The following is a 144,179-nucleotide window of genomic DNA, read 5'->3' as shown; positions in this document are numbered from 1 at the left end:
TTTGTTTTGTTTGGTAATCACATGGCGTTCTTCGTCTAATTCACAATTTGAAAGCAACAGCATTCCTTCTTCTCGTACCATTATGACTTTGTAATTTCTCTCTCTAGATACTCATCTGCTCGTCAATAGTCACGTGACCAGTTCCTATTGGGGTGTGGGAGCTAGGAATCAAGGAGTGGCCCTGTTATCTTTCAAATGCTATTTATAGACACCAATGTCTGAGACTCCATGTCTCTGTGCCTTTGGAAATAATTTTAGTAAAAGTTTATTAACCCACTCCCTGAGTAATAGTCATTGAACGTCTTGGGCACTACCTGAGGGATACAGGCACCACTAAATTAAAAACAAATTAAATTTTAATGGTACAACTAATTTTTTGAGAAATGTTTTTTTTCCTCTAATGTGTATGTTATAACTACACTAATTGTATTATTGTAACTTGTAATAGGTATAACACGCAATGCTTATAGCGTCCAATGTAATGATTCTACAATCTAATAATAATTAAATTGCGTGATCCTATGTGTAAGCAACTTTTTTACAAGTCGGGAAATTTTGGATCAGCCGTTTTGGCGCACAACATTTCAACGCTTAATGTTTTGGACACATTTATATATATATATATATATATATATATATATATATATATATATATATATATATATATATATATATATATATATATATATATATATATATATATATACATATGTATGTCTTTAAAGAGAACGAAATGAAACAATGATAGAAATAAGAAACTAGATAGATTCGTGCCATGACACTTGACTTCAAAAAAAATTTTCACCTAATATTTTCATACTTCTTTATATTATAATATATGAGATTGTTGTGTATTTTTTTTTAATGAGAACACTCGTAACTTGTGTAACTCAAATGTTGTGGGTGTTTCTAAATATGTAAGTAGTCTCCGCCTACTGGGCGACGTGAGCACAATCTTTTTTTGTATGGCATTCCCTCTGTCGATTTAAACACTCTTTCTGTCTCTCTTTCTCTCTCTGTCTGTCTTTCTCTCTCTGTGTGTGTCTCTCTCTGTGTCTTCCTCTCTCTGTCTCTCTCTCTCTCTCTATTTTACTTTCTTACTTGCTTTCCCGTGTTTTGAAACTCTCACAGATTTTTATTTTATTCTCTCACGTTCTGTCAACCTGTGCCACAATCTCTTCCTTCTTTTCGCTCTCACCCCTCTCTGTCTATCTCTCTTTCTAACAGACAAAAATTATCCATGATCTCTCCAGCACTCTTTCGCTCACATTCTTACTTTTTCTCTTTAACTTCTCTTATATTGTAGCTCAGCGGCGTCATTAGCATGGGTGTCACAGGGTGCCACACCCCCCCAAAAATGAGAATTCACCGTTAGTTTTTTTTCCTTTTTCTTAAATCATAATAATCTTAGCTAATTAATTGATTGTTGCACTGAAAAATGATTATCGATTCTATTTTAAATTTCATTGTGTAAAACATTTTATCAATAGTTATATAATTAAACATGTCAAATTAATGAAATTAGACACATTGAATTGGACATGTCTTCTGCGCTAGAGGTTATTAAAGAACTTCGGAAACGATTTTACATCACACTAGAGTTTCTCAACTGCTTTCAGAAGAGGCAGATCGTGCACTAGTCAGAGTCCTGTGAAACAGCAATGAGCCTGTATAACAAACAAAAACTTTTGATAAGTTTTGTGGATTTGAAAAAAAATGTTTAGAGCGTCCATCTTCAATCACTCTGGGAAAGATTCTGTGAAATCTCTGAAGCAAATCCAGCGATTGTGTTAGAACAGACGATAGAATAACGGAGCTCTTCAACATCGAAATGGGTGTGAGACAGGGGTGTACCATATGCCCAATTTTTAAGGGTGCATTTTTTACAGTACCTGGTGCGTGCCATCAGGTTCAACGCGCATCCTCGCACCACCCCCCTCCCAGTGACGCCACTGCTCTCACAATCTGTCTCTCTCTCTGTCTCTCTCTCTCTGTCTCTCTCTCTCTCGGTCTCTCTCTCTGTCTCTCTCTCTCTCTCTCTGTCTCTCTCTCTGTCTCTCGCTCTCTGTCTCTCTCTCGGTCTCTCTCTCTGTCTCTCTCTTTGTCTCTCTCTCTGTCTCTCTCTGTCTCTCTCTCTGTCTCTCTCTCTGTCTCTCGCTCTCTGTCTCTCTCTCGATCTCTCTCTCTGTCTTTCTCTCTCTCTCTCTCTCTCTCTCTGTCTCTCTCTCTGTCTGTCTGTCTCTCTCTCTCTCTCTGTCTCTCTCTTTGTCTCTCTCTCTCTCTGTCTCTCTCTCTTCTCTCACATTTCAATTCCTTTGACGTCCACTGACACTATGCCAGATACAAATGAACATTGACCTACATGGACCTGATCTAGAGCAAGTCATGAAGTGATTTTAACATTAAGCTTGATTGCCAATGTAGGTAGACGTTCATAGTTCAACCAGAAATCGTGCCTTTAGATTCCAGATAAACCTCACAAGACTTCTGCAAGCGTTACATTACATCATCCGTTCATTAACGTGACATCAACAATATTGTGTGGTCTCTTACAGCTACCGTATATAATCACGTTCTGATACATAACAAAAAGAATGTCACTTTTTTTTTCTTCATTCATTAATTATGCATCAAATCCAAACAAACAAATAGCTTACAGTAGCACAAGTCAAATAAGAGTTTATATAGTGGGTCGCTTGACTGTCCTAATGCGTGACATCTAGATCTGTTCTTGATATAATAAAGGAAACATTATACTGGCATAAGATAAGCGACATGCTGGGAGAATATGTTCGAGTAGAAAGTAGTGCTGAGCTTCTTATTTCCCCTTCTCTTATTATCATTTATGTTCATTTTTTTTTTGTCTGAAGACCAGTACCTGACAATAATTGGGGGGTTGGATGTTGAGCTGGTCACGTGACACCCTCGCTGACCGTCGATAACGGAAACAGATGACCTTTACATCGTCTGCTCTATAGATCGCAGTCTGCAAGGGATTATTCTACTCTTTTTTTTTAAGACCAGACGCCGCAATGACGTTCACATTTTTTCTGAGTTTTTCTTATACACTCCCTGTCATTCCAGTCCCCAGTCTTCCGTCTAGTGCAGCGGTTCTCAACCTTTTTTGCTCGGCGACCCCTTTGTACAATTCCTCACTACGCCGCGACCCCCTCCCCAGTAAATTATTTTCATTCATTAATATAAGTAACTGTGCTTTCGCTAATGTGGATGTAATATTAACACTGACTCTTGACCTTACAGACGACAGTCCAGAGCTTTAAAAAAACACGACCAGACGTAACGATACGTTGTACATTGATGCGCATTAACTGAAAGTGTTACAAATATTTCTACTGCGACAATTAAAATGTTTGATCTCAATTCTGATTCAGTTGTCTGCAACATCTTACAATAACAATAGTCAATTACAATGAGAAAAAAACACGTTTGTATTTTTCAAGTTTACATGTTTGAATTGACACAAAAAAATCCATATTTTCGATGGTATTAAGCGACCCCTGACAAATTATCAATCGACCCCAAAGGGGTCGCGACTCATAGGTTGAGAACACCTGGTCCATTGAGAGTAATTTTTAAAATATGACTCTGCTCCCTGAGAAAAAATTTCTAATTCCCACCCACAGACCCCTATAAGTCAAAGTGCCCAGCCTTCCATCTGTTGAGAGAATTTTAAAATATGACTTGGCTCCCTGAGCGTAAAGTCTACTGCCCAACGGAAACCTTCAATTAGTAACTTTAGCCACACCAATACTAGCGCCAAATTGTATTTACACCGCCAGGCCCATACTTTCTCCAAAATAAAAAAATGCAAACATTTAACGTTACAGTTGCAGCGTGAGACACATGCCATCGTTTTGACAAGTGTTTCTAGGATCTAGGGGTACTTGCTACATAATGTTATCAGTAAAATTATTGTATTCACGCGTGGAATTTCCAAATCGTCAAGGTCCATCCTACTTCCTCCTGGTGTTCTTATGGCCACGTGGGGGCCTGGGGGGAGGGGCTCCTGTATTGTAACATTGTCGCGCTGATAAGGTAAACAGCCCACCTGTAGAGGATCGCTTGAACTACGGCGTCGACTAGAAGTGAATGGAATGTACTGCACGTCATAGGCCGATTGATTTACAACGATTTCAAGTCAGCATGCACAAAATATCTGCAGGACAAACAAATTATGACATTTTATTAATTAACAAATATTTTCTTCTGAATCATTTGTACTCTATAAACAACAGTCAAATATTTTAACTAGTAATTAACAAAATAACTTCGCTGAATTGATTCAACCACATCACTGTGGCAGTGAGATTTATAACTAACGAATATTTCAATTTGATTAGAGTAACACCATTAGTAAAATCACTAAACTTCAAGACACTTTCAGGACAGAAGAATAAAACGTAAATTAGTGATAATACATAAAACACTAAACCATAACTTACAAATACTAAAACAAAACCTAATGAACTACTCAGAAAGGCACAAAGGTAGAGGCACATTTCTTATTCCATACGCTAGAACAAATTCGTACCAATGCTCCTTCTTCCATAGTGCCATTAGAGAATGGAATGGGTTGCCTGACTCTGCAGGAAAACCAACACTTGGCAGAGTTTAAATCATTAATTAACATGAATGACAAGATTGACACACGAAATGCGTAGGACGTAATTATCTTTTTTTTTTTTTTTTTTGAGTAACGTCTGTAATTTATAAGATAAGAAGATAAAAAGTCTTCTGAGATTAAAGCTCATCTGATTTGCGTCAAAAGACGTTCTTATACTGTGTACCTCGTCTTTCTCAAAGATGTGCGGTGCAATTCTTTTCTATCGTTCGCATATCTCAGAACTGCTTGGAAATAACTTTAGAATACTCCATGACGCTCAGAACTGCTTGGAAATAGCTTTAGAATACGCCATGACGCTTAGAACTGCTAGGAATGAACTTTAGAATTTGTCATGACACTCAGAACTGCTTGGAAATAACTTTAGAATACGCCATGACGCTCAGAACTGCTAGGAAATAACTTTAGAATACGCCATGGCGCTCAGAACTGCTTGGAAATAACTTTAGAATACGTCATGACGCCACAAGTATCTATTGAAACCAACTTAAGAACCTTTGAGCTGCGGTACTAAATTCAATAATGATACGCTTTTATTCTGATTATCCATTGAACTATTTTGATTCATTGTAAATATCATAACAAGGCACAAATAAACAATGGCCCATAAAGAATAATTTAAAAACACAATTTTAAAATCATAAATAACACCGATAACAAGTTTTTAATGATCAGTAAATCATTTAAACTCAACAGTATCTAGTTTAAACATACCAGTAACGCATTTTAAAATAATTAATAACATTTTTTAAAATCACCATTCACTAACAAAGTTACACGAAAGGTTGTGATTGAGCTCAACCCACAAAGGTTGTCAACTCACTTAAATTGTATATTTTTTTTTTTTGAGCATGTGTTAAAATGAGTCAACAGACAAAGTGACACTAAAGCTATATTTAGTTTTTTTCCGCCATTTATGAATGCATCCAATAAAGGCAATACAGTCGAATGCCAAACAATTCGCAAATATCGCGTTAAGGTAAATAGACTTTTTTATTTCAGTACAGCTTACTCCGGATCTAGTTCCTGGTCATCTAACTGGTCAGTAGGAAATCAGTGCCGGTGTCACCACGTGGAGTCTCTTTGTACTGACAACTCCAGTCGATGGTGGCTGAGTTGGTAGAGCACTTGGTTTTCGAACCGAGAAAATCCAAGTTAACCCTAGCATTTTGAATTTCGGGATTATTTCGACGCCCCTGAGTACATATAAATCAAATGGGGAAAGTAATGGCGTAAGGTCAATGTGCTAGCCACACGATTTCCTTGTCTTTTTAACAGCTCGCCCTAGAAACAAGAATTTTACCTCGTCTGACTCCAAAGATCGCAGGTCTGAAAGGCGTACTTTTTAACAAAGTTTATATCAACTCACTCTGTCTGTCTGGTAAAAAGTTTGTACACATTATTTCTCCCCCACCCAATCTTGGTTCAAGCTGAAATTTTGCACAATTTACCTGACAAAAAACAAACAAACAATTAGTTAATTGATTATTGGTAATTAATTATTTTGTTTGGTATCACGGACAAGGGAAAGATATTGTACTTGTCTGATGTGGTGGCATACGTTGAATTATTCCCTTTTATCCTTTGTAGAGAAAAGTGTGAAACTAACAGTAGATAACTGTAACACCTTCTATTTTCATAAGCACTTTCCTGGCGCAGAGGTTAGTGTGCTAGTTTGAGGAGGCTTTAGCCCTCAAGTTCGAATTCCGGTCGTACAACGTAAAAAAAAACAACACATTGTTACGTTCTTCTCTATCAGGCCTTCTGTAAACACTGCTAAACACAACACAGCACATCTAACACAACAACTTGACAACAAGAGCTTCCATAAACAATGTGGCGGTTTAATGACAAATACATGAAAAGCCAATACAACACAATTGGCTACATCAAATTCAAATGCTTTAACACAATAGAACTGCCAACTAAACACTACAAGTCTCCCTCTGTCTACTTCTAGACTCGTACAGCTACATTTTCAAGGACTCACTTTGTACCACACTATCCTTACTGCCCTGCGTCCTGGACTCAACTGTCCTTTCTAACATACTGTCTCTCGTCTGTAAATGCTTTTTGGTCACATGACCATAACATTGGTCATATTGCGTACATTAGCAGTGATGCTCATTGTTCAACAGCCCTTGACCTGTGTGATTGGCCTGAATCATGTGGGTCAGTAGGCCGCACACACATTAACCCTTTCAGTCCGCCACTAGGGCTATAACAATATATAAATGTATTTAAAAAGCAATCACGGTAACCTTTACACAGATACCCCCTTCTTTCTCTCCCCCCCCCTCCTTTTAAGTATCATTATAACCTTGCAATGCACACCGCCATCCAAGCTAGAGACTAGACTGAGAAGGTGCGCACTGTTAGAGACTAGACTGAGAAGGTGCGCACTGCTAGAGACTAGACTGAGAAGCTGCGCACTGTTAGAGACTAGACAGAGAAGGTGCGCACTGTTAGAGACTAGACTGAGAAGGTGCGCACTGTTAGAGACTAGACTGAGAAGGTGCGCACTGTTAGAGACTAGACAGAGAAGGTGCGCACTGTTAGAGACTAGACTGAGAAGGTGGGCACTGTTAGAGACTAGACTGAGAAGGTGCGCACTGTTAGAGACTAGACTGAGAAGGTGCGCACTGTTAGAGACTAGACTGAGAAGGTTCGCACTGCTAGAGACTAGACTGAGAAGGTGCGCACTGTTAGAGACTAGACAGAGAAGGTGCGCACTGTTAGAGACTAGACTGAGAAGGTGCGCACTGTTAGAGACTAGACTGAGAAGGTTCGCACTGTTAGAGACTAGACTGAGAAGGTGCGCACTGCTAGAGACTAGACTGAGAAGGTGCGCACTGTTAGAGACTAGACTGAGAAGGTGCGCACTGTTAGAGACTAGACTGAGAAGGTGCGCACTGTTAGAGACTAGGCTGAGAAGGTGCGCACTGCTAGAGACTAGACTGAGAAGGTGCGCACTGTTAGAGACTAGACTGAGAAGGTGCGCACTGTTAGAGACTAGACTGAGAAGGATGTTGACATTAGGAAGAGGACAAAAAAGTTCCGCCCAAGTCTAGGACTTATGAAGAGACTGTGCTTAGGGATAACATTGTTATTATGTGTTGGTGATGCCCCCAAGTAGGTAGATGCCTTTGTCGTTGAGTATTTTTTAAAAAATTTTCTTGTTTATCTGTTGAAATGTCTCTATAGTTTCATTGAAGTTTTCTTTTTCTTTTTGCGTGTCTAAGTTTTGATGTGTTCGTTTGATGTTTTCAATGGACCTCATTCACCAATCGTAAACAAACAACATTTAGCCACGTGATAATATTGATAAAACAATGAAAATTACGTATCACGTGACAGCCTTTATTAATTGTGTAATTTGTATATAAGAGATAGAGAACAACGTGGCAAAATGTTGTTTGTTTGCGATTGGTGAATGAGGTCCATTGTTTCACACAAACGCAGCCGTATTTAAAAAGTGATTATGGATTTTCACACATTTCCTGTAAGCACTAGGAAATCAACTTTCTAGTTTGCACTATTCTGTATTGAGATTACTTTCGGAATCAGCAGGTAACGCACAATAAAATAACACTTCCTGTCAAAACCATGTCAAGGTCTTAATTCTCTACAGTTAATCAGCAATGTTATTTAAATGTCAGCTCCAGCCTTCTTACTGTTGTTCTCCCCCATATTGGTTCCTTTATTGCAGTGTTTCCCAAACTGTGTTGCGCGGAACACTAGGGTTCCGCTAGGCCTGACGAGGTGTTCCACGAACAGTTGGAGTAATACATGGTAGGCCTACGGGAGAATCATTTTCACAGTAAATGCAGAACAGAAAAATTGATTTTATTAACGGGAAAAAAATCTATAACATACTATGAACTTTGAACTGGTCTCGATTTCTCTCTAATTTGAAACAAAGATAGTCATACGAAGATTAACCATTTAATGATTTCTGGTGGAGTTTGTCTAAAGAGTAGCCTACCACAATAGCTTAAAACAAAATAAAAGTATTTCACATCTGTTTCCTACAATCTTTTATTGCAAAGCAGAAAGTTGAAAGAAAAGACTAAGTAGAGTATCAGGTTTGACGCTACACCTGAGATGAACTCCAATTGGTGACAAGGCAGGGAGACCTAGGTCTCCCGTAGTGCCCTGGTGTGGCGTAGTGCCTCATAGCTTCCATACAAGTCAAGTTGACCACTGGATACGTCTCCCCGCAGCTCGCGGAGCTGCGGGCACTCTTGCAAGACATGCACCACCGTCTCTTCTGATTCCCCGCAGAGTCGGCAACGGGCATCAAAATTTGGCCGGAACCGGGCAAAATAAGCACCAATGGGTAGTGTCCCGTACGCCACTGCGCAATTGTCGATTGTTCCGACCTTTTTAGCCTCCACCTCCTCTCGATTTGGGCGGCGCATGTGCTGCCAGACTCCCCTGGCAGTTTAGGAGTCATCCCAGGATTTCAACCATCTATCATATACTCGTATAACTGTGTTAGCCTGTTGGCACGTTACACCAGAAATTGGAACTCAACTTATAGATGTGGTGTCTGATACCAAGTAGCTATGTTCTTCAAAGACTCGATACCATTATCACCATCAGTCAGCTATGTTCTTCAAAGATTCGATACCATTATCACCATCAAAGTCAGCTATGTTCTTCAACGATTCGATACCATTATCACCATCAAAGTCAGCTATGTTCTTCAAAGATTCGATACCATTATCACCATCAAAGTCAGCTATGTTCTTCAACGATTCGATACCATTATCACCATCAAAGTCAGCTATGTTCTTCAAAGATTCGATACCATTATCACCATCAAAGTCAGCTATGTTCTTCAAAGATTCGATACCATTATCACCATCAAAGTCAGCTATGTTCTTCAACGATTCGATACCATTATTACCATCAAAGTCAGCTATGTTTTTCAACGATTCGATACCATTATCACCATCAAAGTCAGTTATGTTCTTCAAAGATTCGATACCATTATCACCATCAAAGTCAGTTATGTTCTTCAAAGATTCGATACCATTATCACCATCAAAGTCAGCTATGTTCTTCAACGATTCGATACCATTATTACCATCAAAGTCAGTTATGTTCTTCAAAGACTCGATACCATTATCACCATCAAAGTCATTCAACCTTAATTTTTCTAATGCGTATGTCTGTCTTTTGTCAGTCCTATAAGTGAAAATAAACAATAGTGCTAAATTTAGAATATGGTTTAATTATAACTATTTTTTATTTAAACAATAAGTCTCTCTCAGAATGTGTAAAGTGTTTCGTTACAGAAAAGGTTTGAGAAACACTGCTGTATTGCGTTCTTTATGGACCCAGTAAATATCTTGTTGAACTACATAAAGCACGAACCAGAACTCTGCAGACTATGTCCTTTTATTGTTCCTACATAATCGCTCTCCATGAAGTGGAGTACGTTTTATACAACGCGTGACAAGTGGAAACATTGATTGAAAACAATAAAACAGAATACGGGCGTTACTTTTTACAAGGCTTAGAACGACTCACTCTGGTTCAAATCTTGTACACGTTATTTCTCCAGCTTGCAAATCTCAGATGAAGCTAAAACGTTGCACAATTATTCATTGTCGATGACAATACATGAATAAAAAACAAACTATTATTTAACTAATTTTTTAATAACTAATTAATATTGTTTTATTTATTTAAAAAAATATCGTGCATTATTGAGCGTTGTGGCAGTTCTTTCCTTTATAGCACCTTTTTTTTTTAACTTTTAAAAGTATTTTGATTTTGTGTGTGCGTGCTTATTTTTATTCCATAAAGAAAAAAAGTGGTTTTAATGAAGTCTTCATGTCAAATAGTCCAGATGTTCAGGAGCAACTAAACAATGTCAAGGACGCTAATTTAAGCTTCCCTGTTGCCAACTTAAAAAAAACAAAAGATTGAGTTCTAATTGTAACACATCTCAATGCCTGGAAGGTGATCTTTATGCTAATTCTCTTTAATTACAGCAACTTAGTTGTCTATTTGCTGGTTTTTTTTTTTAAATAATATTTTTTTTAAATAATATTTTTTTTTAAAGTCAGAGTAAAAATCTAATGCTGTCTCCATATTTAAATTATGTTGTATTGCAAACGGATGAGCTTCAATACATTGAATTCTCTAGTGCTAAAAAGTGCTAAAAAGTGATATCTTTCAAATGAGCTCATCAACAATGCCTTTATTTTGTACATCGGATGCACCAAAAAAGCGAGCTATTTATAGTTTTCCCGCCATGTATGAAAATCTCCTGATAGTTTTTGCATTGTGTTACACACGCCTAACAATGGCGTCCACTAGTGTGTAAATGAAGAGGCAAATAGAGAGATGCGATAGAAACGCGATGTCACTTTCTGAATGAAAGTTGTGGATCTAGATCTCTAAATCTGCTCGTTATTATTTGTTCACTATTACGAAGATTTCATAGGTCAAGTATTGAAAGATATTAGATTTGTTAGTTTTACATGTTACGGATGTTCCTTCAAAAGATTATTACGACCCAGCCAAAGCTTCCTTCTGGGGCTGGGGAACGCATTGAGTAGGTTTTGAACCATTGATACGACATTCCAAGCGCACCACGTGACAGTCATCCTGCAATGTAGTTTTTAGATCATATTTTAGTGTTAGGCCTTTAACGTTTTGAAAGCACTACATGTTATGTTAGAAAAGACTTTTGAAAGCACTACATGCTATGTTAGAAAAGACTTTTGAAAGCACTACATGTTATGTTAGCAAAGACTTTTGAAAGCACTACATGTTATGTTAGCAAAGACTTTTGAAAGCACTACATGTTATATTAGCAAAGACTTTTGAAAGCACTACATGTTATGTTAGCAAAGACTTTTTAAAGCAATACATGTTATGTTAGCAAAGACTTTTTAAAGCAATACATGTTATATTAGCAAAGACTTTTGCAACCACTACATGTTATATTAGCAAAGACTTTTGCAACCACTACATGTTATATTAGCAAAGACTTTTGCAACCACTACATGTTATATTAGCGTAGACTTTTGCAACCACTACATGTTATATTAGCAAAGACTTTTGCAACCACTACATGTTATATTAGCAAAGACTTTTGCAACCACTACATGTTATATTAGCAAAGACTTTTGCAACCACTACATGTTATATTAGCAAAGACTTTTGAAAGCACTACATGTTATATTAGACATATTTAAGCTGTATTTTATTACGCCAGTGACATTTAAAACATTAGTATGCAAGGGCAAGTAACTCTGAAAAGGTAGGATATACCAAGGGGGAGACACTTGGTGTGTGTTACGTCACCCTGTAACCCTTAGCATAACAATGTGTAGCCGGACTGTCACTAGAGGTCTCAACTTGTTCAAACTGGATCCTTTCTGACAAATTCATTTTAGACACACAAAAAAACACTATTGCAATTAAATTTGGAGATTTTCACGGAAACCTAAACAATGTCAAGGACACTAAATGGAACTTTGATTTTGCCAACTAAATAAAAAAAAAAAAAAAGAATGAAGCTATAATTTTTACATTGTCATAATGCGTTGCAGTTGATATTTTTTATCAAACCTCCTTAAGGGAAGCGTGGTCGAGAGGCTAAGTGCGCTTGAACTTGGCTTGTCTTGGCTACCTAGAAGGGGGCTCGAGGTTCGACACCCGCCCGACTCGGGCAGAGTTGCGTTTACTGAGCGCCTAAAGGCAGCACGGAAAACCAACTCCTAGATACCCCCTCCCCCCACCGGTCCACAAATGAGATTGGACCAAAGCGCTCTGAGCATGCTATAAGCATGAAAGTAGCGCTATATAAAAGCTATAATAACTACCGCTACTTATTTGCCCGTTTCTTTTTAAAAAAAAGAGTCAAGTCATAGAATGAGAGTCCAATACGCCCTCTATATTGAAATTATTGTGTGCTACACACGGAAGAGGTTAACAATATGATTCTTCAATGCTAAAAAAGTGCATAAAAACTTTCATATAACTTTTAATATAAAACAGCTTCTCAACACTTCCCTAATGTGTTCACCGGAAACAGCAATTAAAAATTAGTTTTAACGCCATGTATGAAAATTCACCCATATCACTAATTTTATCATTGTTTTTCTTCTGTCTTACATGACCATAATGCATTGGTTTCTAAAAGGTAAATCTTTTAGATAGAGAATTACAAAGGGACACTACTCGCGTATACTTTTATAAGGAAATTAACAGATGTGAAAAGATATGATAAGATAGTTAAAATGATAGTCATTGTAAGTGTAAAAATATGGAAATGCGTTCGATTCTGAAGATTAAGAATGAGTGCAGTGTTTCCCCTGGCTACGTTAACCCAGTTGTGACCTGCATATTTTTCCAATCCTGATGCAGACAAAGCCGTTGTCCGTAATTTTGGATTCTTCATTAATACATGTATTCTAGATCTGACAATGGCAGTCTATGAGCCGATTGAATGTAAAGTTTAGACGACAATGATACATAGTTATTGCATGCATACAACCCTGAGTAAAAATCAGGAGCAGGTGATAATTTCAATGATCTCTCACGAAGGCAGCGGGACACACATTTGAGGTCCAGAGGCAAGCCCTTATAGAAGACTGGTGCAGACGACTTGCGCAGAAAACTTGCGCAGAAGACGTAAGGAAAACTTAAAACAGAACACTACGGACAATGGAAGAATATGCAGGTCGCAACTACTTTTGTGTGTGTGTGTGTGGGTAACTGCTGTGTGGGCGACATCATTCCAAACATAGCTAATACCCAGGCATTCACATCATTTCTATGAGATGATTCATAGTCGCTTCTCGACTGAAGGAAGCCATAAATATACATACCTTGATACTTATAATAGATAAAAACCCCGTTTAAGTTTTGCATCCATCGTCATGAGTAAATTAAGGAAAATCTGATAGAGTAGCATCAGCTACATCATAAACTGTATTAATCTTGGTTGTGGAAGTTGGACACTAAAAACTGAGGTTGAAAGAAGAATACAAACCTTTGAGAATAAATGCTGTAGAAAAATGTTGAGTATTAGATACCAGGAACAGAAGACAAATAACAAACATTTACAAGTCAAAACTCTAGCTGCCAAAAGGAATAATACATCAATACTGCGAAGAGACGAAAGCTGAGCTGGTTTGGTCATAGTGTAAGACATGACTTACTGTCAAAAGTTATCCTTTAAGACTCAGTGGAGGGAGCACGAAAAAATGGACGTCCAAAGAAAAGCTGGCTGGACAATGGGAAAGAATGGACCAGCCTCTTTTTGATATCCTTCTACGAACAGCTGCTAACCGGGAAAAGTTCATGGATATGGTCACGCGATCTGTCACAGCACCCCTACGACGAAAGTCAATGAACAGATGAGATGAGATGACATAAAGTGGTTTGTAAATTTAAATTCTTCCCTTTTTCTTGACATTCCTGTCTGTCGCCTCCACTGTTCTCTCTTTCTGTTTGTAACGTGTGTACACAATCAAAATGTAAACAGGGCAGACAACTGTGGTTCATGAAAATCCCCAAATGCTGTTCAAATTTCAGTTTCAATAACATGGGTAGTGCCAGCAACACCTAGCCAATCAAAGGTCACCATTTAGAAAGTGCTGTGTACACTATCACTGACTCACAAACAATGACAAAGAAAACAAAATGGGAGTTGGCCGTAGAGTACGGTCTTTGTGTCTTCATAGAAAGAGAACAAACGATCGATGCCACACGCGTCATATCTTCATCTAACGGGGAGCCGTACAGCTCCTGACTAGGAGGCGCAAGCTATATCTATATTTAGAAAGGAGCGTGTTCAAAAATGGTTTTAGTCATGATGCATGTTTTTTTTTTTCAAATCTAACATGATTGGCTCATAACTTTTAACTTACAATACTGTGAAGCACTCCTAAGTGAAGTTATTTAAAAAGTATAATATATTACAGAAACAAAATAATATGTCAGTGATAGAGAAGTTTATTGCTGAGAGTAGACTACAGACGACAAAATGTAAAAAAAAAAAAAAAAAAAACTGCGGAAATTTTGGAGGAAATTTGTCTTGCAATTTGTGCATGAAACATAACAAAACACCATAACTGTAGAAAATGAAATATATCTTCTGACCAAATAAATCTAACCAGAATGTTCTGTGTGTGTGTGTATGAGGAAGGGGGGAGAGGGTTTTGCTTGTTCAGATTTCCATAAAGACAGTCAACACGTCTAAAAATAGCTTTGAGTGTATAGCTATGTAATAGTTAAAGTCATATTAAAAAATACGAAATGGGTACTAGAGTAAATAAACCAATTGAGACTCGCTGCTACGTTTCACCGTCATGTCACATGTCACTGTCATGACTATTTGTTAGCCACATTTATATTATCAGTACTTAAATGTTCGCAAGCGGCACCCACAGCGTGACGGCAATGATCATAGTCTGCTAAGAAACTATGTAGAGCTAGGACAAAACGTTGTTTCGTATCTAACAATATAGTCTCGATAGGCGGCTTTAGCTATTGGCTTATAGATCTATGTATCTAACAATAGAGTCTCAATAGACGGCTTTATCTATTGGCTTATAGATCTATGTATCTAACAATAGAGTCTCAATAGACGGCTTTATCTATTGGCTTATAGATCTATGTATCTAACAATAGAGTCTCAATAGACGGCTTTATCTATTGGCTGTAGATTTATGTAGCTAACAATAGAGTCTCAATATATGACTTTATTTATTGGTCTGTAGATTTATGTATCTAACAATAGAGTCTCAATAGGCGGCTTTATCTATTGGCTTATAGGCGGCTTTATCTATTGGCTTGTAGATCTATGTATCCAACAATAGAGTCTCAATAGACGGCTTTGTCTATTGGCCCGTAGATCATACTAGATCTAGGCTAGATTCAAGTCAGAAGAAATCATGTGAATACATTTATATGAAACTAACTTTCCCCTAAAATATATGATCAAATATTTCTATTCATATTTCTTACAAATTCAACAGACTATTTTCTTTCTAATTCTTCTCCTCCCAAAGTATTCACTCTTTACTCTTCCCTCCCTGCGCTAATTTTTTTTGCTCTTTCTGTCACCGCTTTCCTTCTTCTTTTTATCTCTTTACTCCTTTTTTTCCTCTCTCGCTCTCTCTCTCTCGCTCTCCCCTTCTCTCCTTTAATTCTTCTCACCTTCTCTCCATCTCTCACCATCTTTTTCATTCTCTTAATTTCTCTCCCTGTCCCTTTCACGCTTTCCATCCCTCTTCCTCTTTCTTTGATTCATTTCATCTCTTTCACTCATTCACTTTCTTCACCTGTATCTCAAATCGTCTTTCCTCTGATATCAAAATGATAACAACTCTATAAAGAAATACACTGGTCATACTGCTAACTTTGAGCTCCATTCAGTTACAATTATTATTATTCATTATTCATATCACCAAAACAGGCTTGAGAGTTATCAATATAATGTGGCCATACGTATTTTATGCAGGAGCGGTAGCTGAGCGGAAGGTCTGGGGTTCGAATCCTGTTGAAGACTGGGATTTTAAATTTCGGGATCTTTAGGGCGCCTCTTAGTTTACCCAGCTCTAATGGGCACCTGACATTAGTTGGGGAAAAGTAAAGGCGGTTGGTCGTTGTGCTGGCCACATGACACATTTGTTAACCGTAGGCCACAGAAACAGATGACCTTTACATCATCTGCCCTATAGACCACAAGGGAACTATATGTATTTTACGAAAGCGAATGAGATAAACTAATATCGATACGTGAACGGTAGTTTTGAATCTTCGCTCTCTATGTCAGTACACTAGAGTGATCTCCCTTGAAATTGAAAATGAAAGTACATTCGATCATTTAAGAGCAAACCTACACCATGTTGGACCATTTCACTAGTGTGGGATAGAAGACTAAGGCAGACAAGCTGTAGCATTTAAAACTTATTAGAATACCGAGTCATCATGGGAGGTGGGTCATCATGGGGGGATCAGGTCATCATGGGGGGATCAGGTCATCATGGGGTCTCAGGTCATCATGGGGGGATCAGGTCATCATGGGGGGATCAGGTTATCATGGGGGGATCAGTTCATCATGGGGTCTCAGGTCATCATGGGGGGATCAGGTCATCATGGGGGGATCAGGTCATCATGGGGGGATCAGGTTATCATGGGGGGATCAGGTCATCATGGGGGATCAGGTCATCATGGGGGGATCAGGTCATCATGGAGTCTCAGGTCATCATGGGGGGATCAGGTCATCATGGGGTGATCAGGTCATCATGGGGGGATCAGGTCATCATGGGGTCTCAGGTCATCATGGGGGGATCAGGTCATCATGGGGGGATCAGGTCATAATGGGGGGGATCAGGTCATCATGGGGGGATCAGGTCATCATGTGGGATCAGGTCATCATGGGGGGATCAGGTCATCATGGGGGGTCAGGTCATCATCATCTTTTTAACCCCACCATGACCTGCTAACTATCGTAAAAAAACGCAAGCTACAAATCTATGGCCATATTACAAGGTCTTCGAGGTTCGCAAAGACTTTCCTCCAGGGTAAAGTACCAGGAAAAAGAAGAAGAGGCAGACAGAGAAAGCGATGGGAAGACAACATAAAAGAATGGACGGGCCTGCCATTGAAAGATGTTCTAAGGCAAATGACAGAGGATTGGAGAAAGACGGTCGACAAATCTTGCGTGGTGCCCCAACAGTCCAACAAACTAAGGGATAGGTAAAAGATAGGTAAAAGATAGGTAAAAGAATACCAAGTCATGATCTGTAATTAGGATTGGTATATATGCTGTCATACAATTAATGAAAGACCTAAATGTCACGTTTGAATATGTTGTGTTACAGCCTACAAGCGGTTGTCTTAAATTGCAAGAGGTCCCATTATCCTAGTGAAAATGTTTTAAGATTATTTCACAGATTGACACTCGGAGCAACGTCTCAAAAGTCGAGAGCACAGATTCTCATTTTATCACGAACTGCCAGGTTCTTTATGTAATCAGAGCCCTGCGCTCAATGGACTCAACGCTTTTAGTGGTGCCACGTTTCTCCCTCAAAAGCTACGGCCTGCGGGCTTTTTCAGTGCACGGACCAAAGGTTTGGAACTCACTCCCCATTGATCTCAGACAGACAACATGCTACACTATTTTCAAGAAGAACATTAAGACCTACTTGTTTAAAACGTTTTTAGATTAGTTTGTCATTTTAGCTGTTGTGTTCGTAATGCGCCTTGAGCCTACATTTTGTTTGTTAACAGCGTTTTATAAATAATAATAATAATATTATTATTATATGATAATAAGATTTATGGGCTAGGAAGGTCTACGAAGTGCACTTTAAAAAAATGTCTGTCCTGCTAAATGTATTTGTGCCTCTCTTGGAATCTACTTTAAATTGACTATGACGTAAAGCCTGTCATAGATACTCATTAATTGTGAACGCTCTCATGCATGGAGCAGATAAGAGGAAGGGAAACAACTTTTTAAAAATCACTGGGAAGACAACCTCAAGATAGAGATGAACCCTTTACGGAGCCACCCTCTAATCGATTCACTACGAAAAAGAAGATACGAACATGTACAATTGGTGGGCAGATCGCTTGTGGTACCCCAACAGACTTTAACAAATATGATAATCAGTCTCATTGATCAGTAACTGACCTATATATTGGCTGGAAGTCAGTAACCCACAAAAAAATATTATGTAGTGGACTCAAAAGTTATCTCAACAGTGGGTCAGATGGTCAAATTGTACTACTATCTCCTTCTTTGCCCCCCTGTACTTTCCTCAGCCCTCCTCTGCCAGGTGCACTAAGAATGATATGAAGGAATGTGTGCACTGTTTCCACATCAACAACATTATGACATCACATTTTTTTGTCATACGTAAAGGCCCGCAACTCCACCCAGCAGATTATATTTCATTGAAAGAAATACAGCTACCACAGCGTTTCTCAATATCCATACCTCAAAGTACCATTTCAGTCTATTATTTATTTTTAACCAAATCTTCATACACCAATATATATACATTAAATTTGTTTTTATTTTTAAAATTCCTTATTACAGTAAATACAGTCGAAACACATACATGCCATAATCATCGAAGGATACGATTTATCCCAAGCTGAGATCACCCCATCTCCGCATTCCTACAGAACAACGCCATATATATATAATGCATGCTAGAGTGTGCACCTGCGCACTGTAACCCTAGGCCGCCATGGCCCATTAATAAATTTCAAAAATGCTAAGGGAGATAATTAAGACGTCAATGGCGTGAGCTCGTGTTTATCTGCGCTTTCTATTGAAATTTGATTAATGCTGCAAATTATATTCTGACTATATTAATTTTTATATTAAATTTTATATTAATTTTTAAATTAATATTTACTCAGAATCCTTCTGTTTATTAAAACCTTTTTGATATTTAAAAAAAAAAAGGTGGAAAGAAGGGGATACTCAAAATACTTTAAACTAATAGTTGTCAAAACACATACACACACATTAGAAAGTATTTTCCATTGCAGACATTGTAGATGTTTAGTATTTTTTCTTACAGTTATAGTTGTTGTTTTTTTCATATAGTATTTATTAAATATTTGCTTTTTTTTAGTTTTCTAAATAATGTTTGAAGAGCTGCGAAAAACAAATGTGTATTGGGGTATATACCTCACAGTATTGTAAGTACATGTGTATTGGGGTATATACCTCACAGTATTGTAAGTACATGTGTATTGGGGTATATACCTCACAGTATTGTAAGTACATGTGTATTGGGGTATATACCTCACAGTATTGTAAGTACATGTGTATTGGGGTATATACCTCACAGTATTGTAAGTACATGTGTATTGGGGTATATACCTCACAGTATTGTAAGTACATGTGTATTGGGGTATATACCTCACAGTATTGTAAGTACATGTGTATTGGGGTATATACCTCACAGTATTGTAAGTACATGTGTATTGGGGTATATACCTCACAGTATTGTAAGTACATGTGTATTGGGGAATATACCTCACAGTATTGTTAGTACATGTGTATTGGGGTATATACCTCACAGTATTGTTAGTACATGTGTATTGGGGTATATACCTCACAGTATTGTAAGTACATGTGTATTGGGTATATACCTCACAGTATTGTAAGTACATGTGTATTGGGTACATACCTCACAGTATTGTAAGTACATGTGTATTGGGGTACATACCTCACAGTATTGTAAGTACATTTGTATTGGGGTATATACCTCACAGTATTGTAAGTACATGTGTATTGGGTATATACCTCACAGTATTGTAAGTACATGTGTATTGGGGTATATACCTCACAGTATAGTAAGTAAATGTGTATTGGGGTATATACCTCACAGTATTGTAAGTACATGTGTATTGGGGTATATACCTCACAGTATTGTAAGTACATGTGTATTGGGGTATATACCTCACAGTATTGTTAGTACATGTGTATTGGGGTATATACCTCACAGTATTGTAGTTACATGTGTATTGGGCTATATACGGCACAGTATTATAAGCACATGTGTATTGGGTTATATACCTCACAGTATTGTAAGTACATGTGTATTGGGGTATATACCTCACACTTGCCTCACAGTATTGTAAGTACATGTGTATTGGGGTATATACCTCACAGTATTGTAACTTGTGCGTCCGTCTTTTAATTTCTCTTGCATTTTTTCCTTTTGTTCTACAAATCTGGTCACATTTCAACCGTTCCTTGAAACCATCTCAACGGTAATTCTATCCTGGTATAACTTCTCCACCCCTAACCCTCTCCCCCCCCCCCCCGAAGTACTCCGAATCTTGGTGCCTTTGTGCATTAGTCATAATCGAAATCGACACCAATCGTACTGTCAAATGATATCAGTCGTCTTGAGTCTCTGGCCTTCCTATGCCAGACATACAGTATGGACATGAAGCAACGTTACAAGCTGTATTCTGTAAACATGGACCCTTTCGTTCACGGGAAAGCCTCTCAGATTACCGAATGGTGTATGGCAGCTGACTTATGATTGGCTTGTCATTGATAGTTAAAACATACGACCTGAACACAAAATACTTTTAAAAAAAAAATTAAAGTTTAAAAACATTAATTTTAAAATGTTTTACATGTTTCGGATGTTCCTTCAGAATTGAAGATAGTCTACTTCCTAGTCCAAACCTCCCGCAAGTCGAAGGTTTTTTTGTTTTTTTTTTTAAATTAGAGACAAGATAAAGTCTGATAAAGTGTCAATTTTAAACAAAACAAAAATTTTGGAGCCATGAAAGCGGAACAAAATAAATGTCACAAGGTCAATGTGCAGACATTTAATCTTCTTTCTCATTAAGTAGATAGATTTATTGTAATAAGTAAAAAAAAAAAAAAAAAAAACCAAAAGAAAACCTGTTTTGTTTCAACTCTGGACATGTGTTTAGCAATCCAGAAATATATTTCTAATTTATCATAGAGTCTCTTTACGTTTCATTTAAATTATCTTTTTTTCTTTTTCGGTGGACGCGATATTTAAATAAACTTTTATGTTTAATTATGACATAAATTTAAAAAAATGAAGTCGAAATGTGTCAAATGTCGTCATTTCACGTCAGCTGGCAGCTAGCAGCCACAAGTTCTCTCCCCTCCCCACACCACGTGACAGTTTGAACCAACGCCTCACTTCCTGTCTCCCACGCTTGTAAAAACATGGCGAACTCCTAGTACCCAGCTAGGGGGAGCAAGAACAGGACAATGTTGATAGATCTGGTGACTTCAGCATTGCACTTTTCAGGTGTTATCTCTCACTTTAACACTAGATATCTCTACAGCACCTTTTTATTTTAGTTTAAAAAACAAGAACAAGTAAAATACAAAAAAAAAACACACACACAAAATTACAAAAACAATAAATCTTTGCGATTAGAAATAATTGTTACCCATTGATTTTGTTTAGCGCCATTTCATGCTTTTAGCCTTCTCACTCGTATCACTTGTCTGGACCAGCTGGAAACGGATAGGGGGAAGAAAGAACGGGGTATCTGGGTGATCGCTTTTTTAAAATGTATTTATAATTTTATAAAAAAGTTATCGACCTGATTTAGAACTGGAGGTCTAATGCCTCATCAAGTCAATACAATAACCTCTGTGCCAGAAGCTTCTTTTAAAAATTAGTTTTATAGTTATTTACTAAATTTTCTTTCCAACAAACAATTAAGGGGACTAATTCAACCTATACTACCAAATCAATCAAGTAAAATTTCTTTCCATTGTTTCCCAAAGTGAATAGCACTAGCGGATCCAGAACTTTGGAGTGGGGGGGGGGCGATTTTTTTCCAAACCCTAACCCTAACGCCCAGTAAACTCTAACCCTATGCATAAACGTGCGTAAATCATATATATATATATATATATATATATATATATATATATATATATATATATATATATATATATATATATATATATATATATATATATATATATATATATATTCGATATATGAGAATACAATAACACTGTTTCTCAATGTTCTGCGAAAAAAAAAACGTACAAAAAACAGTCACGTTGAAGCCTTTCTCTTGCAAATTTGGGGGTCTGGGAGAGAGCTGTAAGCTTCCTAGATGGGGTTCGGGGCAAAGCCCCGACGCCAAAAGTGTTTTCTTGCATTTTTCACGGCTGAAACGCATTCTCCTGACATCTACAGCTCATTATTTATTAGTGGGGTTCGGGGCGAAGCCCCGGCTCCAAAAGCGTTGTCTTGCATTCTTCAATGCAGAAACGCATTCTCCGACATCTACAGCTTATTATTCATCAGTGAGATTCGGGGCGAAGCCTCGACGCTAAAAGCGTTTTCTTGCATTTTTCACGGCTGAAACGCATTCTCTTAACATCTACAGTTCATTATTTATTAGTGGGGTTCGGGGCGAAGCCCCGACTCCAAAAGCGTTGTCTTGCATTTTTCAATGCAGAAACGCATTCTCCGACATCTACAGCTTATTATTCATCAGTGAGGTTCGGGGCGAAGCCTCGACGCTAAAAGCGTTTTCTGGCATTCTTCACTGCAGTAACGCATTCTCCTGACCTACAGCTCATTATTCTTTCTATTATAAAGGACCTTTTGAATAATGAGGAAAAATATTCCAATATGAATTTATAGTCCCTTAATACATTGTAAATACAACCGATTTGTTCTTTGAAAAGATAAGTTACCCCACATATTTAGATTAAGGCTTTGAGGATCGCCGCCGAAAAAAAAAATTCGATTAATAATATTCAATAAAATTCAAGTATAAATTGTGAGTTATAGTCCTAAATTTATTTAACTAGAAAAATATGAGATAGAGTAAAGGTTGGAAAAAGTCGACTAGGAAAAGATTATCTGGCTTTTGAACTCATCTCAACCGTGACTGTTATATCGAAAAATTTCGTTTGAATTATAACTTTTCCAAAGCAAAGTCTTTCTTAAAATAGTTATGATCAATTCATGTGAAATTATACAAACTCTGTCTGGAAAGGGGAATGGCGGTAAAATGAAAACGATTAATCCTCGCTCCTTTTTATAATTTCTGCTAATGATTGCATTTTGCATTAAAGAATAGGGGTTGGGCGACTCGATATAAGAATTTACTTTATAGCATATATAAATTATATTAGTGACAGATTTTTAAAATTTTGTAATTTCTTACTATAATACAAAAAGAAAAAGTATTGGTTTGTCCGATGGAGGGAAGGGGATTGCATGTATCGCACTTCCACCTGTTTATATTATATAGATACTCGACTAATTTTGTTCACATACTATGATTTCTCCATAAAAGTAGGAACGCCCCCCCCCTACTCAAAGGGTTTAGATGGGAAGGGCAGTAGAGGTATTCGCTCCTCCCCTTCCAATTGGCCAACAGGTGAACGACATAATATAAAGACTGGTTAAAATACCAATAACAAGTTTTAATCATATAGATATTTAATTGATTCTGTTAGCAATATGTGATTTTTACAAAATAAATAGGACCGCCCCCCCCACTCGAAAGTTTATGGCGGGAAGGTGGGGCGGATTGATGCCATCGCCCCCTCCCGACTCTACCAAATCGGCCAAAATACTAGAAGGGGGGGGGGCGAAAAAATAGTCTAAAAATAGGTTGAAATATAAATAATTAGTATATATTATTAACATAAGTAATAAATTCGTATACTAATTGTGTGAATTCTATACTAAAATTCGTCCGCCCCCCCCCCCCTTCGGGGAACGTCCTCTCTGTTAGGAAGTTCTTTAGGCACCAGTATATATTAGAGCATACTCCGAGGTTTATCAATTTTAGCAACAATCCTTGTCTCCAGACTCTGTCGTAGGCCTGTTGAAGATCTAAAAATACTTCCCCACTTGAATTGTTGATATTTTCTTCTTTTTTTTTTTACTATGGCGAAAGTGTGAGTCATGGACTCTGTGCTGTGGGCCAAAAGTAGCAATTGAAAAATAACTCCCAGGAAAAGTATGGACATATTTCTAGAACTAGGGTACAAGACATGCGTGTTTTTCTATCGTGGGACATTTTCTAGTTTTTATGTTGCAATGTGAGTGTGTGGGGGTGTGTGTATTTGTCTGTGTGTTTTGAAATAAATATTGTTGTGGGTTGTGTGGATTGAAATGTTGCTCGGCCGGATGTTAGTTTGGGTCGTTGGTTGACTCGGTTCAAAACAAAAAAAGAAATGCTTTATGACACGTAACTGTCTGAGTACATTCCATACATGTCTGTCTCATGATTCAGTGACAGCATGGAGCTGCTCATACTGCATGTCTGTCTCATGATTCAGTGACAGCATGGAGCTGCTCATACTGCATGTCGTGGGTGTGAGACTTCACAATTTCATACTAAATGTAATCACGTGATGCGTATACACCAACAGTTGAACTAGTGTTACATAAAACTAGAAGTTGGGTTGTTTTTTTTCACTGACTCATACAATTTTGTAAGAACGGATGAGTCACTGCAGCCACATTAAATTTGAGCCAGATTTCGTTTTTAAAAAAAATGTCCAGATTTCTTGTTGTAACAAAGTTGTTTTTTTTTTTTTGGTTGCTACAAAGTTTGTCGCTTGCTGTTGTCTAACACACGTCCGGAATAATATATGGGTAAACTGTAGTGTCACAAGAGACCACGAGACTGAAAGTGGCTTCTTGATTATTTTTTTAATATCAAAATAGGTATACAGTAACATGAAATAAGAAGTCAATAATATAAGCCTCCATTGGTAAGTAGCACATGGACTCATTATTCTCAAATCTGTTCTTGATACCAGGTCTAATATGTTATACTTATACACAACATAAATGTAGAATTCGAAATTAAATTTGAAAGACATGTCATCACATGACATTATGAAGTCTTTACACTCTATTTTTGTTAAGAAAACAACTTGTGCAAACATTTTATTTTTAGAAACATGTCTGCCTCATGCAGGTCTAATATATATATATACCAGTGACAGACAGGTTTATTTTAGAATCGCTGTAAGTCACAATATAAAAGACCAATCTTTAGGATTAGTTGACATTTTCAATGACATCGCCTAGGAATGACTATCAACATTAATAAAGGAGGGTGGATGGAAGTGTATGCGACAAGGGGCGGTGACTGGCTAGAGAGCGGTCTACCTACCCCGACAGAACAAAATCCTCACAGAAGTTTAGGGTTTTTATCTCTTTGTTTGTTACGTCGTCTATGTGTTCACTCATTCCTTATGCAGCGAACTGGGCAGCTGTTCTCCTTTCAAAAAGTTTTAAATAAAGTAATTTATCCCAAAGGTCAGCAAACGCTGTACTGTAAATGACAAAAGCAAAGTACGAAGAGTTTGCAAGCACTGTGAATTCACCAGTCTTAAAACAGAATATCGATGGATTATCAGATTTATTTCATGGATTATTCGGAGGCGCGGTGGCTGAGTGGCAAAGCTTATGGCTTCCGAACCTGGGGTCCTGGGTTTGAATCATGATGAAGAGGGGATTTTTACTTTCGGGATCTTCCAGAGTCCACCCAGCTCTAATGGGTACCTAACATTGGTTGGGGAAAATTTAAGGCGGTTGGTCGTTGGGCTGGCTACATGACACCCTCGTTAACAGTGGGCCATAGAAAAAGATATCCTTTACATCATCTGTCCCATAGATCACCAGATCTGAATGGAGAACTTTACTTTACTTTTATGGATTACCCGCTTAAGAATATTAGTAGACATGTTCTTTAATCTTCTATAGACATGTGATTAGATAACGAAATTAACTTTAACCTCGTAAAATATTCGCAGCCCATTTAAATTATTATTACGGGAATTAAGCAATTCTCTATCAATGCCAGGTTAAGACAAAGGGAGATAAACGTTTAAATAAAAATAAAGTCAGACTTTGCTAAGAAGTTACCGGTCCTTTACTTTATTGTACAGACAGGAGAAGGGGCAAAGGCGAGAAAACTAGCGCCTAAACCAGTAAGCTTCGGGCAGGAGGGGATCGTTAGCCTCGGTTGGCTACCCATCTAGGAGAAGGAAAACTCTGAATCCAAACCTCAGCTGCCTTGCGGCCATACCCAAACACGGGAAAGGCTTCGGGAGACAACCCTGAGGAAATATCAGGAGCTGGCGACCCTAAAGGCAGATTGTGGCACACAGTGGTACATCCTGGCAGAGCCTGCGGCGCTACTGATTCCAAACTGTATCGGATATTCCGTTCCTTTGGTCAAATCAGCAGCGTGGAGAGGGAGGGGGACTGCTGTGTGGGTGATATAGTTCCGACCATAAACAATGCCCAGGATTTCATCTCGCTTTACGAGATGAACCATAGTCGTTCTACGACTGAAAGAGGCCTGACACACACACACACTTAATTGAAGGGGAAAGAAAGAGTGACAATTTTGACCTGCCTGCACTCTCCTGTTTCACTATTCACGACGTCGCTCTCTAGTCGTCAAGAAATATATTTAGAGTCGTAAAACACTCTGTCTGTCTGTCTGTCTGTCTCTCTCTCTCTGTGGGGGTGGGGGGGGGGGAAAGGGGGGGGTAGGCTTATACCCAACAGAGTACCTCATACTTTATTCTATCCTATTAACCAATGTTGTGCCCTTACAATGTCACTACAGTCAAAGCCTAAGTGGGATCTATTGGACATTTTAACGCTATAATTAATAGCGTCCTAGACGCTGAATGAAATGTCACTGCTGCCAACTAAAAATGATAGAATGGTGTTATACATTTTAATTCTAACTCGATTTTTTCTTCGTCTCAAATCTCATTTATTACCACAAGATAGTGGCCCATTTATTTTTAGGGGCATCCGAAAGGGGAAAAGACGCTGTTAGTTTTGTGTGGTCTGTCTGTCTGTCCGTTCCGTTTAGATTTCGTAAACTAGAAAAGATAGTAAAAATCCGACATCAAAATATTTTAGACCATTCAGAAGTTCCGAAGCAACGTCTACTTTTTTCTTTTCTGAAAGCGAAAAATCTATTTTTAAAATCAAATATGCTAGCAGTTTTTCTAAAAAATACACCATTTTTACAACTATTCACTATTAATAGTATCGAATTGGAGTCTATTTAGTAAGGGAGATATCCACCCATCATATTTTAAAGACATTTATGCAAAAGGTTTTAGATTTTTTGTCAAAAAAAATAAAAAATTTTAAAATGTTAATGTTTTTAAAGAGAAAAAATCTATTAAGTATGCATAAAAGTGGAACATAAAATAAAACAACAATTAATAAGTAGTTTTTCATATTATCGCATGAACGGCAGAAGCCTGCCCCAACAAAGGAACACCTAAGTAAAAGGAATTTTAAAAAAAATTTGATGTACATTTATTTTTCTTGAGGCTTTGAATAAGAGATTGATTTTTTTGCAAAACAATTAGATCAATCAGATAATCATTAAATAACATCAGTTAGGCCAGGTTCACATCTAACTTCACAATCACTTTCACCTATCCCTTGGTTTGCTGGACCGTTGGGGCATCACACAAGATCTGTCAACCTTCTTTCTCCATTCTTCTCTGTCATTTGCCTTGCATAGAATTTCATTCTTTCTGAAAATATTGAAGCCTGCATTTTTACCTACCTGGGTGGACCACTTCTGATAGAATTTCATTCTGATATTCGTCCTGAAAATATTGATATCGGCCTTTTCACCTGCCTGGGTGGACCACTTCGAGGGCCGATTTTAATTTTGTGTTTCCACACAAACCGTCTATGTAACTTTGTTAATTAAATAGGTTTTGAAGTCATAGAGTGAAACTCTAATGCTTTCTTCGTATTGGATCATTTGTGTGCTGCTAACGGAAGAACTTAACATGGTAAGGGGACAATACTCAATTTTGTTTTCCTGTGACCAAGCTAGACCAAGGCATAGATGGAGAATTGGTTCATTCCCGTAATAATAATTTAATTTATATACATCTGTTAAACAAACATGATGTAGGCTCAAGGCTCTGGGAGAACATTACAAGAAAATAATAATAATAAACAAACTATTAGTAAAAATGCAAACTTATCTAAATAAGTTTTGAGTAGGTAAGTTGTTATTTATTTATACGGATGTAGTAAAACGTGTATTCCGAGTGGATGTGGAGTAGCGAGTTCCAAACCTTTGGTCTGTGTATTGAAAAAGTCCACAAACCGTTAATGATGGTGAAGAAGTGCAGAAACAACAGCAGCCTATCCAAACTGCCTTTAATTTGTACACCAGAAACACCAAAGTCTAACGAGTTTTTCCGCCACGCATGAAAATGTACAATAAATTTGAATTTATATAATTCATATAATCATTTTGTAATCGGGGCATGGTCACAATGGCCAACGTCCCTTGTTAATGGAATCCTTTTGAAAGATGAAAGCAAAATAAAAATGGATGCTTTTGTGAAAGTACACCGACACATCTGGCTGCCTGGTCGTGCGGTTTGCGCGCTGGACTGTCGTTCAGATTTATCGAATTATCTTCAACTCTGAAGGAACATCCGAAACATGTCAAACATTTTACAACCATCCCGATTGCTTTCATTTCAGTCTCGCTGTGAACTATTCGCCTTGATGTCCCCGAGTGCACTGAATATTCCCCGAGTGCACTGAATATTCCCCGAGTGCACTGAATATTCCCCGAGTGCACTGAATATTCCCCGAGTGCACTGAATATTCCCCGAGTGCACTGAATATAAAGGTATCTTACAAGATCTGACTAATGACTGAAGTCTTATATTTGCCTGCTTCAGGTAAAGCCTACTCGGATCCAAGCATCAAGATAAATGGACATGATATAAATGCAGTGGACAGATTCACCTATCTTTGCAGCACACTCTCCAGAAACGAAAAGATCGATATGAAATCGACCTGCGTATCGCCAAGGCCAGTGCATCCTATGGCAGACTGTCTTAAAAACGTCTGGAACAGACGAGGTATCACCACAAATACAAAGCTAGGGATCTATCGAGCTGTCATCCTCCCTACATTGCTCTATGCCTCAGAAACGTGGACAGTGTACAGAAAATATGCAAAGAAACTGAGCCATTTCCGCATGACATGTCTATGAAAAATACTGAATGTCAAATGGCAAGAAAAAATATCAAGTCCTTCGAAGAGTGGGTCTGCAAAGCATCCACACAATCCTGATGCAGTCCCAGCTGCGATGGGTAGGACATGTCTGCAGAATGGAAGATCGCCGATTCCCTGAACGACTCCTGTATGGCCAATTAAGGGAAGGAAAGCGCTCCCAAGGATGACAAAGAAAACGCTTTAGGGACACTCCTCAAAGCTTCTCAGAAAGCGTTCGAACCACGATGGATGAACTATATATACTAATAATCCAAAGAGAGGTTCACTCTTGTATCGTCTCGACACAAGATTAAAATTGTCTGTATTTTGACATGATTACTTCCCTTTGCACATAAAGTGACAATTTTATATATACCACTTTATCTTCTTCTACATCCAGAGCAGGCTGTCATATAAAGTAGAATGTAAGGTGTATGTATGCTCAGTATAGAAATCCATACCGTTTGGCTAAGCGTGATGAAACTTTGTAGGAATATTCATGAAACCATGGCGGAGGCCACCTGGGGAGGGTCTCTTTTTTTTAAAGTTTCCCTTCAGTTATATTGGCTTTATTTTATCTTTAAGAATAAACACGCGCAACGCCGGATATTTCTGCTAGTACGAAATACATTCAAATTAGATCTACATCCCAGACCTATATATATTATATTATAGTTCTGTGATGTCTGTGGCCAACACATTATCTTATATTATCTTATCTTATATAATACAGACGTTACTTCAAAAAAAAAGAAGATGATTACGTCCTACGCGTCATGCATTCAGTCATGCATATTAACCAATGACTTAAATTCTGCCAAATCACTGGTTTTCCTGGCTAGCTCAGGCAACTCATTCCATGCTCTAATAGCACTAGGGAAGAAGAAGTATTTGTACAAATTTGTCCTAGCATATGGAACGAGAAATGTGCCTTTATCTTTGTGTCTTTCTGAGTATTTAATTAAATTTTGTTTTTGTATTTGAAGATTGGTCTACAACTCTACATGTTTTCCAAATTTTTGGCAGCCAAATTCGAACGCAACAAAAAATGTATTCGCATTTAAGTTCTTGAATAAAAAAAAATATTTATACTTTCTACACATTCAACTGTCTATGCAGGAAGCAGACAATTAGAAGGCGCGGTAAAATGTAAGCAGACGGCTAAAATTCTTTTTCATACATTTTTTACTCTTTTTCTCTCAATAAAGATTCCATTTTGTTTCGTTGTTCCATTCCCACAATACATTTTGTTTCGTTGTTCCATTCCCAGAATACATTTTGTTTCCTCTTTTAGTCGTTACTGTCTTGACTTATGTTTACTCACTGATATAACCTCCTCCATTATGTATTTGTTTCAGTTTTTACACCTCATTATCTCTCTGTCTTTCAGTTAGATTCACATCAACATCTCTTTTATTTATTTACACATCTCTTTACTCTTCATCTCTTGTAACAATTATCCAATCTATCAGTTCTGTAATCTTCTTCATCTACTTAAGTTCAATGCCTTCCACTTCAACAAAATGTTGATTTTAATTGATGCTTTTATATTATCCTAACCAGCAGTGTAACGGTGCGCATGTATTTAATATAAATATAATATAAATATATGCCTTTAGGTGTCGGAGTTAGTCGCTTAATAGCGTAGGACATAGGCCTAATAATCTTCTCTTTTAAAGGAACGTCTGAAATGTATAAGATAAGATAATAGATAAGATAATAGATAAGATAATAGATAAGATAATAGACATTGGTAAGTGGACATTGTCACAGCGAAGTGTTTCATATGCATTTTAAACACATATATAAATACTCTGTTTTATTTTACCATATTTCTAAAGCTTAAAAAGATATACCATCTCTCACTAACTGCAGATAGATGTGGTGTTGTCATTATTATTATATTAGAAAAGAACGAATGTTCATTCTCAGGCACTGCCAGGACCGAGTTTCGTTAAATTATTAAAGTTCGTTATTATTATTATTATTATCATTATTATAAGGCTTGTCCTCGAGTCGAGGATTAATGAGGAATGCATTATTTCCCATGGCTACACATCCCGAACTGTGACCTACATATTTTGCCACATCAGGGCAAGCATAACCATTGTCCACCGGTGGTCGATTAAGATTTATTATTATACTGTATATACAAATGTAAACTTTTCAAACTATAGATACAGTAATTTATTTTATTCTTTAAATATAAAAAAAACAAGTTTTTCTTTATGGCCAAAACTGGACACATAGTAAAATAAATAAATACATAAATAATCATGTTAGATTTACACACAAAAAAAAAAAGAGTTCTACTATCTAGTGGCAAAAATAAGTAAAAGTGTGGTTTACTGTAGCCGGATTAGGATTAGTGTTAGAGCTAAGGGTTAGGGTTATTTAGGTTATTTGCATTTACATCTTTATTTTTTCACATTAACGAGTGTTAAGTAGGCGAATTACACTTTATCTGGGTAATTTGAACATTATCTAGGTAGTGTGAACATTATCTAGGTAATTTGAACATTATCTAGGTAGTGTGAACATTATCTAGGTAATTTGAACATTATCTAGGTAGTGTGAACATTATCTAGGTAATTTGAACATTATCTAGGTAGTGTGAACATTATCTAGGTAATTTGAACATTATCTAGGTAGTGTGAAAAAAATGAAACATTAACTGATTTTCCTAGTTAATCTGAACATTAACGAATTTTCGCACTGTAATGGTAACATGTATATCTTTTTTATATCTATAAAATCATAATAAAAACACGAGTATACATTTTATGATCTTGTTTTAATTCTCAAACATCCAATGGTCTAGTCACATGTTTCAATTAAAAACAAAAAAAAATTTACACCATTATGTAGACGTGACATTACCATAACAAAAACTTTCAATAAATAAACACAGATCAGTTCACCCAATCAAAGTTATCTGAGATACATTACATACATTTTTTAAACATAGAGATATCGCATTACAGCGGGTAGGTTAGTCGTAAGCAGACGAATCTCAAAGGTTAAAAGTCATGGGTCACTGCCTGCCTGACCTTTCTGTCAAGCAATTCAAGCAAAAAAAAAACGATTCTAACCGGTGGGTTGGGGTGTATTTACATATAAAGGTTTATAAATAAATGTCTGTAAATCCATAGCAATATTGAGCTAGCTATAGCTCTGAAAGGGGTGATTGAAGGCTTACAGGCCACACCATTTCCTTATGATACTCAGAAATAGAACTCCAGTCAACCGTGAAAAACAATACAGAGATAACTTTCTGCACCACATACATTTTTTATGAGTCTGCGAGTGTTGTGCGGGGGTATTAAAGAAAGAAATCAAAGTATATACATAATTTGATAAATACAAAACAGGTGTAGTATCTATGCATCTATCGTACAAATAAAGTCTTCTACGTCTTCAGAAATATCATGTGTTGTATCTTTAAGGACAATCACCCTAGAAAATCCAAGGACCTGCTGCCAGGCAAGGACGTAACTGGGCCTAACTGTTCCGTCAAGTACGACCAGAACTTTCGTTCCGTCACTCATCACAGTCCCCAACTCACCCACGATGCTTCTGAATTCAGATTCGTGCCTCTTGCTCAACACCAGCACCAGTCGTTTGTTTTGGCCGTTGGAGGGAATGCTGACGGGGAGTCGGCCTGGCCCACCTTCACTGGCACGCCTCTGTCTGCTCGCCTTCTTCCTCCATTTCTTGATAGCAGCGCGAACGCTTGGCCTTCTGTTGCCTTGACCTTTTAAATTCTGCGCAGAAGAACTCTCTGGGCCCAAACCGGATATTACGCGAAGGCGAGCGTGGCAATCTGAAGCTTGAAGCTTATTTGTAATCGTCTCCAACTGCTGTAGTCTGTCAAGACTGTCTTGCTCAGATAGCGGATTGTTGTCATAGGCAACAGTGACGTCAACATAATGTCGGCTACAAACTAATAAAAAAAAAGAAAACAAGTGAAGAATTATTAGTAAAAGAAAGGATTGTACTGTCTAACAATCTGTAGGCCTATACATTTTTGTGATTTTGTTTAGTAGAGAGTTCTGCTGTAGTATACTAACTACAAATAACAAGTGGACAGACAAGGAAAATGACGAATCCAGTGTGAAGTGGTGGTTTCTTCATTACCTCTGCTAAGGGACGCTAACAAGTCGCTTAAGATTTAAAGTGTTTTTTTTTTATTTTATTTTCTTCCATAAGTGTCAACAACCTCTTTTCTTTTAAGCAGGTCCTTATTAGAGAAGGGGGTTAGAGACTAACTTGTCTGATTATTATTATTATTATTATTGTTATTATTATTATTAATATTATTATTACTATTATGTTAGAAACGAACAACAGTACATAAGATGAAACAAAATTCATCGTAGTCCCTTTATCAGTTTCCATCAAGAAATTTTCTGGTGGTGTGGCAGGTCTGCAGAAGTACCGCCCTCTGACAGGCAACGAGAATGTTTCTAGGAATACCAAAGGCCTTGAAGGTATCTGTGAGGTCAGTTGTTATTATCCCCTCGGTTGATATAACAATGGGGTATATTGTTGTTTTAGATAATTTCCATAAACACTTCATCTTCAAGCCAAGGTTCCCATATTTTCGTTGCTATTCCATCTCAGTTTTTTTTCTTAAAGTATGAGATAGTGGTACGGCGATATCAATAATGGTAGCGGCCTTTTCTTTTTTATCTATGAGCAGCAGATCAGGGCAATTAAAATCTACCGTTTTTGTCAGTCAAAATAGGCCTATCCCAGTACAGTAGATGATCCGTAGACTCGAGAACCTCTTGTGGTGAGTATTTGTAATAAGGAGGAGTATCCTTACCGATCAAATTGTGTGTCAAAGCCAAGTGCTGGTGTATTAGCTTTGCAACTTGGTTAGGGCGACCTAGGTAAGCAGATTCCGATAGGGCTGAACATCCCGCCATTATGTGTTCAGTTGACTCACCCACATTTCCACATTTTCGGCATTTGTCAACAATATTGAGTGTTAGGATATGTTTCTCGTAATTTTTTGTCCTAATTACTCTGCCCTGTATTACTGTTACAAAGCCTTCAGTTTCAGGGTGGAGATGACCTGCTTTGAGCCATGCTAAGGAAGCAGCCTTGTCAATGTTGTCCCCATGTAATAAAGCCGGCAATTTTCCGTGGAGTGTTTTTTCTTCCCATTGGCGAATCTCATGCCATACGTCGTCCAAACCGACATTAACATCAACATTGTTTAGGTTCAGAGGGGTTGCAACATAGTCATATTTGCGTAGGAAGGAAACTAGTTCATTGCTGGAGTCGTGCAGTTTTGATTGTATTAAACTATATTAAACTTGCGTCTTACACAGTTTGAAGATGTTCTGTAATCCACGGTCTCCAGCCTTCCTGGGCAGGTATAACCTTATGGTGGAGGACTTGGGATGCAAACATCGAAATTTGGTTAATGATTTCGTCATGAGCCTGTCAATGTCATGTAGGTGAGTGTCAGTCCATTTGATGACTCTGGATGCCTAAAGGAGCACTGGGACGGTCCAGCTATTAATTGCAATGATGAGGTAATTTTGTGTTGAGAATTTTGTTTACTTTTTGCTTGTATTTGCTAAGAAAGTCCTCTTTTAATTTGTTATGGTTTATTGTGGTATTCTGGTTTATTCCAAGACCTTTATAAAGGGAGGCAGAGTTCAGTTCTTCGATGCCTTCAAATGCAATGTTGGTGTTGGCTGCCTTGCCCTTATTATTATTATTATTATTACTATTATTATTATGTATTCTCTAAGAATACAAGAAAAAAAAAAGACGAAATCCTTACCTTCAATAATGTTTCGTATCATTTTCGTCTTTGCCATGGTCAGTGTCTCGATGTCTGAGACATTAAGCTGAAAGTAAAGTTCACTGCTGCTTGCAGCCTCCTGGAGCTCTGTGCTTTCTTCAGCCTCTCCCACATTGACCACAATCACCACTACATCCTTTTCCAGAGACTTCAAGGCCGTCTTAACCACACTCGAAAAATTACCAGAGCCCCCCTCGTAAGCGATGACCACAGCTACTCGTGCCACGCCATCCCTCCCGCCGTTTCGACTTTCAAACATATTGTCCAGCACTTTGACCAGCGCGTGGATTTTGCGTCTCGGAGAGATGGGCTGGCGAATAGTGCTGACCATGAACTGAAGGTCCTCCATGTTGTTGCACGAGCTGAGCCTGAACCCTACCCCAACGTCCTCGCCACTGAAAGTCACGGCTCCGATGCGCGTTTGGCCTGGCTCCTGTCCGATCTCAAATACATTGGCAATGTCTTGTATTAATGTGGTAGTTCTGTTGAAAGCGATGTCCGATGCTTCATTGGAACTAGATGTATCAACTACAAAAATGACGTCAGCGGATTGGCCATGAACTTGGTTTAAAGATAAGCAGACGACAGCTAGCAACTGGAAAGAAATTATAAAAAAACATTTCTCTTATCAGTAGGCAGACATCTTACATCTCATCTGAAGGTTTTTAAACGAGGTCATTTTTTTTTAAAGGTTTGAGCTCTCACCATAGACATAAATAAATATAGACTGGCCAAAGGAAGTAACTTCATGTAACTTGAAAACATGTATATCTATTGTATTCGGATTTCCGAATTATGAAAAATTGCATGATCTTCATTCTTAGAGATTAAACAAAACTACACTGCCTCCGTATTTACAATATATATATAGGTGTGTGGCTGAAATAGATATGAATACTTAACTTTTATACTGCTCATAAATGCTGTATAATAAAGTACACAAAATTGCAAGTCACAAATTTTCATTTCATGAAACTCTTTAATCGGCCAGTCTATATTTATTTATGTCTATGGCTCTCACATAGAAAAAATACAATTTTCAATGTGCGAAATTGAGTACGAAATAGCGCGCATACAATTTAACAGATCTAGTTTCTAATTATATTTATTTATTTTGATTATCTTATCTTATCTTATATAATACAGACGTTACTTCAAAAAAGAAGATGATTACGTCCTACGCGTCATGCATTTAGTCATGCATATTAACCAATGACTTAAATTCTGCCAAGTCACTGGTTTTCCTGGCTAGCTCAGGCAACCCATTCCATGCTCTAATAGCACTAGGGAAGAAGGAGTATTTGTACAAATTTGTCCTAGCACACATTAGAGACACATTTCTTATTCCATATGCTAGGACTAATTCCTACAAGTGCTTTTTTTTCTTCTTCTTTAGTGCCATTAGAGAATGGAATGGGTCGCCTGAAGTAGCCAGGAAAACTAACGAGTTAGCAGAGTTTTAAGTCCCTGATTAACACGCATGACTAGATCGACACATGAAACGAGTAGGACGTAATCATCTTCTCGTTTGAAGTAACGTCTGTAATCTATAAGATCAGATACGATTGATTAGTTCTGCAAGTGATAGGAAACTCTTTATTAATTTCCGTGCATATATATCTTCTTTACGACAAGATAACAGCAAACTTCTGGACACAAACCTTATCCTACAAGAAGAAACAATCTCCAGTCTGGATAGAAAAACATAATAAATTGTACAACTACGAAGCCTTCATTTGGGCCAGACAATGGACCTCATTCACCAATCGTAAACAAACAACATTTAGCCACGTGGTGCTCTATCTCTTCTATATAATTTACGATCTCATGTTTAATTCATGATGGTTATCACGTGACAGTTTTTTCGTTGTTTAATCAATAAGATCACGTGACTAAATGTTGTTTGTTTACGATTGGTGAATAAGGTCCATTCCCTTGTCTAAGATGCCGTCGCTGTGGCCAAAACGTCAACAAAAAGTTTACTTGTTATCAGTGGGTTGTGTCAGGGGCAGGTATGGCGAGAGTGAATATGTTACTTTGTTGATATTTTGGTATGATAGTTATATCCATTTTGTTTATGTACTTCCAGGCCCAGGTTATGAATGTAAACAGTCTTGCACGTGTTGTGAACTGAATGGTTAAGTCTTCGTTGAATGTGAGAGAGAGTGTGTTAGGTAGTGGGGTCTTGTTCCCGGTCCAAGAAGGTTTGTCAGTTGCTTCCTGGACTGGTGTTTGTGTAATAATATTTTCTGAGAGTGTCGCTGCTATTGTGTATATAATTGGATATTAAAGCTATTATTATTTTTCATGGATAGCTGAAGTTGGCATTTATTTAGTATTAATTAATTGTTCTTGTGTATCCCCTAATGAGCCAGGCAAGAAAAGAACCTGACAGGTTGAAATCAAGTGTCTATATAAAGTACTAATTAAGTTGGTGAGTTCACAGATCAAATGCTGATTTAACCTCAGGTTTACATAAACAAGGAAATTCTATGCCGAACAGGGAGTCGAACACTTAGTGGGGTTATGACAGAGCGTCGCATGAGGTTTGCGGGACATGTTCTCCGACAAAATGAACTCCGCATACCAATAGTTGCAATGACATGGAGGCCGATACGAGGAAAGCGCGAACATGACGTTGGCGCCACACTTTCATGGAGGACCTTAGACCAGTGGGCACCAGGTGGGAGGAGGCTTCAGACACTGCCAGTGACAGATCTTAGTTGAGACAGCTTGCCGCCCAATGTGCCGAACGGCTAGGGAGGACCTAAGTGTAAGTCCAAGTTACACATAGTATGTCAGATAACAATTTTCGCAATTATTTAACATTCTTTCATACCAATCACTAGACAAGAAGTCTACTTACCAACTGGCAGAAACTAAATTCGTCTTTTAAAACCTTCATGCCAGATTGTTTCCACATCTTCACCTTGTAAGACACGATTTCAGTGGAAAACTGAAAAATACAATGTTGGTAGTCCCTCGAAGTACTGACCAACTCAGGCAAGCTTATAAATACTTTCTGGACTGGCAGACCATGACGTCACTTTGGTGGGAAACTCGCCCACAAACAAAACAATTGTACGGTATGACGTAAAGCATCCTCTGCTAAGTGGCTGTTTGGTTGGGGGGGGGGGGGGAGTGTGAAATGTGACATTGTAATATTTCAGTCGACTATAAAAACGAAAGCCAGGAAGTTTCGAAGTAAACTGTCAATTGTAGTCACTTAGCTGACATCCTGAATGACAACCACTGTAATACAACCACCTGTGTTATGGTTGTGGCCAAATAGTTTTGTTTACCAACTAATCCAACTTAATAAAAAAATATACAATATATTGTTTGTTTTAGTTCAGATTGATAGTATCTTCCTCATTTGTTACAATACGTAACCTGTTAGAGCTTTGAATAGTTCTATAGTTTTTGTAACATTGTATTAAGTTAAAAGCAGCTCTTCAATCGAAACTCAAATATGTTCCACTTTAATATTGCTTCTTTTTCTGTATTATTTTATTTAGTATGAAAACCCGAGGCGGAGACTAAATCTCTTACCTATTAATAAAGACTTTATTATCTATATATGTTTCTTGATTCTAATCTTTTTATGTTTATTGATCTTAACCTTAATCTTTATGTTTTTCGATCTTAATCTTTATATGTTTCTTGATCTTAATCTTTGTGTTTCTTGATCATAATCTTTATATATTTCTTGATCCTAATCATTAGGTTTGTTGATCATAATCTCATTTTTTTTGTCATAAACTTTACGTTACTTGATCATAATCTTTACTCTTCGTGACAGTAATGGCATGATCTCTAGATGTTTCTTTATCTTAATCCAAAAACTCTAGCAAGCTCTCCAACAAACTCAGGCCACCTCTCTCCAACAAACTCAGGCCACCTCTCTCCAACAAGCTCAGGCCACCTCTCTGCAACAAACTCAGGCCACCTCTCTCCAACAAACTCAGGCCACCTCTCTCCAACAAACTCAGGCCTTCACTCTCCAACAAGCTCAGGCCACCTCTCTCCAAAAAGCTCAGGCCACCTCTCTCCAACAAACTCAGGCCACCTCTCTCCAACAAACTCAGGCCACCTCTCTCCAACAAGCTCAGGCCACCTCTCTCCAACAAACTCAGACCACCTCTCTCCAACAAACTCAGACCACCTCTCTCCAACAAGCTCAGGCCACCTCTCTCCAACAAACTCAGGCCACCTCTCTCCAACAAACTCAGGCCACCTCTCTCCAACAAGCTCAGGCCACCTCTCTCCAACAAACTCAGGCCACATCTCTACAACAAACTCAGGCCACCTCTCTCCAACAAACTCTGGCCACATCTCTACAACAAACTCTGGCCACCTCCCTCCAACAAACTCAGACCACCTCTCTCCAACAAACTCAGACCACCTCTCTCTAACAAACTCAGACCACCTCTCTCTAACAAGCCCATGCCCCTCAAACAATGTCTTTCCCCTCCTACAATCTCTGGCCAACAATCTTCAACCATTTAACTTCCGCCGTTTTCTCACACATTCGTTTCTCACGAATATCCGTTTCATCTTTTGTAGTGTTTGAAATTCAAATATTCAGCCTCAAGGATGTTTGTTGACTTTTAAAAAAATGACAGGATAGATATTTGTCACTAACATGAGGCGTAATTACACAAGTATCAGACATAGTCTGGTTCCTTCGTATCTATCTCTATCAACCCTCCACCTATGTATCAAACTAAATCAGACATAGCCTCTTTTCTTCGTATCGATCTCTATCAACCCTCTACCTATGTATCAAACTAAATCAGACATAGCCTCTTTTCTTCGTATCGATCTGTATCAACCCTCCACCTATGTATCAAACTAAATCAGACATAGCCTCTTTTCTTCGTATCGATCTGTATCAACCCTCTACCTATGTATCAAACTAAATCAGACATAGCCTCTTTTCTTCGTATCGATCTGTATCAACCCTCCACCTATGTATCAAACTAAATCAGACATAGCCTCTTTTCTTCGTATCGATCTCTATCAACCCTCTACCTATGTATCAAACTAAATCAGACATATCCTCTTTTCTTCGTATCGATCTGTATCAACCCTCCACGTATGTATCAAACTAAATCAGACATATCCTCTTTTCTTCGTATCGATCTGTATCAACCCTCCACCTATGTATCAAACTAAATCAGACATATCCTCTTTTCTTCGTATCGATCTGTATCAACCCTCCACCTATGTATCAAACTAAATCAGACATATCCTCTTTTCTTCGTATCGATCTGTATCAACCCTCTACCTAATACCTATGTGTTACTCATGGAAATTACAAATAACATTTTGTCAACAACACAAGAACTAGGCATAGATCAGTTTCCATATGAGGTAGTAATAAACTCCCTATAAAAATGTTTATCACAGACTAGACTTTGTTGTTTAACCTACTCAAAACAATCTATATTAAAGTTTTCCACATTCGTAATGTTACAAATAAGAAATGACATAATTCATACAATTTATTCCAAACGGTTGGAAGAGTGGGGGGTAGTAATCGCTGTTATTTCATTTTGTATTTGTTTGAAAAGAAAACAAAACGATTTAGGTGTTTGAAATTTGTATAAATCTGTTTGAAAAAATAGAATGAAACAACAACATGCATTACAAAGTTTAAACCAAAGTTTATATGCAGACAGTAAAAACATTTCCGTGAAAATACGGAAACTAAAACTCTATGGCCATATTACAAGGTCTTCGGGGCTTGCAAAGACCTTCATACAGGAAACAGTACCAGGAAAAAAAAGAAGAAGAGGTAGAGAGAGAAAGCGATGGGCATGCCAATGAAAGAGGTTCTGTCCATGGCGAAAGACAGGAATGGAGGAAGACGGTGGACAAATCTCGTGTGGTGCCCCAACGGTCCAACAGACTAAGGGATAGGTGAAGGTGAAACATTTCTATTTTTCGTAATTTCACAAATGTTTCGTGTGTTCATTTCATTCCATTTTAAATGGCAGCCAGTGTCTTTTTAAGACCAAGGAGTATTCTTCATGATGGTTTCAGCTCAAGATCAAAGTTTTCTGTTTGTTATAAGTAATACTACAAATAATGTCCTGTTGAATGCCAGTGTAGACAGTGTAGTGGCAATACGTATTGTTCGGAGCACATATCTCTAAAGACCAAAGAAAAACTGCCGCCGAAGACAGGTGAAGAAAGGAAAAAGACAACTAGCCTTGTCTCCGTTAGACGTGGCATAATATGTGGGTCACAGCTGGGTCTGTATTGTCACGTGAAATTCTGCAATTGATTTTAATCTTCGGTATACCGTTTTTTTTAAGTAAACAACGTAATTTTAAGTCATAGTTAGTTGAGTATTAAATACTATCAAACCTTTTATTATTACAAAGTAGCATTTAGGTTTTAATGTATGAGAGACATAAATTTCAGTTTGCTTACTCCGTATTACTCTCCCCACCCCCGGGTCCATAACTCAATCATCATTAATTCATTATCATAAAACTTCAAGCCATAGACAGTTCAATGGATAAATAGAGAAGTGTAGTGCAAAGAAAAAAAAATCCTGTCAAAATAAAAGATAAACCCTATCTAGCCGACCGACTTATGTGGTCTAGCCCACGGACCTATGTGGTCTAGCCTGACTCAACTATTTTTAAATGATGTCCGTCAATCAATGTGAGTTGTCTATGTTTTGTTGTAAGGATTTTCCCCTCAGACTTCTCACATACACAAACAGACATACACTTTCAATAGAGCTGTAAAAAAACGGAAGCTCATGCAAAAATGAAAAAACATGAATTAGAACCACGAGTCAATCAGTTTAATAATTTAAACATCGCGTCACAAATGTATTTCTCGTTAAAATATTTTTGGCACCAAAGAAACAAAAAGTTTAAACACTTTGAAAACGACGAGACAATCTGAGCAGAAAATTAACAATAGACCCACCCACTGTTAGGTCTGCACATGACAAGTTGCTTCCTTTATTTTCTTTTTTTAACAAAAATCCTTCTCTGTTCACATATCGTGTAAATCTAATGGACCTCATTCACCAATCGTAAATAAACAACATTGTGCCACAGGTTTCCCTACCTCTTCTATACAAATTACAATCTAATTTTAATCAACAATGGTTATCACGTGACAGTTATGCCCCGTTGTTGTGTCATTATTATCACGTGACCGTTCGTTTTGGTGAATAAGGTCAATTGTTTATATTCTGATGTGCTTAGCAGATATCAACCTTGTTATGCAGGTCGCAACTGGGTTTATCCAGTCATGTGAAGCACAGCAATTATCCTTTATCGGGTAAATCCATTTTCATTGTCCACTTTCATTTTCATGAGAAAATTAAAAAGTGATATGGAGACATGTTTGACATATATTCAATGCACTAGATCCAGCTAATTTTAATTATTATTAGTATTACTATTGATGGTTGTCTTATTGAAGGCTTATAACCTTGAATGCCCATGGCACTACACTAAATAAATATAACTTTCACTTTCAGACGGAAATGGTTCCAATAGTTTATCCATGGTTTATCCAATGTCGACTAAACGGGTAAATCCATTTTCATAGTCCACTTTCATTTCCTTAAGAAAATTAAAAAGTGATACGGAAACATGTTTTAGATTTTAGATATATTCAATGCACTAGATCAGTGATACACAAACTAAGGCCCGCGGGTAATATCCAGCTAGTTATGATTATATTAGAAACGAACGAGTATTTATTCTCTGGCACTGCCAGGGTCGAGTTTCGTTTAAGAGAAACAAAACTCATTGTAGTCCCTTTAACAGTTTCCACTAAGGAATTTTCTGGTGATATGGCAGGCCTGCAGTAGTACCGCTCTCTAACAGGCAACAAGAATCTTCCTAGGAATGTTACGGGCCTTGAAGGTAACTGAGGTCAGTTGTCATTATCCCCCGGTTGATATAAAAATGGGGTATATTACTTTGGATAACTTCCATAAACGCTTAATCTTTAAGCCTAGGTTCCCTTGTTTTCTTTGTTTTTCCATTTCAGTTTTTTCTTAAATTACGAGACAGTGGTACGGCGATGTCAATAATGGTAGCGGCTTTTTCTTTTTTATCAATGAACAGCAGATCAGGACAATGAAAATCTACCATTTTATTGGTCAAAATAGGCCTATCCCAGTACAGTAGATGATTCGTAGACTCGAGAACCTCTTGTGGTGAGTATTTGTAATAAGGAGGAGTACCCTTACTGATCAAATTATTTATGTCAAAGCCAGTGTTGGTGTATTAACTTTGCAACTTGGTAAGCAGATTCTGATAAGGCTGAACATCCTGCCATTATGTGTTCAATTGAATCACTCACATCTCCACATTTTCAGCATTTGTCAACATTATTATTTATTATTATTAGAGAATAAGTGTAACATGGACACAGAGAGATAGAAAAAAAAACACAATTTCATCATAGATATTATTATATATATATATATATATATATATAATGAATGATGTTTATAATAAATTAATAGAATGTGTAAATATTTAGTAGATGCTCTGTGACCTACAAGAAGATTGACACACTTGAATGTTGTTTTCCAATGAGAGAATCATGTTTTTACTTCTCTGTAACACACTTTCTCTGCTCATTATTGTAACACTGACATACTTTACCCATCTCTGTAACACACTTTCTCTGCTCATTATTGTAACACTGACATACTTTACCCATCTCTGTAACACACTTTCTCTGCTCATTATTGTAACACTGACATACTTTACCCATCTCTGTAACACACTTTCTCTGCTCATTATTGTAACACTGACATACTTTACCCATCTCTGTAACACACTTTCTCTGCTCATTATTGTAACACTGACATACTTTACCCATCTCTGTAACACACTTTCTCTGCTCATTATTGTAACACTGACATACTTTACCCATCTCTGTAACACACTTTCTCTGCTCATTATTGTAACACTGACATACTTTACCCATCTCTGTAACACACTTTCTCTGCTCATTATTGTAACACTGACATACTTTACCCATCTCTGTAACACACTTTCTCTGCTCATTATTGTAACACTGACATACTTTACCCATCTCTGTAACACACTTTCTCTGCTCATTATTGTAACACTGACATACTTTACCCATCTCTGTAACACACTTTCTCTGCTCATTATTGTAACACTGACATACTTTACCCATCTCTGTAACACACTTTCTCTGCTCATTATTGTAACACTGACATACTTTACCCATCTCTGTAACACACTTTCTCTGCTCATTATTGTAACACTGACATACTTTACCCATCTCTGTAACACACTTTCTCTGCTCATTATTGTAACACTGACATACTTTACCCATCTCTGTAACACACTTTCTCTGCTCATTATTGTAACACTGACATACTTTACCCATCTCTGTAACACACTTTCTCTGCTCATTATTGTAACACTGACATACTTTACCCATCTCTGTAACACACTTTCTCTGCTCATTATTGTAACACTGACATACTTTACCCATCTCTGTAACACACTTTCTCTGCTCATTATTGTAACACTGACATACTTTACCCATCTCTGTAACACACTTTCTCTGCTCATTATTGTAACACTGACATACTTTACCCATCTCTGTAACACACTTTCTCTGCTCATTATTGTAACACTGACATACTTTACCCATCTCTGTAACACACTTTCTCTGCTCATTATTGTAACACTGACATACTTTACCCATCTCTGTAACACACTTTCTCTGCTCATTATTGTAACACTGACATACTTTACCCATCTCTGTAACACACTTTCTCTGCTCATTATTGTAACACTGACATACTTTACCCATCTCTGTAACACACTTTCTCTGCTCATTATTGTAACACTGACATACTTTACCCATCTCTGTAACACACTTTCTCTGCTCATTATTGTAACACTGACATACTTTACCCATCTCTGTAACACACTTTCTCTGCTCATTATTGTAACACTGACATACTTTACCCATCTCTGTAACACACTTTCTCTGCTCATTATTGTAACACTGACATACTTTACCCATCTCTGTAACACACTTTCTCTGCTCATTATTGTAACACTGACATACTTTACCCATCTCTGTAACACACTTTCTCTGCTCATTATTGTAACACTGACATACTTTACCCATCTCTGTAACACACTTTCTCTGCTCATTATTGTAACACTGACATACTTTACCCATCTCTGTAACACACTTTCTCTGCTCATTATTGTAACACTGACATACTTTACCCATCTCTGTAACACACTTTCTCTGCTCATTATTGTAACACTGACATACTTTACCCATCTCTGTAACACACTTTCTCTGCTCATTATTGTAACACTGACATACTTTACCCATCTCTGTAACACACTTTCTCTGCTCATTATTGTAACACTGACATACTTTACCCATCTCTGTAACACACTTTCTCTGCTCATTATTGTAACACTGACATACTTTACCCATCTCTGTAACACACTTTCTCTGCTCATTATTGTAACACTGACATACTTTACCCATCTCTGTAACACACTTTCTCTGCTCATTATTGTAACACTGACATACTTTACCCATCTCTGTAACACACTTTCTCTGCTCATTATTGTAACACTGACATACTTTACCCATCTCTGTAACACACTTTCTCTGCTCATTATTGTAACACTGACATACTTTACCCATCTCTGTAACACACTTTCTCTGCTCATTATTGTAACACTGACATACTTTACCCATCTCTGTAACACACTTTCTCTGCTCATTATTGTAACACTGACATACTTTACCCATCTCTGTAACACACTTTCTCTGCTCATTATTGTAACACTGACATACTTTACCCATCTCTGTAACACACTTTCTCTGCTCATTATTGTAACACTGACATACTTTACCCATCTCTGTAACACACTTTCTCTGCTCATTATTGTAACACTGACATACTTTACCCATCTCTGTAACACACTTTCTCTGCTCATTATTGTAACACTGACATACTTTACCCATCTCTGTAACACACTTTCTCTGCTCATTATTGTAACACTGACATACTTTACCCATCTCTGTAACACACTTTCTCTGCTCATTATTGTAACACTGACATACTTTACCCATCTCTGTAACACACTTTCTCTGCTCATTATTGTAACACTGACATACTTTACCCATCTCTGTAACACATTCTGTAGGGAGGGATACGATCACAGACACTGACCTCTCAAATCTGTACAAAATGTAACTTGAGTGAAGTATTAGCTGGTTCCTCGATTTCAGGGTTATCTTCTCTTAAGCGTGTTGTCTCGTTTTGTTTGCCGCTAGATCTTCGACTAGATCTCAGAACTTTCACATCAGTGCCTGGACCGAGACTAATCGTAGGTCTGAACACTGACCTATGACATGGCAACGAGCTATTGTTCCACACTGACCATAGATTACCACCTCACAGGTCAGTGCTCAGGTCTATGACGATAGATCCCGCCTGGACACACACTCATGAGATGTAAGCCGAACATGTGCTAAGCTTTTAACCATATCAAATAAAATAAAATATATGGTGCTTGATATCGTAGTTGTCTTAGTTGATATTTCACTGCATTTGTAGTAAACATAAAATAAGCAGAAAATTTTTTTTTTAATGTATAATATAATTATTGAATAATAACAAGTTTTGTAAATATAAATATTTTTTATATAATATGTTTGTGTAAACAATTAAATGACAAGTTTGAAGTCTAAGGCATAAACAATATTGCTTGGGGAGTATTGGGTTAAATATTTAGCTTATTTATGTTTACACGTAGAATAAATAATAATGCAAAGGAATGGAGCTGTTCCGTATTTCTTCCACGGCCTCGTTCATTTCATTCCTATTTCAATGGGAAAATGGTGTACATCTACACATTTTAAAATCTTTAATTTACAAAATTATATTACAATAATTTACTATTTGAAAATGGTGTGCCTGTTAGTGAGATATGCTGGACAGTCGTTCAGTTGTCTCGATGGTAAAGGGTTCATACCTTGCCCGCTGCCATCCCACGTCGTTCTGTGTGTGTGTGTGTGGGCGGGGGGGGGGTAGACTAGGAAGCAGATTATCCTTAACTTTAATTTTGAAGGACCATCCAATAAAAAAACATGTAAAACTTATGATAGTCTATGTAGATCTTCTAGAACCCTAGGCCTAGTACTAGATGTAGATCTTCATCTAGAAAGATACAGCCATTGGTCTTAACCACGTGACTTAGCTTAAAGTAGGTCAGAGCCGGTCAGAGATACGGAACAACCCCCATTGAATACAGAAATACATAATAACAAAGGTTCCGTAAAGTACACAACGTCTATGCCATCTATACATTTTGCAATATGTCAAAACAAAATGCAGTCATTCAATGATCATTCTATTTGTCAGTCAGGTCAAACGAACACTCAGACAATTTTGCAATGTGATACTATCTACTTTATATTATTTACAAACACTTCAACATTAGCATGAAAGACCACTTACATTGATTTAAACACTCTAACATACTTATAAAAGAAAATGTATGCTAACACCATACAGACAATAGTTGATAATTATATTGCCTAAGTGTTATGTATTTCATATGCGAACAGTGTCAGTCTTGTATGTCTAGGAATGTAATAGGAATGTAATTTACATTCTCTACTCTAAATGGAACTTATTATTTCATGACACAATGACCCAACACAGAAATATTGTGACATTTGATGTCTTTCGTGGAGAAAACAACATAATGATGAGCTGACACCATAGAGACATAACTCTCAATCTTTATAAATGTAAATCTTATTATCTGCAATTTCGGGTATATACTTTTCTATATGTATTTCAAAGAGAGATAACTCTTGTTTAAATCATGACTTACGACTTTTTAGTTCTTTTTTTTTTTTGTGTCCTTTATGTTTATGTCTGTATCGATGTGCTAGAGCTGCATCCTATCCAATCAGCAACACATATGATATGGGATGGAATGTGAGCTTCATTTTTCTATCTTTCTAATAAGGAGAGTCATTGAAAGGCGAACTCTACATGAAACCACATTTGTGTTTTATTGTGGTTTGCATGATATAATTATGTTATGTCCGCAGGACATGTACACATCACTAACATCGCTCCACAAAAGGCGTTTGAAAGTGAGACAGAGCCAGACTTGAGTATACTGTTTTCATCTACTGAAATTTAAACGAGACGTCTCATTGCCTCACAGCGTTCAGTACTGGTACTATCCTATATAGATCTACTTCCAAGAGCTGGTCTCCATGCTTGGTGCAAAGAGGTTACGTCCGCGTGCGTTGGGTTGAGAAATTCTTGTGGATCCTTTTCCCCGAGACAACTCGTCCTGTGCTGTCTTTAGAAAGGTATTTCTTCCCCTGAGAGCAGCGGAAGTCAAACAGGAAGTGGCTATTTCTGCCAATGACAACAAAGTGTTGATCTCTACCATTGTCTACTTAGCTGAAGTGTCTCACCAAGTGTGCATTGACCATGACTGACCTAGATTCTTAACTTAGAACGCATTTCTTGCTTTCTCTCTCTCATCTATCCCTTGACTTTTATCGTTGGGTTGCTGTGTCTGTAAGTTCGAGTAACCAAATCCCTCCACTTTTTCCCGGTCAGCAGCTGTTCTTAACAGGATATCAAGAGAGAGTGGCTGGTCCATTCTTTTGTATGTTATCCAGCCAACTTTCGGGAAGCGAGACTTCAGTAAACAGAAAGTACGGCAAGTTACAAGGTCATCACCACGCCTGCTGATGGCGTGCAAGGGCACTTTCAACATTTGTCAGCTGATTAGCAGTCTTGTAGTGTGTATCATGCCCTTGGCTTCACAATTCTGTCTCTGTTATAGGATCCGTGAGCTGTCCCACAAGAGTTGTCGTTGTAGGCGGAGCCTCGTTCAACCAGCACACGCGCATCAAATCCAATATCTGAAAAAGAAATATATATATATATATATATATAATCATTTTGACATCACAATGTTATAGTACAAACCATGCGTGAAGCCGAAAGAGGTGGGGGGGGGGGGGTTCGAAATTTTCTGACTGTTGTTTTTCTTTATTTCTTTTCACTGGAGGGGAGATTCTAATGTTAAACCCTCACTTTTACCAGCCATGCCAACAAATGTGGTGGGGGGGGGGGTGAGGTTTAAAAAAAACACCTTTTCAATAAAAACAAAACACAGAAAGAATAAAGTAAACTGCAGTCATCAATTGAATTCAATTCCATGAGCGTGACCATGGGTGGTTTGAGTTTAATAAATAAGAAAAAAGTAAAGCAAACTACAGTCTTCTAATTCCTTAAGAGTAGACCTATTTTATATCATATACGTAAAGGCCTATCCGTATTCAGGACACATTAACTCTAGATCGCAACCGATCATACAAAGCTATGGGCAGTGAAAGTACATGGATCTCAGCTCAGGAAGAAAAACGTACAATCCGAAAAACGGCCAGCTCCTCTACCACCGAAGCAAAAGCCACCTTAACCTGCGCTATCTGTGGACGGGAGTGTCTCTCCAAAATAGGGCTCCACAGCCACATGAGGAAGTGTGCTCTGAGATGAACCATAGTCGTTCTACGACTGAAGGAGGCCAATGAACAACAATAGAACAACACAAGCCCACCATCAAACATAGCTGGATTCGAATGCATCTAATTCAAAAGATTTCAAAATAATGATTGTCGATTGGCCAAAGTAAAAAAAAAAGTGACCTGAAAAAAATTAATTCCTACTTAAATTTGAAATATAATATTAAACGTTTAGGCTTACCTTTCATGGAGGTGGTCATGTGCGGAAGGGGTATTACTGATACTAAGTAATAAGAAAATTACAATGTAATTGTTAATTCCCCTGAGTCCCATAACCCATATAACATAGTTTAAAAATAATAATAATAAGGCTTTTCTTCGAGTCCGAAGATTAATGAGGAATACAGTATTTCCCGTGGCTGCGCAGCCCCAGCTGTGACCTGCATATTTTGCCACATCCAGGGCAAGCATAACCATTGTCCACAGGTGGTCGATTTAGATTTTCTTTTCGTCGTCTGCGTTTGTCCTCGGCAGCAGATTTTCTTTTGGTCTCAAATGTGTATCCCGCGGCCTTCGTGAGTGACCTCCAGCTGTCTCGTTCCGACGCCGCATGCAACCAGGTGCTCTCTTCTATGTCAGCCAAGGAAAGTTGACGCCTAAGCTGGTAAGCGTTTCCGTGGGGCGCTTCTGATACGTCGACCACCTTTTAGCTCACCAAAAAAGACTGCCTTTGGCATACGTTCGTCTACCATACGGGATACGTGCCCTGCCCAGCGTAGTTGTCGGACCATAAGAAGTCCCTCTATTTAAAAATAATTCTATTATTAATGAAATGATCTTATAAAAATTTTAATAACATGAGTGCTTACGAAGCACGAGCTTATTACGAGCTCGACAGGATAATGAAAAGTTGTCCAAAAAATGTTTCATGTGTGCTTTTTTTTTTTGTTGTTATTATTGCTATGACGAAAATGTAAATTAAAAGTAGAAATAGATAGAAAATGTTAAAAAAAAATATTTACCTGACTTCCTGTTGTACTGACACTTCCGGTATTCTTTAACCTGGTCACCAGCTTGTCAAAAGTCTGATTGTTGGCAGGAAGTAGGTCACTCATCCTGACGATGGAAACCCTTGAACTTATGCTGTGGCAATATCGAATGTGTCTCCCGTCCATGCCTGACAACAAGCCCACCACGTCTTTCGTGTCTTCAACTTCTTCTTGGCTGGGCAGCATTGCTACTTCCTTTATCACTGAGTCGTCCACGTCCTGAGTGCCGCGCAAACCAAAGTTTGATGGCATGTTGAGAGGCGGCCCCTGGTGTGTGAATATTCTGTCAATCATAAGTTCTTTTGGTAATCTAGTTTTAGGCTCAGAGGCAGAGCCGTGTCGTGACAAAACTGCTTGGAGGGCTTTAAGGGAAAGTTCGGAGTCTGGACGATTCAAAAACGCTCTTGATTCATCGGAAAATTTCCCTGTCTCATCGGGTATTTCTTTGATAATATCTTCTAATGACGGAATGGGAGACAACCTCTGGATGTTGGCCTCCTCGTCATTATCTTCTTCACTGTCGTCCTCAAACCCATTGTTTGCAGTGTCAATGTTCAAATGTTCCGCTAGAGGACTTAACAGTGGTGGTCTTCCTGGCGGCTGATCGCCCTGTGATTCGCCAGGGATGACCGATACCCTAAAAGCTACACCTTTTTTCAACAGTTCTCTGTAACGACGAGAAGCAGCACTGCTGGCCTCGCTGGAACTGCTTGTGTAGTGTTCCCTTGTGTGAGCCAGGCGCCTATGGTTTCTCTTTAGTACGTAAGATCCTCGGTGCTGGAACGAGTGGCTTCTGTGTGCAGGGGAGGGATACTGTTCATCCGGGGCCAGAACACACCCTGGTGAATCACACTTGCTTCTTGGCAGTTTTCGCCTGTGCATGTTGACGTCATATGAGGAGAAAGAGTTACTGTTGCTCCACGATTCAGAGTCTTGACTTCCGGTCCAGCTGGAGCTGTTCTTGTTTCTCTGCGAGCTTCCAAGACAGTTGCTGCATGCGCAACTGCATGTAGTGCTTTGAGAGAAAGCTTCAGATGGTCCGGAACACGAGCCTTCATCCACGACCTGCAATGCAGCAGCCGCACATAGACACGACTCTTCACTCGACACTGAGGCGCTGTCGAATCCGCTGTCTATGAGTTTGGCTCCCGGTGGTAGTTTCTTGGATGATATATCCAGCGTGCTGCTGTTGATAATGTCATTCATGTCCGATTCGATTTTCTCCACGCTGGTCTGTTCTCGTACGTAAACACCACCCTGTACAGACGACTCTGTTTCTGTTGAGCCTGCATCCCCTGAGGTAGACGATTGGTCATTGTTTATAGGGGACATGTCGTAGCTGTTGAAACTAGACATTCTTTCAACGTTGGAGGATGTAGTAATTACACTGTCCAGATGTGGTTGCGGAGGCTGTGTCGGGTGTTTAACGGGAGGCTCAGGCGCTGGACGTGACTTTGTTGAACGTTTCTTAGAGACAGACTTTCTTCCATGCGCAGACTGCGTCGATGTCGCTGGAATCTGGGAGGTGTTAATGCTAAGATCAACTTTGGCTTGTGTTGGAATGATGTCTTTGTTTTTATTTGGTGGCATCGTTGCCTGTGAGTTATTAAATAAAGGAGTTTTTGTTTCGTGCTTAATGTTGAGTTTTGATGTGACTGTTTGTTGTGTTTCTTCTAGCTTAGCATATTTCATCTCAATATCTTTGGCTCGTGCACCACGAACTGTAGCGACTGTCTGCAGGTGCGATATAGATGTGACCTCCTTATTGTTCAAAGCTTTTTTGAGAGCTGTTCTAGCTTTTGTTCGTTTTATTGAAGACCTAGGGTTCCAGACCGTTGACGATACCTTCCCAGCACTCGACGGCCTCTCTGTATCCGCTTGATTTGCTAGTGCTGTAGAAGCCGATGCTGGTCTAAGAGAAGACACGCTGATTTCCTGAGCTTGTTTTTCTTGTAGACGTGAATGCTCCAAGTAGTTAGGAAGTTCCGGCAATGTTACAGTGTTCGGCTTCTTAAAGACGATTCCGTAAGGCACTTCGGAAATGTTGGCGCCAAGCTCTCCTCGTCTGACGCGCTCATCATAACTTTCCAAGAGCAGCTGTATTTCTGCGTCTTTTTTAGCTTTGAACAGTTCGTCTAAGAGAGCATCACCGCGCCTGGAGCTTTCAGTCATGCCTGGCAGAGCATCAAGCACTTCTGTTTCCTGGGGCTGAGCCAGTCCGCCTGACCTGTACACTTGTTTCACCCCTTGAAAGTTTGGCTTCTCTAAGGTAGAGATAGATGTACTACCGCCACCACTGCCGTAGCCGGAGCTTGACGCAGCGCTAGATTTCTTGGTTCTGAACTTTGCCGGAATAAATATTTCTCTTCCGTCGTCTGTTTTCGAAGTGATGTAGCCAGCTTGGTTATACGGACCGTTTCTACGCACGTAATGCTGACCGTGGCCAAAGCGATCCTCTTCGATGACCTCAGCATCGTTGGTCACATCACTGTGGTGATGGAACACGGAACTTTTGTCAGCCTCTTTTACCAGCGTTATCCCAGGAGCTCTTTGATCTACTTCCCCTTGTTGCGTGCTATCCCCAGCTGATGGTGATTGGTTAAACATTTCTTGTTCTCTCCAATCAGAGCTCATATCCAGGTCATTAGATCGAGCTTGAAGTTTCCAGTTTTGATCGATACTAAACCCTCTCGAAGAGTCTTCAGCCACCTCGATATGCAGAGAAGCGCTTTCTTTACTTTTCTGTGAATCGTACTTGAAAGTATCAGAACTTTGTTTTGCCACGAAATGGCCGGGTGACAATTTTTCATTAGCCTGGATATGACGTAACTGTGATTTTGATTTGTGAGCAGAGCTGTTAGCCACCAAGAGGGAATCCTGAAAACCACGAGAATGGGAAGCTGCATCAGGATATGGGCGTCCGAAAGATTTGTTGATGGATGGTGAAGCCCATGCTGGGTTTCTGGATTGGTTCGGCTTTTTATATTTCTGTTTGCACTCACAGACTCTCGCTAGCATTTCTATGCCCACCAAGGCGTAAGCTCTGATGTCGGGATACAAGAAGCGTTTCCTGCTGACTGTGCTGTTGTTGGATGATCCAGTCAGGAAAGTTCCGTAAATCTGAGCGTCTTCAAAATCTCCCACAGCGGCCCTCATGACAAGACACTGCTGAGGACAGAAATACACAAATCAAGACAATGATAAGGATAGAAATAACCTACTGTTAATTTAATGATATTTGGTAACAGAGGTCAAAGCTCAAAACAATTTTAAAAATGTTTAGTATATTGTGCTAAGTTAAATGTCTTTTGATTGTTATATCTCTACATATTAGGGGAGGGGAAGTCACCGTTGCATATTAGTGATCGAGGTAGTGAGAGTGAAAAAGCAATCAATATATGTTGCAGCTCTATTGTGTTTTTTTTTAGTTTAAGTGCTTTACATTAAAAAATAGAATAATAATAATAATAATTTCAATTAATAATATCTTTATTATTCTGAAGGCAATTAGTTTTACTAAAGCTCATGATATATTACAAAATATTACAACAAAATTTGTGAATGTCATACCACAGGGTTCACTCCAATATTACAGACCAAAGTTTATATTTACCCCTCCCCTCCCCCAATGCATACCATGAATTTAAAACATTATTTTAATTATCCTTGTGACTAAGAAAGTCTGGTGTTATTAAACTTAAGTGTTCATAAAGTAATGAACTGCATTTATGATTACGTATTTTAAAGCGCCTCGCAAATATACAATCAGTTTAAAATGTGTACAAACTCGATTCTCCTCTGTCTACACTGGCGAAGAACGGGAAAAAACGTACGGCATTTACCTGCACGGAACCTTTCAGATAGACAGCCGCTGACGTCAAGTTTCTGTGTAAGACGTTCTGTCCGTGTAAATAGGACAATCCTTCAGCTATGTCATGCATGATTGTTCTTTGGCACTGATCGGGGAGCGGTGACTCCATCTTTTTTAACAAATCCTGAAGAGTTCCACTTGACGTTAGCTCCAGGCAGGTTAATCTACGAACACAAAATGTAGGTTTAAAACAGTACTCTTACATATATATATATATAACATACGAATATTCACACTTGACTAGAGTAACACCTTTAGTTAAATCACTAAATTTAGAAAGCCTTCAGGACAGAAGACTTAACAAAGTAAAGTAGTAATTAAACATAAAACACTGAACCATAATCTTCAAATGCAAATATGAGGTTCAATAAGATACTCAGAAAGACACAAAAATAAAGGCATATTCCTCATCCCATATGCTAGGACAAATTTGTACAAATAAATACTCCTTCTTCCCTATTAGAGAATGCAATGGGTTGCCTGAGCCAGCCAGGAAAATCAGTGACTTGGCAGAATTTAAGTCATTGGTTAATATGCATGACTGAATGCATGACGCGCAGGACGTAATCATCTTCTTTTTTTGAAGTAACGTCTGTATTATATAAGATAAGAAGATAAGATATATATATAGTATAGATGAAAGTGTTTGTATATTAGTATAAGACACGTTGCTAACAATAGAAGAAAACAGTACCAAAGAAAAACAGAAACCAGGTGAAAACTTCTTCACAATTGTTCATTGGATTTAGAGAAGACTCGCAATCATTAGGCAAGTGATGACTACTTTGAAGGGAATACTGCGCAATGTGGGCGAACCTGAACAGGATTTGACTGATAACTGAATTATTTAACATCACCTAGAGTCAAACACATTACCCTCATTAGAAGGTCATCTGGAGTCACACAGATTACACTCATAGAAGGCCACCTGGAGTCACACATTACCCTCAATAGAAGGTCAACTGAAGTCATACAGATTATACTCAATAGAAGGTCACTTGGAGTCACACAGATTACACTCAATAGAAGGTGACCTTGGAGTCCCTAGCTGTATTTAATGAACTCACCTTGAGTCAATGGCTACATTAAATAAATTCCCTTGGAATCACTGGCTACATTTTAAAAACTCCCCTGGAGTCGATAGCTACACCTAATAAAATATTCACCTGGAGTTAGTGGCTACACTAAATGGTAAGTCATCTCAAGTAACTGGCTACAGTAAATAAAAATGACCTGACTATACTTAAATAAAATCCCCAAAGTCGATGGCTACACCCAATAAAAAGCCACCTGGAGTTGATAGCTACACCCAATAAAATGTCACCTGGAGTTGATAGCTACACCCAATAAAATGTCACCTGGAGTTGATAGCTACATCCAATAAAATGTCACCTGGAGTTGATAGCTACACCCAATAAAATGTCACCTGGAGTTGATAGCTACACCCAATAAAATGTCACCTGGAGTTGATAGCTATACCAAAATAAAAAGACTGTAAGTACCTGGAGTCACTGGCCACTATGTTGCCACTAATGAGGGTCATGGTCTCATAGTAAGGGTTAGAGTTGCTGGTCCACAGACACTGAAGGACACTGGCACTGTGAGACTTCCTCAGAAGACCGAGCACCACAATTTCCTGGGCCCAAGCCTTGATATGCTCAGGGCCGTAAACTTTGAGGAGGCCCTGCTTCCAGACCCCTTTTCCTGCAGCCCAGCTTGCTTTTAATCTCACTCTACCTGGGCCCTTAGGAGCATAGTTGCAAAAAAAAAAAAATCAGATATACAATGCAAACATGATCAGCAATATACTCTAATGACGGTTGTTTTAATGATCAAATCTTTTATGTTATGTTGAATCATCAAATCTTTTATGTTATGTTGAATCATCAAATCTTTTATGTCAAATCAAATCTTTTTTGTTATCTTGAATCATCAAATCTTTTATGTTATGTTGAATCATCAAATCTTTTATGTCAAATCAAATCTTTTTTGTTATCTTGAATCATCAAATCTTTTATGTTATGTGGAATCATCAAATCTTTTATGTCAAATCAAATCTTTTTTGTTATCTTGAATCATCAAATCTTTTATGTTATGTTGAATCATCAAATCTTTTATGTTATGTGGAATCATCAAATCTTTTATGTTATTAATCATCAATTTTTTAAATTTTATATTTAATCATCAACGAGACGATTCAAATGATAAAAGCCAATCCTAAAGTGCACGTATGCAGACATTTATGTTTAGGTCTGGTTGATCCACATCCACATACCCATCCATCCTTCCTCGTCCTTTTATCCACCTAGTAACATATCAATCCAGCCATGCATACTATACAACGTTTCATCCATCCATCCATCCATCCATCCATCCATCTATCCATCACTCATCTACACACGTAGATCATGCTCGTTAACGACCATCCATCACATCACATCACAGTCATCCACTCATCAGTCAAGAAAAACTTTGGACCTGTAAACTGACCATGTACTTTTTACTTTACATTTTGTCTTTCTGTTCCCTAACGTAAACACTGGTATACCCAATACTTGCTTGGACACAATTCATATAATGCTATCTATTAACACTTGATTTCTTATCTTATTTTATATCTATAGATATACATTTAACGATTTTTTGTTTCAAGTAATATTTCCCTGTTCACACAATTATAGATGCCACTCTATGAGGTCAAATCAGATATTTATTGGTGTATCTTGTGTACAGAATGTAGAAAGTGTTAAAAAGCTATGTAGTTTTAAAGGTATAGGATAATTTTTAAGTACTTTTTTAACACTGCAGATTCAGATGTTCAATTATTCAGAACATCCAATAACATCAACAAGGTGGGTAGGCAGACGTAGGAGATGTACGCTCTCTGACAGTGGCGCAAGTGGCGCGCCTAAAAACGTGTATATAAACAGATAAGCAGCTATCTAATTAGTAGTAATACAAGAGGGTTGGTATGAGGTCACCGCTACTCTTAAGTTGGCAACAATTATCTTTCCATTTCGCATCCTTGACATTGCTAATTTTGTCTACTTAACTCAAAACCTCTCCCAATTGTCTTTTTTTATTTCCCTTTTTCTTAGGTTTTCCTTCACATTCTATTACATTGTACCCACATTTCTCTGTATCGCTGTCTCGCTCTCTCTTCTTTTTCTGTGTACTTTTTTTTTTAAGAAAGTATACCGGACCTCGAAAATTTAAATTTTAAACAGATAGTATGTTACTAAGATTAACATTTATGATTCAATTCTCTAATATTATCCTGTCTATAAGCTTTCCAAAATACACATCCAGACTGACCTTTGTTTTCAGTGGCCTAGCTAGGGTGGGGTCATGAGGGGGGAAAATTGGAAAATCCCCCCGGGCCCCCACTTGAAAGGGGGGGGGTTCCAAACGAGTGTTTTTTAAATTAAATATTAAATATTGCGCAATAATCTGGGACCCCAAAGAGGTCAAGCCCCCGGGCCCCCAAATAATGAAAAATTCATAGCTACGCCCCTGTCTCTTTTTATCAGCTGTCTCTAATACACATCCAGACTAACCTCTGTTTTTCATCAGCTGTCCCTTATACACATTCAGACTAACCTCTGTTTTAATCAGCTCCAGTTGCTTCAGTCTATGATGAGGTTCTTTCTTCTGTCCTGTTTGGTCGCAGCACAGGCTACTCCACATGGTCAGCTGCACAATGGACATGATGACGTGCACGATGACCAGAAAGAGGACGGTCAAAAGGGCCACCCACTGCGGTGTGCTGACCAGCCCCTTGTTGCTGTAGACCACCACGGTCAGCAAGAAGACCAACAAAACGACCATGGCCAACTCCACCAATGTAAACTTGTGTAACGTACGCCCCTGCTCCAGCTGCAGAAGAGGAAAAAGTTACAGCAGTTGTGATTGGTTGAAACTTATGATAGTTATTTATAATAAAAGAAGACACACTTTGTACATTTAATAGTTCGTCATCCCTTACGTCCTGAGATAAATATTAATGAAAGAATTAACAATAGTATTAATGAGAGTAATAATGAAGTTGAAGGGACGTGAGTGGTATTTGCTTCCAAACTGAGGGGTCCAGGGTTCGAATCTCAGTGAAGACTGGGAATTTGAATTTCGGGATTTATTTTTTTTAGGATGCTTCTAGTCTGCCCAACTGTAATGGGAACCTGACATTAGTTGGGGGAAAGTAAAAGTGGTTGTTGTGCTGACCACATGGTATCCTCGTTAGCCATCCACAATAGAAACAGATGACCTTTACATTAACTTCCCAATAGATCTTCAATGTCTGTAAATGGTATTTTAACTTTTTGTTTCACTTTTTTAATAATAACAATAATAATAGCAATAATGAAAATAATAATATAATAATAATAAATCTCGTGGTTACAATAAAAATAGAATGTTAAAGAAAGACATTTATTCTTTTGTAATTTTATCAGCGTCAAAACCAAGAAACAGTAAAGTTTGTATTTCTGTTTTTCTTAGTTCGAAGACTTCCTCGAACTGTTCAGCTTGACACATGACCTAAAACTGACAAAGTCTGACCTTCTGCAGCTGCCAGAGACTTGGCGATGAAGCGTGGACTCTGGTGCCAGGCCCGGCCCAGAAACGAACCGCTACTACGACACACAGGATGAAGGAGGTGGCCAGTATGACCCACATGATGAAAAATAAGATGGCGCCGAACGTTGCTCCCTTGCCGCCTTCCTAAATGTGAAAGAGGAAACAATAATTCTAGTGGAACTGTGAGAACAAGAAGAACGCGAACTAAAATATTTGACTATTATATTGAATGAGATTCTTTAGCTTTTGGTCTTTTTACATTTCAATGAGATTCTTTAGCTTTTTGATCTTTTTACATTTCAATGAGATTCTTTAGCTTTTTGGTCTATTTACATTTCAATGAGATTCTTTAGCTTTTTGATCTTTTTACATTTCAATGAGATTCTTTAGCTTTTTGGTCTATTTACATTTCAATGAGATTCTTTAGCTTTTTGATCTTTTTACATTTCAATGAGATTCTTTAGCTTTTTGGTCTATTTACATTTCAATGAGATTCTTTAGCTTTTTGATCTTTTTACATTTCAATGAGATTCTTTAGCTTTTTGATCTTTTTACATTTCAATGAGATTCTTTAGCTTTTTGATCTTTTTACATTTCAATGAGATTCTTTAGCTTTTTGGTCTTTTTACATTTCAATGAGATTCTTTAGCTTTTTGATCTTTTTACATTTCAATGAGATTCTTTAGCTTTTTGATCTATTTACATTTCAATGAGATTCTTTAGCTTTTTGATCTATTTACATTTCAATGAGATTCTTTAGCTTTTTGATCTTTTTACATTTCAATGAGATTCTTTAGCTTTTTGATCTTTTTACATTTCAATGAGATTCTTTAGCTTTTTGGTCTTTTTACATTTCAATGAGATTCTTTAGCTTTTTGATCTTTTTACATTTCAATGAGATTCTTTAGCTTTTTGATCTATTTACATTTCAATGAGATTCTTTAGCTTTTTGATCTATTTACATTTCAATGAGATTCTTTAGCTTTTTGATCTTTTTACATTTCAATGAGATTCTTTAGCTTTTTGATCTATTTACATTTCAATGAGATTCTTTAGCTTTTTGATCTTTTTACATTTCAATGAGATTCTTTAGCTTTTTGATCTATTTACATTTCAATGAGATTCTTTAGCTTTTTGATCTATTTACGTTTATTACATTCTTGGATCAAGTTGAAACTATAAACAATTATACATCTTGTCCCATACAAAACATGAATCAATTAAATAATTACTGAAATAGTAAACTAATTATTGGTAATAAATTATTTCGTTTGGTATCAACTAAAGGAAATAACTTCTACATTATTGAAAGATACAATTGTAAGTGCGGAGCTCTTCCCCTTGGATAACCTTTGTTGTTGTTTTTTTAATTTGCGTTTTTATTTATTTTGCTTGTTATTACTATCGTTATAGATATCAGAAAATATTTATAAAATAGGTGTCTCTGTTATCGATGTCTTTATGAAGACAATACCATTTTTTTTTCAGACTATAAAAATTTCTCGGTTTTCTTAGAGAATGGAAATAAACCTTGTTGTCTTCATTTTTCTGTAGAGTATAAACAAAAAATGTTTCGTTTTTCCTTAAGAATGTCTTGGTTGTTTTTTAAGTATGGAAATAAATGTCTTGGGTTTTCTCTGAACATTTCATATTCACTTTTTGTGTCTGAATTTTAACGCTTTCTAAATAGTCTGTACACCGGATGTACCTAAATGCTTGTCTACATGTAGGAAAATCTCCAACAGACCAAAGTGAATGTTTGCCCCGCGCCTCGAAACCTCACTTCTTTTCTTTACAAAGCTGATTTCAACTTACTGTATCTGTCGTCTGGTAAAAAGTTTGTACACATTATTTCTCACACACCTAATCTCGGATTAAGCTGAAATTTTGCACACTCATTTCATTTAGCTGACAACGCAAGAATCAATTAAAAAATAAACCAATTAGTTAGTTAACTATTGGTAATTAATTATTTGTGTTTGGTATCTTGAACAAGGGAAAGAAATCGTACTTCACACATGTGATGGTATAAGTTGAATGAGTCCCCTTGAGGAATCTCGAGACCTTAGTGAACATTTTTTATACATTTAAAAAAAAAAAGATCATGTAAACATTCACCAAGATACCCCTTCCCTCCCCCTTTCACAACTGGTCATCTGTACATGGCTGATCCAAACTAACTGATACAATTACATTAACTCTTTCCTCTCCGTAATTATTTACCACATTCTGATGGACTCAACGCTGGTATCGTCAGTTAGGAGGGAAAGAGTTAAATATCAGCTATATTTTTGTTTAAAGTATTTGTTATGTTTTTCTTGCTTGTTAGGGCTTCTGTCCAACAAAAGTGTTATTGTTAGTTTTATTCCTAGAGGACTATCGCATAAGTTACCTGCCGCACTGGGAAACATGCAAGTGGATAGGGCGTTGACTGGTCGAAGTAGTCAATGGGTAGAACAGGCAGGGCAGACAGAATCAGAATCACCACTTTCTGAGGGAGTACCATGGCCAGATAGACTCCCCATCTGCAAGACACGCAACAATTTTATCATTACATTTTATAAATAAATTATGGCAATTATATAGCGTTACTTTCATGCTTATAGTATGCTCAGAGCGCTTTGGTCCAATCTCAGTTGTGGACCAGTTGGGAGGGGGGTACCTAGGAGAATGCTTTTCCGTGCTCCCTTGAGGCGCTCAGTAAATTCGATGTAAATATATAAATTCTGTTATTCAAACAGCTAAAGAGTTCTCTATGTCGTTGTACTACGAAAATAAAAAAAACCGAAAGGTCATTTCTTCAAAGGAAGATAACTGTTGGAAAAGATATAATCTATTTTTAAATGTAGAAAATGATCGTTCTTTTTGCTAATAATATTTTAAAACATATAAAATGTTTTAGTTCATATAAAGTTTACGAAGAACTGAATTAACAATTGTAGATTTATGTTACAGAAACTAATTTAATTCAAAGTACATATAAATAACTTCGAATTTCGGTAACATTGGTTGTAATATGGCACTTGCATAGAACATTGGCTTTTCATACCAAAAGTTTAGAGTTCAATCCTCAGTAACGGATTTTTTCTTACAAAAAGTTTTTTTATGTTTATTTTTAATTAATAAATAACTAAACATGTCTAGCAGAAAGATGATTACGTCCTACGCGTTTTGCTAGGTCAATCTAGTCATGCATGCTAATCAATGACTTATATTCTGCCAAGAAATGTTGAAGGTAGTGAGGTGATGTAGGTACTGAAATGTTGAAGGTAGTGAAGTGATGTAGGTAGTGCAATGATGTAGGTACTGAAATGTTGTAGGTAGTGAAGTGATGTAGGTAGTGAAATGATGTAGGTACTGAAATGTTATAGGTACTGAAATGTTGAAGGTAGTGAAGTGATGTAGGTAGTGCAATGATGTAGGTACTGAAATGTTGTAGGTAGTGAAGTGATGTAGGTAGTGAAATGTTGTAGGTAGTGAAGTGATGTAGGTAGTGAAATGTTGTAGGTAGTGAAATGAAGTAGGTAGTGAAATGATGTAGGTACTGAAATGTTGTAGGTAGTGAAATGTTGTAGGTAGTGAAGTGATGTAGATAGTGAAATGTTGTAGGTTTTGAAATATTGTAGGTACTGAAATGTTGTAGGTAGTGGAATGATGTAGGTACTGAAAGGATGTAGGTACTGAAATGTTGTAGGTAGTGAAATGTTGTAGGTAGTGAAGTGATGTAAGTAGTGAAATGTTGTAGGTAGTGAAATGAAGTAGGTAGTGAAATGATGTAGGTACTGAAATGTTGTAGGTAGTGGAATGATGTAGGTACTGAAATGATGTAGGTAGTGGAATGATGTAGGTACTGAAATGATGTAGGTACTGAAATGTTGTAGGTAGTGAAATGTTGTAGGTAGTGAAATGTTGTAGGTAGTGAAGTGATGTAAGTAGTGAGATGATGTAGGTAGTGAGATGATGTAGGTAGTGAGATGATGTAGGTAGTGAGATGATGTAGGTAGTGAAATGATGTAGGTAGTGATATGATGTAGGTAGTGAGATGATGTAGGTAGTGAGATGATGTAGGTATTGAAATGATGTAGGTAGTGAAGTGATGTAGGTAGTGAAATGATGAAGGTAGTGAGATAATGTAGGTAGTGAGAAGATGTAGGTACTGAAATGATGTAGGTAGTGAAATGATGTAGGTACTGAAATGATGTAGGTAGTGGAATGATGTAGGTACTGAAATGATGTAGGTACTGAAATGTTGTAGGTAGTGAAATGTTGTAGGTAGTGAAATGTTGTAGGTAGTGAGATGATGTAGGTAGTGAGATGATGTAGGTAGTGAGATGATGTAGGTAGTGATATGATGTAGGTAGTAGGATGATATAGGTACTGAAATGTTGTAGGTAGTGAAATGGTGTATGTATTGAAATCATGTAAGTAGTGAGATGATGTAGGTAGTGACATGATATAGGTAGTGAAATGATGTAGGTATTGAAATGATGTAGGTAGTGAAGTGATGTAGGTAGTGAAATGATGAAGGTAGTGAGATAATGTAGGTAGTGAGATGATGTAGGTAGTGAAATGATGTATGTAGTGAGATGATGTAGGTAGTGAAGTGATGTAGGTACTGAGATGATGTAGGTAGTGACATGATGTAGGTAGTGAAATGATGTAGGTATTGAAATAATGTAGGTAGTGAAATGATGTAGGTAGTGAAATGATGTAGGTAGTAAAATGATGTTGGTAGTGAAGTGATGTAGGTAGTGAAATGATGTAGGTAGTGAAGTGTTGTATGTAGTGAAATGATGTAGGTAGTGAAATGATGTAGGTAGTGAAGTGATGTAGGTAGTGAAATATGAAAGCTTTCATTGTGCTTGTACAATGTACTTTGACTACTAATGAACAATTATACAATTACCTAAAGGTTGATAGGTGAGACATCTTAGAAGGATTCTGGATCAGAAGAATTGTTATACCCATAAAGCTCAAGGATGACGCGAGGTCAAGGACGCCAAACACAATAAAAAACCCTGCAAAACAAAATAAAGAAAACATTTTCTTTCGTTTCAAGTGTATGTGTGTGTGTTTATGTGATAAGGAAACAATCAAATGCCATGAAGGAACACTATGTAAAAAACCAATAAGGCTATCAGCCAATACTTGAAAAAGTCGATAGAGTGAGCTAAGCCTGCACAAAGACTTCAATAATAGCCTAATAATGAAAGCATTTTTATAACAACATTGAGAACAAAACAAAAAAACTGCCAATTTGTCTTTTTTTGTTATGTCCTAAGATAGTAGCAAATAAAGACGTCGACAACAACAATTGCAGTTTAACTGAATAGGAAAGACAAAAAGGACTTAAGGCTTAAATATATAAATAAAAAACCACTTCGACTAGATCATGGCATTGACATTTAACGTACTCAGACATTAAAACACAAGATTGTGAGAATGTAAACACACAGATATTGTATTGAAAATGATTTAATTGCTTCACAAAAAGCCACAAATAGAAAAAAAACAACACAAGATTAATAAGAGAGTTTGTGTTATCATACAAACTCAGATGCGGCCCCGTTCAGATCTATCATGAACATTAAATATTCAAGCACGTTTTGATTGTCTTGAGTACTCCAAAAAATACAATTTTAAAGAATTATTTAGCGTTATTTTTCACTTGAATGGAGACTTATTTCTGACTTCAATTTCTTTATTTCTTTATTTATTTTTGCCCCAAAAGATAACTATCTTTTCAATAACTTTTCTTGTTTTTCGATCTAAATGTGACAGACAGACGACACAAAACTAATAGCGGCTTTTATCTCATGTAACAGCAAGTAAAATAAAGTAAATTTTTTTTTCAGACCTAGCGATCTATGGGGCAGATGATGTTAAGGTCATCTGTTTCTGTGGCCAACGGTTAACGAGCAGGCTGTCATGTGGCCAACACAACGACCAACCAACTTTACTTTTCTCAACTAATGTCAGGTACCCATTAGAGTTGGGTGGACTCAGGGGCGCCCTAAAAATTCCGAAACTCAAAATCCCAGTTTTCACCGAGATTCGAACTCAGGACATCAGGTTCGGAAGCTGAGCGCTTTACCACTCAGCCACCGCGCCCCCTTTTCATCTCATGGCGGCCGCTAAAGAAATACATTTTGTTACGTCTCTCTCCTACTATCCAGGCTCTCTTTAAACTGCACCACACGACACAACGAACTCAGGGCTCCAAAGTATCAGTCAGTTTAATTCCAAATACATCGCAATTGACAACAACATTAACACTGTCTTTACAAAAACCTAGTCTCTGCTCTGCCTGACTTCACATACCGTGCTGGTTCTCGCCTCATACTGGTCACATAGCGAGGTAACGTGAAGTGATTCTGACACACTCTCTCTTATATAGTGTCTCTACTGGCTTCGAACCTTCTTGAACACTCCAGTTGATCACTTTCGCCGTGACTTGCGTGCGTAACTGGCATGTACTGTCACTGGTCACGGTTGACCGCTCGTCCTGCGTTGGACTGTGGCGTTTTGGGTAGGCTAAAAACACACAGCAGTACCCCCATCTGTGTCACCACCAGATTTACAATAATATTATTTGAGACTTTTTGGGGACTAACGCTGCACGCCACTGCATGAACTTCTATGTAATTAATTATCGGCGCTACATGACTTTTTAACTTATTTGTTGATTTAGATATAGATACAGGACAGTTTATAATTCTATAGAAATTTTTTAGGTCTTAATTTTTTGTTTTTCTATTTCAGTTGGGGCTACCCTATTCTCTTCCTCTAGGGCCTTCAATTACATAAGGCCGGTCCTGATTGTCGATGGTAACACATGAATTAAAAAAATAATTAACCAATTATTGAAAAGGGGAAATACATTTTGCAGTATAGAGAGATATCACTTTTAAAAAAAATATTGTTTATAATTTATTGTATTTTTTCAAATTTCGTTTTTGGAAAATGAAAATCAGTTACGGCCTAACCAGTTGTCACATAGGATTCTTTAAATGAAAGTTTGGCTTAAATACCCGTATACATTGCATTGCCGGTCACGTGACGTATTGTATATATCTTGACATTTTAAAACACATTTTTTAAAATTGTATAAATAATGATCACGTGCTCAATAATTCAATCCCATCAGTCATCATTTTATTCTCATGTGAACTTTAGTGAATCAATAGCATCAAGAGGCTCATTATAACCAGACTTGAACTCAGGACTAACGGTAACAGGAAGGTGCAATAATAAAAGAAACATCTACAGGGGATATTGATGATGGCGAGTCACGAAATCAGCCGTGGTGAATGTGCTAGCTGCCCAGTACATTTTTTTTTATAAAGCGAAACCAGGGAACAAAAGAATTAATAAACAGTCTAGACATGAAGCTCAAAGATGCAGAAATAAAAGGAATACAAACTTCAGTTCATGCTTTTGAGTTTTTCGACGGTCAAATTAACCTTTAGCAGTGTGGGGTCGGCGTGATCCATAAGGGACGTAACCCAGTAAACTGGTAACGTGGCGCAGACGGGTAGTGTTAAGTAATAGTAGTGCCTGACTCTGACAGTAGTTTGGTGATGATCAAATTACTTCAATCAGTCCTTGTTCATTGTATCTCGATTAAACTAGCGATACTCATATGTCACCTGATCAACCTATTGCATGATTAGACACATGATATTCGTACAATGATATGTAGATAGATTATTTCGTTACCTAGTATAAGGAAGTGCCTGACAATAGTATACTGTAAAGAAAAACTATATTAGGAAAGTACATGCACATTGTTTCGCATTTTATCTGTCATTCATTATTATTTTCTTTTTTTCTTTTTATATTATTGAAAAATGTCACAAGTTGATATTTACTAATACTCGTATAGATAATTTAAACATCTTCCGTAATTACATTTCATAAAAAAGTAATAAAAAATAATCAATTAGTTAATTAACTGTTGATAATTAATTATTTTGTTTAGTATCTCGAACAAGGGAAAGAATTATTACTTGACTGACAAAGTGTTATAAGTTAATTAGTTCCCTTAAGACTTTGTAAAGAGAAAAGTTAAGAATTTAGGTCGTTCACCTTTTATTTTCTTAAATCCATTTAAAAAGCGATCACCCAGATACCTCCTCTTTCCTCCCCCCCCCTCCTTTTAATCATTTGGTCCAGACAAGTGATCATAGCGTACTGAGAAAGCTAAAAGCATGAAATTGCGCTAAACAAAAACAATTGTTAAAAATATTTCTAATCGCTCAGATTTATTGTTGTTAGTCTAGAGATCTATCAGACACTTACAAATTTAATAACATAACTAACCCAAACTAATTGATACAATTTTGCATCATATAAACTTTGTAATTTTTTAAAGCATTTTTAATTGTCTTCCTTGTTTGTTATCGTTATAACAATTTAAAAAAATAGTTTTATAATTTCACAGAAATATCTATCTATCTATCTATCTGTCTATCTATCTATCTATCTATCTATCTATCTATCTGTCTATCTATCTGTCTATCTATCTATCTATCTATCTATCTATCTATCTGTCTATCTATCTATCTATCTATCTATCTATCTATCTATCTATCTATCTATCTATCTATCTATTTATCTATCTATCTATCTATCTATCTATCTATCTATTTATCTTTCTATCTATCAATCAGTCTATCTATCTATCTATCTATCTATCTATCTATCTATCTATCTATCTATCTATCTATCTATCTATCTATAATTAAATGATTAGTCCAGACACACTGTGAACCTTATCTTCATCAACATCACTTCAATGAATACTATGAATATTCATTATGTAATAACAATGTCTCATTATGTAATAATAATGTCTCATTATATAATAACAATGTCTCATTATGTAATAGCAATGTCTCATTATGTAATAACAATGTCTCATTATGTAATAACAATGTCTCATTATGTAATAACAATGCCTCATTATGTAGTAACAATGTCTCATTATGTAATAACAATGTCTCATTATGTAATAACAATGTCTCATTATGTAATAACAATGTCTCATTATGTAATAACAATGTCTCATTATGTAATAACAATGTCTCATTATGTAATAACAATGTCTCATTATGTAGTAACAATGTCTCATTATGTAGTAACAATGTCTCATTATGTAATAACAATGTCTCATTATGTAATAACAATGTCTCATTATGTAATAACAATGTCTCATTATGTAATAACAATGTCTCATTATGTAATAACAATGTCTCATTATGTAATAACAATGTCTCATTATGTAATAACAATGTCTCATTATGTAATAACAATGTCTCATTATGTAATAACAATGTCTCATTATGTAATAACAATGTCCGCCGATCAAACAATACAATCACGTAGGCAACACTTTCGCCCACCCCACCCCCTCCATACACACCTATTATGTATCGAGGGAGGTAAGATTGGGGTTGGGGTGGTTGATAGTTTGTATTTCATAGCAGCTGCAATCGGTGCAGAAAATATTGAAACCTACCTTTTTTTTAAACAAAGTTGATATCAATTCTTTATTTTACACCAATTTTGGGATAAAGAAAATAACATGCGTTTCCTACTACTAACATCAACAAATGAGAAAACTGCTGGTTAGGATCACAGTGAGACCCCACGATGAACTTCTGGTCATTGTCAAAAGAGAGCAAGCTCAAACTGTACGGCCATAGATCCACAAGGCTCGCAAAGACTTTTTCTGAAGGGCACCAGGGAGAACCGGAGGAGGACAATATCAAGAAACAGACGGACCTGTCAGAGAAGGAGATTTGCTTTCTAACAATTGACATTAATATAGAGAGATGGTCAACACTTCCTGTACCCTGCCCCAACGGTCCAACAGACTAAGGGACAGGTAAAGATGAAGTTTGAGTAGAAATAAAAGACACTAAGAAATGTAAAGCACCAAAGATTAAATTGAATACAATGGGCGACATCACTTTGTCTCAAAACCTGAAGTCTTTTTTTTAAACTGTTGGCCTCTTTGAGTCGTAGAACGACTTTGGTTCATCTCGTAAAACGACTATGGTTCATCTCGTAAAACAACTATGGTTCATCTCGTAAAACGACTATTGTTCATCTCGTAAAACGACTATGGTTCATCTCGTATAATGACTATGGTTCATCTCGTAAAACGACTATTGTTCATCTCGTAAAACGACTATAGTTTACCTCGTAAAACGACTATGGTTTACCTCGAAGAACACCTTTTCGTGTGAATGTGGATCCCTAGTCTCTAGAGGCATTTCTGTCCTCATATTTTTAAAGTTAGGGCTTTGGGAAAACGAGATGAAAGCCTGGGCCTTATTTATGGTCGGAACGATGTCACTCACACAGCAATTCCCTCCTCCTCTCTATTGCAGCTTTCGCATGTTCTGCCTGGAGGTAGCACTGTGTGACGCAAGCTGCCCAAGGGTCACCAGCTCCTGATTTTTCAACTTAATGGATTTTAATTCAATACATTCTAAAGAAAAGACTACAAGAGTAATTTAAACAAATAAACTCACCCCCAGTCCGACAGGTAGCCTGACTAGCACCTCCAATGTAGCACGACGTCAACAGAAGTCCCAAACTCAATGACATAAATGCCACATCCTGGCATATCAGACAACATTTCCAGGCGATAGGAATGATGAATTTCAGCAGCAGCTTGCTGGCCAAGCAAACGATACAGCCTACCAGCCCGACTGCAGAGAAGACTGTCAGAGCCGTCTGTAGGCCTGGTTCTGCTGCAGACGACAGCGTTGGGGTGTCTGTTATGTTAGTTGCTGCCATTTCAACCACTTTAAATCACACACTAATCTAAACGTACATGAATCAGGAGGTATCCAATTTCCAGTCAAGTTTATAGAACTTCTTTCTTTAATACTCAGCAAGATCAGAAACTGTCTGCACTCTCCTTGACTATGTTTGGGAGCAGATCGTGGACAGTAAATATTTGCTTATCCAACATGAAATTCTAGTAACCTATTGATGTTTTATTTTTGGAACTTGCACAAAAAAGATATATGTCAGTGACATAGTTAACGAGAAAGTTAACTTATACCGTGGAAGTCTACACCGTATGCTTATTACTAGGATTTTTTTACTCTAAGTATTGTTTATATTTACTTTAAGTATTGTTTATATTTACTTTAAGTATTGTTTATATTTACGTTAAGTATTGTTTATATTGTTGCTAATTAGATTCTCTTTCTGATGATTCAGACATTGTGCCCAAGTGATCTCCATGATGAACTGTGTAGGCCTAGTAGCAGACGACAAAGAAATTGCAACAAGTATATGGTCTAGGTCTAGATCTAGGCTACCATGTGAGCTGAACAGTACTTTTCTCAAAGGATCAACTGATTTAATTTAACAGGCCCTCTGTTACAATACTCGAGGAGCTACAGCACCAGCCACTGTGTAAGTCTTGGAATGTCTGCTGTCTCAGGCTTCACAAATTACATCATCTGAAATAAATTCAAGCAGTTCTTTGTTAATGTAAATCTATTCTAAAGTCTTAACTATTGTTTCGTTTATTGATTCCATTTGTGTGTGTGTGTGTGTGTGTGTGTGTGTGTGTGTGTGTCAGGGAATACAAATGTTTTGCCTCAGTGGTCTTAAACAGAATAAAATACCAGTTTCATAAAAACATTCTAGTCGGGAAAAAAGTTCAAAAGAACTGTTGAGATCTAGATTATATATCTAGATGTCTTTGGCAGTTCAAACTGCTATTGGACTAATATTAGTTCGATACGAGTAACATATTTTAAAAATATTCTTTAAGGAACAATTTTGTAATGTTCTCTAGAAAACTTTGTATTATTTGTAAAAAAAATAAATTAATAGAGATTATTTTTTGTCAAGGTCCTGAAACACCTTTGCCTCAAACGTCAAACTATGCAAGTGACTGCAGGGTTTGCGTTGCCATGTGACACATAACACTCTTCCTTAATCTGTACACTCCAGGCTATGCATTTTATTGTGTTGATTATAACAGAAACTCTTGTTTTGTGTTCTTACACAAAACATGTAGGCTATTCGTGTCAAACAAGATAGATTTGTTTAACATTACACTACACGAGCCTGTAAACAAAACATAATCTCAGACCTCACCTTTAAGGGACTAAAGATATATAGCCTCTAAGCCTACATAAGTCATCATCTTACACTGACACGAGTAACATGAAAATAAAAGTTTAAAAAAAGACAATGCCTCGTTTATAGAGCTGATGAAGTTTTGTAACGCTAATTACTTTGCTCGAACTAACTAACGACTACCTACTAACCGGACAAAATATCCTGATAAAGCGAATATATATATAAACATAAATATAAAATGATAGACATATAGATCCAGACCTAGAAAAAGTTGCACAAAATCTATTTATTTAACTAACTTTTAATTCATAATAAGAGACATTACCAGAGCATACAAAATTGAATGTCTAGATTATTACATTTCAAACAATTACGGTCAAACTAGAGCCTTCCCTGTGTGGTCAATTAGCTCGAGTTGATGTTCCAATAAGTGTATATAAACTGTTAAATTTCTTGAAAAATCGTTAGCCACATACAAAATTGAATGTCTAGATTATTAAATTTCAAACAATTACGGTCAACCAGAGCCCTCCCTGTGTGGTCAATTAGCTCGAGTTGATGTTCCAATAAGTGTATATAAACTATTAAATTTCTTGAAAAATCGTTAGAGCCGCCTTCGAAATCCGTATGAAGGCAGGTTCCATGTTTTTCCACGATGAGTTAGCAAGATGATAAGAGGAACAGTAAAAAATAGATTTATTCTCCACTTCATTCTGAATATTCTTGAGACTGCATCGAAGTAATTTTAATTGGATAGCCTTCGAAGTTTATAGCCTATAGCTTTTTTTATAGTTTAAAGTCATAATTTATTTCATTAAAGTGATTATAACAAAAATGGTCAAAGGATATGATCAGAGATCTGCATGCTGACCTATTTATTTATTACAATTCTTTATTCAAATAAATTTAAAATATTTACTAATTTCGTGTAGTGCAAGATTTTTGAACTAACTTGATATTGTCATTTAACAGCAGTAACAAAAGTAGATCTTATAGTATACTTAAAACAAAAGTCAATAGAAAATATACAAAATAAGGTCTATAGGACAGAGGATATAAAGATCATCTGTTTCTGTTGCCCACGGTTAACGAGGGTGTCATGTGGCCAGCACAACGACCAACCTTTTCTCTTTCCCCAAATAATGTCAGGTACACATTACAGATGGGTTGACTCAGAGGCGCCCTAAAGATCCCGAAATTTAAACATACCCAGTCTTCACCAGGATTCGAACCAGTCACCTTGCGGATCGGAAGCTAACCTCTTTACCACTCAGCTACCATACTGACATGGATTGAAATAAATAAAATAAAATATACAGGTTTTAAATATCAACATGTTAATTAGTAAAGAAATAAAAAAAAAATTAAAATAAGTAAGTGATCTCACCTAACTGAAAACAACATAACCTGGTATAAGGTCCAATTCGTAGATTCAATATGTTTTTGTTCCCTATTGTTGGATTATGAAGTCATGGAATGTTTCTGTAGGACATACCTGTATTACAAGTATTTACTTACAGCGTATTGACCCGACATGGATTGGCAGCCCCCAGTCAACAAATCTATCGAGATAACTGGGATCGATACAAACTACTTGACTTTATTGATAGGATTGGATTTTTTTTTGTCCATATCAGAGAAAAGAGAGAGAGAGAGAAGGATTAAGTAATAGAGAGAGAGAGAGAGAGAAAGAGAGAGAGGATATATATATATATATATATATATATATATATACACTACATAGATAGATAGATAGATAGATAGATAGATAGATAGATAGATAGATAGATAGATAGATAGATAGATAGATAGATAGATAGATACATACATACATACATACAGACAGACAGACAGACAGACAGACAGACAGACATACACAGACATACACACACACACACATACATACATACATACATACATACATACATACATACATACACACACACATACATACACACATACATACACACACATACATATATACATACATACATTCATACATACATACATACACACATTTACATACATACACACACACACTTACATATATACATTCACACATACATACACACATACATACACACACACACTTACATATATACATACATACATACATACATACACACACATTTACATATATACATACATACATACATACACACACACACTTACATATATATACATACATACATATATAGCGATAGATAGAAGTACACATAGGCAGGGAGGGTGAGAGAAGGAATAGAAATATAAGGAGAGAGAGAACGTGTGGAAAGAAAGTGCATGAGAGGGATCAAATCTACTAGAGAGAGACAGAGAGAGAGAGAGACAGACAGACAGACAGAGACAGAGAGAGAGAGAGAGAGAGAAGGAAAACAAAGAGGGACTTGCTTGGACCAAATTGAACAAAATTTAAATGAACTATTGAGTAGTGACAAGAACACAAGACAGCAACTAAAAGAGCTGCGTATAGATTTGATCTAGAAATAATAAACTTCACGTTGACAGGTGCTGAAAGTTGATATCTGTGCGTTACACCATCAACATTTAGACTACAGTTATTGGCCGTTCAGAACATTGGTTTACACCCGCTACCTTTTTCACAGAAGAATTCGAGGATTAAAGGAAACCAAATGGTCCAGTATCTCAAGGTGTCACCAAAATCTAATTTAAAAATGACCTAGAGTCAATGAGATGTCTGCACTGTCTGTGTGAGAGGTACTATAGTCACTAGAGAAGTTGCAAAGTGTACATCTATACAAAGCCTTGAACAACTAAGACATTTTCAAGATCGAAATCTTAGCGGTAAAATTGACCGAAAATGATTTTTTTTATTCGACATAATGTTTTTTGAAGCCGACATTTAAATGTCTAAAGTATTAAAGTATAATTCCTTCCACTTTAAGCACTTTTTTGGTGCATACATTTGTTTCGGTCCAGATAGAGTTTTCTTTAATCTAGGTCTAGATCTGTAATCTAATTCTCCTCTAGATCTAGACAATTGTCACAGTGAATGTGAGGGATTATCCTTAGATCATTGTGATTATCCTTAGATCATTGTGATTATCCTTAGATCGTTGTGATTATCAAATATGTTTTACAAGGAACTCGGAACATCTGTATCCGTGTGTGTGTGTGTGTATTTATTGATTCATGTTTTGTAATGTAGAATAAATAATTGTGTCAAGTTTAACTTAATCCGAGAATGGGTATCTTATCTTATATATTATAGACAATGACGTTACTTCAAAAAAGAAGATAATTACGTCCCACGCATTTCATGTGTCGATCTAGTCATGCATGTTATTCAATGACTTAAACTCTGCTAAGGCGTTGTTTGTCCTGGCTGATTCAGGCAACCCATTCCATTCTCTAATGGCACTAAGGGAGAAGGAGCACTTGTACGAATTTGTTCTAACAAACAAAATAAGAAATATGCATCTATCTTTGTGTCTTTCTGCGTATTTTATTGTTTTTCTATTTGAAATTTCTGGTTTAGTGTTTAATGTATTATAGCTACTTTACTTTTTATTCTTCTCTCCTGAAGTGTCTCTAATTTTAGTGATTTTACTAATGATGTTACTCTAATCAAATTAGAATATTCGTTTGTTATAAATCTCACTGACAAACAGAATGAATATAAACTTTGTAATGAATTTTTTGATTTAATATAACAAAATAAAATGTTTAAAATTTGTTTCATGCTACTCTCATATTTTATTTTTATTTTTAAAATGCATCCATGAGAGATATATTTCAGCATATCTAGAAAATAAATGAAATCCAGTTCGCAATAAAAATGAAAATATAATAGACAAACATGAAAAAAACGATGCTGTCAGAGATTCCATATATGGACTTTTTCTGTGTTTTAGGAGTGGTGCGTATAAATTTTCCTAAACGTTTATTTGAGCTCATGAAAGAAAACAATTGGACGTTATTGTTCTGTACAGCGCCAGTCTGAAGTACTCAAGTACCCCGCCATAAATTTAAGCGTAACTCTCCCCAGCTAGATTCAAGAGAGATATAGCCTCCCTTGTGGGAGTCTCACTACATAGACACTACAAGTTTACTGCTTGGGTTTACTTTATAGTGGATAACAGTACGATTACTTTCACAAGTGTATGTTGTATCTCTTTAAATGTCACTAAATGTCAAGTTTAGTAGTAGTACATTATACTGAATGCTAATCATGGTTTAGCGCGCGCGAGTGTGTGTGTATTATTAGCGTATTTCGCTAATGATCCCTTCTGTACCATCATGGCTTACTTGATTTACTTTATAAGTCTTTTTCACTTCCAGTGGAGCTTAGGGCCGCTACAATACTTCACCCATCCGTTGGATCCACCTCCGTCGCCCATCCTGCAGTCTTTGCTTCTAGGTCTACTGATCTCCTCCATCTTTGCTTTGATCTTCCATCCTTTTCTTCCCCTGTGGGTTCCAGTCTAAGGTTTGTTCTGCGATATTGTCTGCTGTTCTTCGCACTGTGAGGCCATTCCAGCCCCATCGGCCGTCTTGCAGCTCTGCGGCCTGCATACAAACTTAATAAAGACTTAACTTACGTTCTGTTTGAATGGCGTATCGATCACTTTACAAATCTTGGCGGTTTAGCATCAAAATAACACTTTACAAATCTTGGCGGTTTAGCATCAAAATAACACTTTACAAATCTTGGCGGTTTAGCATCAAAATAACACTTTACAAATCTTGGCGGTTTAGCATCAAAATAACACTTTACAAATCTTGGCGGTTTAGCATCAAAATAACACTTTACAAATCTTGGCGGTTTAGCATCAAAATAACACTTTACAAATCTTGGCAGTTAGCATCAAAATAACACTTTACAAATGTGGGCGGTTTAGCATCAAAATAACACTTAACAAATCTTGGCGGTTTAGCATCAAAATAACACTTTACAAATCTTGGCAGTTTAGCATCAAAATAACACTTTACAAATCTTGGCAGTTAGCATCAAAATAACACTTTACAAATGTTGGCGGTTTAGCATCAAAATGACACTTTACAAATCTTGGCGGTTTAGCATCAAAATAACACTTTACAAATCTTGGCGGTTTAGCATCGAAATAACACTTTACAAATCTTGGCGGTTTAGCATCAAAATAACACTTTACAAATCTTGGCGGTTTAGCATCAAAATAACCCTTTACAAATCTTGGCGGTTTAGCATCAAAATAACACTTTACAAATCTTGGCAGTTAGCATCAAAATAACACTTTACAAATGTGGGCGGTTTAGCATCAAAATAACACTTTACAAATCTTGGCGGTTTAGCATCAAAATAACACTTTACAAATGTGGGCGGTTTAGCATCAAAATAACACTTAACAAATCTTGGCGGTTTAGCATCAAAATAACACTTTACAAATCTTGGCAGTTTAGCATCAAAATAACACTTTACAAATCTTGGCAGTTAGCATCAAAATAACACTTTACAAATGTGGGCGGTTTAGCATCAAAATAACACTTAACAAATCTTGGCGGTTTAGCATCAAAATAACACTTTACAAATCTTGGGCGGTTTAGCATCAAAATAACACTTTACAAATCTTGGCAGTTAGCATCAAAATAACACTTTACAAATGTTGGCGGTTTAACATCAATATGACACTTTACAAATCTTGGCGGTTAAGCATCAAAATAACACTTTACAAATCTTGGCGGTTTAGCATCGAAATAACACTTTACAAATCTTGGGCGGTTTAGCATCAAAATAAGACTTTACAAATCTTGGCGGTTTAGCATCAAAATAACACTTTACAAATCTTGGCGGTTTAGCATCAAAATAACACTTTACAAATCTTGGCGGTTTAGCATCAAAATAACACTTTACAAATTTTGGCGGTTTAGCATCAAAATAACACTTTACGAATCTTGGCGGTTTAGCATCAAAATAACACTTTACAAATCTTGGCAGTTAGCATCAAAATAACACTTTACAAATGTGGGCGGTTTAGCATCAAAATAACACTTAACAAATCTTGGCGGTTTAGCATCAAAATAACACTTTACAAATCTTGGCAGTTTAGCATCAAAATAACACTTTACAAATCTTGGCAGTTAGCATCAAAATAACACTTTACAAATGTTGGCGGTTTAGCATCAAAATGACACTTTACAAATCTTGGCGGTTTAGCATCAAAATAACACTTTACAAATCTTGGCGGTTTAGCATCGAAATAACACTTTACAAATCTTGGGCGGTTTAGCATCAAAATAACACTTTACAAATGTTGGCGGTTTAGCATCAAAATAACACTTTACAAATCTTGGCGATTTAGCATCAAAATAACACTTTACAAATGTTGGCGGTTAAGCATCAAAATAACACTTTACAAATCTTGGCAGTTAGCATCAAAATAACACTTTACAAATGTTGGCGGTTTAGCATCAAAATAACACTTTACAAATGTTGGCGGTTTAGCATCAAAATAACACTTTACAAATCTTGGCGGTTTAGCATCAAAATAACACTTTACAAATCTTGGCGGTTTAGCATCGAAATAACACTTTACAAATCTTGGGCGGTTTAGCATCAAAATAACACTTTACAAATGTTGGCGGTTTAGCATCAAAATAACCCTTTACAAATCTTGGCGGTTTAGCATCAAAATAACACTTTACAAATCTTGGCGGTTTAGCATCAAAATAACACTTGGGTGTTAATAGAAAGAACTTACAGCGTCCTTAAAGCGCTTTTAGGCGTCGTGAAACAAGCGTTGAGAGGAATAAGTCGTCGCAGTACACACAAATGTACGTTTACCAAGAGATTTTAAGGCTCTGATTCCTGTGAGATACACAGGCTCATTTTACACCTCTAGAACAATGCCTACTCTAAACACACACACACAAAGGTGTCTTACTGTGGCAGATCTACAGAAACACAATGTCAACAGCATCGATATGTCTTCCCCTGTTGTGAATATTAGGTCGAGAGTAGGGACTCCACATTATTAGAATAGAGTTAAACTAAAATGTAAATAATTATCTAATGCTTTACACAAATTGTTTCACTTGTACAAAAAAAAAGCTACGTCTGAGTGTGTCGGTGGAGTGTGCGGGTGTGTGTGGGTGTGGGTAGCTTTCATATGGCTGATGTGACATTTGATAGGTTTATTTATAACATAAAATCTAATTGTTTATAGAGTGTAACCTTATAGTGTTTGTGAGTATGTGTGATCTATGCATGTGTTAAAGTGTGTCTGTGTCTGGGTAATCGATTATAATATCTGGTGTTGTATTTATGGCTTTACGCCTTAATATAATATACAAACTCTAAAACAAAACCAATATATAGTCTATGACAAAACTTATAGGCCTATATCATCGATTACTATCTTATTCTCTTCTCGTGTTACATAAATGTATGAAATACAGTCTTGCTGATATCTTGCTAAAAAAATCTCAAAACAGTTCTATTCTTTGTTTATTAAATGTATAATATTCTCAAGCAGTGGCGTGACGTGGCGTCACGACTATGGTTTCAGTTCTCGTATTTCATAAGACATTTGGCTAAATGTACCCCTAATTGTAGAAATAATTTAGCTCATTAGCATAAGAGAGATTATTATCAATATATTTCCCTGTGATCCTTGATCACCCTGTAACGGTTTTAACAATAGTGACCAGTGGCTTGTAGTCTAGAGTTAATACGCTGAAGAATAGATGAATTGTTTACAAGCAAGATTTGTGAAAATATTTGGTTATATGTGTATTTGAAAATGTGTATTTGTAGAAAGATGTTCCAATAAACGGGCAGTTGTAAGTTGCATTAAAAATGAGTTTCGAGTGATCCAAGAAACACCCTGCAATAATCTCTAATCAAAGTTGCTAATGCTATCGAACGTTCCTTAAGAAAGACTTTGATCGTTTATTTTGGAAAATAAATTAAATCAAAGGCTAAATTAAACGCAGACTTCATTTTAAACTACATTAAGGAAGCAGTCAGTATTTCACAGGATACAGGCCTTCAAACTATGTCAATTATTTTTTTCATTTCGAAGTCGTGTAAAAACGTGAACTACTGATTACAAAGCTTATATCAACTCCGTCTGGTAAAAACGTTTGTAGCCTACGCGTTATTTCTCCCACACTCAATCTCGGATCAAGCTAAAATTGTGCAAACTTATTTCTTTTACCTGACAAAATAAAAATCAATTTAAAGTTAGCCAATTAGTTCATTAATCATCGGTTTAATTATTTTATTTGGTATCGAACAAAGGAAAGGGTTAGGGAAGGAAAGAAATGGTACTTGACTGACGTTGTGACATAAGTTGGGTTAGTCCTCTTTATACCTTTCTTTAAAAGTTTGTGACTTACAATAGATAATTATAAAACCTTCTATTTTCATTAGCACTTCTCTTATACAGTGGTTAGAGTGTTGGCTTAAGGAGGTTTGAGGAGGCGTGCCCTCGAGTTTGAATCCAGGTCGTTCAACTTTTTTTTTTTAATGAATGCATTTATAAAGCGATCATGGTAATATTCACACCCCCCTTCTTTCTCCTCCCACTCCTTTCCCAATAGGTCCAGACAAGTGATAGGTTCATAGCGTACTGAGCAAGCTAAAAGGATGAAATAGCGCTAAACAAAAACAATTGGAAAAACTATTTCTAATCGCACAGATTTAATATTGTTACTTTAGATCTATTACAAATTGAATTACTTAAGTCATCATCATCACTCCTTAGAGTTCCTCATGGAACATAGGGCCAATTACTTAAGTGATCCAAACTAGTTCATACAATAACACGAAATATAAACATTGTTTTTTAAATATTTTGCTTGTTTAGCTTATACGTTGGTAAAATGTCACAGGAATGTGTTTTGATATAGATCCATAACATTGAGTGAAGACTAGCTAACTTTAAACTAAAACAATTTTGTTGAAATCTGTTTGGGCTTCTTTAATAATAAACTGAAATTCCAACGTGTCAACATTTTTAATACAATATAAGGGAGGAGGGGTGCGAATGAGTGGAAAGAGTTATGTCTCCAACATTGTCTCCTATACATGATATATAACAACCAATGTCTTCTAAAAGTGATATGTAACAATGCCTACTGTATATGATATGTACCGTAATGTTCTTATTGTGCGCATAGATCAAGTAGTTCTAAAGATAAGAATCACCTGCGAAGAACAAAGTATTACTGAATGCACACTTGATAGGACAATAATAACACCGAAATAGATCAAGATAAGTCAATAGAAGAAACGAACCCGATCAATGCGCAATTTGTCGTTTCATTGAGTGACTTAGGGTTGTTTTGTCAGGAGTGGTTCTTTTAGTATAAGGATAAGACATGAGTTATCCCTAAATCATTGGCCTTGACTTGGAGGTGTATAACTTTATGTAGAGTTATACAATAAAGCAGTGTTTCCCACATTTTTTTCCTAACGGAACACTTCGTACAGTATTTAGCGGAACACTTTTCTTATTTTTTAGAGAGGTTAATTCACGTGGTGGCCTGCTAGTTAATTATTCCAGTAGTTCGTGGAACACCTATTCAGGCCTCGCGGAACACTAGGAACATAGTTTGAGAAACACTGCTGGAGAGTGACAAATAAACACTAAGAAATAGAAATACATATTAGCGAATGTTTTATATTGTGAAACTAATGTATTTTTAAATGATTGCTTGATATATTATTTGAATTGTCAAAGGCTTCGTCTGCATCCGATGTGGTAAAATATGCAGGTCTCTACAGAGTTTGCGTAGTTATGTAAGACACTGCACTCACCCTTAATCTTCGGAATAGAAGACATTGCTAATTGTAAACATGATCCGGAATTTTAATTCCTTCGCCGCCATAATATTCTTCCTTTCAGACATTGAGATCTCTAGAAAGATGATACAACGGTCATATGTTCCTTTGACTGCGAGTTAGCTACATTACCCTGAGCTTAACGGTTTGAGACTTACTGTAAAGCTTACATTTGCTTAATGTTATAATGCAGACAAGACAATGGCTCAGACTTCTGAAATAATTTTTTTGTGTGTGCGGATTTGCAATTACAGAAATCGATTAGATAAATTGATTACCGAACTGCCTTTTATCAAGTTGTATAAATATATCGATCATCTCATTAACGATAATCGATACTCGTCCGCATCGAAGTCAAGCGCTTGAAGTCAAATCTGTTTGTAGAATGATACTGTCAATCAAACAAACTAGAAACACCTAGATCTATCTATCTATCTATCTATCTATCTATCTATCTATCTATCTATCTATCTATCTATCTATCTATCTATCTATCTATCTGTCTGTCTGTCTGTCTGTCTGTCTGTCTGTCTGTCTGTCTGTCTGTCTATCTATCTATCTATTTATTTATTTATCTATCTATCTATCTATCTATCTATCTATCTATCTATCTATCTATCTATCTATCTATCTATCTATCTATCTATCTATCTCTCTATCTCTCTCTCTCTCTCTCTATATATATATATATATATATATGTCTGTCTGTCTGTCGGTCTGTCTATCTATCTATCTATCTATCTATCTATCTATTTATCTATCTATCTATCTATCTATCTATTTATCTATCTATCTAACTATTTATCTATCTATCTATCTATCTATTTATCTATCTATCTAACTATTTATCTATCTATCTATCTATCTATCTATCTATCTATCTATCTATCTATCTATCTATTTATCTATCTATCTAACTATTTATCTATCTATCTATCTATCTATCTATCTATCTATCTATCTATCTATCTATCTATATATCTATCTATCTATCTATCTATCTCTCTATCCATCTATTTATCTATTTATCTATCTATCTAACTATTTATCTATCTGTCTGTATGTCTGTCTATCTGTCTATCTATCTATATATCTATCTATCTATCTATCTATCTATCTTTCTATCTATCTATCTATTTATCTATCTATCTATCTATCTATCTATCTATTTATCTATCTATCTAACTATTTATCTATCTATCTTTTTATCTATCTATCTATCTATCTATCTATCTATCTATCTATCTATCTATCTATTTATCTATCTATCTAACTATTTATCTATCTGTCTGTATGTCTGTCTATCTGTCTATCTATCTATATATCTATCTATCTATCTTTCTATCTATCTATCTATTTATCTATCTATCTATCTATCTATCTATCTATCTATCTATCTATTTATCTATCGATCTAACTATTTATCTATCTATCTTTTTATCTATCTATCAATCTATCTATCTATCTATCTATCTATCTATCTATCTATCTATCTATCTATTTATCTATCTATCTATCTAACTATTTATCTATCTGTCTGTATGTCTGTCTATCTGTCTATCTATCTATCTATCTATCTATCTATCTATCTATCTATCTATCTATCTATCTATCTATCTATCTATCTATCTTTCTATCTATCTATCTATTTATCTATCTATCTATATATATATATATATATATATATATATATATTTATCTGTCTGTCTGTCTGGCCACCTATCTATTTATCTATCTATCTATCTATCTATTTATCAATCTATCTATCTATCTATCTATCAATCTGTCTGCCCACCTATCTATCTATCTATCTATCTATCTATCTATCTATCTATCTATCTATCTATCTATCTATCTATCTATCTGTATATCTATCTATCTACCTATCTATTTATCTATCTATCTATCAATCTATCTATCTATGCTCTCTCTATTACTTAATCCTTCTCTTTCTTTCTCTCTCTCTCTGTCCGTCTAAGATTTTTTTTTATTCCTTTTCAATCCATGTAGCTAAGAACCAAGGCGTAGAACTTCATTGGTTTTTCTTACCCACTAACCACATCTAAAGGTCCACAAACTAGGTCGCAAATCATTGCGCGAATTAACATCATCTTAAAATAGTTCAGCGACCTGGCGCCTCGCCGTTTTATCTTCTACTGTCTTCTACCGCCCACCCATCTTTTGAATGCAAAGTAAAAGAGAACAACCATTTGCATTATGTAAGCCTCCGGTACACAGTATCCTCCAAATAGATGCTTCAATTCTTTAAATAGCGTTTTCGTATGCAATCGAGACCGGAAATAGCCACATGGTCATGTGGTATGTCATGCGATATGGTCATGTGGTATGCTCAATGGTTTCAAAATAAGAGCCCTGCCTAGAGCCAACCCCCGTAGCCCTGCAGGTTTTGAGCTGGGTCCAGTGGCGTCACTAGGGTGGGTGTCACCGGGTGTGGTCACCCCCCTCGAAAAATTTCGTGTTTTTTTGTTTGTTTGTTTGTTTGTTTGGCCATAATACACATACTTTATAATTAAGTACATTAATTGATTGTTACACAACTATAAAATGAGCGTCAATTACGTTTTTACATTCAGTTTGTACAATTGATCTATAGTTCAATAGCGCAACAATGCAACCTTAAGTAAATTACAATGGTTTTTGTTTTCCTTTTCTGGATTTCAAACTTGAAAACGTAACAACCACTGAAAATTAATTTCTTTAACGATCTCATTTTGAATCAATTTGCCCGTTATGAAAATGTCGTCTGCTCCTTTGTCGAACGTGTTATGCTTTTGGTAAGGAAAACGTTTAATTAGCCACCAGTTTGTCAATAGGTAGGTCTACTCGTATGTATCTTTGACCTTCTAGTAAGTATATCTTGACCTAAAAAAAATAAAGATAGGTAAAACAAAAGACAATCTGGCAATAGATCTGAAGTTGCGCCTCTAAAGGCTATAATTTTAGAACGAAAAAAATTATTTCCATTGTACCCAAACTTTTAGGCAAGAAGCATTTTCTGAAAAAAATGTTGACCACATAGATTAAGTGAATAATATACACATTTATTGGAGGCGCGATGGCTGAGCGGTAAAGTGTTTGGCTTTCAAACCGTAGGAGGTTCGAATCCTGGTGAAGGCTGGGATTTTTAATTTCGGGATCCCCATACATCAGCCGTGCAGGGAGTTCGCAGGAGTTCGCCATAAAAAATGCCCATTGGGGAACGGTGTGTGGATAGTGACATGTTTGTGTGTGTCCACAGCGATCAGTCAACGTCCAGGCCCGTCCCTCAAGGGGCCGTTACATAAATGGCGTGTCCTGGTACAGTTTAGGAAAACGATGCGTCTCTAGTCCGCGAGCCCGGAGTGTCCGAGTGAACGCAAAATCAAACTCTAAAGTTTCACCCCGAGTCTCACCCCCTGTCGGGCAGGGTGGCGGGAAGGAGGAACTCGCTGCCCACAAACTACTGGAGTAATTAACTAGTAGGACACCAATAAAGCGAAGTGTTCCGCTAAATACTTAAAATGTCACAATGTGCGAAGTGTTCCGTTAAGGAAAAGTTTAGGAACCACTGTACTAGGCTGTTCCAGTTTGTATTCAGTGGTATTTTAAATTGAATTGAATGTCTTCAACATTTATTCTAAGTATTCCTAAGAATAAAAATGAATGCACTATTTCACATGATCACACAAACCCAGTTGCCACCTACATATTTTGCCACATCTAATACAGACAAACCGTTGTCCAAAGGAGTTCTATAATTTTAGTTGTTGTTTTTTTTTCGTGTTAGTCAATTTAATAATATAACAATTTTCACATTAACCATTGGGCCTACTCTATATGGGGGGGGGGGCGTGGTAGCTGGCTATTGGGTTCGAATTTTGACTGAAAAACTTTTTAAAATAGGGACTCTAGGACTCCCAAATCCGATGGGTACCTGATGAGTACTTGATATTAGTTGGAAAATTAAAGGCGGTTAGACGTTGTGTTGGCCACGTGACACCCTCATTAAACGTCGGCTACAGAGAGAAATGACCTTTACGTCATCTGCCCTATAGATCGCAAGATCTGAAAGGGTAACTTCACTTTTTTTTTATAGGGGCCTATATATTACTAGTAGGCCTACTCTATAGTGTGAGGATATAATCGTCGAAAGTAGGCTACATCATTTGATCGCGAGGTCTGATAAAGATACCTTTTTTTAAAAATAAATCTTTTTTAACTTTCACTCTGTAGTGTGGGACTGTGGGAATATAGTCAATCATTAGACATTATCAATGGAGTATTACATTCGCCTCTCTATATTGGAAAATAACATTGTTTAATTCTAGTTTAGCTCTTCTACTTTGTGAAATTAGAAAAAAAGCGCCTTCTATTTAAATATTGTGATCTTACCTTTCTTTTTAAATCCTAATCCCTTTCAAGTTCCTCAACAGTTGTGACTGTCTTCCCCTTTGAAATCTCTTTCAGACTTCCCCATTATTTAAGACTCAAGGTTTATGTGCTAGTACTTCATCTACTGTTAGAAAGTTGGTTTTTTTTGGCTAAAAGTAGATTGCTGAATTCCAACAAGTTTAAATGTCACTGTTTGGAAAGAAAAGTAAAAAAAAAAAAAGGAGCAGTAACTCATTCATCAGGTAGATCCTACAGGTTTCAAATGCTTCGCGGTATTGTTTTGAGAGTTACGGTCCCTGCTGGCTCCGCTAAGACCTGAATAAATATCACCTTTCACCTAGAACTGTAGACACAAACTCTCCCCCTGCCTCCAAGCAGACTCGAGTCCAAGGGTTTAAGAGTAGCGAGCGAGAAATAGGCCGGGATCTGTAATAGATTGCTTCGGTGATCATTGAATCGATTGGTTCGTATCGATCGATATGATATCTAGACAAGGAGAGAGAAAAAAAAAAAGGGGGGGGGGTGCATAAATACACGCCGAAGGGCTAACCAGTGTAATTCGGTATTGTGTATAGAAGTGTATATTCGAGAATGTTGGTGTTGGTGTAGTTGTGTGTGTGAAATGTTTGTGTAGTTATGGGTGTTTATGTTTAAGTAGGTCTTTTGTGTAAGTGTTTGTGTAGTTGTGTGTGTACGTGTTTGTATAGCTGTGTATAAATGTTTGTGTGTGCTTGTTGTGTGTGTGTTGGTAAAGTTGTGTGTGTAGATATTAGATGTTGTTTTATCCAAGAAAATTTTCTTTTATCAGCAAGTTTCAGAGCAAGAACACTTGCACACTGCTAGCTTGGGCTCTGACTTCCTGTGACTTATTTTAGATGTAAAAAACAAAATTTTGTTTCTTGGTAAAAAATAATATTAATTACATATGTTATTACTAAATTAAACTAAATACTTTGACATACTGATAATTAAAGACTAAAATTTTTTTTATGAAGATTAGGTATAATGGGATCAATTGGATATGGGATAGACCTAAGTTTCAATGACAATATATTTAGGGCCTACATCTAATCATCTTTAGTCTAAGAGAATACCCTAGAGTCCTCTAGAATCTACGCTATTTCATTTAATTTTTTTTTTAGAAACAGATGTTGAATAAAATTCTTTGGATTATCAATTGGTGATCTATAGGGCAGATGATGTAAAGGTCATCTGTATATGTGGCCTACCGTTAACGAGGGTGTCATGTGGCCAGCACAACGACCAACCGCCTTTACTTTTCTACAACTATTGTCATGTGGACTCAGAGGCGCCCGAAGATCCCGAAGCTAAAAATCCCAGTCGTCACCAGGATTCAAACCCCGGACCCCGGTTGGGAAGCCAAACGCTTTACCGCTCAGCCACCGCGCCTCCTGTTGATAAAGTTATAATCAACCTGAATCTTCTGTCCCTCCACTTTCGTCGTTAGGGTGCATTGACCGTTCACGTGACCTAATCCCTCCATTTTTCCCTGTCAGCAGTTGTTCTTAGTAGGATATCAAGAGAGAGGCATTTGACATTGTCCAGCCAACTTTACTTTGGATGACCCTTTCTTCGTGTTCCCTCCACTGTACCTTGAAGAATGACTTTTGACAGTGAGTCACGTGAATGATGTGATACAATAGGTCAGAACCAGCTCGGCTTTCATCTCTTCATAGTATTGAGGAGTTCCTCCATTTTGCCAGCCATATAGTGTTGAATTGTAAAAGTACAAACTCATTTTCCTGGTATTTGAAAGCCTTCTTTTTCTGTAAGTTTTACTCTCAAATGCTTGAATTTTTCTTTAATTCTCAGCATTCAGTATCCAAATTTCACAGCCGTATAGAAGTACAGAAACCACTAGCGAAGAAGACAGGTTTAATTTGACATAATCAAGCTACGTGCAAGTTAAAAGCCAGCGTTTTAAAACATCACTTTCGATTCCTGCTAGTAACTTACTCTCTTCATTGCTAGGTGGACGTTGAAATACAAAAAAAAAAAATGAAGGAAAATGATTGGTTGGATGGAAGTTTCAAATTTCTGTAACTAATTGGCAGCGAAGTTGATAGTGTCCCACTGATAACGTAGAAGTCGTTGGTTCGGTCCACAAACTGACCAATTTTTTTTTTACACCAACCTGATCTAATCCGATCAAATAAGATCCACATATCCTAGTCGCGCAAGACTTTTCATATCGGGATGCCAGTGCGCATCAAGGGACGACAAGACATGTCCTTAGAATACATGTAACATGTCAATATTGTTCAAATTCAGTATTACGGGCCTAGAAATTAGGCACCTAGTTTTTCTTATGAAATATTTTATATTATTGTAGTGGCATGTGCTTATTATCTTATTGTTTGTTTGTTTTACATGTTTCGGATGTTCCTTCAGAGTTGAAGATAATTACTTCCTAGTCCAAACCTCCCGCAGGACGACGGGGGATGGGAGCGGGCAGGGTTTGAACCCGGGACCATCGATAAATCTGTACGACAGTCCAGCGTGCAAACCGCACGACCAGGCTGTACTACGGCATTATCTGTACTACGGCATTTCTATTTTAATTTTTTTTTCTGGTGTCTGGTGTATTGATTATTTTTAGTGGTCAGTGTTTATTTTATTATTATTATAATAATTATATATATATATATATGGTCTATAGGTAGACCTCAAAGGTTAGACAACCCAGCTGAAAAAGACGTTCATCTTATTTAATTTAGAGTAGCGTTTCTTTATGCCAGGAGTAAAACTTATAGTATATTCTCTAGTAGATCTATTATAAAAATTATGAATCTAATTATTAGATCCAGCAGTGTATCACTATTTTAGTATTTATATTATGTAAATCTAGACTAGTCCAATCTTTATCTAGACTCTAGACAATCTGAATCTAGCAAATCTAGTAATACAGTAATAGTTAATAGCTAGTCTACTCTACTCTAGAGTACTCTACTCTAGCTCTAGACTGAGACTTGACTCTACTTACTCAGTTACTGACTGCTAGTCTAGTTTTAAGTTTAGTAGTTACTAGATCTGGTCTAGGTCTAGGACTAGACCACTGGTACTGCCGGACTGGGATTTATTTACTATCACTAGTCTAGAGTATTAGTAATGAGTAGTAAGTATCAGTATCATTAGTGACATTAGTCTTAGTCCACTTAGTCTAGTAATACTCACTATCACTAGAATCTTAAGTTTAAGAATTAGATTTAAATTTAATACTATTACTAGATCTAGTATTATGACTACTAGTCTTACTAGATCTAGATCTAGATTTGTCTTTTATTAAGACTTTCATTTCTAATACTAATAGCAATAGTCTGAATAGATAGTCTAGATATTAGATTTTATTATTAGATCTAGATCTAATAATTTCTTTGACTTGAACTTGAATAGATGAGTAGATCTAAAATAGATCTCTATCATTTAGATCTTTGTTTATCTAGAATTAATCTAGAAATAGTAGAAATATATAAGTTTTATTTAGATTTAGATCTTTTATATAATACAGACGTTACTTCAAAAAAGATTATTACGTCCTATGTAGAAATTCCAGTGATTAGTCTAGTCTAGAATACTTATAGTATACATTACATTAGTATGATTAGTAACTCCTTAGTTTGTGTATAGATGCTATCTTGCTACAAAAAAAAAGAGCTTGGGTGAGATAGTGAGGCAGATGTACCGGCACTAAGTCTAAGAATAGATAGTGAGGCAGATGTACCGGCACTAAGTCTAAGAATAGATAGTGAGGCAGATGTACCGGCACTAAGTCTAAGAATAGATAGTGAGGCAGATGTACCGGCACTAAGTCTAAGAATAGATAGTGAGGCAGATGTACCGGCACTAAGTCTAAGAATAGATAGTGAGGCAGATGTACCGGCACTAAGTCTAAGAATAGTCTATTCCTCTAAAAAGCAGTAGAAGTCACTTAGCCATCCACATCTTTAGTTTAATTATGGTGCTAACTGCTAACATGCCAAATGGCAAATTTGGTGTACATTTCAATTAAAAGGCAATATATATATACTACAGCAAAATAGCTTGCAAGATGTAATTCCAAACTTTCATCATATCTATAACTATAAGAAGCTTTCTATCAATTTTTTGAAGTGTTGACTTACTATTAATAGTATTTTTTTTTTTAGTTTTGGCTTAACATACTGCATGTAATTAAAATATAAATCTTAAAAGTTATTTTTAGAATGAAATGAGAAGTTTTGATTTTAAAAATCTATATTACTGGTATACATGTTTCATTTATTTTCCTTTTTTATTTCATTATGTTTCTCTCATTAGATAGAATATGATGAAAGAAGTTCTAGATCCTCTCAATACCAAATGTTCCATTTGTTGGCAAATATTGCGCCCTAAAAGTCCACTGCTGCATGGCACAAAATGTAGCAAATACAAAATTAAAGAGAAGCTGCAATTTTTGCTTCCACCTCAAGACTTCAAAACTCTTGTAGACGAAAACATTTTTTCCAGCCCTCGGCTATGCAATGTTTGTTTCATAACAATTAACAAAATCTGCAAGACTATATCCAAGGCTAACAGCCTCATTGGGAAAAATATCAACATTAGGTTATATAAACCTTATAGGTCAGAATGGAAATCTGACTTGACGGATACTAATAGTCATATGAATGACCTTTTTAATAAAAAAAGCCACTTAAATAAATTGCAACAGCCGTTGTCAAGAGAACATGATTCATCTTGCTTGTTGGTGAATGCAACAATATCTGAACAAAGAGATGATGAATGTAGCTGTGGCAAAGTACGCAGCAATTCTGTTGAGGAGTCTAAGGTTGGAAGTTCCAATTCTTTCTTCCACAGTCCAACACTTGAAAGGAGTGATACAGCTTTAGATGATATTATTACAGGTACAAAGTATAGTGTGCCATAGTTTAAATTTTAGACTTCTTCTATTAATAAGAGAAAAGTTAATAAAAATTGACATTAATACTATACTTGTAGACCATTTCATCTATGCTTCCATTTTGTATGCTAATCTATTTTTAAATAATAAATTTTATATAATTTCATATATGTAAATCTATTCTTAAATAATTTAAGATGGTAATATATTCATAAATGATAAGAAAAATAATTTTGTATGTCAATCTAATCTTAGATAATAAGAAATTTCATTGAAATCTAAAATGTAAATTTTGCTTTGATTTAGGTGAGCAGGAAATATCAACTGTATCAGAAGAAGATCCTCACCTTCCGCATTCTTCTTCAGCACAGTTTGACATTCATAATTCTGAGAATAAAAGATCGAAAGTCTTGTTGCCTTTACAGGAGAGGAGGAAAAGGAACAGTTCAAGAAATCAAGCTTTGTCTGCCAACATTAAAGTGCAGCCTTCACGGGAAAGTAAGCGTGCTTCAGCGCTCAAAAGTCGCAACAGAAAATTGTCTTCTGAGATCAAAGCAAACTCTGATCTGGAACCGTTGTCAGATATTTCCAATGTGGAAAGTGAAGATGAGCATATTCCACTTTCAGAGAAGCAGGTCAAGAGGTCAAAGGTTGAAGGGGACAAAAAATGTAACTCCTCTAAAAAGAGGCCAAACTTTAAGTCAAATACTAAATTTACACAACTAAAAAGAAAAGAATCAAAATTCAGAAAATCGACTTCTAGACAAACAGCCAATGATGAATTGAGAAACGAGGCTGAGGATGGACTAAAAGTAGACAAGGCAAATGGATTAAGGAAAGTCCCTGACGATGCACTGAGTGTTTGTTGGGAAGCATCCTTCAAAACAGACATTCCTAAAGGCTTAAGTAAAATGTCCAAATCAAAACTGTTAAAACTGGCCACCAAGGTAATATTTTTACAAATTTATTTTTGCATTTGTTTTTATTTTATTTTTAACTTGTTATTAATACTTGGTACACTTTAATGCTTGGAACTCTTAGGTGAGCAAGATAACTGCGGACAAAAAGAACCTATTGAAGACAGTGTTGATTAAGTGTAGCATGAATAATTGTGATCATATCTACACTTGCTGGTCTGATTTGGCTGTTCATTTGAAATATTATCATTTCAGTAAGTATAATTTGTTTAAAATGATGTTAAGTTTTAACAATAATAATTTTATCATTACTGTTGAAGATTAAAATAAAAATAATTGCTAACTTAATTTGAATAACAAATCTGTGTTTTAAGGAAGCATATTACAAACAGAAAGCTTGTTTTTTTTTTCAATGCAAAGGATATTATGTAAAATCGTTATATTATTCCGTTTGAAACTGTTGAAAAATAATACAACAGTTTTAAATGATAATTTTTTAAAATTTGTTCTCAATTTTCTCTCTTTTAAATTATTTGTCTGTCTACAGTTTGTGCTGGACCAAAAATCTGGCCTATATATTTAGAATTTTGTTTTTTGTATTTAACAGATGGAGAACCAACTGTAAAGGATGATTTTACTCTGGTTTTGTTCAGTCTGACAGATAATGGAGAATTAAGCTTAGGTACATTATTTATTTTGAATTACAAGTTTCAGAAAAACTTGTACATGCAATTTGAATGCTTTTTTTTGACACTCAAGAACAATACATAATCCATCTGATTATTCAGCATTAATTCTTTTTCAGAAGAGTATCCTTATAGATGTGGTCGCCGAGGCTGTTCTTTGGCTTTCTCCCAACAAGACTTTTTACAAGTGAGTTATTCATTGTCATAGCTTACTGAATTGTATTTAAAAAATTATATAGTACCTCCTATATTAGTTCCCATGAATTATTTTTTAAATTATCAAATGTTCTAATAAAGAAAACAGTATATATTGAGTGAGATTTTTTTTTTTTACTATTTTTTATTACATGTATGCTTTTTATATTTTTCTGATTTTGTCAGAAATCTAAATTTTTTATTTGCTTTTTTTTTATATTAGGAGATTTCTTGTTTGTTTTTTTTACTTTATATTTCTCATTTATTATAGTATTGTTTTGTCCGTGGTCAATATTAAAGGTATCTTAGAAACTAAATGTTAGAGGTTTAAATCCTGTAGGAGCACCAGTTAGTCCATGGCTCAGATCTGAAGTACATTTGTGGTTATCCTGATTGTGTGGAAGCCTTTAAGGAGCCCAGAGACTTGTCTGAACACCTGAAGTCTCATGCACCTATGCAACATTCAACTAGTGATGTGTTAAAATCTGGCAAGAATAGTACAGAGACAAAGGATAAGACACCACATAAGAACACCAAAGAGATGAATCCAACTGAACAAAAATCTCAACACACAGGTTTGTAGATATGTGCTAGTAAAAATCAACTTAATAAATAGTTCTGAACTGGCTCTAAAACATTTTTAAAGCCATAAAGGAACTGGTTACTCTTGGTTACTCTTGCTACATTAATGTACTGTTGTATGTACCTCATGGCTGAGACATTTCAAGGTCATCGACAGTGAAATCCTTTGCTGAAGAACTCTGAGGACCTAAGTAAATCTATCCCCTTGGTAGATTAACTCTTTAAGTATAGATTAAGCTATTGTGAAAGCTTAAAACTTTACTTCTTTAAAAGGGGTTCGAATATATTCATGACATTTAGAATTATGTTATTTTATTAGGAAGGAAGCACCAGATTTTGGAGCCAATCAATACAGAGACATTCCCTTGCGATCTATGTGGTAAACTGTTCTTGAATGAGGTAGGACTCACAGGACATAAAAGGAAAGTTCACAGCAGTAAGTTTGTAAGACTTAGTATGTTTTTTATTCATGTATTTTTGACTCGGATCAGAATCAATTTGTTACTTTTATAATTTATTGGTTGTAATTTTCATCAAAGTTTTACAGATAAACATTTAAACAGTAGTTTCTCCCTCATAATTTATAAAACCATGAAAATCATATTCTAATGGCCCATGAAATTCTGTTCATAAAATCAATTTACATTTTTCATGAAGTAATTTTAGCTACGTGGTGCAAACTATTCTAAATTTTTATTCTGGAAAAAGATTTATGCAACAATACATTAGGGTAAAAATACCTTTTGCATTTATTTCTGTCAAACTGTTTAATGAGAATATGAAAGTAAAATAAACATTTTATATAAATAAACAAAGCCTTTTTGGCCCTATCTGAACATTGACTTAAGAAGCTAATAGAATTTCTCATTCAGAATTGTTGTACTTGTTTACATCTGTATTGTTTAGTGGGCTGTGTTAAACAATATGTATTGCAGTATTCATATTTAAATTTAGATTTGTACATTTTTTCAAACCAAAATGTCTATTTAACAAATGGTGAGTGTTAGTGTGTATATTCTGATGTATCATTAACAGTTGGTAAACCAGGACTACATAAATGCCCATACAATGGCTGCCAGGAGTCATTTGTCAAGAAAGAAAAGCTGGAGATACACATGTGCAGTCATTCAGCTGAGAGGCAACTGTTTTGTGAAAAATGTGGCAAGAAATTCAGTTGCCAGCGCTACCTGGATGTCCATTACAAAATCCATCTGAGTAAGTAATAGAAAAGTTTGGTACATTAGTTAGAGTCTCTTATTATCAGTTTAGGTCTTTGTTATGTTTGTGTGCACTTTGTGGCTTCTTGTCAAAATTGATCAGATAACTTAAGATCTATTTAATGTTTTTTTCATATATTTATGAAAACTTGACTTTAATAATGTCAAAATAATACTTATTACTATAAATAGTTTTTCAAATGTATGCAGATTGTATTTTTTTTTTTACTCACAATCTTTGATCTGCCACCTTGTGGACTTACATTATTTTCTGATTTGTTTCACCCTGCTGCCTTCCAGTAGAACAGTTTTTATTGGCCATTAAGTTTAAAAGATTGAGAACTGCTGATCCAGTGAATAATCTAATTCACAAAACCTTTTTCTTTGCTCCACTAATTTTTTATGAGCTCAGTACCCAATTATGTGTCAACAAACTAATATATTATTTGAAAAAGAAACTTAGTTTTTGTTATAACTTTTTTTGCCTAATTCCTCTTAGTGGAAATTAGTTTAAGCTAAATCTAAAAGTAGACCATTATCTTCATGGTATTATAATGTTATTGTTATCTTCATCAGAAAATGAGAAGCATGCTAGTCAGCCCCCAGCTCGAGATATACCTTGTGAGTTTACTGGCTGTACTAAGATGTTCACGTCGAGGGAAAACATGAAGAGTCATGTGCTAAACCAACACAGGGGCAGAAAACCAAAATCTATTCCTGGTGTCTTCTTCTCCTGTTCAGTTGAAGGCTGCGGTAAAAAGTTCTCGTTCAGGTCAACGCTGTATCGACACAACAAACTTGTTCACCGCGGTGGGGATTACAAACAGGGCAGCGAGTACGTGAAGTACCCTTGCACATACGAGGGCTGTAGTGTGGAGTTCAATCGCAAAAACTTGCTGGAGGAGCACATGGTCATGGAACATGGGAAGCTGCCCAAACGTCTACTTCCACTCCAAAACAAAGAGCTGGACTTCATAGAAGGGATATGTAGCCACTGTGGTATGGTGCTCACTGTGACCCTGTTACCTCGGCATGAAGAAATTTATCACAGTCTAGAGGCTCTAAAAGAATCAAAAGAGGTATTTCAAAAGTGGTCTCTTAAGTTAGGTAAAGGTTGAAAGGATTTTTGTTAACTACCAATCTAAAAAAATGTTTTTAGGCACAAGTTAACTTTGAAGGTAGAGCCTTAAAGGGTTAGGGATGGGGTTAATTATGTACATGTGTGCCAGTTTGGTGGGAAAAGACAGTTGATAAGCTAAAACTTAAGAAATGCTGCTTTCAGATTAAGTGTCAATGGATTAATTCACTCAAGAATTAACACTAAGTATTAAATATTTTCTGATTAAATCAATGATGATATGATAATCAAAATAGATATGCCAAAGCCCTGAATAAATACTAATTCTCCTACCACTAAATTTTCAAAGTGTTAACAGGAATGTTATAAAGTGCTAGATCTATATATAGGAGTGAAGAGAGTCTAGATAGTGTAGGAAAATTTATTTTTTAGAAGGGGGGTAAGCTATACTAAAAGTCACTGGCCAAAAGTATGTTGAGAAGCAAGAGTATCAGCTAACATAATTTAAGACTAATTATTCATTCTTGACTGTCCTCAGAGTTCACCTTACCCATGTCATTTGAAAGGTTGTGAAGAATTGTTTAATGTCCTAGAAGACAGAAAAGCCCATGTACAGCTTCATATAAGTATGTTTAATTTTGTACTTCTTTGTACTTTCTTTTTTTTGAAGAAATATCTGTATAAGACAAAACAAACATGATAGACCAATTGTAATGTCAGGCCTCTAACTTACCTCAAAGCTAATCTAGGGCCTATAACTTATTGCACATCAAATATAAAGACTCTAATTTACTGTTTAACTCATGTGAGGCCCATAAATTACTGCGCAATTTATCTAGGGCCAATTTTTTTAATTAAACAGAAATCTTTAGAGTAACTTCTGCAAAGACAGTCAAACAACTATTTCATTTACAAATATATTTACTATAAATTGAAATTCGATAACCAAGCAATCCTCATTTGGGAAAAATTATGTCTTAAATTTAATATATATATAAAAAAAAACTTTCTAAAAAAATTTTTTAACAGTTTCTCTGAATATTTTCACTAAGTAGTCTTATTACCCAGAACTTTTTAAAATGCTGTTTAGCAAAATTGTTGAGAATGAGACAATAATGGTTCCTCACATTAAACATTTGTATTTTCTTTCTTTAGATAATCCTCCTTACAAGTGTCAAGTAGGAGACTGCAGGGAAACATTCTATTTAGAGAAAAATTTAGACAATCATTTATGGAACCACAGCAAAAAACAATCAAAGTGTGATTTTGTTGATTGCGGTCAAGTCTTTGATGACCAGTTACAGCTGGCTAAGCATTCTAAAGTCCATTATGGTAACACATTGCTAAGTAATCTTTGAATTTTAACAATTTTTACCAACATTTTCGGAGTGATAACCACATTCTATAAAATTATAAAGACACACCACTCATTGTATTTGTAAAAATGATTACTGCATAGGACTGTAGAAGACTTTCATGATTTTTAGCTGAGACCAACTTTGAGTTAAAAATAGTAATCTGCAAAGAATATTACAAAGTCCACTAATTGATATAATTCCATGGGTTAATTTTGATCTGAAAGTAGTAGATTTTAATTTCACTAAATGAATATGTTTATATACAAAATGAAAAGAATTATTTTTTTCCTACTGCAGACAACAAAATGAAGTGTCCTTGGCCTAATTGTGATATCTGGCTGACTGAGACAGGGCATCTCAAGCCTCACTTTATAGCCCACAGTCGGTCACTCATGGCTAACTTTGATTTAGACTTTGTGTGTGAGATCTGTGAGCTGGCATTCAGTAGCAAGTGGGGCCTGATGATCCACAAGAGAATGCATGGGGAGGATGCTGCTGGTAAGCAAGATTTCATTGTCTTCAATGTATCCATGTTTTCATTCTTAATAAAAAGGTTTATTCTAAAAAAAAAAAAACCAACATGTTTTGTAAATTGTCCACAGCCAAACCATGTTTGTCTAGATTAACAAAGTTCCGATGTGAGGAGTCTGGTTGTGAAGGGACATTTGCTGACCAAAAAGGTTTCTTTGACCATTTCCTGTATCACTATACCAACATTCCAGCTAGATGTGACTTCAATGGTTGCAGCGAGACTTTTAGAAATATGATAACGATGTCCAGACACACCAAACAGCACTATGGTTTGTTCAGAGCTGACATTTCTTTCTTTTGTATAAATTGAAACTTGATGTTTAATTATACACTCATCACCTTTGAGATTGTTCGGCATTACATACTTTAACATGTACTAATGTAACTGTATAAGTCCACACAGAGAACTGTTTATTTTGTTACTGTTGATGTATGAATGAAACTTTACTTCTCTATTTTTACTTGTTTCACATACCGGTTGTGCTACATTCACCTCAGTGTTTCGTAGGGACCAGATAATGTGTGCATATCATAGGCACAATTTCATCTTTCCTTTAAATTTGTAACAGCTTTTTAAATTGCACTAAGTGTGAAATCAATAAAATAAACATGCAAAAATTAAATAAAAAGCTCAATCCCTCACTAATTATTTAGGTCAGTGCTTTTAACAATTTTGTAGGTCAGTGCTTTAAACAATTTTGTTCCTAAGTAAATAAAAAAAAAATTTGTTTAACCAACATTTCTTTTAAGCATTCCCTATTTTCTGAACAAAGAATATTTAAGCATAAAGAAAGTAAATGATTATTTAATTACAAAACATTTATTTAAAGAGTAAGCTATTCTATTTACATAGACAAATTAATGGGTGCATTCTATAATTATATATCTATGAATTTGAATATGTATCAAATATAAAAGGCACATATTATGATGATGAAATCCATTTCCATCAGTATATTGTTATATTCCATTCAAAATAATTTTTTTTACAAGTCAAGTATTTCAGACAATCAATAATGGAAAGGATTGTGTTTCAGATGGAAAGTTTAAATGTCCTTGGCAGTCCTGCGAGAAATTATTTGCTTCCGTGTTCATAGTAAAGAAACATTTGTATCGTCACATCAGTAGCAACCCAGATGTATCTGGGGACAAACATTTCTCTTGCAATCAGTGCTTCATGACATTTAAATTTCAGGAAAACCTTGAAAGTCACTTCGAACATCATAAAGAGAAATCTGGTAAATTATATATTGTTGTTATGCTTGTGTTGTACAATTTTTGCAGAAACCTAAGGATAAATAATCTAGTTAGGCCTCAGCTTATCAATATATTTATTTACTAGAAGCCTCTCTGTTGTATAAACAGTTTTTTTCTTTGGTCAGGCCCTTAAGTTGTTTTTTTTCTGTTGTTCATATTTACATATATATTTATGTTCATTAGAGATTTAAATGGCATTAAGTCATTGAATTTGATTAATTCAGGTGACATGTTCCATATTTGAATGGCCCATGAGAAGTTTGAACAAGAAATGTGTTGATACAATCTATGAAATGATGCTTCAATGTTCATTATATATATATATATATATATATATATATTCACTTTTGGAAAGATTAATTGTTCTTCCTTTTTTTTTCCAGACTATGTTTGTCCTACTTGTGGTAAGAAAGGCAGACACAATCACATCAAGGCACAAAAACAGGGTAAACCACGCAAATCTCAGGTGTGCTCAGAGTGTAAAGCTTGCTATGCAACTGTCAGTGGATTAAAACTACATCTCCTACAAAAACACAAGATAGGTAAGACAATATCTCCCAGCATGCTTCTTGGAAACTACTATCATATTTCTTGTTTTGGATAAATTTAAGAAAAAAAAAAAGGTTTTTGTTGCTTACAAAAGCTTTGTGACCCGCTGTCTTAAAATGTTAGCTTCAACAAGTGTTTATATATCAGTGTAATAAGCTATTTCTACCACTTTAAACAGTACTTAAGAGAATGTAAGCTTATGGTTGAATAACAACAGTATATTCTTTGTTGTGAGAGAATATTAACTGTGATCATTTAATTTTATTGAAAAGGCCTTGACTATGCTTTATCAAACTCACATCTGGAATATTTTAATATCACTGCCTGGTATGGCAATCTGAACATTAAAAATAAAAATAAACTTCATAGAATCCTAAATGCTGCTGGTAAAGTCATTGGCAAAAAACAAACCTTTTTGGGCAGCTGTTTGAGACAAACATCCATAAAAAAGCTAAAAAGATTATAGATATCCTTTGAGTCAGGATTTTGTGATTTTACCATCACAAAAGAGATACAAGACCACAAACAGACACAAACACTCTTTTTGTTCCCCTGGCAATCAAATCATTAAGTAGAAACAATCTGAAAAAAACTTTTTACTTGTAAATTAGGAGTGAGTCTGGTGTGATTGTACATTTTGTTTTTTTATAGTTATAATGTTTTGTTTGGTGTAATGCACAAATTGTAAGACAAATTTTCTTATGGACAATAAAGATTATTATTATTATTCTAGAATATATTTTGATGAATGTTTCTTTACCAAGAAATGTATGCAATATTTTTATGTTTTGTAACCAATAAACTAGAGATAGCTGATTTTTCTATCTCTGCTAAATTTAAAAAGACCACTTCAAACAGTTCAATGAAATATGATGGTAAAATTTAAAGCAGCAGTCTCTTTTTAAACTTACTAACACAGATGGAGTCAAGTTATCATTCAAATCTTGTCTCATTTAAAAAGAATTAAAAAAAAGACCCCTAAAAGTTCCTGGGTAAAATCTTTTTTTAAATAGAAAACATATCTTCAAAAACTCCTCCCCCCACCCAAAAGCTAATAAAACTATTTCAGCTTGAAAATTATGTAGAGTTTACTTATCTTCATTTTTAAATTCAAGAGATTTCATTACAAATTTTTTGTGTTTAGGTAAATGGCCATTTCAATGTAACTACTGTGGAAAAGGTTTTGTCAGTAGCCGAGAGATGCAGAGGCATATTCCATCCCACACTAAAGAGAAACCTTTTGTGTGCAATATATGTGGTACAAGCTTTGCTTCTCACACAGGTCATCGGGCTCATGTCAGGAAACATGCAGGTAAGGAAAGTAGATGTGGTTGGTAAAGGAAGAAATCCTAAATAGTAGTGGATAGCTGCTGAATCTCTTCAAAAAATGTGAGAGTACAGCTTAAAAAATTGCATTTTTTTATTTCTAAGAAAGAAAAAAAAATGAATTAAAAAATAAAACTTAATATTAACAAAATATAGTCTCCTCTGATGTAATTGCTATTTCATCCAATTAACTATAGGCATACTTTACTTAAAAAAAGAAAAACAACAATTTAGTCAATAATAGTGGGAAGCGTGGTTGAGAGGTAAAGTAAGGTTGATCTTGGCTTGGCTACCTATGATGGGGGCTCGAGGTTCGACACCTGACTCGAGCAGAGTTGTGTTTACTGAGCACCTAAAGGCAACACGGAAAAACCTTCTTCCAGATACCTCCTCCCCCCACTGGTCCACAAATGAGATTGGACCATAGCGCTCTGAGCATGTTATAAGCATGAAAGTAGCGCTATATAAAAGCCATAATTTAATTTTTTTTTATTTTAATAATGAAAATAATTGTAAACATTGAGTTTTTACTTTACAAAGAAAACAAAATTCTTTTATTTTTAACCGTTTTTGTACAAGATTAAAGCTTTAAACATGATTGGATAGCTGGGTCTTTCTTTATGCTCTCTACCCCATAATTTATTCTCTGGTGAGTTCCCACATAGCAGTGGAAGAGTTTATTATAATATTATAGTTTATTGTTGGGTTAAAGAGTAAAAACTAGTAATAGTATAATGTATTGAGAATACTAAAGCCAGGTTGACCATATATTTGTTCTTTTTCCAATAATATAAAATATATAAGGAGAAGTTTAGTGCAGTTTTAATAGATTTTTATTTGCAATCCTTTTTGTATAATGTAATGAGTCAGTGAAAATTGAGTTGTAATGAAAAATTAAAAAAATTTAAGTATTTCTTGCATATGTAACATGAATCCTTGTTGATAAGTATTTCTAAATGGTAGTCCAGCAATAGATAATGCTTTGTCATTTGATATAGATTTGATTTTGTAATTAATAATAAAATGTTTGTAAATGCCTCCATTACACTGCTATTCAAGCCATTTAATAAACTTGTAATTTAGGCATAACACCAAAATTTCTAAAAAATGTCTCCTCCTAGACCATATTTTGAAAACCATTAATCTATTTTAATTTGTTTTTTTGTAAATATCAATATAATTTTCTAGAACACTTATTTTATTGGGTATTATTTATATTCATTTTTTTAAAATATTTTTCTTAGTATGCTGTCTTACACAAATTTGTTTTTTATGTTTCTATATCACCAGGCCAGAAGTATGAATGTGACGTTGAAGGTTGTGGTAAAGTGTACACTACAGCTATATCACTGCGGGGTCACAAAGCGCAACACGATGGCTTCAGTAAAACTTGTCCTTACTGTGGCAAGACTTATAAGAACCCATATGGGCACAAGTGTAAGGCTAGCAGAGACAACAAAAAGAAAATTCTTCGACCAGGTGAATACATAGCTGTTTTTTAAGGCTGCTTAAATATATTTTTAAAGATAAAACATATTTAAAAAAGAAACAGCAACTTAACAATTTAGTTTCATAAACTTAAGAAAATGTTTTTAAAATAGTTAAGAATATTTAGTAGACTATAAATCCATTTGTGTGCTTAACAAGTATAAATGCTATAGAAATTCATTTTCATCTTATCTTTTTGATAAAAGCAGGTTTTAAAAATATATTCCAATGCCTATTGGATTAACTTATCTAAATGAGATAAACTTATTAAAATATTTTGTTCTAAATTATTTTTTTCATTTTTTGTTTAACTCAATAAATTCAGCAGGGTCCAGTCAAACAACTAGATCGAACCTGTCCCAGCCAGTTACTTTGTTACCTCAGACAGTGCAACAGAGCCTACCTCCTACACCCCATCCACCCCCACAGCAGTCTGTGCTGCAGGTCCAGGCTCCTGCCACCACACAAGTGCAGCACACACTTATCATGCCTCAACATTTGGTTACCCATAACATGGACATGCACCAGACTGCCCGGCCAATCATGGCCCCTGACACCCTGAGTCACAGCCATATAATGCAACACAGCCTGAACCCAGTGATGCCACAGTGCATGTCCCAGGGCCACCACCATCTCCTACCTCATCAGAACCTCATGCAGGAAAGGAGTGGAGTTATCCCCATGGACATCACCAGAGGCAATGCAATGGACATGACTGGGGGGGACTACACATTTAACAATTATGTTGTGTTCTGGGATAGCCAGAATCTCCAATGATTGCTGGGATAGACAAAGTTAGCAGTGGAGGCTGGGAAAGCCTAAAAAATGAAATCTACAATGAATCTCAAAAAGGAATATACTGATCTGTGTCATCTTTTGTTTTATTTATTTGTGTCGATATCTCATACATTTATTCTGATCATTTATGTATTTATTAAAAGTCGTTTATAAGTTCTCTTTACTGAAAAGAAATCAACTTGAGTAGTTTGAGTGTGTTGTAGTTTCTGTCATTATCTACAAGCTCTTGCAGCTATTGAACTAATCTGTAGACTTGTTTAAAGTTTTACTGTAAAAATCAAAATGAGATTTAAATTCAAATATAAATACATCATTAGTTAGAAAGGAATGGAGAAGGACTGTTGACGAATCTTGCTTGGTGCCTCAACAGTCTAGCAGACTAAGGGATAGGTAAAGGTAAAAAATGAATAGAAAAAAAATGTGTGATTTTATGGCAAACAATAGCAGGGAGACTACTTTAACAGCACATAAGCATCAACTTTGACACTGGCATAATGTAATGCACATTCAAACAAAAACTTCAGTTGGATAGAACACATAGAGATTTCCAATATGCATTTTAGTTATTTTCACATCAATCATTCATTTTGTTATTTACACATCATTATTTAGTTATTTACACAACAATCAAAAATATTTCTAAATGTGTTGATTTAATTTTACATGATCTGGATTGAAAACCTTTGGCAAGTGTAAGTCGGACCTGCAAAATTCTAGTGACCAGCGTATCTGTTAATAATAATAATTTATTTTTTAAAGGGCATTAACAAACCTAAAGATGAGAGTTGAACTGACAAAATTATCTGAAAAAAGTTTTATTTCATTTGAATATTTTTTTTGTTACGTAACAAATTTTCAGACCCTTACAACATATTTGTATACCCCCCTCCAACGCTGTTTTGTAACCTAAACCAAACTGGTAAATGAACTAATGGGCAAGAACACTTTCAGGTTTTACTGGGACAAAAATGAACATTTCATGAGTCATCCTAAGAAATTCTGCTCGTTCACATTTTCAAAGACTAAAGATACAATAAAAGTCTACTTGGAAAACCTAATTGAAGGAACGAAATCCAAGGGGAAAGTGGGGTAATATGAGATGGTGGGCAATATTGGCATTTGTGGTATATTTTCATAGGTCGGTATTATATAAAATATGGCAAAGTGGAAATGAGGCATAAGCTAGGAAACAATATCTGCAGTTTAAATTCACATTCTGGATTGCAAGATTAGTCTAATGAAATGTTTTTTAGAAAATTGGTGGTTCTTTTTACATTACATTTTTTTAAATGCTTAAAATGTAAGCTTTCCTATTCTATTTGGTATATAATGAATACATGAGCAAATATTAAGCATATAACAGTTTGAAAATTCTGCTCAGCACAGCGATATGGTTGTAATAACAAACTTGTCAGTGTACTACCTTGTGGGTAATATGGGATACTAAGTTGGGGGTAAATTAGAGTCCGATGTTTTTTAATGTTTATTTGCTCACATATTGGTTCTAGATCATACTACGTGGTGAGTGTTCAAGCAGAAGAAAAACCAAAACAATTTGTCTAAAAGCTGACTTAGTCAATAATATTAATTAAAATGACAATTATTTCTTCTCATCAGCTCCAGTGTGCACAAGGTTCACTTTACACAGTCACTTGTTTTATTGTCTGCTTAACAGAAAATATTTATAAACTAATACAATTTTTGTGATGTTTTAATGTCTGTTTTGTTTCAATGATAAACAGAATCATATTTTGTTTGTATCTTTATTCTTTATTTTGATATTGTTTGGGTATCCCATATTAACCATTCTTTGAGGGTCCCAGGACACTAAAAATCATTTTATTTTTTTCCTAAAACTAAAAAAAAGTAATGCTCAAACCCATCTGTTCTTTAGTAGAAAGTTTATTTCATATATACTGAATCCATTTTATATTAGCAGTTGGTAAAAAAAACAGCCTATCAATAATAGGTTTTAAAACTTAAAAGTTAAGTATCTCATATTACCAGTACCCCACTTTCCCTTCCTATGTGTAATGTACTAGATAAGTTAATTGCAATTACCACGGGCATACTAGGTTACCAAAAAGTCGGGTCGGGAAAAAGTTTCCTAGAATCTAGCTTTATTAAAAAAAAAAAAATTACAAAGACGAATTTTGTGTGAAAACAAACTCAAAATGGACACCCTGTGTGGTCCACTAAGGCAGGTTTCTTATCTTATATAATACATGCGTTACTTCAAAAAAGAAGATGATTACGTCCTATGCGTCATGCATTTAGTCATGCATATTAACCAATGACTAAAATTCTGCCAAGTCACTGGTTTTCCTGGCTAGCTCAGGCAACCCATTCCATGCTCTAATAGCACTAGGGAAGAAGGAGTATTTGTACAAATTTGTCCTAGCATATGGGACGAGGAATGTGCCTTTATCTTTGTGTCTTTCGGAGTATTTTATTAAATTTTGTTTTTGTAGGCCTATTTGAATATTATGGTTCAGTGTTTTATGTATGATTACTACTTTACTTTTGAGCCTTCTGTCCTGAAGGCTTTCTAAATTTAGTGATTTTACTAAAGGTGTTACTCTAGTCAAATGTGAATATTCGTTTGTTATGAATCTCACTGCTCTATTTTGTGTCTGTTCCAGTTTCTTAATGTTTTCTTGAGTTGAGGGGTCCCAATCGGAGGATGCATATTCTATTATTGGCCTAACCAAGGTTAAATAACATTTTAGTTTTATGTTCTTATTTGATTTATAGAAATTTCTTTTAATAAATCCTAATGCTTTGTTTGATTTTTTTGTAGTTTCATCAATATGTGGATTCCATGACAGTTTTCATTTATTCTAACACCTAGGTATTTTGCATTTTGAGTCTGTTACTGGTTTGCCATGAATAAGATAAGTGGAATTAATTTGTTTTAGTTTTTTTGTTACTCTTAGGAATATCTAAATAATAGAAAAGCCATAGTTTGCATGCAAGGACAAAGAAGCCACACAGTGGGTATAAAAAATGGCGTCCCCTAAGGAGAAGTCCTATCCCCAACACTGTTCCTAATATTCATAAACGATCTAAATCAAAACCTACCAAGAAAAGTTAAAAGCAGCATGTATGCAGATGACCTTGCCTTAATTAGCACAGAAGAATATGTAGGAACATCGAAATTTCGATTACAGGATGCTCTCGATATACTCAACAATTGGTCCAAAGACTGAGGCATGTCCATCAACACAAAAAAGACAACATATACCATATTCTCACTGTCAACAAAACAACAAACAATAAAATTAACATTAGATAAGGAAGCTTTAGAAAAAAATGACAGCCCTACGTATCTTGGAGTCACCTATGACCTGAGACTAACCTGGAAAAACCAAATAGATAAAACACAGAGTAAAGGCATGCAGAGACTATAATAGTAATATAAAATATATTGAACTAACACGTACATTCATCATAATGCAGCCTTGTGATTTTTCACTTATGAACATAGCATTATTTAGGACCAATATTTTACAAAGGCTGCTTGGAGAAATCAGGTATACCCATTAGGAGAAAAACGATCCCTTTACATTAGAAAAATTTAAGAAACTAGAACAGACACAAAATAGACAGTGACATTTATAACAAAATAATATTCAAAATTGATTAGAGTAACACCTTTTTAAGTAATCATTTAAAGTTTAAAATCACTACAATTTTTTTCAACAATTATTTTGTGTATGAAATTGTGTATCGGAAAATGCCGGGTACTTGAAATAAGCTAGTCCTAAAAAACAACAACAAAGATCTTGGGTAAAATACTCATTAAATAAAGTACTGTAAATGTGTAGTTTTACGCGCTAGTTTCAGGTCTTTTCTTTTTAAAGCCTCTATCGGGTTTGATCACAACTACCCGTATTTTTGTGCAGAATTCTTTTCTCTATCAGGCACACTTAAAATTATAGCATAATAATGTCAGTTTAATTTAAGAGAGAACTGAAAAATGCAAAGATATATAAGGAAAAAGCGACTTCCGGCCCAATACTTTTTAATCAAAGAAACGAAACGGACTAGTCCAACAAACCCTATAGGCTGGTGTGTGCCAAACCTTGACCTTCATCTAAAAGACGACGATTGGTCAGTTAATCCGAGGAGACATGTGAAATTGCATATGCCTATCCTGTAACATTCAGAACTAGAGTAGACCTATGTAGACCAAAATTAAATTTAAAAATCTTTATCTAAATGTTATCTTAAGTGTTTAGATTTTTTTTTTACACAAAACAAAAATCTAAATTATAAAAAAAAAGGGGGGGGGGGTACACACTTTGACGTTTAGTTGCTATGAAACAATAGATCGTTTAAATTACGCTGACCCGTGACCCCTCAAGAGACACACACAAAATATACACTCAATCTACAAAATAAATAAAAAAAATATTTTATAAATTCCATTCCATTATCCTTTGAAAACCTAACCAAAGAAAAAAACAAGCAAACGATATTCGTACATAAGAAATGACTTTGGAACAACTCAAATAGAGCAACATAAAAATGATCTCGCCCATAAGACTAAGACTAGGCTAAGACTAAGACTGCTTTATTGATCCTTTTGGACATTTGTTGTGATTACAAGGACTCATTTTCTCATATAAAGACAAGACAACAGAAACATACAATAAATAGAACAGACACAATATATTCAGTTCATTCAGCGACCACACAGAGGCATCTTTGTCCTTTTCATGTTTCCTGATCAACGAGTGGCGTTGATATAGTCTGACCGAGTAAGGTACGAACGAGTTTTTTGTACCGCTCCGTTCTTGTTTTGATTGACAGCAGTCGCCCACTTCGCGACGACCTGACGTAGTTCTGATGGAGCTGGAGGCCGTTATCTTCCAAGATTTTTCCGACTTTTCTTAGGCACTTTTGTTCAAAAAGTTCCTTTAAATGTGGTAATATTGTGAGTGTAATTTTTGATGCCCTTTTTTATGATGTTTTCTAGGCGGCGCAACAGTTTAGATGAAGCGTTGCCTTGCCAACAAGTTATTCCGTATGTTAGCAGATTTTGTATAGTCACGCCGTAAAAAAAGTATTTCGGATCTTCTTTAGTTTAAAGCTATTGAGTTTGTGTAGAAAAAAAAAGTTGCTGGGCTTTTTGCTTTATATGTACCTAGAATGTCTCTCGTAGGCCTATACTACTATTGACCAGGGCTGCCTCTTTATTGTTAAACTTCTGAAAGAAAACACATCAATATTGATTGACCTTTTTATATTCTCTCTTCTACTACGAGAAAAAGGCGTTGAAAATGATAGGAAAAAGAATTTCTGAAGCTGAAAACGCCGAAATACGCTCAGCCCGGGGACCTGCCGCATCTTCATTTCTATCTCCAAGAAGAACTTTTTACAACACTTAAACATTATGTAGGCAACATAATTTCCGAAAAAAAAAAACGGACTCGATTTAATTAAATTTCATTACGTAAACGTTAATTCTATACATAGTTTCAATTAATCTAGGTCTAAATGAATAAAAAACAAACTAAAAATTATGAATAATTGTAAGTTTCTTTTCTTTTTCCTTTCATTCTATAATGTGAAAACTACGGACTTCACTGTGAAAACTTACGTAGCTCTCCTGGGCCCCAGCTTCTAAGAGGATTCGAACGAAAATTTTGTTATCTTAGGGGTCCCCACCCGGTATGTGAGAAACACTGCCTTATTGTGTTTTATTTGAAGACATTGTATACGTGACTTGTACTTCGGATTATTGTATAATACTTTGTATTAAACTCAAGAAAAACATTCAGCGCTGAGTTGCTTCATTTGTTGGATAAATTTTTAGGCACCTACGAATCTGCTAATCTCAGATGATTGTGGATACAATGCACGTCTCTACAATACAATCGTGATAATTATTATGAAAGTTTACGGAAAGTTGACAATAAGTTCCTTCTTCAATGGCTTATTTGGTGTAGTTGTTTTTTTCCGATTGTTAATCTATTGCAGCTTCCAATAACAAACAAGTTAACATAGTCTGTAGCTCATAAATCATAAATTCATCGTCGCAATATAAGCGAGTACGAATGAACGAGATCAGCTTTTAATGTTCATAAGAAATAAATAAGTTCAAAGATTACTGAAGGCACGTACATCTGAATTTGTTCATTGTGCATGGTTCTTAGTTCTACTCGTCATTGTACATGGTTCTTAGTTCTACTCGTCATTGTGCATGGTTCTTAGTTCTACTCGTCATTGTGCATGGTTCTTAGTTCTACTCGTCATTGTACATGGTTCTTAGTTCTACTCGTCATTGTGCATGGTTCTTAGTTCTACTCGTCATTGTACATGGTTCTTAGTTCTACTCGTCATTGTGCATGGTTCTTAGTTCTACTCGTCATTGTGCATGGTTCTTAGTTCTACTCGTCATTGTGCATGGTTCTTAGTTCTACTCGTCATTGTACATGGTTCTTAGTTCTACTCGTCATTGTGCATGGTTCTTAGTTCTACTCGTCATTGTGCATGGTTCTTAGTTCTACTCGTCATTGTGCATGGTTCTTAGTTCTACTCGTCATTGTACATGGTTCTTAGTTCTACTCGTCATTGTACATGGTTCTTAGTTCTACTCGTCATTGTGCATGGTTCTTAGTTCTACTCGTCATTGTGCATGGTTCTTAGTTCTACTCGTCATTGTGCATGGTTCTTAGTTCTACTCGTCATTGTGCATGGTTCTTAGTTCTACTCGTCATTGTGCATGGTTCTTAGTTCTACTTGTCATTGTGCATGGTTCTTAGTTCTACTCGTCATTGTGCATGGTTCTTAGTTCTACTCGTCATTGTGCATGGTTCTTAGTTCTACTCGTCATTGTGCATGGTTCTTAGTTCTACTCGTCATTGTGCATGGTTCTTAGTTCTACTCGTCATTGTGCATGGTTCTTAGTTCTACTCGTCATTGTGCATGGTTCTTAGTTCTACTCGTCATTGTGCATGGTTGTTAGTTCTACTCGTCATTGTGCATGGTTCTTAGTTCTACTCGTCATTGTGCATGGTTCTTAGTTCTACTCGTCATTGTACATGGTTCTTAGTTCTACTCGTCATTGTACATGGTTCTTAGTTCTACTCGTCATTGTACATGGTTCTTAGTTCTACTCGTCATTGTACATGGTTCTTAGTTCTACTCGTCATTGTACATGGTTCTTAGTTCTACTCGTCATTGTACATGGTTCTTAGTTCTACTCGTCATTGTGCATGGTTCTTAGTTCTACTCGTCATTGTGCATGGTTCTTAGTTCTACTCGTCATTGTGCATGGTTCTTAGTTCTACTCGTCATTGTACATGGTTCTTAGTTCTACTCGTCATTGTGCATGGTTCTTAGTTCTACTCGTCATTGTGCATGGTTCTTAGTTCTACTCGTCATTGTGCATGGTTCTTAGTTCTACTCGTCATTGTACATGGTTCTTAGTTCTACTCGTCATTGTGCATGGTTCTTAGTTCTACTCGTCATTGTACATGGTTCTTAGTTCTACTCGTCATTGTGCATGGTTCTTAGTTCTACTCGTCATTGTACATGATTCTTAGTTCTACTCGTCATTGTACATGGTTCTTAGTTCTACTCGTCATTGTACATGGTTCTTAGTTCTACTCGTCATTGTACATGGTTCTTAGTTCTACTCGTCATTGTGCATGGTTCTTAGTTCTACTCGTCATTGTACATGGTTCTTAGTTCTACTCGTCATTGTGCATGGTTCTTAGTTCTACTCGTCATTGTGCATGGTTCTTAGTTCTACTCGTCATTGTGCATGGTTCTTAGTTCTACTCGTCATTGTGCATGGTTCTTAGTTCTACTCGTCATTGTACATGGTTCTTAGTTCTACTCGTCTTTGTGCATGGTTCTTAGTTCTACTCGTCATTGTGCATGGTTCTTAGTTCTACTCGTCATTGTGCATGGTTCTTAGTTCTACTCGTCATTGTACATGGTTCTTAGTTCTACTCGTCATTGTACATGGTTCTTAGTTCTACTCGTCATTGTACATGGTTCTTAGTTCTACTCGTCATTGTGCATGGTTCTTAGTTCTACTCGTCATTGTGCATGATTCTTAGTTCTACTCGTCATTGTACATGGTTCTTAGTTCTACTCGTCATTGTACATGGTTCTTAGTTCTACTCGTCATTGTACATGGTTCTTAGTTCTACTCGTCATTGTGCATGGTTCTTAGTTCTACTCGTCATTGTACATGGTTCTTAGTTCTACTCGTCATTGTGCATGGTTCTTAGTTCTACTCGTCATTGTGCATGGTTCTTAGTTCTACTCGTCATTGTACATGGTTCTTAGTTCTACTCGTCATTGTACATGGTTCTTAGTTCTACTCGTCATTGTACATGGTTCTTAGTTCTACTCGTCATTGTGCATGGTTCTTAGTTCTACTCGTCATTGTGCATGGTTCTTAGTTCTACTCGTCATTGTGCATGGTTCTTAGTTCTACTCGTCATTGTACATGGTTCTTAGTTCTACTCGTCATTGTACATGGTTCTTAGTTCTACTCGTCATTGTACATGGTTCTTAGTTCTACTCGTCATTGTGCATGGTTCTTAGTTCTACTCGTCATTGTGCATGGTTCTTAAGTTCTACTCGTCATTGTACATGGTTCTTAGTTCTACTCGTCATTGTACATGGTTCTTAGTTCTACTCGTCATTGTACATGGTTCTTAGTTCTACTCGTCATTGTGCATGGTTCTTAGTTCTACTCGTCATTGTGCGTGGTTCTTAGTTCTACTCGTCATTGTACATGGTTCTTAGTTCACCACTCGTCATTGTGCATGGTTCTTAGTTCTACTCGTCATTGTGCGTGGTTCTTAGTTCTACTCGTCATTGTGCATGGTTCTTAGTTCTACTCGTCATTGTGCATGGTTCTTAGTTCTACTCGTCATTGTACATGGTTCTTAGTTCTACTCGTCATTGTGCATGGTTCTTAGTTCTACTCGTCATTGTGCATGGTTCTTAAGTTCTACTCGAGGGACACAACAACGATGCGAATATGAAATTAAGAAAAAGGAATGGTCTGCAAAAAATGGATTAAAATCAAAGGGCACTTTGGTAGTGTCCAGCTCAGTCGTAATGATTTTTTTTTCTATAAATAAAGAAAAAGGGGGGGGGGGCATTTTTTAAATTTCGCACGCAGGCGGCCACACCTCTCGCGGCGGCCCTGCGTGTAGGCATATATAGTGTAGCCTACCGAGTGTGCAGTCCATAATGACAAGACCACCCTGGTTTTTTTCCCTTGCGCGTTTAACAGCATGGTTAGTCAAGCATGTATTTTACACTATAAAATAGTTATACGCAAGTCCAATGTTTTTAAAACTCCAACGATTTCGTTTTTATTTCTTTGGTTATTAGATCTAAATTTAAAATTCTAAATCTATGTTATTTAGTGCGATTTTAAACTTTACCGGTATAAGCAAGATTTTCCAGCAAGATTTTCCGTTATATAATAAGTTAATACATTTTTTTTTAAAAGGGTACCATTCTTTTCTAAAGGTTTTAATTCAAGGCAAAAATACAAGCACACATATTTATTTATACATTTTTATTTTATTGTGCATTAACGTTTATGTAAGAAACATATTCCTTATTACTGATTTTATTATAGATAATTATTACTAGAATGTTAAAAGAATAAGATCGAACCGTAATATATAGTCGGATGAATAGGCTAGGCCTATATCTATATAGGTCTAGTTCAGAAAAAAAAAGTTATGGAAAGTTTAATTAACTTTCTTTAGTTTATTTTAACTATCTCTTGAAATTCATGATAAACTAATAGTTTAACTACTTTATTTTAGTTGAAAACTAGTTTTAGTTTAACTTTTAAAAGTTAGTTTAGTTCCCATCACTACAAACTATCAACAGCCACCACCCTATATCTCCACTAATACAAAAAGAAGAGACAAACTTGACGTAGGGGCTACATATATCGAAAGTGTTATCGATATCATATTGTATTGATACTGACGACATGCACTTAGTGTATCTAAACGAGACGAACGGACAGATCAAACAAAAAATAATAGCGGCTATAAGATCGATATCCCCCTTCGATGGCCGCTAAAAATGTCAAAGGATATTATATAATATATACAGGTTAGTGAATTTGAATATGTGCTGCTCTTCTATATCTTCGGATAGTAAAGAAACTGTTCCGGGTCATTTTCGTTTAGTTGGTGTTTTAATTTGTTTACACTTTACATTGTGTAATTTATCTAGTCTAGAGCCAGATTCTACATTTTACAATATTAACAATTTCAGCTTAAGATGGAGACAACAACCGATGGAAAAATCAAAATGCCCAGGGTGGCAAAGGTAATGTTTTTTAAACTTAAATAATTAGATCTAGATCTAAGTGATTTAATGCGTTTTCATTTCTACTTGTTGACAAGTGTTGACCTATTGTCGATAGCCACAGCATTATCATGTGAAAAAACTAGATATATAGATCTAGATTCTATCTAGTATACTTTTAAATACTATTTTAGTATTAAATACATTTCTAAAATTTCAAGTTTTTAAACTATTTTCTGAAATACGAGAATCAATTAGACTCATACTCTTTGACTTTGAATGCCTATTTTGAAATGTTATTAATGTTAATAATACAAAATAAAACGGTATTAGATTTAGTTTACATGACTAGAGACGCAGAATCAGGTTTCTTTTTTTAAGAATATGCAGAAAAAAATGCAGATTACAAATATGTAATTTGATTTCTTCGGAGATAAATAGTTTTTAAAATATATATTTTTAAGTTAATTTCTTATTACTGTATGGCAATATTGTCATTGGAAATGCGCCATTTTTTATTTTAAGACTCAACACTAGATTATATCCCTTAAGTTAATGCCAACTTTTTTTCTGTTTGTATTTTGTCTTTGTTTCTAACAGATCTAATAGCAAAACTCATTTAGAATGCAAACAAGCTTTTGTACTTTAAGCAATATATCTAAAGACTAAAGATAAATTATGTTATAAAAGTAATAACATAGTTCTACAAAGATGAAAAAAAAAATTAATAGAAAAAAATATTCACATCAAATATATAATCTCTAACTTTAAGCTTGACATGTTGTAGCCATAACGTAATTTAATCTTTGTTGTTTTTATGATAATAAAAAAAAAATTATACCACCACATCATTCAAGACTCAAGTATATTTCTTTCACTTGTTTGATTCCTAACCAGATATTTTTTGTAAATTAATAATTTGATAAGTAGGGAAAAAAAAAGAAGAAATAAGTTCAAATTATTGTTAACATTTAATTTAGATCTTCATTTCAGTAAATAAACGTAATAAACATAAGTTAACAGCATAAGAGCAAAAAAAACTCTCTTTAAAAAAGTTATTAAAAGTTCAATATAGATAAGGGAGATCAATATGCTTGAAAACAACATGGCGAACCTTATAGATATCTGGCCATCTAAACTATTACCACTAAAACAAAAACAAAATAATAATAATAATAATTATTAACTGGTTTCATTTTTGTTTTCATTTTTTTTTAGGTCAAGAATAAAATGGCAGCCCCTGTTCAGATCACAGCTGAACAACTGCTCCGTGAAGCTAAAGAAAGAGAGTTGGAGCTTGTGCCACCGGTAAATATATGTCCTAGGAATAAGTTTAAATAAACAAACTTAAAATGATATGTTCTTGGAATAAACTTAGTTTAAAGAAATAAAAAAACTTATTTCTTAATGATGAATACTTTATTTTTCAAGATTTTTAAATTATTATTTTTAGCCACCCAAGCAAAAGATTTCAGATCCTGAAGAACTAGCAGACTATCGTATGAGAAAAAGAAAGGCAAGTCTTTGTACCTTTTATAAAATTTCAACTTAATAGAAATTTTGTTACTTTAGTAATCTTTAACATTACTATTAACCATTATTAAAATGATACTTTTTTCATGTTGTTTCTGCAGATGTTTGAAGACAATATTCGAAAAAATCGATCAGTTATGACGAACTGGATCAAATATGCACAATGGGAAGAGAGCCAGAAAGAGATACAAAGGTTTGAACAAAAATTGGGTTGCTGGGGCGGGGTGTGGAGGAGCAACTATCTAAAGTCCTGTGCATTTACCAGAAATGTATTTTTGTATGATACAGATACTTAGTTATGCCTCTTTCAAAAGACACTCTTTCCAAAGTCCTGCTCACCCTAGCATCAGTTCAGCTCAATAATGTTTTATTAGAAATGTGAATATTTGATAGAAATGTCTGTGTTGTTTGTCTGCTACCTTTATCTGTCTACTCAGTTCTAATTTATAAATTCATATTTACGTCTTCCTAATATAAAATCAAGTTGATGTGATTGTATTTTTAAAACTCTAGTCTGATTCTATTTGAATAGTTTTTTATTTTAACACATAAATAATTAAGCAATAAACTAATGTGTCAATTTAATCTATGGCTGAAAACACATATTCAATAAAAAAAATAATAATAAATCTCTGCTACTTAACAAATCCTCAGCTTAATAATGTTCTTTAATAAAGTGGATCAGACTGTCAGAATATTTAATGAACATTGCCGTGAAACTCCATAGTTTTATTTTTTTTTTTTAAGGTGTGGGTGGGCGGTGTGTTATAAATATTCCTTTTGTTAATATTGTTTTCTATTTTCTATTAAATTATCAAAATGATAAATTATTGTTTCCAGTTTACTGTTATTATTATTGTTTTTCATTGAATTGAAATTAGGATTCCAGAACTTGATGCTTTTATAAACCTGGTTAAAAACTTGTTAGTACTTTTAAAAACATATAGTGTGATTTAAAACCTAAGTCTTATACACTTTTTTCTTATTATTGTGATCAGAAAAATTATTATGAGCTATCACCCTTACTTGTGTATCTTGCATTTTGAGATAACCATAAATTATTGAATTGTGTGGTCTTAAAAAGAAAAACTAACCTATTTGTGTAAACTCATTACTCAAGATTACTCAAGATGTCTCAATTGTCATATTGTTTCGTTCGCCCATACTGTCCTTGTTTATGCTATCACAGTGTTTACTTAATTTTTCTAAGGATGAACAGCGTCTTCAAAGTAATTGCAAAAATTGTATATTTAATCTTCAGAACTCATTAATCTACCTCTTAGTATGTTATATTGAGCTATTATTTATTTTTATTATTACTTTTATTATTTTTTTTTTTGTGGTAAATTTTAGAGCGAGATCCATTTGGGAAAGAGCATTAGATGTAGACCACAGGAACATCACCCTGTGGTTGAAATATGCTGAAATGGAAATGAGGTAAGTTTTTTTTTAAGGAGATGTATGAGAGCATAATGCTTTTAAGAGATAAAGTCACTAGACTGACCTTTGAGGGCAAGGTGGCTGAGTGGTAAAGGCTTCAGAACTGATGGGTCTCAGGTTTGAGTCTCAGTTAAGACTGTCATTTTGAGTCCACCTTGACATAAGTTGGGGGAAATAAAGGTGGTTGGTCATTGTTCTCACCACATTACCCTCTTGTTAACCATTAGCTTAAGAAACAGGTGACCTTTTCATCATTTGCCCTATAGATCACAAGGTCTGAGAGGGAATGGTCGATTCTTTTGCTACTTATTAAAACTTGCTAAGAAAAAATAAGTCTGTTTAAATTTGTTGTTCTAGGTTCTAGGTCATCTCATTTCATAAGTAGAGGTCAGAATCTCTGTTGTTGTTTTTTATCTTACTTTTTGCAAATCATTAGTAACACAACAGGTTGATGTATTTGTATAAATGCTTATTTGCAAAAACAAAGTGGGGTGTTTATGCCATTTTTAGTCAGAAGAAATGTTACTGCTAGTTAGTCTAAAAGTTTTCTGATTTATTGCCTATTTCCACACCACCTATTTCTGGGGTAGATTGTATCTGTTAGTGTGCACCATTATATTTATGTTTCTTTATTCAGAAGTGTAATTTATATTTAACTCTAGTAGCTTACATTTATTTCTCAGGAAGAGTAGCTGTTCTAAGTCTTAGAGCTTATCTGTCACTTGCTACTACTGTTCATTGCACATATATGTGCACATTTCTAGCTTAACCTCTTGTTTTTGTCTACTAAGGTGCAGGCAAGTTAATCATGCAAGAAACATTTGGAACAGAGCAGTTATGGTTCTTCCTCGTGCCAATCAGTTCTGGTACAAGTTTACTTACATGGAAGAGATGCTAGGAAATATAGCAGGTCAGTCACCATACATTTTATGAACAAGATAGAATAGGATACTAATACTGTATGTCAGTACATCAGAAAATTATTTTCTGTTAATTTAAATACATTAGATTACCCTTTGTTTTTCTCCACAGGTGCTAGACAGGTATTTGAGCGATGGGTTGAGTGGGAACCAGAGGAACAAGCCTGGCACTCATACATCAATTTTGAGCTCCGCTACAAAGAACTTGATCGGGCCAGGACCATTTACGAAAAATATATCCTTTCTATTACATTATCTTATCTTATATAATACAGACTTTACTTCAATTTAGAGAAGATAAAAAAAAAATCAACTATCTCTAGTATATATGCTATAAAACATAAAGGTTTAGCTTCTCATCTTATAAAATACAGATGTTACTTCAAAAAAAGATGATTACGTCCTACATGTCATTCATTTAGCCATGCATGTTAACCAATGACTTAAATTCTACCAAGTCACTGGTTTTTCTGGCTAGCTCAGGCAACTCATTCCATGATCTAATAGCACTATGGAAGATGGAGCATTTTTACAAATTAGTTCTAGCATATGGAATGAGGAATGTGCCTTTAAATTTGTGTCTGAGTATTTTTTTCAGATTTTGTTTTTGTATTTGAAGATTTTGGTCAGTGTTGTATGTATAATTGCTACTTTATTTTTGAGTCTTCTATCCTGAAGGCTTTCTAAATTTAGTGATTTTACTAAAGATGTTACTCTAGTCAAATGTGAATATTCATTTATTATGAATCTCACTGCTCTATTTTGGAAAAATCTAATAAGCATCTATTTGGTCACTATTATCTAAACCTTTTGAGAAATCATCAATTAGTCCTATTAGTTGTGTTTCACATGATCTATAAAGCCATGTTGGTATGAAGTAAGGACATTATGTTTGTCTAGGTGGTTTATTATGTTGCTACATATTTTGTGTTCTAATGTGATTCTGGTTAGTGATATTGGTCTGTAGTTTCCTGGGTCAGATAATTATCCTTTTTTAAATAGGGGTGTGACATTAGCTTTTTTCCAGTCCCTTGGTATTCTGCCCTGGTTAAGAGATGCCTTAAAAAGTATTTTGAATACTGGTGCTATCTCATTGCTTAGTTCTTTGAGTAATCTACCTGGAATACCATCAGGTCCAGATGCTTTATTCAGTTTAATGTTCGCTAATAGTTTTTGGATCCCCTTTTCTTGTACTTCTATATCTCCTATGTTGTTTAATTGGTTCAAATTAAGTAATATGTCTTTGTCTCCTGAAGCCTAGAAAGCTGATGCAAAGTATTTATTTAGGATGTCAGCTTTATTTTCATTATTATTATGTGTTATGTTATCTTCTCCTTTTTATTGTGCTATGCCTGTTGTTTCCATTTTCAGACTTAATGTATGATCATAAGTTTTTGCTCATTATTATCTATTTCTGTCAACATGAGCCAGTCTTGTTATTGTAAGAAAAGTCAAACTAAGTCATTGCTTGCTGGTGGGATCACTGCATAGATTTTAAATAAGATTTATGTCTTAGGAGGTATGGAATGGTCCTGTGATAGACCAATTAAGTCAATTTTCAGCCACTACAGATTTTATTATGTACCTATGTGTAATGTGTATTTTTGTTTCATAGTGAAACAATCAGAGGAAAGAGATGAGAAAGTAAAGTCATTCAAGCTAGTTAGACTGGTTATTGCACTTATTGTATGTACTTACTTAACTCTTTCTCTCCAAATTAACGATACCATCATTGATTTGACTCCATTAAATTAAATTGATTTTTGGTTTTAGAAAGTATAATTTGTATTATATAAGAAGAACATGTATTCCACTATACTTTTATACCAAAAGTAACATTTTCTGATTACAAACAAAAATGTTATTGAAGTTTAATCAAAACAGGGTAGAATGTACAAATGTGAAAAATGAAGAATTCTGCCAGAACATGGAAAAATAATTACATGACCATATTAACTTTCTTGCAATTTTATGCTTTAAAAAATGCAAAAAAAAATAATAAATCCAAATATATGGCTGCAAGATAAACATTCTGATGTTAGGGGACAAAATTGTTATTATTTTTTCTTAACCAATCTCCACTTGTTCTGGTCCACCCAGAAGTCAAAAACTGGATAAAATATGCAAAGTTTGAGGAAAAGAATGGATACATTAACAGTGCTCGGTCCATCTATGAAAGATCAGTGGAGTTTTTTGGAGAAGACAATATCAGTGAACAACTTTTAGTTGCATTTGCCAAGTTTGAGGAGGCCCAACGAGAGGTTTGTGCTTTTGAAATTCTCTTTTGTGCTTATTATGTAACGAGTTTAAATAGAAAAAAAAAGGAAAGTTCCTTTTACAGACTTTGCAATATATTGGATAGATGATGTAAAGGGAAAAAGAACATTTTCAAATATTTCTGACAGTCACTTTTTAAACAACTTGAGAAAAATGTTTCTAATTGATTTTATTTCTTTCTGTACATAATCTACAACCATGTGAGAAAATTGAACAGGGAGTTATAAACTGGGCCCTTATTTAAGGCATAAGTGGTTGATCAATCGTTAAGGGGTCATAGGGCATGTTCTTGAGTAATGCAGTCATAGGATGGGTGTGCAGTTATAAAATAAATGTAGTGTGAAACATATTCTTCCTTCATTGTTGAAGATGAGCAAAATCTCATTTCCTATGAACTTAAAGAGAGCTTTGGCATCTTATCTTTGCTTTGAATAGCTGATTTCATTTAGGGAATGTGCAGGTTGGACCTCATCCTGTCTCATACAGTACATGTTCTTTGCTGTCATCTATCTTCTTTACCTTGTTATCTGAGACACTTACAGCTCCACATCAAAGGAACCTAAATGGCTTCTTTCCAAGAATAAGTTTTGATTTCATATGCCTTGAAGGTATCTTTATATTTATGATGAGCTGTCCTTGTGCCTGATAGTGGACTTTCTAAGAAACTAGTTGAATGGCTTAGAGGGGTCAGCACTAAAGAAATGTAATGCAATCATTAACTGATACAAAGTTTGAAGGAGATATTTGCTAATAATTGTTTTCTTACTTCTGCCAGCATGACAGAGCCAGAGTGATCTACAAGTATGCCCTTGATCATTTGCCCAAAGAGCATTGTGAAGAAGTTTATAAACATTACACTGTCCATGAGAAAAAGTTTGGCAGTCGTGCAGCCATTGAAGATGTGATTGTCAGTAAAAGAAGATTCAAATATGAGGAAGTAAGTCTTACTACTTGATTGATGGATGTCTGTGATTTCATGATCTGTTAATAACTCATTACATTGTAAATATATTTGTCATTTTTTGAAACTTCTGCATTGAACTGATTTTCAGGAAGTCAAAATAAATCCAATGAACTATGATGCCTGGTTTGATTATCTTCGTCTGCTGGAGTCTGATGGGAACATGGAACAAATCAGAGATACTTATGAAAGAGCCATCGCTAACATTCCTCCATCTCAGGTATCTTGATTAGTTTGTTTAGCAAATATATTTTTATAATCTTATTTACCTTGACATTCATTTAGAGTTGTGTTAATTTTGTGCAGTTATTTGTTTTCCTGCTACACCTCAATATTCTTAGTGAGAAAGTTTTTTTAACATTTTAAAGTTATTTTTTTTTTTTTTTTTTTTTTTTATATTGTTACGAATCTCACTATCCAGGCTCTCTGCAAACTGCACCATACACCACCAACTTAAAGAACTTGACAAGTCAGGGCTCCAAAATAACGTAAAGGTTTAATGTCCATAAATAACAGCCAATACTGTACAATTGGCAGCACGTAGAACAGTACAAATATCTCTCCAATAACACCGTTCCGCCGTATCAAGTCTTGCACTGGCCTCTCCGTCTCGTTCCGGGCTTGCACTGGGTTCAACAGTTCGGGACTGACTTCACACACTTGGGCTCGTTGTGTCGGACTCGATCACAGACCAAGATCAAGACGCCGTTCGTCTCAACTGTACTTGACAGTACTCCGCACTGAACTGTCGTAATGCTCCGTACAGAACCACACCGTTGAACTGTGCTGTAGTCGACCGTGTTCTGAACTCCTGTCGTGGACCCGCTTTCTGAAACCTTGCTGTATTTAGCCCCTTTTCTCGACTGTCTGACTGCGACACCTCCGCTCTTTATATAGGGTCCCTACTGGCCTTCTCGAACCGGACAGAACGCCGCTCGACGTTTCTAGGTGGTCAGATGACTACAACTCTCGTGACGCTCATGAGCTCTGTTCACGACGGCGATCCTTCCCGAACCGTCCTGTTGATACTCGACTCGGTTGACCGTCGTAGCTCGTCGCGGTTAACCGCTCGTCTAGCGCTGGCCTGGGGCGAATTGCGTCGGCTGACTACACTCACACCACTACCCCCATCTGTGCCACCACCAAGTTTATAACAATATTATTTTAACTTAGGTGAAAAGACATTGGAGAAGGTATATTTATCTCTGGATAAACTATGCCTTGTATGAAGAACTGGAGGCTGAAGACCCAGAGAGGACGAGGGAAGTCTTCAAAGCATGTTTAGACATTATACCTCATAAAAAATTTACCTTTGCCAAAATTTGGCTCATGATGGCTCAATTTGAAATCAGACAAAGAAATCTGAATGGAGCCAGAAAAGTTTTGGTGAGAATTTTGTTTTTTTAATTTGTAAATTTTGTTACATTAACTTTTAATTAATTTTCTGTTGAATGTTTTATTGGATTCTTGAAAAGTAGATTATGTATTCATAATTATTTAGTACATCTATTTTAACAAAGCTAATTAGAGTGTTTCAGTTTTGAAGCCTAATTAAAATAACCTTAATTTATTTCTTTAAAGGGAACAGCCATAGGAAAGTGTCCTAAAAATAAACTCTTCCGAGGTTATATTGAACTAGAACTGAGTTTGAGAGAGTTTGACAGATGTCGTTTGTTGTATCAGAAATTCTTAGAGTTCAGTCCAGAGAACTGTACTACCTGGATGAAGGTAATGGTCATAACTTAAGGGTTTCAATGAAATTTGCTTGCTGACTCTCTTAGTGTCAAATAAAACGGTCATAACTTTAGTTGTGGAAACGTAAGTCATACTTGCTGATCGCCTTGTTAATATTAATCTAATCATATCAATAGAAGTGTAGATCACCAGACACTAGGACCATGCTGACATGTTGAAAACATTGATATAATACTTACTTACATTTTCACTTTAATAATTTATTTCTCGATAACATGATTTACCTTCACCCAACGCTTATTCTGTTGGACCATTGGGGCACAACACAAGATCTGTTGACAGTTTTTCTCCAACCCTCTGTCTTTTGATTTGGATAGAATTTCATTCACTGACAGGTCTATCCATTCTTTTTATGTTGTCTTCTAATCGCTTTCTGTCTGCTTCTTTTTTCTCTTGGTAGCATTTCTGATAGTCACATTTTAAGTTGTAAAGTTTATACATTATTAACTCTGATCATTTTTTAACCACAAAAAAAAATAATTATGACCTTATTAAGCTTTATTAAAATATTTATTTTTTAGCTAGTTATAAAGAAATGCAAAAGAATTTTAGTTAAAAAAAAAATTAAAAAAATGGATTGATGGATGTCAATGATTATGTCCTCAGTATGCTGAACTGGAAACCATTCTTGGGGACATTGAAAGGGCGAGGGCCATTTTAGAACTTGCAATCAATCAGCCTCGTCTAGATATGCCTGAAGTTTTATGGAAGTCTTACATTGATTTTGAAACTGATCAAGAAGAGTATGACAATGCACGCAAACTTTACAAGAGATTGTTAGAGAGGACACAGCATGTGAAAGTAAGTTGCTGTCAAATACAAGACAATGTGTGTATAACTTTAGCATAATGAAGATGTAGTGGACAAACTTTAGCCTAATGAAGATGTAGTGGACACAAGACAATGTGTGTATAACTAGCTTAATGAAGATGCAGTGGACAAACTTTAGCCTAGTGAAGATGTAGTGGGCACAAGACAATGTGTGTATAACTTTAGCATAATCATATCTAGTTGTGTGGCAGCTGTTTTAAGTCTTAGCTTTGACCTAACCACATCTAACTGTTATTACTATTGTCTTAGCTTTGACCAAATCAAATCTAACTGTTATAACTAATGTAAGTCTCAGCTTTGACCAAATCAAATCTAACTGTTATAACTAATGTAAGTCTTAGCTTTGACCAAATCAAATCTAACTGTTATAACTAATGTAAGTCTTAGCTTTGACCAAATCAAATCTAGCTGTTATAACTAATGTAAGTCTTAGTTTTGGCCAAGTCACATCCAGCTCTGTTCCCATTGTGTAACGCAATGTTTCCCAAACTCTGTTCTGCAGAACCCTAGAGTTCCACAAGGCCTGAATAAGAGTTCCACAAACTACTGGAGTAATAAAGTAGTAGGCCACCACATGAAATAATCTCTCTAAAAAAAATAAGCAAAGTGTTCCGCTAAATAGTCAGATTGTGGGAAGTGTTCCCTTAGGGAAATAGTTTGGGAAACACTGGCGTAAAGTATTAGCCCCGGATCATTTTATTCATTGATACTGTGTATTAGGTTGTCCCATCATGCATCCCATATTGTTCATTATAATTGCCAAAACAAACAGCAGCAAATTATTATGCTCAATATTTGTTTCATTTGTACAAAGTCAAGAGAATTGCTTTGCTTTTTTATTTTGCAGGTGTGGATAAGTAGGGCTAAATTTGAGTTGTCTGTCCCTGAAGATAATGCTTTAGACAATGCTAGAGCAGTGTACAGAGCTGGTAACAAGGCGCTGCAGAATACACCAGATAAAGAAGAGAGATTACTCTTGCTGGAAGCCTGGCTTGCACTGGAGGTTTGTTAGAATTTTCTTAACAGTTTACATCGGCTTTTAACTTTGTATGGAATATTCAGATGGGTTGCAAATCACAAATTGTACATAAAAAATTGTACAAAGCATTAGGGTCTATTCAAAACTTTGAAAGTCGATATCAATATGTAAAAAATTGTAAAAAGTGTAATGTCATCTATCTGTAGAATTGATTCAATATTGGTGTAGAATTAATGTCAAGAAAACAACAATAATAAAATATTTTATTCATTTTTTTAACTTTGGAATTATTCAGCTAAATATTTATCTGTGATAAAATAACAGATATTCTTCAACATTTTTATTAAAATAAATACCTAAGAAATACAATGTCCTATGTTTTTAAATTCTGATGTTAAAAGTTATTAATACTTTACACTTGCTCAATTCTGATTGATTTGACCAATTGCAATAGCCTTTTTCTCTTCACCCGTATGACCAAATATAAACACATTCTGCACAAGTTTTTTATCTTGAAAGTCTGAGCCTCTTTAGCTTAAGTTTGATGAGGAGCTTTCCAATATTTCAAAATTAGTTGTAACTTCCAAGTAATCCATAGTCCCTGTACAAGTTTTTTTTTTTTTTTTTTTTTTTTTTTTTTTTTTTTTTACAAAATGTTTATCTCTTTAAAAATGTAACAATTTCCTACTTAATTGCATAATTTTACTTTCTATAATTTTACTTTTTCATCTTCTGTAATTTGTATAAGATTGATTGGATCCTACTTGTTTCTGCAGGAGGAAGCAGGAACTGACCAATCCAAATCTGAGGTAGAAAAGTTGATGCCTCAAAAGATCAAAAAGAGGAGAAAGATTCAAACAGAAGATGGGGTCAGTATACGTGTTACATTGTATGGTGGAGTGGCTAAGCTAAGTCTTTCATTGTCTTGCGTTGTTATTGTTGCTTAAGATGGTGGAGGGTGAAATATATGGGGACCTATGTAAAGCTCCTCCTTTGTGGTCAAGGATGAGTACAATCTAATTTCCCATAAACTTGAAGATGTCTATAAAGTCCAATTTTCGTTTTGACTGCACACAAGGCATGGGTCAGTTGTAGTGTTGCCTGCTTTTCTTGTAAATTTTGTATTAGTCCTCTTTCTTTGTTGATGGCTTTCCTCTTTGCTTATAACTTGAGCTATCAACATTCATACTAGCATTTCTCAGTCATGGGTGTTGATTCCACATCCCTGGAGGGAGCTCTTGAGAGTATCTTTATATCCTTTATATCAGATGTTGATTCCACATCCCTGGAGGGAGCTCTTGAGAGTATCTTTATATCCTTTATATCACTTGTTGATTCCACATCCCTGGAGGGAGCTCTTGAGAGTATCTTTATATCCTTTATATCACTTGTGGACTCCTTTCTGTTACTCGGCTCCCAAAGGCAACTGAAGCCTTTTTTTTTTTTAACCTACACCTTAATACCCAGTTAGGTCACTTTGACATAATGTTTAGGTGCTTCATTTATAGGACAGTACAAGATATTGTTTTGACTTTGGTACATACCAAGAATTAGAAAAAATGTTACTAATTTACAAGAAAGGTTGTTTTCTGAGAATTTCTGTGAAGCTGTGAATGAAAGAGACAGTGTATAAAGTCAAAATGTAGGACTGCGTGGGAGGTGTTGATGTTTATGCAATGTGTAGTTTGATACCAAAGTTCCTCCTGTTTGTTTATGTGTAGTATTGATACCAAAGTTCCACCTGTTTGTTTATGTGTAGTATTGATACCTAAGTTCCTCCTGTTCTATGTTGCAGCTGGATGCTGGCTGGGAGGAGTACTTTGACTACATATTTCCAGATGAGGAATCTGCTAAGCCAAACCTCAAGCTTTTGTCACTGGCCAAGAAATGGAAAGAAGAGAAAGAGAAGACTGAAAGTACAGAGATCAGTGCTAGTTAAAAAGTGAACAGTTGAAATCACTTTTTTTTTCTTTTTTTTTTTTAGTTTTGACTGCCTCATTTTCAGGAAAATGTAAATTGGAGCACAGAATAGACAAGTTTTTTAAAAACATTGACTTGTTTAATTTAAAATTCGTATCATTAAAATTACGTCTGCATTTTTGTTGTTGTCTTGGTTCAAACATTATTTGCAATAGTTGTCAAAGAAAATCTTAAAACTATAACAACAATTCAGTTCAATTATTCTCTAAACATAACTTTAACATTTTTTGTATCCAACATGTATATTCTTTGCTATAAAATATTTTTGCTGTGCTCTAATCTCTTTCTGAGACTGAGGCATGCTTAATGCTGATTTAATGAAACATTTGAATCAATGTTTACTTTGATGAGAGTATGTTGACTGACTTAGAGAGTATGTCAGAGTGCAGTAGAATAAACATGTGATTGGTTGACCTTTGTATTGTATATATAGGTATGTGGCGATGGGAGAGAACTTTTGTTGCACTTCGCTGTAAATAATGTTAACATTTTCATGTAAATACATAACATTCTTTGTGTGACTGGATGTCATTGTTTCTTGTCATGCGAGTACATGGTTAATCATATTCACTCATTGAGCTGATGATATAAGACCTGATCCCATCCATTGTAACACATGTGAAACAAAATGACCAACTTGTATTGATTTTTGTTTTCCATGCAATAAACATTTTTTGTTCACAACCTCTGCTAGATCTCAATACTGCCACGTTTATTGAACAGAACACTTGTTGTCACTGACCTACAGAAATAGGACTCAAATGGGAACATGTCTTTTCACCCAGAAAATGTCAGCTATTAAGAGTAACAAAAAAGCTAAAACAAAAACTACTTATCTTATTCATGGTATACCAGTAACACAGACTAAAAACGTAAAATACCTAGGTGTTATAATGAATGAAAAACTGTCATGGAATCCCCACATTGATGAAACTGTTAAAAAATCAAACAAATCATTAGGGTTTATGAAAAAAAAATTCTATCAATCAAGTATAAATATAAAACTTAAATGTTATTTAATTCTTGGTTAGGCCAATAATAGAATATGCATCCTCTGTTTGGGACTCCTCAACTCAAGAAAACATTAAGAAACTGGAACAGACACAAAATAAAGCAGTGAGCTTCATGAAAAAAAAAGTTTAGATTTGATTAGAGTATATTTAGCAAAATCACTAAATTTAGAAAGCCTTCTGGAGACTCAAAAGTAAAGTAGCAAGTACACGTCAAACACTGAACCATAATCTTCAAATACTAAAACAAAACCTAATAGACACGATAAAATTCACAGCCTCTCTGATATATGACAGATAGACACAAAGGCACATTCCTCGTTTCATATGCTAGGACGATTTGTATAACTTCTCCTTCCTCCCTAGTGCTATTAGAGCATGGAATGGGTTGCATGAGTCAGCCAGGAAAATCAATAACTTGGCAGATTTCAAGTCATTGATTAACATGCATGGCTAGATTGACCTATCTATTAAATCATCTTTTTTTTAAATTAACATCTGTATTCTTTAAGATAACATAACATTTACTGCAGAGACTTGAAAACAAGTTCCAGGCTTTACACAAATTGTTTGTCCCTCTCTCCCCTGGTCCTACAATAATGGGCTGTTTATCCCAGATAAGTCATAAGAACCAAATAAATACATGTGTGATTGAGCAGAAATCCTATAACGATTGTGACTTTTCAAAAATGCCTTTTTTGACAGATAATAAATATGACTAATTGAGCATATGGTCACTAACTGAGTCTTCATTGTTGCAAATGTTTTAAGTCAATGAACTTTTGTAAAGTGAGAATAATACTTTAAAAATAAGAACTATGTTTATGACCTACTGAAATGTATGCAATCTCCTTATGAACAATTGAAACGAAACAAAACATTCGACTCTTAAATCATTGCATGAAAACTCATTCCATTAAGATCAAATGATGACAACTTAAAAATCTGGCCATTCCCAATATCATTTTCAATGAGTCTTTGCTTTTCTGGACTTGACTTGCCATAGTGTGCTGTGGTCATGTGCCTGACCAGTCTCTCCACTTCTCGTGGTCTGAGGCCACTCGCACTAGCACATAAAACCAATTCACAGGGCCGGCCCTAGCATTTGCGGGGCCCTATGCGAAACGGATCGCGCGGGGCCTAGTCTGGGTAAGGATAAGCATAATGTCAAAATTATTTTTTTTGAATTAGAAAATAGGCCTACTTTCGTCTTTGCAATAAATTTTTATCAAATGAAAGCTCGCAATGCCACTATCTATTGGCACCCCAAAATGTCAATTTTGTCTATTCTTCAGGAGATCTGAATAAATAAAAAAAGTTCAGGACTTTATCGCATATTTTGCCTTTTCATGAGATTTCATGGAGGCCCTGGAAAATCAGGAGGTCGCGAAAACCCTGTTAATTTATTTACGTTTGGTTTAATTTAATACTTAGAATTAGCGCGGGGCCTATGAAAGCGCGGGGCCCACTGCGACCGCATAGGCTGCAGAGGCCTAAGGCCGGCCCTGCATATTCAAGTTCTCCAGCCAGCTATCTCACTGCTGGCGTTTCCTGTGGTGCATTGTTAAGACTTAATACTTATTACGTTTTCTAGGCATTAAAAATGTCACTTGGATTGCAATGTGCGTGTGTGTTATAATTAATGTATAATTTCTTATTACTTAATAAATATATCAGTCCTAAGGTTCAGCCCTTCAGATAAAATGACTAATGGAAATGAAAAAAAAAATGAATACAAGTAGGCCCTACATAGGCCTATAGCATGATGTGAACATAAAAAACTCATAAGTTCAGTTTAATTAAATACTTAAAAAGTATTTAAAACAAAATAATCACCCTATAGTATACTGTCCAATTATAATATTGTCCTCAACAATATTTAATTTCAAGACAAAGACTCTGTGATAGGTTCAGTTCACTTCCTATACAAATGTTCATGGTAACACAAGTATCTTGTAGCCTATACAAATGTTCATGGTAACACAAGTATCTTCTAGCCTATACAAATGTTCATGGTAACACAAGTATCTTGTAGCCTATACAAATGTTCATGGTAACACAAGTATCTTCTAGCCTATACAAATGTTCATGGTAACACAAGTATCTTGTAGCCTATACAAATGTTCATGGTAACACAAGTATCTTCTAGCCTATACAAATGTTCATGGTAACACAAGTATCTTGTAGCCTATACAAATGTTCACGGTAACACAAGTATCTTCTAGCCTATACAAATGTTCATGGTAACACAAGTATCTTCTAGCCTAGACAAATGTTCATGGTAACACAAGTATCTTCTAGCCTAGACAAATGTTCATGGTAACACAAGTATCTTCTAGCCTATACAAATGTTCATGGTAACACAAGTATCTTCTAGCCTATACAAATGTTCAGCAACGATGAAGATAACCAAAGTTCAGGGTAGCACCAAAAACTCACAACATTACAATGTAACACCAAGACTGACCTTGAAATCTGAATCTGGAACTTGAAACCCAGATCCTGAAACCCTATAGAAAGACAAATAATAGATTCTTCTAAACTACAAAATACAAATACGAACGAATCCATAATTAAATAATTTACAATATGAAATAAAATTCACCCTAAACAGGGGTCACATAGTCCTTCGAGAATATATACCAAGGCAAACGCTAAAGCTGTCCAGTAACATAAGCTCATGGATAATTCAGGAACTCAAAAGATACAGCTTGGTTCTGTCAAGCAATATGGCGCGAAAGCACCAAACGACCAAGAAGAAAAAAATTGACGTCATATGGAGAATTATGACGAAGCGCAAGGTGAGAAAAACAATACTGCACAAAATAGCACAAATGGCGTCATCGTCTAATGATGAAAGCGGCGCTATTAGATTGTGTACATTTTTAATACAAAACTAACTGCGACATGCATACACTCTCTTCTTAACCATGGAGGAGAACACAATATAGCCACATAGCGTACATCTCAGAGGAAATGCTTCTATTCTCCAAGAGGCTGTGAATTTTATCGTGTCATTAGTTCTCCTAGCAAGCCTGTCATTAGTTCTTCTAGCAAGATTTCCTAAAAACCCAACCATTAATATCTTAAAGTATTTTATTCTCAAAATCCTTATATTTCTCAATCTCACACAAATATAAAACAAATCAAGTGTGAAAATGAAATGTGAACATTCAAGTCTGGGGATAAACCTCCAATACCAATGGTAGCCTATATCATAACGAAGTCGCCTAGATTCTACGTGCCACGCATGGTTCAAAGATATTCAGTTGACCGCTAAAAGGAGTTTATATAGTTTACAGGTCACCTAAATTCATCTGCCACACTGCATTCACTCTACATCTGGCCTGGGAAGTACTCGGCTTTGTCCGGGAGGTGGGGTTGTCTACGAAGATCTGATTTTTGAACTGTGAACATATAATATTTACATACGATTTTTACCAAATTATTAAATTTTTACTACCTTTACTATTTTAACTGTGAATAGACCTTGTTTTTAATGATTTAACAGTATAGAAGTTAGCCCTTGTTATGTAAAGGGAGAGTGATAATTAAAGGATTACGGGCACGACATGGCCTAAATTGTGCCGATGTGCCTAAACTCAAACTCTGGCTTGTGAATTCTTTCTACCGTGACCTCTATGTCGAAGGTGCCTCTTCTACACATGGGGGGGGGGCTATTTTGAATTCACAACCAAAGGTCTGGACTAATTAAAGTCAATACTTTGAAGGGGAAAAATGTATCGTAAAAACAAAAAAAAACCAGACCATACTGTCGCAACACATTGTTACTTGGAGACTTTTTAAATGCCTTACAATAATAAAATACCTAGCTCTTTAGTCACGCTCCTTGAAGTTAAAGACTGTGAAACTGATACGTGTGGGTGGCTCTAATTGGTCCAGTCTGTTTGGTCTAGCACCCCCCTACCCTCACCCCTCTCTCCTTACCTCGCAGGATGAGTCGCTCGTGCCGACATAGAAGCCATTGGCACTGATATCACTTTCTGGTTTCTCTACGTCTGCTGTCTGAGCCTCGCTTTGAAGATGTTGTCTGAGCCAGACGCTGGGGACTTAGAGCGCCGTGTTTATAGACAATGTCCCCCCCATAGATCAATTCGCATCAGAGACTACAAGAAATAAGATTTGAAGTTTGAAGACTTACAAACAAGCTATCTATATCTGGTCTTACCGAGCCATAATCAATACCTTTAAAAGAGAGTACAATTACATTTGACAAAATGAAGCATTATCGAAAGGTTGTTGTGTAAGAATAGAGCTTTTAATTCACTACTAGTAGGCCTGGTAGTAAAATAATATCAGGTCACGTGCCAAAGTAACCCAAAGCGTAAGAACTTTCACCTATCCCTTAGTCTGGTGAACCGTTAGGGCACCATACACGATCTGTCGACCGTCTTTCTCGAAGCTAAATATAAAACAAGAAATTATTAAAAAAAAAAAAAAAAATTTAAAAAACAACAACAAAAAAAGGTTTTATTAAGCAAAGCTTTATCAATTAGTTTGAATCAGTCATGTAATTAAATTTGTAATAGATTTAGACTGTAGACCAATGGTGTAGGGTGGGGGGAGAATTTGAAAATCCCCCCGGGCCCCCACTTGAAGGGGGCCACCTAATGAGTGTTTTTTTTTTATTAAATATTACGCAAAATGCAGGGGCCCCCAAAGAGGTCAAGCCCTCCGGCCCCCCAAACGATTGGAAATTCCTAGCTATGCCCCTGCTGTAGACTAATAATAAAAAAAGCATTTATAAAAAAAAAAAAAGGAGGGGAACGACCTGAATTCGGACTCATGGCTCACGCCTCCTCAATCCGACATTGTGACCACTCTGCTAGTGAAGTTCTTCTGAACATCGAAGATTGTAGAGTTATGTATTGCTTCTACAGTCTCGTCGTTATTTCATGTTTGCGTTCACTAAGACTCAGACGACGACCTGTAAAGGAGACTAACTCAGCTTATACCACTACTTCAGTCAAGTACAATTTCTTTCCCTTGTTCGAGATACAAAACAAAATAATTAATTACCAATAGCTGGTTAAGTAAGAAGATACTGTATTTTTTAATTGATTCTTAAATTGTGTTGTCAAGCAAAAAAAGAAAAAAGTTAAAATTTTCAGCTTGTGTGTCGGAGACATAAAGTGTACATACTTAACAGACTTGCATACAGACAGAGTGAGCTGATATAAGCTTTGTAAAAAAAAAAACTCGCTTATATTGAGTGAAATTGCATTAATTATTTTATACCAATCATATAATTAATTTTTAAGGACAAAATTTAGCCAAATACATGCAGTGCCATAATGGGTTTGTTGTCCAAAACCGATACGAGAACACTATTAGAATTTGTAAGTGTATGTATGTTGTCATCTTATTGCTAATTTAGTTGGACTTTTATTTTGGATGTTTAGCGCAACTTTCATGCTTAAATCATGCTCAGTGCGCAAAGGCCCAGTCACTTTTGTTGATCAGTTGGAGTGTAGAGAGTATCTGAGAGAAGGTTTCCGTGCTGCCCTTTTCAAAAGCAATTTTTTAAAACAAGTTACTCGTCTGAATTTGATGATGAATTCCATGATGGAAGGTCGGCGTGTTTTTTTCCCACTGATTTATTCAAGTAGTTATAAAAATAGAATAATAGTCTATTTTTAGTTTCAAATTAAAAATTTAGTACATTTTTCATTTCAAACAAGATTAATGTGCTTATATTATATGATATTGATTAATTATGACTAATTGATTAAGTAATTGGTTAATTTTTTTTTGATTAATTCGTGTGTTGTCATCGACAATGATTAATTTTGCATAAAAGTTTCAACTTGATCCGAGAATGGGAAGCGGGAGAAATAACAGTAAAAAAATAATAATTGACCAGACAGACGGAGTGAGATGATATAAGCGTGATAATAATCTTGATAATAATCTTGATAATAATCTCGGTAAAAATGAACACCACCTCTCCTTTGCTTTACCAGCAGTCGACTATCGTCATCAGGGTTGGATTTTGGAGATGATAAAAAGACACTATCACTTCTGTAGTCATAGACTTGACTGATTTCCATCATTCATCCAACTATTTTTATAATCGTTCAAAAAAAAATCCTAAAAAAAAAAAACCCCAACAATTACCAAAACAAATGTCGGGGGAAGTGACAAACATGGAAAACTATAATTCAAAAGAAAAGACAACAACAGAAAACACAAAGATTAACAAGTGTAATATGATGACCTTATGAGATAAACTGAAAACAAAAAATTGACATCGAATGTCAGTCAGTGACGACATAAAGAGGCGTTCCTCCTGAGGCGATAGATACAAGTGTTTTTGATGGAGAAGTAGTCTCCCTTTACCTCATCAACTATACACACATTTATTGTGCTCTAACAAACTGGTGAGACTTGAACACACCACGGACACAATGTAAGTGTTTAGTCTAGTGAGACTTGAACACACCACGGACACAATGCAAGCGTATAATATAGTGAGACTTGAACACACCACGGACACAATGCAAGCGTATAGTCTAGTGAGACTTGAACACACCACGGACACAATGTAAGCATATAGTCTAGTGAGACTTGAACACACCACTGACACAATGTAAGCATATAGTCTAGTGAGACTTGAACACACCACGGACACAATGCAAGCGTATAGTCTAGTGAGACTTGAACACACCACGGACACAATGGAAGTGTATTGCCTAGTGAGACTTGAACAAACTACGGACACAATGTAAGTGTATAGTCTAGTGAGACTTCAGTGAAACGTTTCAACGTCATTCAACATTTATCTTACCTTTATTGTTCTTCTTCATCCTCACACTCTCTCTTTCTCTTTTTGTTCTTTATACCACTCTCTTTATCTTTCTCTCTCTATTATATCACTCTCCTTCTCTCTTCATTTCTCTTATCTCAGTACCTCTTTCACTCTCATCTCTCTGTTACACACACACAGTCTCTATCCTCATCTCTCTTTAGCTCTTTTTCTCACTATCCCAATCCCTTCATCTCTCTTCATCTCTCCTCATCTCTTTCTTCATCTCTCTTCATCTCTCTTCATCTCTCTTCATCTCTCCTCATCTCTCTCTTCATCTCTCTTCATCTCTCCTCATTTCTCTTCCTCTATCTCACCCATTTTGTTTTTGTTAGTGCTTTTCTTTTTTTTTTGGTTTAATGTTTCCTGGAATCTTCAATCTTAAAGGATCACTGAACATAGGTCTCGCTTATTTGCAAGTCTGAGTTCATTGGCGTGTTGGCTTAGCTATGTAGGCTAGATGACGTCCAACAATGCATTTGTCTAAATCCGGTTCTATTAGAGTGACACAAAACACATTTGTCTACAAGCAGTTCTATTTCGGAAACATTTTCGACGCCTCTTCATATTTCCACATTGAATTGAAGACTTTTCTATTCCCACATCACTAGAGAGTTTCTTCCTTTTCTTCTTTTTTTAGGTTTCGCTTTTATTCCAGGCAGACATCACTGACACATATTTCATCGTCATGTCTCAGAAATAGGTCATTCTGGCCACGAAAATAGGTCATTCTTATGCCTAGTGTTATTTTTCTATGTCTCATCAATCAAGTTAGATTCCTAAACTTCAGTTTGACCTCATTCTTGTCATCAGTTTCGTTCCCATTCCCCCCTACCCCTTTTCTCTCATCGACAACTCTAAGAGTGGAGTGGAAAGACCTCTGACAAAAATCAAGCCAAAACTCGTAGGCCTACAGTTAGATTTGGTTTCCATTGTCGTGACCAGGTGATCGAATAGAATTTGAATGGTTTATACTTCTACAGGCCTAATATTTTTTCTCAGCTTATAGAATCTACCTCTAGGCCTACACTGTTGGACCTTAGGCTTATTTGTTGTTTTTCTTGAATGCTGCATTCTAGATTTAGTTACCAGCTGTTACAAAAAATATAATAAAACTGCATTTATTTAAAATTATCGAAGAAACAAAAACGTTATCACAAGAAAAGTTGTAGGCCTACATGATGTAGATCTAGATCTAATTGTTGTCAAAATTTTTCTGAAGTAAATCTAATCTAGTGCTCGATAAAGAAAGTTGTAGGATTTCCGGTACAGGGAAGATACTTCTGTTACCCCTAAAAGTGGGAACCAACCCTAAATAGAAAACAAAACAGGGTCAAGAAAACAAATTGCAAAGAGTATGATAAGATTTAACATCTATCTATCTATCTATCTATCTATCTATCTATCTATCTATCTATCTATCTATCTATCTATCTATCTATCTATCTATCTATCTATCTATCTATCTATCTATCTATCTATCTATCTATATTAGGCCTACATGAATATTTTTAAAAAAGTTGTTCTAGAAAATGATAAATCTTCATGGTGAATTATTGAGTTACAATTCACGGGATTTCACACATCTTTTCATATAAATTGTTAGGCATACCGTTACAAAGAGGGCTTACTTTGAGAGCTTGCTAAATAACATTGTTACGTCAAGGTAAACTGTGTGAAAAGCCTCTTGAAGTAACGAGTATTTCTTTTGGAGAGCCTTGTCTGGAGAAAATCTCCGTACGAGGAAGGCGAGACGTGTGAATAGACACCACTCCACCGCACACACACTGCTGCCAGCAGACGTGGTAAAGTGTAGCAGTGTTGTATTGTATTATAACTTGAAGTAGTCCTCACCTCGCCCGAGTCTGGGCATAATTACCTCTGCGCGGTACAACATTGCTCAAATAATGCTTTACTCCAAACACTTAAAGTAAATAAGTCAGAAAGCTGAGAAAGAGATGATGTCATTGTGACGTAGGTGGAGATTCGAACTGCCGACCATCGTGAAGAAAATTAGAAGCTCTTGCCACAAAATATAAATAAGTTCGCAGGGCCGGCCTTAGGCAAAGTAACTTTGGTGGCCCAAAATAAAATAGAATACATGTAATAAAAAATAATACACAGAAAAAAAAATCTAATTATGCAATTTATTAAAAAAAAAAACTAGTGTGCTCCAACAATAACGTTGGGCCCAGGTTTCGCTATTTCTTCTAAAAAAAAGTGTCCTGTGCGAAGCCCCCACCAATCGGAGGCCTTAGACGGTTGCCTATTTTCCCTATACCTAAGGCCGGTCCTGATACTCTACCCAGGCAGTGCCAGGTGATTCATTTCTATAGTAATTGTATTTCTAACAAATCTCAATCCTATCAGTTCCAGAAAATGGCAAAATGATATAAAAAAAATATTTTCTTTTAGTGACAACGAGTTAACATTCACTTAAAAATGTATTGCCGTGAAGAATAAGGCCCGTCTATTCTGGATATTCAGTGACTATATGGACATCTTAGGTCTGTGAAAGAACATTTTCCAAGACAGAAAAACAGACGAGAAAAATAAAAGTTTTTTTTTTTTCATTCTATAGCAGAAAGGACGTAAGGCGAAGTGGTGAACTTTCTGATGACATTCTGACAACAGATTTTTATTTTAATAATGTCAACAAATAGCAGAAGTGAAGAAACGACATACGCAGTGAAGAATATTTCATTTTTGTTGTAATCATAGACATAAATAAATATAGACTGGCCGAAGGAAGTAACTTCATGTAACTTGAAAACATGTATATCTATTGTATTCGGATTTCCGAATTATGAAAAATTGCATGATCTTCATTCTTAGAGATTAAACAAAACTACACTGCCTCCTTTAATATATATATATATATATATATATATATATATATATATATAGGTATGTGGCTGAAATAGATATGAATACTTAACTTTTATACTGCTCATAAATGCTGTATAATAAAGTACACAAAATTGCAAGTCACAAATTTTCGTTTCACAAAACTCTTTAATCGGCCAGTCTATATTTATTTATGTCTATGGTTGTAATAGAGAATCCTCAGAATGGTGTATGACAGCAGACGCAGTAAAAAAAAAAATTCCGTTTTTGTTTTTATACCCGGAAAAGATGTACGAAACAATACAAGCCAATTAAGATTGGATTTATTTTAAAAACATTTTTTTTTTTAAGTTTTTTTTTTCCCTTATACCATCCCTCCTTTATGAATAACTAATGAATGACAGATTTGAAAAAAAAAGGAATATTTTACCCGGACTCACTTCTCTCCCCTCTCCTGAAAAACAAACAAACCCTGGTTACATCAATGTATAGCCTAAATCTACTCAGAGAATAGAAAATTAATAGTTTGATGATATAGAACCAGACAGCAGTCTAAACTAGAATACTGTATATTGCGCATGAATACATTGTATTGGTCCAAAGTTACTGCTAACAGTTCGCGTAATGAACCCTACATTAAATGGTGAGCTCCTTGTTTTTTTAAAATGTCTATTCTAGTCCTTCAATTCTTTAATAAATATAGGAGGAGGAAGGAAGAGATGGAGAGGAAAAGAGGGATAGAGAGAGAAAAAAAGAGAATGAAAGAGAGAATAGAAAAAGAGTGACATGAAAAGAAAAAGAAAAAGAGAGAACTGAAGGAGAAAAAGAGAAAGAGTGAAAAAGAGGAAGAGAAGATGAGGAGGAAAGAGATGGAGAGAAAGAAAGAGAAAGAGTGAGAGAATATCTGCGAGAAGAAAAACAATCGAGTTAACGTCCAGTGAAATTCCTTGTACACATGTTTACCACATGTGGTATAACGGTGTGGCCAACAGCTCAGTTTTGGTATTTTCATTGGTCTGGGATCAGTGTAGATTTTCAAAGGGGCGCCGTAGTCCGCCTCCCACCTCTATCATAGAACAGTCCCTAAGGCTGCACTGTCTCCACTCGAGTCCTTTTGAAACTACGATCTCCTTTACATTAGCAATAAGTAAATCTCTGTTCATCTATCAACATCTCTTCATATTGGCAATATCTGTTCATCTATCAACATCACCTTCATATTAGCAATATCTGTTCATCTATCAACATCTCCTTCATATTAGCAATATCTGTTCATCTATCAACATCTCCTTCATATTAGCAATATCTGTTCATCTATCAACATCTCCTTCATATTAGCAATATCTGTTCATCTATCAACATCTCCTTCATATTAGCAATATCTGTTCATCTATCAACATCTCCTTCATATTAGCAATATCTGTTCATCTATCAACATCTCCTTCATATTAGCAATATCTGTTCATCTATCAACATCTCCTTCATATTGGCAATATCTGTTCATCTATCAACATCTCTTCATATTAGCAATATCTGTTCATCTATCAACATCTCCTTCATATTAGCAATATCTGTTCATCTATCAACATCTCCTTCATATTGGCAATATCTGTTCATCTATCAACATCTCTTCATATTAGCAATATCTGTTCATCTATCAACATCTCCTTCATATTAGCAATATCTGTTCATCTATCAACATCTCCTTCATATTGGCAATATCTGTTCATCTATCAACATCTCCTTCATATTAGCAATATCTGTTCATCTATCAACATCTCCTTCATATTAGCAATATCTGTTCATCTATCAACATCTCCTTCATATTGGCAATATCTGTTCATCTATCAACATCTCTTCATATTAGCAATATCTGTTCATCTATCAACATCTCTTCATATTAGCAATATCTGTTCATCTATCAACATCTCTTCATATTAGCAATATCTGTTCATCTATCAACATCTCTTCATATTAGCAATAAATAAATATCTCTTCATCTATCAGACTATCACATATCGATGACTGGAATGGAGAATACAAGCCACTGTCTATAACATTCCTTTATCTAATATACATTTATATCTTTGGAGAAGGCATTCGAGCAGAGTAAAGAGACAAATCCAACTTAAACATCTAGAATGTTTGTTAAAATTAAAATATCATTTTAAAAATTTAAATGATTAGCATTTGCCACACTCACGTCATATTTTGGATTGGATTATTTTAAAGCATTTCTACTTAAGGAAATCAGACTTTATTGATTATTTAGTCATTAAAACAAGGCTTACCTCCCCCAGCCTCTTTTGTACAAAGCTTATATTAACTCACTCTGTCTTATAAAATATTTATACACGCTGTTTCTCTCACACTCAATCTCGGATCAAGCTAAAATTTGCACAATTATTTCTTTTACCTGACAACATAAGAATTAAAAAAAAAATTACTTAATTGATTATTGGTAATTAATTATTTTGTTTGTATCTCGAAAAAGGGAAAGAAATTATTCTTGACTGAAGTGGTGGTATAAGCTGAATTAGTCCCCTTTATAGGCCGTTGTCTGAGGCTTAGTGAACACAAAAATGAAATAGAAACATTAGATAACTATACGCCCTTCGCTAGCAGAGTGGTTACCGTGTTGGCTTGAGAAGCCTGAGAAGGCTTTAGCCCATGAGTTCGAATTCAGGTCGTTCATTTTTGTTAACATGTATAGCCTAAATACGTTCTCCCAGATACACCGTACTTTCTCCCCCCCACCCCTTTCCAACTGGTCCAGACAAGTGAAAGGATCATAGCATATTGAGAAAGCGCTAGACAAAAACAATTGGTAAAAATATTTCTAATTGCACATATTTATTTTGGTTAATCTAGATCTATTAAAAAATTCAATTACATGACCGATCCAAACTAGTTGACACGACTAATATAAACTTTTTTTAGAAAGTTTTTTTTTTTTTTTAAAGTTGCTTGTTTTTTGTTTTTTTTCATGTGTATAAATCCTCTTATTAGCTTGCAAACTCTTCATGGGTGGAATCTAAAAACTGCCGGACACGGATTTTGAAAACGGCTCTAATGATTTTCCTAAAAGTTTGACTATAGATATATTCGCGGATACATAACTGATTTGGAATGTAGTGACGTAGTTTAGTTTAGAGATTAAGTTAGTTTTGTAAATAAATATGTCGTGCGTTGTTTTTAGCGACGGCAAAAAGTAGTGACGTAGTCAGACAGGCGAGTGACGTTGCAGAATGGGGGTACATGATAGAAGAATATGGCTAGGGCTTGAGGAACGAAGTCTAGTAAAGAATCTGATAGTTCAAATGACGGATAGATAGACAATACGATAATTGTCTTCTGTAAATCAGAAATTGAAGTCTTCAAATGTTTTATTAAGTATATATTTAATTGTTGTGTCCCTTGGATGTGTTTTGACTCGCGTTTAGAGAAAGTGAAATAGTATCAAACAGACGACACACAAAATCCAAGCCAGAACAGGAACACGACGGCGTTAGAAGGGAGACTACCCAGAGGGGACGGAACTCTTTCTAATCAGAAGGCATGAGCTTTTTTTTTTTTATATTTGAATTTGCGCGGGGGCTTTTATTTTATGTATGCGCGAGTTATCTCCAGGGCGCCAATTATCCAGGGGACGCTACTAATCCAGACATTTCGATTACACTGCCTTCCCCAAACTAAAAAGTAAAGGAACATTCAGCTGCAGGTTTTACTTGAACGCTCGGGAGACACTCCAATTCTATGAATGACTGGAAATTCACGCGAATCTTTTGTTACGTTTTTTTTTTTAATTCTTCATTTCAGCGGTCTACCTAGGAGTCAAGCTAGATGACCAACACTGGGCGACGCTTGTCGGCCTCATCGTGGCCCCCGGGGAGAGGCCAACAGGGAAGCAAAAAAACAGAGCCCCAGTTGAGGTGCGTAAGGACCTAGTCCATTGTAATGTCGGAAGATGGAAGAGAGAACCATGTCACAATGCACATATCGTTCCTCAGGGGCTGTTTTATGGCGGACACCCGCACGGTTGATGTGGAGTGGGGGAAGTGTGTGCTCGGCCTTCGTCCTCGCCTGTAACACAACCGTCTTGGGATACGACACATCGGGAGTGTAAAGACTAACAAAGGAAGACAAAAAATATATTTACAAAATCCTTTTCAAAGATTATAATTGTATCAATTATTTGGATCAGTCATGTAATTAGTTTGTAATAGATCTAGAGCAGGGTTGGGCAAATTACGGAACGCGGGTCACACGCGGCCCGCAGACACTACAGAAATCATATGTGCCCACAGATTATACTTATAAAAATCCTATTATTTTAAGATAATTTTAATTAATTTTTTTATAGAAATTCTTGAAACTTCTGATTCTTATCAATTATTCTTTTTGGTAATATTTCGAAACATTCAGTCATAGACAAAACTCCCATGGCTTCAACGTGGCGTTTGTTCGTGGGAGCAGATAGGTAAACAACAGGTAGCGAACTTGGACTCCGACAGGTTACTCTGGTTGAGATTTTTTATAATCTCTTCCAGGGTGATGATGGAACTTCGTAGTTCCAAAAAGGAGCCGCACACGGTATTGTGGCGGTTACAGAATAGGAATAGGAAGAAATTCTCCTTGGTCAGCGCGGCCTCAGGCCTCTTGTAGCCAGCAGGGCTATGGAACGGAAGACGTAAGCCCAGTGATTGTCGCTGTGGAAACTTTGGACATGAATTGGGTTAAAGAGTTTCTTTTTCAAGTCTGTCTGTTAGGAGAAATCCTCCCAACGAGATAAACGGGTTGTCTTTTGCTTTTCGATTTCCCCCGATTCGAAAAGTAGCTCCACCTAGTGGCTAAATTTACATGAAGTTTACGAATATTATTTAGTCACCACTGCAATATCATCAAGTTGGTTAACGCTGCTATCTTATCAAGCTAGTCAGCACTACCACCACAGCAAGTTGGTCACCACTGCCACCACAGCAAGTTGGTCACCACTGCAATCACAGCAAGTTAGTCACTACTGTCATCACAGCAAGTTGGTCACCACTGCCACCACAGCAAGTTGGTCACCACTGCCATCACAGCAAGTTGGTCACCACTGCCACCACAGCAAGTTGGTCACCACTGGCTTTTTTAGTTTAATTAGTGAAGGTAAAACTTTGAGCGTTACTTGTTCTCTCCTTTGCTCTCGTCTTAAATATACCATTCAAAGGCACAATTGCGCACCAAGAAAAATGCTTGTTTCACTGAACGTTCGAAGTCGTGCAAATCAAAGTTTCGCACCAAGTGAACAGACGGTTGTACTGAACGTATTGACCTCTCACCTACATCTGCACCAGCGACGCCAACATGTAAATTCATGGAGCGGTGTCTGTTGTTTTTGTTTGTACAAGAAGGAGCCTGGGTTGCTGAGACTTGAAGTTAAAAAATGTTCAGACTAAGCCGTAATGGTTCCAGGGAACGAGAGAAGGCAGCAGATGTTGCCCGCTTGCTGAGACGCTTACAAGAGAAACGAAAAGGGCTTTTTGGAGGTGGAGGGGGCACGGAGAGAGTTTTTGTATCAGGTGTTTGAATTGTGTGACTAAAAAAAAATGTCGCTTAATGGATATTTTAAAGGTAAGGCCAAATGTTGAACGGCAAAGTGTCGATGGCCATATCGCTGATGAAATGTTTGGTGGAACCCAGTTGCACTGCAGTTGTACATAATGGACGGGTCGAATGTCGATTGTTGCGGTTCAAAGCTACAGTAGATTGAGAGATGAAAGGCGTTTGGAACTCTGTTTAAAGTCACAATATCACTGACTGCTAGCGATGTAAACACGGTTTTTTCCCCCCGGAGACCCTTTTGTCTAAATATATAGTGAAGGGAAATAACACTGTTCAAAAGGTGGATCAGTTCTTATTTTCAAGAATTATCTTTACTAAGGTCGACTCCTCTAGTGCCTTCAATGTGAGTGTATATAATAGATATATGACGATTGGACACAAAAATGAGACATAGACAGCGTTTGAGAATAGTGGAAGAAAAAGAATAAACATTCATTTATGTATGTACAGGCCACGATAAGAAAAGATAAGATATATAGTTTATACTTTTATCATTGTAAATCGATAGCAGATTTGTGGGTAGTTTAGGAAGTTACTAGAGAATATATAAATTCTGTACCCACATAGATCTACCTGCTTTTTTCGGATATTTCTAGGTTGTATAAAGTTTTTTTTACTTGTGTTTTTAACCTCATTCGAAATTGTTAAATTATGAAACCACAATAAAACTTGTTTAATTTATTGGAGATTTTCATCTATAGCGTATAACTAAAAATTGTTAGCTATTTGGAGTCTCCTGTCTACAGAATATTGAAAGTATTGATTCATTCTTTAATTTAGAATATACACGATACATTTTGTGCACTTTTTAGCAAATCAATTTTCAATTTATTTCATTTTTAGAAAGGGAATATTTAATATTAAGTTGGCAACAGAGATCTTTGAGTTTGCGTCATCGGGATTTTTGAGTATGGACAAATTTTACCCATTTGTGTTTGGTTGCTAGAGGAATAGATAGTCCTTGAAGGATTAATGGACACACCATGGACAACAAATTATTCACATGTTTCAGATGTTAGTTCAGAATTGATGATTACATCCTAGTTCCAATCTCCCAAAAGTCTGCTGAACCAGGGACCGTCGAGAGGGCATTCCAGAGCGCATACCACACGATATGTCAAATAAACATCAACTTTAACTGGGGTGGGTGGGTGGGGGGACTGACAGGTTGTAAAATAATCGGTGTGTGTGTGTGTGTGTAGGAGTGTGATTCGTTTTAGGAGGCGCGATGAGCATGAGTGACTTTTGGTCTAAGTCAGCTAGTCGCTAATCAGTAGTCGTCTCCCAAGGTCATGACAACCTGATAAGTATGACTATTAGCATGTCAGAGCTACATGGTCAGAGTTTCAAAGTTTCTACATTGAAATAATATTTTTGGTGAGACACGAAGCGTAAATAATTCTTTCCTTCAGCTGAAATAGTTCCTAGTCTACATGTCATCAGGACTGGTTCGTGGTGTAAATGTCAGCCGAAATAGTTCCTAGTCTACATGTCATTAGAACTGGTTCGTGGTGTAAATATCAGCGGAAATAGTTCCTAGTCTACATGTCATCAGGACTGGTTCGTGGTGTAAATGTCAGCTGAAATAGTTCCTAGTCTACATGTCATCAGGACTGGTTCGTGGTGTAAATGTCAACCGAAATAGTTCCTAGTCTACATGTCATCAGGACTGGTTCGTGGTGTAAATATCAGCGGAAATATTTCCTAGTCTACATGTCATCAGGACTGGTTCGTGTTGTAAATGTCAGCCGAAATAGTTCCTTCTCTACATATCAGAAGAGCCGGTTCCTAAATTTCTGAAAGAACTGAACCCGGATAGAAAATGTTTGAAGCTTGATGGTACATACTATTTGATTGATACCTCTATCTAATTAAAATAATTTTAAACAGCTGTATCTAGATAACAGAATTACATCAGCCTATCTACAAGAACAGAAGCATGACATTGTACTAGGCGAAACATCGGAACAATGCTACGATGCGCAATATTTCGAGATTTTCATACAAAAAGATAATCAGAGTGATCTGCTCTTTGTTTCCAATAAAATACGGTAAGATAGAAAAAGAAGACTAGGAGATATGAAGAAATGGGGGGGGGGAATTAATTATAACCTAAATAAAAATGTAAAAGCATGAAAGGAGGAAGATTGGGAGAGAATTTGAAACAAAGTAAGGACGCCCTTTTAAAAGATCAATATTGCTAAGTAGATAAATAATAAATAAAAAAATGTGTGCCACAGAACTAGAAGTGCGCACAAATTATTATTTATGAGAAAAATAAAAATAGTTTATTTGGTGAATAATCTCCAATGTAAAAATTAAAGTTTCCCCATAGATCGCAAGATCAATAGCCAACGGTTAACAAGCAGGGTATTATGTGGCCAGCACAACGACCAACCGCCCATTAGAGTTGGGTGGACTCAGGGGCGCCCTAAAAATCCCGAAATTCAAAATCCCAGTCATCACCGAGATTCGAACCCAGGACCCCAGGTTCGGAAGCCGAGCGCTTAACCAATCACCACTGCGCCCCCAATCTGCGATGTGGTTTTATTGAAAATACTTCACGTAGGATTTGGTGGACCGGATACAACCAAAATGTTGCTATTTCTGGATTTGATTCTACGTG

The 144,179-nt window shown here is 35.9% G+C and overlaps 4 protein-coding genes across 9 annotated transcripts; 2 read left to right on the top strand and 2 right to left on the bottom strand.

Annotated features, from left to right (window-relative positions):
* Nucleotides 1–31,989: 31,989 nt before the first annotated feature.
* LOC106055925 (uncharacterized) lies at nt 31,990–38,095 on the bottom strand. The gene is made up of 3 exons (XM_013212418.2): nt 37,902–38,095; nt 35,015–35,630; nt 31,990–33,157 (listed from the first exon to the last, which is right to left on the bottom strand). The coding sequence occupies exons 1-3, from the start codon at nt 37,956–37,958 to the stop codon at nt 32,595–32,597; spliced, it is 1,236 nt and encodes a 411-aa protein (XP_013067872.2). The 5' UTR covers nt 37,959–38,095; the 3' UTR covers nt 31,990–32,594.
* Nucleotides 38,096–48,190: 10,095 nt separating this feature from the next.
* LOC106055924 (uncharacterized) lies at nt 48,191–70,376 on the bottom strand. Of its 2 annotated transcripts, none has more exons than XM_056023137.1 (9): nt 69,646–70,376; nt 64,011–64,122; nt 61,497–61,629; nt 59,087–59,248; nt 58,130–58,405; nt 56,032–56,273; nt 54,501–54,693; nt 50,632–53,826; nt 48,191–49,006 (listed from the first exon to the last, which is right to left on the bottom strand). In XM_056023137.1, the coding sequence occupies exons 1-9, from the start codon at nt 69,911–69,913 to the stop codon at nt 48,905–48,907; spliced, it is 4,683 nt and encodes a 1,560-aa protein (XP_055879112.1). In that variant the 5' UTR covers nt 69,914–70,376; the 3' UTR covers nt 48,191–48,904. The 2 variants fall into 2 exon arrangements, with proteins under 2 accessions (XP_055879112.1, XP_055879113.1); XM_056023138.1 differs by having other exon boundaries at nt 50,632–53,823.
* A 17,774-nt stretch (nt 70,377–88,150) lies between these two features.
* On the top strand, nt 88,151–102,454 carry LOC106071772 (zinc finger protein 62 homolog). Of its 5 annotated transcripts, none has more exons than XM_056024197.1 (19): nt 88,151–88,317; nt 89,715–90,298; nt 90,601–91,241; nt 91,336–91,465; nt 91,819–91,893; nt 92,017–92,084; nt 92,433–92,667; nt 92,994–93,110; nt 93,710–93,889; nt 94,468–94,970; nt 95,508–95,595; nt 96,125–96,301; nt 96,625–96,825; nt 96,930–97,127; nt 97,896–98,096; nt 98,499–98,657; nt 99,809–99,976; nt 101,281–101,469; nt 101,804–102,454. In XM_056024197.1, the coding sequence occupies exons 2-19, from the start codon at nt 89,722–89,724 to the stop codon at nt 102,253–102,255; spliced, it is 4,359 nt and encodes a 1,452-aa protein (XP_055880172.1). In that variant the 5' UTR covers nt 88,151–88,317; nt 89,715–89,721; the 3' UTR covers nt 102,256–102,454. The 5 variants fall into 5 exon arrangements, with proteins under 5 accessions (XP_055880172.1, XP_055880176.1, XP_055880174.1 ...); XM_056024201.1 differs by having other exon boundaries at nt 88,151–88,533; nt 92,020–92,084; XM_056024199.1 differs by having other exon boundaries at nt 88,151–88,533; nt 101,807–102,454.
* A 9,992-nt stretch (nt 102,455–112,446) lies between these two features.
* LOC106071773 (crooked neck-like protein 1) lies at nt 112,447–125,951 on the top strand. The gene is made up of 16 exons (XM_013231938.2): nt 112,447–112,608; nt 113,806–113,895; nt 114,041–114,103; nt 114,222–114,313; nt 115,474–115,557; nt 116,352–116,470; nt 116,593–116,715; nt 118,563–118,741; nt 119,533–119,694; nt 119,810–119,938; nt 120,892–121,104; nt 121,300–121,446; nt 122,080–122,274; nt 123,152–123,307; nt 124,060–124,152; nt 125,079–125,951. Exons 1-16 carry the CDS (start codon nt 112,561–112,563, stop codon nt 125,220–125,222), a joined length of 2,037 nt encoding a protein of 678 aa, XP_013087392.2. The 5' UTR covers nt 112,447–112,560; the 3' UTR covers nt 125,223–125,951.
* The last annotated feature ends 18,228 nt before the right edge of the window (nt 125,952–144,179 follow it).

The sequence above is a fragment of the Biomphalaria glabrata genome, chromosome 3, assembly GCF_947242115.1.
Source record: "Biomphalaria glabrata chromosome 3, xgBioGlab47.1, whole genome shotgun sequence".
NCBI classification, from domain to species: domain Eukaryota; kingdom Metazoa; phylum Mollusca; class Gastropoda; family Planorbidae; genus Biomphalaria; species Biomphalaria glabrata.
The sequence above is the reverse complement of the archived record's forward strand: the minus strand, read 5'-3'. Positions and strand labels throughout refer to the sequence as shown.

Coding starts and splice junctions, on each gene's coding strand:
- LOC106071773 (XM_013231938.2), top strand. CDS start 112,561: ATGGAGACAACAACCGATGGAAAAATCAAAATGCCCAGGGTGGCAAAG. Junction 112,609..113,805: donor AAATGCCCAGGGTGGCAAAG/GTAATGTTTTTT, acceptor ATTTTTTTTTAG/GTCAAGAATAAAATGGCAGC. Junction 122,275..123,151: donor AGAGGACACAGCATGTGAAA/GTAAGTTGCTGT, acceptor TTTATTTTGCAG/GTGTGGATAAGTAGGGCTAA.
- LOC106055924 (XM_056023137.1), bottom strand. CDS start 69,913: ATGGCAGCAACTAACATAACAGACACCCCAACGCTGTCGTCTGCAGCA. Junction 64,123..69,645: donor GGCTACCTGTCGGACTGGGG/GTGAGTTTATTT, acceptor TTTGTTTTGCAG/GGTTTTTTATTGTGTTTGGC. Junction 58,406..59,086: donor GTCTCTGGCAGCTGCAGAAG/GTCAGACTTTGT, acceptor CCTCTTCTGCAG/CTGGAGCAGGGGCGTACGTT.
- LOC106071772 (XM_056024197.1), top strand. CDS start 89,722: ATGATGAAAGAAGTTCTAGATCCTCTCAATACCAAATGTTCCATTTGT. Junction 92,668..92,993: donor ACAAAAATCTCAACACACAG/GTTTGTAGATAT, acceptor TTATTTTATTAG/GAAGGAAGCACCAGATTTTG. Junction 101,470..101,803: donor AAAGAAAATTCTTCGACCAG/GTGAATACATAG, acceptor CAATAAATTCAG/CAGGGTCCAGTCAAACAACT.
- LOC106055925 (XM_013212418.2), bottom strand. CDS start 37,958: ATGTGGAAACAATCTGGCATGAAGGTTTTAAAAGACGAATTTAGTTTC. Junction 35,631..37,901: donor AATTTAGTTTCTGCCAGTTG/GTAAGTAGACTT, acceptor ATTTCTTTCCAG/TTGCTAGCTGTCGTCTGCTT. Junction 33,158..35,014: donor GATACGAAACATTATTGAAG/GTAAGGATTTCG, acceptor TTTTTTTATTAG/TTTGTAGCCGACATTATGTT.